The sequence below is a fragment of the Scomber scombrus genome, chromosome 11 (genome assembly GCF_963691925.1).
Source record: "Scomber scombrus chromosome 11, fScoSco1.1, whole genome shotgun sequence".
NCBI lineage: Eukaryota > Metazoa > Chordata > Actinopteri > Scombriformes > Scombridae > Scomber > Scomber scombrus.
In genome coordinates, this window is record NC_084980.1 from 16,893,992 (window position 1) to 17,038,170 (window position 144,179).

General features: G+C 39.8%; 7 protein-coding genes across 10 annotated transcripts; 5 read left to right on the forward strand and 2 right to left on the reverse strand.

Annotated features, from left to right (window-relative positions):
- Positions 1–4,212: 4,212 nt before the first annotated feature.
- LOC133990026 (phosphatase and actin regulator 1-like) lies at positions 4,213–28,659 on the forward strand. Its single transcript, XM_062428205.1, has 12 exons — positions 4,213–4,492; positions 7,287–7,451; positions 15,598–15,678; positions 17,663–17,866; positions 18,320–18,665; positions 19,965–20,164; positions 21,144–21,300; positions 23,853–23,908; positions 25,070–25,131; positions 26,881–27,025; positions 28,403–28,475; positions 28,644–28,659. The coding sequence occupies exons 1-12, from the start codon at positions 4,213–4,215 to the stop codon at positions 28,657–28,659; spliced, it is 1,785 nt and encodes a 594-aa protein (XP_062284189.1).
- Positions 28,660–33,003: 4,344 nt separating this feature from the next.
- Positions 33,004–84,909, forward strand: phlpp1 (PH domain and leucine rich repeat protein phosphatase 1). Its single transcript, XM_062429493.1, has 17 exons — positions 33,004–34,897; positions 68,158–68,354; positions 69,361–69,486; positions 70,391–70,539; positions 74,068–74,214; positions 76,122–76,349; positions 77,517–77,719; positions 77,991–78,051; positions 78,681–78,776; positions 79,337–79,492; positions 79,817–80,017; positions 80,326–80,488; positions 80,603–80,733; positions 81,033–81,146; positions 81,639–81,833; positions 81,956–82,184; positions 82,273–84,909. Exons 1-17 carry the CDS (start codon positions 33,295–33,297, stop codon positions 83,593–83,595), a joined length of 5,322 nt encoding a protein of 1,773 aa, XP_062285477.1. The 5' UTR covers positions 33,004–33,294; the 3' UTR covers positions 83,596–84,909.
- A 368-nt stretch (positions 84,910–85,277) lies between these two features.
- On the reverse strand, positions 85,278–90,468 carry mep1bb (meprin A subunit beta b). The gene is made up of 13 exons (XM_062428206.1): positions 90,411–90,468; positions 90,125–90,175; positions 89,991–90,034; positions 89,800–89,878; positions 89,341–89,458; positions 89,049–89,227; positions 88,228–88,446; positions 87,767–87,919; positions 87,380–87,595; positions 86,823–87,290; positions 86,519–86,698; positions 86,078–86,234; positions 85,278–85,524 (listed from the first exon to the last, which is right to left on the reverse strand). The coding sequence occupies exons 1-13, from the start codon at positions 90,466–90,468 to the stop codon at positions 85,299–85,301; spliced, it is 2,148 nt and encodes a 715-aa protein (XP_062284190.1). The 3' UTR covers positions 85,278–85,298.
- An 11,524-nt stretch (positions 90,469–101,992) lies between these two features.
- Positions 101,993–108,975, forward strand: opn7a (opsin 7, group member a). The gene is made up of 5 exons (XM_062429499.1): positions 101,993–102,080; positions 104,437–104,599; positions 104,921–105,048; positions 106,834–107,168; positions 108,337–108,975. Exons 1-5 carry the CDS (start codon positions 101,993–101,995, stop codon positions 108,973–108,975), a joined length of 1,353 nt encoding a protein of 450 aa, XP_062285483.1.
- Positions 108,976–112,321: 3,346 nt separating this feature from the next.
- On the reverse strand, positions 112,322–119,212 carry ripk1l (receptor (TNFRSF)-interacting serine-threonine kinase 1, like). 3 transcript variants are annotated; one of them, XM_062429497.1, is made up of 11 exons: positions 119,120–119,212; positions 118,621–118,783; positions 116,988–117,144; positions 116,684–116,821; positions 116,354–116,585; positions 116,020–116,169; positions 115,665–115,741; positions 115,438–115,513; positions 114,683–115,285; positions 114,407–114,556; positions 112,322–113,873 (listed from the first exon to the last, which is right to left on the reverse strand). In XM_062429497.1, the coding sequence occupies exons 2-11, from the start codon at positions 118,779–118,781 to the stop codon at positions 113,554–113,556; spliced, it is 2,064 nt and encodes a 687-aa protein (XP_062285481.1). In that variant the 5' UTR covers positions 118,782–118,783; positions 119,120–119,212; the 3' UTR covers positions 112,322–113,553. The 3 variants fall into 3 exon arrangements, with proteins under 3 accessions (XP_062285481.1, XP_062285480.1, XP_062285482.1); XM_062429496.1 differs by lacking the exon at positions 119,120–119,212 and having other exon boundaries at positions 118,621–119,058; XM_062429498.1 differs by lacking the exon at positions 119,120–119,212 and having other exon boundaries at positions 112,322–113,849; positions 118,621–119,057.
- A 2,246-nt stretch (positions 119,213–121,458) lies between these two features.
- On the forward strand, positions 121,459–126,012 carry dusp22b (dual specificity phosphatase 22b). Of its 2 annotated transcripts, none has more exons than XM_062428467.1 (7): positions 121,459–121,612; positions 122,583–122,616; positions 122,721–122,803; positions 123,553–123,602; positions 124,540–124,614; positions 125,286–125,487; positions 125,579–126,012. In XM_062428467.1, exons 1-7 carry the CDS (start codon positions 121,592–121,594, stop codon positions 125,711–125,713), a joined length of 600 nt encoding a protein of 199 aa, XP_062284451.1. In that variant the 5' UTR covers positions 121,459–121,591; the 3' UTR covers positions 125,714–126,012. The 2 variants fall into 2 exon arrangements, with proteins under 2 accessions (XP_062284451.1, XP_062284452.1); XM_062428468.1 differs by having other exon boundaries at positions 125,286–125,457.
- Positions 126,013–126,757: 745 nt separating this feature from the next.
- Positions 126,758–133,330, forward strand: irf4a (interferon regulatory factor 4a). Its single transcript, XM_062428466.1, has 9 exons — positions 126,758–126,801; positions 127,541–127,740; positions 127,972–128,158; positions 128,884–128,969; positions 129,108–129,282; positions 130,422–130,502; positions 130,841–131,242; positions 132,071–132,183; positions 132,928–133,330. Exons 1-9 carry the CDS (start codon positions 126,792–126,794, stop codon positions 133,075–133,077), a joined length of 1,404 nt encoding a protein of 467 aa, XP_062284450.1. The 5' UTR covers positions 126,758–126,791; the 3' UTR covers positions 133,078–133,330.
- Positions 133,331–144,179: the final 10,849 nt, after the last annotated feature.

Below are 144,179 nucleotides of genomic sequence, written 5' to 3' on the forward strand. Positions count from 1 at the left end.
CAGCAACAGCAGTGTGAGAAAACATTTCCATCAGGTGTGAGTCAGAGAGGATTAGCAAGTCTTTGTGGCTTTGGTTGGAGCTTATATGTCACTTCAAGTTTATTATGACAGGTTGTGACAAGTGTCAGGTATGTCATCAACCACCGGAAAGCATACTTAGTTTTTGGAGACCATCACTCACCTAAGCATTTTATGCCCACTTAGTCACATTTGCCTTTGAAACAGACTTAAACAACACAGAAACGTTCCAGCTATCTAATCAAAAGAATGAAGAATGAGGCAGGTGTGGCTTTATGAAATCTGTGTTCAGGACAGGCGTGAGAACTATTTGTAAAATGTATCTGACGGAGTCTGACCTTAAGTGATTTGATTCTTGTATTTAACATTGGTCTGTTATTATGTTTTATTTAACCAAACATTGGAATTTCCGAAAGGATCCAAAGGGATTAACAGCAACAATTTCAGCACAGAAGTTCTGCTGTCAGTTTGAGTAAAGTTTAATTGTATAGTTTAACTGTATAGCCCAATATCACGTCATGGCTCAGTGGGCTTTTAAGTCCACATCAGCAGCTAAACTTACCCAAGTTCTTAGAGAAAACAAGTACATTTGTAGAAGTAAAATCTGAGAAATCATAAAAAATGCATTTAAAAAAGATTCTCCCTCTATGAATAGTAGGGTGAGCTATAGTAGCCACCTGTGGGACATAATAAAAATAAAAAAAACATATTTTAAAAAAATTATTTCTGTGAGTTTTTCATTTTGTTTTTATTGGGTTTTTTTTGTCCCATTCTTAAACTTGAAAGGTTACTAAAAGAAAGGGTTAGGGTTATGGTTAGGGTTGTTAAACCCAGTATCAGTTAAGTCCACTATAATAAGTGCAATATCAAATAAAAATGTGCTTTAAAATATAATGGAATTTTAATATGATATGAACAGTGAGGCAAATAATGGATGTACATTTTAAGTGATACACCACAAAACAATCCTTGAATTATTCAATACGTATCCCCTGTTTTTTATTACCACACTGTTAGGCTGGTACAATTAATCTCAATACAGATAGAATAGCTGTAACAATACATCACACCAGTGCAAACATAAGGACAATAAGTGCAAAAGAAGAAACATACGGTAGCCTGCTCAGCTCCACATACCCTACAGTACAATTAGACCAACTTTTGTGTGTTCACAACTCCAGTGAAGATGTTCTGTTCTGCCTCCTATAACCTGTACCTTATACCAGAAATGAGACACTGAAACAGATGGTGAGCTGGGTGGAGAAGGTCATCCGAGATCTTCATACCTTGTGTGATAGTACATAATGTGGATATGGAGTTTAAAACCCATGATCTCTGATGCTCTGGTGATAATTCTATCCATTTTCTTTATTGTGTGCTTATATGTGTTGCCATACCACACAGTAATTGATAGTCACAGGATACTCTGTAAAATTGGACCAGTACAGCTTTCCTGACTTTTTTGAGTGCTTTTTGAGTTATCTCAGGAAGTAGAGTCTCTGTTTGGCTTTTTGCACTTTATGGTTAGTGATGAGGTCACATTTCAGGTTATTGCTGATGTGTGTGCCAAGAAACTTGAAGGAGTCAGTTATTGTAATTGGTTGGCTTTTGATGAGGAAAGGTGCTTTTAGCTTCACAAAGGACAGCAACTGTGGTTAGTTGCTGCAACAGCGTCAAGTCTTTTTCCTTAATTAAGCTATAGGCTTTCACCCCTTCTTGCACTATGAATTAATCCAAGTGATGTGCTGAGGAGGAGCTAAACCATGGCCTGCAGTAGTTACATAACTAAATCACCACATGTGACCATTCCTTGCAGATGACTTGTCTTACAGCATTAATTATCTGATTCTTTTAAGAATTATTTAACAAGAAATTAAGGCTTTACAAGATGAGGACACATACAAGTAGACATACTTTTTAGACCAGTGCAATCATTTAGCCTTGGCACAGAACACTGGGTATATTTTATGATAATTCAAGGTCTATAGGTAGAAACATATTCATTGATGGCAGTAAACAGTGAAGAGAAGGTTATCAATGTCTTTGTTTATTAAAGCGGCGCAGCAAGACAGCAACACCTTCCTTAAGTGTTTAAAGCCTCTTACTCTTTCTCTCACAGACACCATCACATACAGTGTCTCGCTTTACTGCAGCATTATCTACCTCATGAATGATAGAGGCTCTCTCTCCCTCATCCGTTAACCTCTGACTCTTTGTTGGGAGGTGATTTTTTTGTATATTAAAATAGCTCTTTTTTTGCCAATTTCCAAACTTTAACGCATATCAACACAAGAGAGTGAAACTTTGCAATAAAAAGAGGCAGCTGAGGGCGACTGCTGCATTGCACCGTGGTGGGAGTAAATCAAGTGCGTCTGTCCCTCATTTCAGCGAGGGCTTTGATGTCACTGCAATAATCTGCAGCTCATTGAGGGAACATCAAAGATACTCACCCAGCCCGCAACCATTCACAGCTCTGCAGAAAGGTGATCTTTCCTGTGATTAACGCCTCATTAACTGTCTATTAATGATATAAATTACCCAAAAATGCGCAAAGTAACTCCAGGGATCAACTGAATGGCTATTTGGAATTTGTGATGTAAAGAAAGAATATTTAATATATCTCTATTTCTTCAGTCTGTCAAACTGACTTGAAGTACTGAGCTTTTTGATCACTGATTAAGGTCCCTTCACTGTGTTTATTTTCTTTGATTTTAATTCTCTGAGCTCTTGTCTGTTATTATGCCCGCATTAGATGCTGTAATTTTTGTATTCATCTTTGTTGTCCCTCGCACTGAAAAAAATCCTTTAGCCTCTGTAAGCTGTTTAGTAATCAGTGAGTGGGTGAGTACCTGTTAAGGAGGGTTAGGGTTAATTTGCTACCCAGTGGTCAGTTGTGGATAACATTGAATTAAGTAATGTGCATGTGTGGGACTTACCAGAAAGTCATTGTTTCTGACCTGCAGTTTTTTATACTCATTCTAAATTTGTAACTCAAATTATGAGAGGAATTCTGTGATAAACATACACCATGAACCCTTACTATTACTTGTTAAAGGGACAGGACCAGGGGAAAAACACCTCAAGAAACTCCTTTTTAAAATAAATAAACTCTTACAGAACTCTGAACTGATTATTTTAAATTAAATATTTCACTGGAAGAAGTTTTAATCTGTCTGGTTTTAAGGCTTTGCATTGCAATGTAAATGTTCAGTAAATTTACTAACAGGAATTTTAGAGCTCATTATGACTACATTTTTACAGTCATCCGTCTCACTTTTCACTATCAGTTGTAGCAACATTCACAACTATTGAAATTATTGTTGGCAAATCAACCATTCACATAACCCTGTCACTTTTGTGTTATGATCAGTTTAATGAGTAACAGTTTCATCAGTATTCTTGTATAATTTTCCCCTTATGTCTGTTCTGTTGGGCTTTTTTGGACCATCTTCTTATTTACCTTCATGCTTCCTGTTCTTCTACACATGTAAGCTTTAATACCTTTTAAACAGAGACGGAGCTCTAGAACACATTATTTCAATATTTATATACATGTATTGCAATCATTTAACTCCTCTGAATAAATTTACAATATGTTGCTTAGTCCAAAAGGTGCTGTTGCATAAAACATTAGGCCTGTTTATTTCATTAATTAAAATGGTTGTAAGGGTATTTCTAGTCGCTGTTGCAGTCATTGGTGTCTTTTAAATACATAATGGGTCTATCGTGTAGGCTAAATTGTCGAAAATATTTTATGGAGTCCTATTATCAGCCGGCAACTTTTCCTCCAGCTAAACTGGTCTATTGGAGGAGCGCACCGCGCAGCCAATCACAGGCGCATGCTGCTCAGCTCCACTAATCGTGGATTAGCCACAATCGACTGCAGTCCACAGCTCTGGGAGGGAGAGGCAGGCACTGCCATTCACTACTCACCCTCTATTTTATTATTAGCTCACTTGGATATGGCAGCGGGGCTTTTTTCTCAGCAGCAGTGACTTTGTTTGCATTGCGCAACCAAGTAGACTGCACATATTTGCACCTCAGGTAAAGGTGCGGGAATAGGGCGAGAGAGGGGCAAATGATTAGGGGTCGATGGAAGCTGCTACTGTAGGGCAGATAGTACTCAGTTGATTGGTCCTTTAATTGAAAACCACACCGTCGTAACACCGCGCACTGCTCCATTTTCGCGTCCCCATGTTCAGGACGGCCAATTACCCGACGGTGGATCCTGCGCCCACCATCATGCACGGTACGTGGTTAACCACGGGGTGCCGAGAAAACACGCCCGTGGCTGTGGAGAAACCCAAGAAAAAGGCGTTCAGCTTGGTCAAAATAATGTCTCTGAGCAACAAGAAAGGGCACGGCAACCATCCGCACCACAACAACAACATACCCTTTACGATCCACTGTCACATCGGGAAAGAGATCAAGCACATTTGCAGCAACTGCAGCCGCGGGAACGACACACAGGACGGTGAGTATTGGCTCAAGCCTGGTGCGGTTTCGCCCATATACTAGCCCTGCAGTACTGCCATCCAGGATATACTCCTCTCATTATGTGGCGGTGGCCATGCCTCTGGGCTTCTGTGCGCGTTTGACAACCAGATCAGGCGCTCCATCATTGAATGTGCTTTGCTTCTCCTTGATGTGTGTTTGTGTGATAATAATCGTTATAATTTGGAGTGGGTCGATGTGTATCTGTTGTATTAAAATGAAAACGCAAAGCGACAGTGATTGACTGCTGCTGTTGTGGTAACTGGCTCTAACTGGATCAGAACTTCTTAATATGACTGAGCTCTGACTTGAGCTGCTACTTGTTGGTTCAAATCACAAATAATAATAATAATAATAATAATAATAATAATAATAATAATAATATAATACATTGAAACACGAATCATCATATGCGTGGAGCTAAAGTATTTCTCAAATGTACTCATCAATCCCATACAAATCATTTAAATGGCATGAAGCTGTGCACAAAGCCATTTCCAATTCAGTGTCATTACATCATCACTCAGCCATCTTGGTATGCAAACAAGTGTTTTTAATTAAAACCAGCCACTTCAGTTGCTTGTATTACAGTAATGGAGAATGCAGGTTACATGCAATAGAATGAAGATGGGATAGAAATGCTAGCGAGTGCCTGATGTAATGAAAATGGGTTGGATACTTGGAAGAGGATTTTCTCTTGTTCCTTTTACTTTGCAGATTGAGCCCTTCTCATTACTGCCAGGATTTTGTCATGATTGTGCTTAATTACAACATGATGCACTTCAATTGTAGACATTCTGTGTTTTTCGCCTGAAAATAGTTCTTAGAAAAAGATTGGGGCATTAAACATTGTATTTGTGGGCAGAGTTTAGAACACACAAAGGATTTATTTTGACAGAAAGAACCACAAATAACTTTTAGTGAATTATTTCCAAAAAGCATGCTTCTCTTGCAATTTTAATGTAGCCTCTATCAATAATGTGTAGAGTATATGTAGCCTGTAAAGAAGAGTTTGACTATGTAAAGTGAGTCTCTTCAGTGCAGTTACTGAAAGTGTGTCATCCTCACCATTCTGTCGACATCAATCTGGGATGTTATTTGGCTTAGATTTAGTTCTTTGACTTCCCGTCGTTATCTTGCGTTTGGACCTTTAATGAACTCATTTGAATCGCTACTGGATTCAATTAGCATTGACAGTGGAGCTATTTATAAAACGATGTGGTGGCAGGATTGCTAAGATCGTTGGCTCTCCAGCATTAGTGTGTTCAAGTAACGGTCTGTGGGACTGATTTCCACTGCATTACTGTCACATTATTTATCATGCTGTCCCAGAGCCCTGAGGAGGTTACTGCCCTGCGTAGTGATATGTCTATGTTGGCAAACACCATGAATGTGAATGTGACATAATTATTTAAAAACAAGCCACCAGTGAGTTCCCTGACAGCATATCAAGTGTGATGATGATATGATGACAACAAACGCTACACGCTGGGCTAGAGGTCACTTCATACATCTAGACTCTAGTCCGTTACTCAGACCCACAGCTTATAAAGCTACAACTATTTTTGGGATACTTAAACGATGATACCAATGTTTTTGTACTCTACATATATTTTTAAAACCACTGATGTCCATTCACTCTGCAGAGACTTGAACCTGTCTTTGTGAGGTGATAAGTTGAAAAGGTATGTTTCATTGATGTCAAAGTAAGGTTTTTGTTAGTCCTACAGTACTCGATATCTTGACGTCTTGCCATGCATGTGTAAATGACAATGCAAGTTTGACAAGAAATGAAAGCAGATGTGATGTATTACCCATCTCAAGCGAGAATTAAGTCCCCCAAGTTGATTTTCATACTGTAAGAAAATGCGTGGAAGCCAATGGCTGCCAAGAGGCTAAATTCGGAAATCTGACATGCTTCTAAAACTGTAAGTAGTTGTTAGGATTTTAGTTGAGAATGAAGTTGTTTTATGTGAATACTGTGACTGGCTAATTGCCATTTTGCAACAACACAAAACCAGTAGAGAATGTTTCTTGGTTTATACTGCTTTCGACAGACTTCTTAAGTGTCTGTTTTAACCAACCCAGTCAGTCAAGTACAGAGACTGAACAGTGGGGCCCAACATCTGTTCCTAATAACACATGATAGTTTATTTGCTGCTAACATTGTCCATACAATTTTAAGGTTTCTTGAGAGCCTGATTCCAGTTTGAATGGCTCTTTATGAACATCCTCTTAGAGCTGAGACCTTAAAATTAGTTTTCTGATCACATGGGCAGCTGTTGCTGTTTTTGTAAGCAGGGCTGCTTGTAGCCTTGGAATGCAACAACTTCCAAACATTACATGTATTACAGCATTTTATTCATGTAGTAGTCTGTGTTGGAACAAAATGCTTTTGATGTCCAACGGTACGTAACAGTCTAAAAGGGCTGGGCCTTGTGAATATTTGATGAAGAGTAGAAAGATTCTCCCCTTAATGAGGTGCTTATCAGTCTGTTTAGTGTTTTTTGGCAACACTCAGTGTGATGCAGCCTCAAACTGTTTAGACTCCCTGCGCAGTGCTATCTGATATGCAGGTTTGTTTACCCTCTTCCAACCTCATCCACTTACTGGGGAATTCAGGAGGCCACTTGGCATAGATTCTTGCTGCTCGGATTTTTGTAAGCAAAAGTGTCTGCTGCATTCACTGCTAGTTACCAAAATATCACCACCTCTGCATCCTCACCTAAACAAGACCTGTTGGTTTGTGTGTGTGTGTGTTTTTTCCCTTATAGCTGAGGAGGTAGAGAGGCTGGCCGCTATGCGTGCTGAGTCCTTGGTCTCCGGTACCCACACTCCACCCATCCGTCGTCGGAGCAAGTTTGCCACTCTGGGACGCCTCCTGAAGCCATGGAAATGGAGGAAGAAGAAGAGCGAGAAGTTCAAACAGACCTCCGCTGGTACATGACATTTTTTTTCTTATTTCTATGTTAATGCCAGTACAAAGAAAACACATGCATAAACAGTACTGGTTCCTGAAACACCTGTGTATATACCCTGTCTGGTTGTGGAAATTAAATTCAGTGTATGCCTTGGCCAAAAGAAATATTAAGTAAGTTACAATCTCCAGGGTGATTTGAAAATGCGGCAAATTGATGCAGCAAAAGTGCAGAGTTTCATGTTTTGGGGTCTCTTTAGAGTTCCTTTGATCTCGCAGCATTGTCAGGGGCGTGTGAAGGACATGCTCTCTTCAGATGTGGCTCTATTTATTTTCCTTGGCTGACACATCCTGAATTGTGCTGTCAGCCTGGTTGACAGGAGGAGGCACATTGTCAGACTGTATTTCACTAGTTGGGAGCAGAATTCTTCCCTTTTTGTAGAGGATGAGCAATTGCACCAGGGACCCGAATTTGGTCTTAACAGGACAGGATGTTCTGATTTAGCAATATTATTAAATTAGCATTTAGCTGGTGTGAATTTGCAGAGTGAATCAGTCTCTGTCTGATTTGATCATGTTGGCTGTGAATGCCTCACTGCTCTCTTGCTGCTCATGTTGTCAGTCTCTTATGTGATGACAGGGATTAATGTGGTGTCCTGTCATCTCCATCACTTGCCACAAGCACAAAAGATGTATACTTTCAGTTTATATTACTTTTCCATCCAGACTTTGCATGTTACCGTTTCCTGTTTGTTTCTTCATCTGCCCCAACATTTCCGATAGGAGTCTCTGTGGACTAAGAGCTATTTTTAGTATGACACAAGAAGTACAGAATAATCTATTTTTGAGCTCTAGATGCCTAACCTTCTGATGTTTCACTGTAGCTTAATAGACAGTGTGTGCTTGACGAAACAATCATGGAGATCTTGCCTTTACATTGGTATAATCATATGCTGCATGATAACAGCATCTCTATGTTGTGGTGAGGACAATAACCAGAACTGGGCAACAAAAGCCCCTTTTTCTGTTATGGTGTTAATGCACTGTGGAGCTGAGTCAAAATGCTCTCTTCATTCCTTTTGTTATCCACTTGTTTTGTATGCAAAATGGTGCTGCCTCCAAATAATTCTTTGGCTGGTATTGTTCTATCCAGTCCCTTTTGATAGCAGCATGGTGGTGGATTATGACCAACCAGCATACCTCAAAGGAGTGGCCTTTGAGAGGAGTGTCTGCATGGTTTCAAATTGTAGGTGGTGTACAATCACACAAGCAGTTCCAATGCTCAGGCCAGGTGCTTTAGGCACAGTGATGCGCGCGCACAAACACACACACACACACACACACACACACACAAACACACACACACACACACACACACACACACACACTGTCACATCGTATTTGGCAAGAAGCTTGACCCCATCTTTCAAAGCCCCAAAGAAGAGAAACGTGGTCTGCACTTTTTGCAGCAGGCAGTGGAAAAGTAGAAGTTACACAAGCATGAGAAAATGGAATACATTCAAATGATTGGAAGTAGCTCAGTGATTTTTGTAACTGAAGCAGCAATGCCAAAACATGGACCACAGAGTTTTAAGAGGTTTTAAGACAGTGCAGTTTTCTGCCTTTTTTATAGTAGACAGTAATTCATTGTCAGATAAAACAGATAAAACTATGTTGTTGTTTTTTTATATCGACTTTGGTGAGCCCTTGATTTACTCTGGTGTCACCAGCAGGTTGGGTCAGAGTGAAATATTTTGACAATGATTGGTTGGGTTTCTGTTAAGTCTATTACAGATATTCAAGATCCCTATAGGATACATTCTGCTGAATTTGTTTATAACTTGACTTCAGCCATCACCATCATTAAGGTTGAAATTTAAAGTTGCCCAATGGCTAAATGCCTGCAAAACTAATGACAGTCTCAACAACCTCAGTTTAATTTGTGTTTATGGCAAATGTAGCATGCTAACAGGCTAAAATAACATGGTGAATATTGAATTACTGTCTAAATATCAAGATGCTGGCATTGTCATTGAGAGCATGATCATAGCTAAGCATACTGATGTTAGCATTTAGCTCAAATCACCTCTGTGCCAAAGTACAACCTAACAGACATAGATGATTTGTTTTGCACATTAGTTGATTCATAATTTTCCATTTAATGTGTTTGCAAAGCAGAGGGTAATAGGTGCTGGTATACATGAAGTTCACCTGCTTGAATGTGCAGTGTGCACTCTGTTGTTTCCATGCAGTGACTAGAACAGCACTGTTGAACCGAGTGAAAATTTTGGCAGAGTAATTGTCATGTACTTTTACTAAGAATAGGTTATCTTACATCAGGGTTGATAAATGAAACAGATAATTTGGAGAAGGCTTTTGTAATTTTCTGCTCATAATGAGCCCCGTCCCAAGAAAGATAGCCTAACTATTGATCTGGGTTCTTAAAATGGAATATTGCACATACTTTTGTACCTCGTGTAATTAGTCAACACCGACTTGGAAGCCAATTTATGCTTTCCTTAAAGCCTGGAATTGGACGACATTTATATGACACACACACGAAAACTGATGCCACAATAATGGCATACTTGACTTAATTTATTGCACAATGCAATACTTTGCTTGGGCATTAGCTGTTAATTTTCCTATCATGTTGTTTAAACAAACAGAAAAACTATGCTCCGCAAAGGCTCTTCATATTAATTCCTTATTAAAAACAGATTTGATGGTTACATCTACAGCTGCTATTTATGCTGCACTGCTCTGATCTTGGACGGAAATGCCCCTACCTACTCCCTTCTTGTCTCCGCAGTTGCCTGTGATGCATTTTTCTGTTGATTATGTTTTCTCTGTCAGGAGGGAGCAGACCAGCCACTAGGCATGCAGATGTTGTCGTAGATAATTGGACACTGAGCACAGCAGAGGATTATGAATATGCTGTGATATTAAGCAGATGAACACTAGCTCTGGGAGACTGCACTCTTCACCTTAGGAAGAGAGGAAGGAGGGAGGGCCTGACAGTTGGATGTCTTATCATGCTATTTATCATGCTCAGTACATTCTCACACTGAGCTTGTAGGCTATTGGGATGATATCTCACTAGATTCATAGATAAAAAAAACTTGCACGATATTATCTCTTTATGTTTTAGTACAATTAGATTGAGGATTTACCTATGAACAGCAGCCATCTCAATGCGCATTGCTGTTTATTAGCATTATTAATACAGATCACATATTTTTCTGTCTACTGATAAGTACACTGTATGAATGCAAAAACAAACTGCAAATTATTGCAAACCTGCTGTATTCTCAGTACGCGTAAAGGAACGTTTAGCTATATCCAAGCTATACCCAAGCTTCTGATGTGTGAGCCTTAATGCTTGAGCTTCTCATTGATAAAAGACTCCATGAAAGTTTTAATACAGTTTTTGTGTGGCTCAGGCTTAGAGAATTGCCTTGGTAAAAGCCTCCACTTTGAGCTACTGAGCCTCAGGGTTGGTAGGATGTGTTCTGACTATCTGGGTCACTTTGCAGTGGAATATATTTTCTCTCTAAAAAAACAAAAAAAAAACTAAGCGTAGTGTTCTCAGATCAATACATGCTGTACTCAGATATGCCAGTTTCATTAAATATGCCCTCAGCTCAGTCTCCCTGATGAGTGTCTAAACCTCTCATCTTGGTGCAGACTGACTGGACACCACTTGGGCCTTAGTGGACTGAACACAGGCTGCCCAAAATAGCACTTGGTTTACATTAAAGGCATTTTCTGAGTAACACACTGTGGTGATATGAAACATTATACTGTGATCCAAGAGACATACCCTGTACTTTTGGTATTGATGGACTCTAAAGTAAGGCTCTTTAATGTCTCAGTCATTTTTTAGTGTATATTCCTCAGCTAGAAATTGTATTTGCGCCTTATTTCAAACTGATAAGTTGTTGTTCTTGTGGCATATTCAGCCAGACTCAGGATTAATGTTGAACAATATGGTGAGATTTTAAAAAAATCTGTGCAGAATATGTATTTGTGTACCCTCACAGGACCTTCCTGATGAAATGAACATGAAATTCTGCCTCTTGCACACTATTAATACATTCATTAAATAGGTTCAGTTTAAGTTCAACTTAATTAACAGGCTCAGGGTCCATTAGAAAAACACACAACAAAAAGGTAAAATACATTGCAGTTAAAAAAACAAACAAAAAACACCACTTCTTTATAAAAGACAGTTACACCAATGTTTCCACAAGGGTGACTGGTATTGTATATAATTTAAAACCAGGATGCTCCCAGCCTTGCCAGCTTTGTCCTTAAGGCAGGCATAAGAGTTATGGACAACATAGCGTCTGGCAAAAGTCCATGAGTCATAAAACCAGAAGAACAAAAGGCAAGAAGAGCTGCAACTTCTGGGCTTGCAAACTTAAGGTGCTCTGCAGTATTATCAGATGGCTGTGCTATTGCTTGATATAACTCATTGGTTGTAATTCCCAATGTATCACTGTTGGCAGCATTACACACCTTGTATGCCTGCTTAGTTTTCGCATTATGTGCAGCGACATGCTTATTCCAACCAGGCTTGATGTTGTGTGCCTTCTCAGAGTAAGTAAAGTATGAGCTACTGGCCTCATGCACATCTCCCACAATACCATCATACATAGCACAGAGGGCTTTATGGTGAGAAATTTCACTACAATTTATATCAAAAGACATAATTGTACCCTTGGGTGGATATACATCACTCAAGAGGACATCGGTTTTCCCAGAGTACTACAATACATCCTCATTTGTGAGTTTAGCCCAATCCAAGCCTTGCAGGCATTATTAACCTCATAAATCATCTCATGAAGACTATCAACATCAAGAATCATAACAAACGGTACATGATCAGACATGGATGTCTCATAAAAAATTGTAATTGATTGTAGAATAGTATGGGCATCAGTAGTGCAAATGCAATGATGATGTGTGCCAGGCATCAATTATGTAAAGAATAGCTATCTGCAGGTAAGAGCAATTGACTGCATAATATACGATTGTTATCATCACAGAACTGTAACATATGATAAGCAAACAGTGGGCATCTATCTAAAATATCAGCATTCATATCACCAACCACATGAACACTTGTGTAATGATTATCATTAACAAAGGGATGGATAAAAGCAAGTTTATTCAGGTATACATCCTCATTTTGTTGACACTCATAAGGTGTATAAACATTAAGGATAATGAATTATTTATTGATCTTTAACTGTACAGCAATACACCAGTCATCTTCAGACCTAACCTTTATAAGTGAATCCAACTTTTTGTGCCATAAAATAGCCGCACCTCCTGCTGTCCTCCTCCTCACTATTCCCATAGTAACATCAGTTGTGGATTCACCTGACCTGTGGACATTGTAATTAAACAATGTGCTTGAACCTGTAATTCCCACCTTATGTGGCTCATAATATCTCTGCACAACAGAACTTTCATGTGAGAGCTTAGGGTTATACAACATATCTCTTCAACGTCATTACATTCAATGCACTCTGTTGCCTGCAGTGACAATCCATTGACAGTTAACATCATGGCCAATTTTTTTTATATTACACTAATTAAACAAAAATTGTTTTTTTGATGACAAGCTAGTGTCCTTACTCAGGACTCAGCTAGCTTGCAGACTGACATTTTAATTTCACCAGTTTCCTCTTCTATTGTTTCATGAACAAAACAATATCTGTAAAATCTAAAGACATATCCTTGTTAAGGCTTTTGAGTTAATGGCATTGCATAACTGTACGCATCCCATGGAATAGCAGTTATGTCATAAAGCTTTGAGTAATTACTTTTCATTTTGGATGAAACAGCAGTCTAATCCCTGAACATATTACAGCACTGCCAGTCTAGCATCAACCTTTAGCTTTGGGTTTCCCCACTCAGGCAAGGACTTGGTACTGATGATTTATACAGAGATTTGTTGTTTTGATTAACATTTTGTCTGGCTGACAAATAACTTTATAAGCAAGATGTCACCTGCCTGTGGTGCTTTGGGGAAACAATCATGTGAACTGGTTGCAGTCATTTTCAGTCAGGGGAGTGTTGTTGACTATGGGTAATGTATTTGAGAAGTTTTAGTATCGCCTTGATATACTTGACCTAAGGGTATATTTTCCCCGTCTGGGGAGCTGCCAGCATTAGCATCCCAACTACATTTCTACAAATGGTGCAATTTCCTTTAATTTCATGGTGATATTTTGGTCACGTTATCAATGCCCACCCGCCCCCACCACCACCACCAAAAAAAAAAGAAAAAATTCACTGCTTAAGTAATTCTTGGCTTGGAGCTCATTTCAAACTGCCTTCTCTCGTAAAACCTTTTGAAGTATGGAGTGATAGTCAACATCTGGTATCCTGGAGGAACTCGTAATGGAGCATACTGTTTGATTATAACTTGCTCTGAAGCACAGAGTATCCAAATTTCTGCCCTGGAGGGCTGCCCGTCTGACATTTGTTTGACCCTCATTTGTGTTTTTTTAATTTTAGACTGTCAGCATTTGATTTTAAATCCTCCATGTTGTGTCAAGTTAAGTCAAATCAATTTTATTTGTATAGCCCATTATCACAATTCACAAATACCTCAGGCAGCTTTAAAGTCTGTAAAGCAATACAGCATGCTCTGTTCTTTGACCCTCAATTTGAATAAGGAATAACTAAGGATAGCACAATTATAATGGATCTATAATATTTATGTAGAATGTAGTGAAGAGGATGCCAAGCAGCTTCCAGGTGCCAACAGAACAGAACAGGACCTGAGTCATTTGACCTCCATCAGAATAGAGAACTGGCAGGAGGACAGACTGCACATGCAGACATAGGAGACTCACATACACAGGAGAGGTGATTAGAAATGATTTTATTCACAGAGAGGAGAGGGAGAATGTCCATGTGTGTGTGGGATCCATGTGTCCAAAATTTCAGAAAATAGCACAGACAGTCAGTATAGCAGAGTGGTTCTAGGACGGGTGCTGGTCCAGTAAGAGACGCTTGGGACGAGAGAGGACAGGAGGAGAAAATAAGGAGAGAGGGAAAGAGGGGCAAACAGTTCAGATGCTCATGTGCCTGTGACTAAGGGCAAGGATGAGAGGGTCAAGCTGTCAGTATTTTCATGAATCCACACTGAGGATGTATTAGCATTGAACACGCCTCTTTCTGAGCTGCGACAGCACTCTCGGGTCATATGTAAAGCACACATGGCACAATCTGTGATCTCCTTCTTAAGCGGGAGCTACAGAGGCCTGCAGGGAAATTCCTGTGCAGTGTGCTCAAGTGCTGATCCTAATTTCCCATTCCTAATTGGTTTCTATGCAGGGGTAGATTTTGAAGTAAGCATCGTGATTTTTAACTGCTTTTTTTCAGCCTGCTGATCGAAGACGTTATGTGCCTCAACTTCTGAAGCCTATAAATAGAAGCAAGCAGTAGCTAAGGGATATGCTATCTTGTGCATAATGCATTACTATGGGAAGTGTTGTTGGAATATCTCTTCCCTAAATACTGCTTCATCCTTTATCTTTTTTGTTCATCTATGCCCAGTTTTTTTTTAACTTTAGCTGTTTAAAAGAGAAACAGTTTGACAGATTGTTATCCAGAATTGTAATACTGCCCTTCTCTTAACTGAAGTTGCTTGGCATTCTGATTTTATCTTTTATCAGATAAAAGATCAAAGGATGTACCATTAGACAAACACACCTGCAGCAAGGCCAGTAATATACTGCAGATACAGTAGTGTTTTGGTACATTTGTCTGGTGATATTCTTTGTTTGTGTTATTGTCAACGAATCTCATAAAAAGCAAAAAAAACAACAACAATTCTATTGAGATTCTATTGACATCAATGTACTGCTATCTCTATGTACTGCTATCTCTAAAGTCCTTCACAAACATAATGGTATTGCCAATATCAGTGGTGAAACTAAATATCATCATTGATTACCAACTCTTTTGCACAGGGACCTCTATCACTCACCAGAATTTTTTGTTATTGTTACCTTTTCAGTTTTTAGTAAGTTAAAGGAAATCATGTACTTTTTGTGTGCAACAAAGAAACAGTCTTATGATGCTTGTATTGATAGTAACAAAGTGTGGAAAATGACTCTGACATTGTTCTTCTCTGCCCCCCTCAGCGTTGGAGAGGAAGATGTCAGTGCGACAGAGTAGAGATGAACTGATCAAGAGAGGGGTGCTGAAGGAGATCTTTGAAAAAGGTGAGTTACTTGATAATTATATATGATGAGTCCCTTTTGTACGATCTAATAGAGCTGGTCTCGGTTCTATCTTGGTTGTAAGTTGCAACTGCAAGAAGGAGTAGAGTGGTGGTGCATTAAATTGGAATGTCTTAAGGTATTCATCTCTTCATTAATCAGTACTCTCTGAAGTGCACTCTTCAAGATTTGCCATGGAGTATCGAGAGATATAATCTTTCAGTATAGAAAGTTAGTAGTATTTTATATAACTCTTTGATCTCAATTTGATGTGCCTTGGACATCCCGTATTAAAAGAAGGAGAGTATAGTTGAGGCTGACAGCAGGGTGCTTCATGCCTCAGGATATCCAAAACAGTTGAGAAGCTGAGAAAGTCCATAGATTATTGCCAAGATGTGAAGAAAGCAGATGAAAACAAACCTTGCCTTTTTTTTAAGACTCAAAGACACTGAGTTTATGTACTGTATGCATAGCCTTTCCTACTCATGCTTTAAATAGGATGGAAACCTTTTGCATACAATCACTTTGAAGGATGCTAAATTCTGAGTAGCTGTATCTCCCCTGTTTTTGCACATGTGCTCAATTCTCCTGCCCAGTGACAATACACTGTAGTTTCCGTAATCAAAACAAGATTTCGTGCAGCTTGACAGATTTGTTTTTTGTAACCTGATGCACCAGATGGTTTGTTATACAGAACCATTTGAGAAGTTGTCCTTGGAAACTGTTTGGAATAAGGGCAAACACTTCAAAAAATACTTGGTGGGTGATTGGGGGAACCATCTGTCCATCTCCTTGTATCACTGTATTACCATGAAAAGCACTTGGATTCGCTAGATCATGCGAGATTCCTCATAGGACGCTGGTCAGTCCACCAGTTTTTGGGACACAAATGCATAACTTGAAGCTTGACAAGAGGGATTCTCGGGTGATCTTGTGTTTTCATGAGCTTGCGAATTCAGCTGCGTCGCAAGTTAAGTTTGTATGCACACAAAGCAAACATTTGCCAAATACAGCCTCATGTCTCTGACAATTGTATTATGTTATCAGCACTGACATCACTCTAATATATAGATATATAATTAATTTGTGTTTCAGTTCATTTCAATTAATTCTGCTCTGGTATGCTCAAAATAGAAATGGATCAGTTGGGGCCAAAAAAAAAAAATTAAAAGAAAAGAAATCCCATAATCATTTGATAGGCTGCTGGATTTTAATCAGCTTTAACTCGTCTCTACCTTTTACTGGCACTCATTGTGCCTGGATTTAATGTGGCACACGCCAGTAAAAACCCACGAGTTTCAATGGCCACCATGTCTCGAGGTCTGCACTCAAAGATACAATCAAATCTTACCCCATGGAGATGCTTCAAAATTAGGGTTTTTGATGGCCTACGTATATGAGTAGTTTATTGCTATAAAAACTTTGTTCTTGTATATTTCAAATTAATAGCAGAAAACAAGTAGCAAAAATACCTTAAAAGAATGTCTGGAAGTTTAAAAGAAAGTATAGAACAAACCCTACTCCCCACATCTCCCCCACATCTAGCAGCTAAGCTACATCAGTGTTTAAAAGGCAGTTCGGCTAAGGTTAAGTGCGGGGATTTGAGCTGGCTCCCAATATGAATGTGTTGTTTGTTTGTCTGAATATGTGAGAGGCATGGTGAATAGCATTGTCATCCTTTAAAATGTGATCATGCAAAAACCATCAAACGGCTCAGCGCTGTAAAAGAATTAAAAGGCAAACCTTCTGTCAAACTGCTTGGCTGACACCCTTCCTTTGGCTGTTGTGCACTGATAAAAGGCTTTTGGGTGGTTAAACAGTCTTAAGTTTTGAAACAATGTGGGGGAGACAATTCAAAAAGCTAACACCCCAAGTTAGATTTTCTTTTTAACTTTTGTTTGAACTATTTTCTTGGGAAGTGCCTTACTTGTTTAGTCAAGCACTTTTTTGACGCTTGTCGGTTTGTATTTTTCCTCTCTCTGTTCAGCAACTGTTGAATTCAGATCCTCAATGGATGGCGGCATCTGCACTCAGGAGCCCTCTATGAAGTCATCTATGGTCTTGCCCACCAAGAAATCTGTCACCTATTTCGGTGATCTTCAGGATACCCCAGCCAAACTTCCGCTGTACCACAAGCAGCCTCCTGCTCTCCCTCCAAAGCCCTTCTCTAGGATCCCAAACCATAGCACAGGTCAGTTTGGTTACAACACTCTAATCACTTCAGGCTGTGTTTAAAAAAAAAAAAGATTATTACTGTACATCTTATTAGCATTTCACTCTGTTTGTCTATAAAAGTGAACTGCTCCTGCTGCAGATAGTGAGTACTTGTTTTGACAGATGAGACATGACTGCTTTCGCTTTAAACCCTACCTGCGTTGCCACACATGTACTCAGGATTATAGTAGTCTCATTAAATTCCCCTGTGGTTAGGTCAGCTGGGCTCTGTCTGTCATTGTCAATCTGTCAGTCAAAGGGAAGTGGCATTACCCCGGCCTAATTCCATTCTGCGCTGAAGTCTGAGCCTGTTCTGATCATCCATGAGCTCTGTTTATCTGTCTGTCCCAACAAAAACACTGCACAAAATATAATGCAAATTAACCCTGTAGTATATGTGTCCTTTTAAACTGACTTTCTTTCCCTTCAGATTCTTGCCAGCCAATGAAGTTGCCCTTCATGCCCGGGGTGAAGCACTCCCCTCCTCTGCCTCCCAAGAAAGTGATGATTTGTGTGCCTCCAGGGGGGCTGGACTCCACCACTTCCCCTTCTCTATCCCCCAACCCCCTCAGCACACTCTCCCAAAAGTGTGCCCCTCCCCAGGGCATGCTAAACCACCACAGCACCCTGCTGCCCTCCCAACTCGCCTGTCTATCCAGTCTTCACCAGAGTCACGGCCATCCGCTCCAGCTTCAGTACGGCAGCTTGCATGCACCCAGCCGCATCATCGAGGAGCTCAATAAAACTCTGGCACTCTCCATGCAGAGGTTTGAAAGGTTAGTAGACATCAGACATCAGGTCATTAAATCTGATTGTCCTCCAGTGAAGTTGGGGAGGGATTATAGATTGGCCTCTGTTTGACTATCCATCTGTACACCAATTATTTTATCTTTGTTGGATTTTTGGGATCTGTCAACATTTCATATTGGAATTATAAAAATGACATAGATGGATCTTGTGCTGTAAAGTTATAGGTTATTGCTGATTGGCACAAGGGTTTGCTGGTGCCATTGCTGAAACAGCAGTAATTGCAGCAAATACATTAAAATTACAATAGACCATCCTTTTTTTTTAGGTTTTATGATTGTGGCAACTTGTCTGTAACTTTCAAATATATCTCAGCATTATTGAGGTCGCGTCCTGCCATGTAGCACTGCTGTACAGGTCTAAATCAGTACACTGCCTCACAGGGCAGCATGGCCTAATTTTGAAGTAAATGTGTGTATGTGTGGGCACAGGCGCATTGGAGTAGGCCTCCTTCCAGCAGTTGGACTGACATAACATGACCAGCTGCTCTTTACAAGAGTGCGTTTCTTCGTGTTTTGAGAATAGGGACAGGATAGCGGATTTTGACATTATGTAACCTCTTACATTAGGATCTCTGTTTCACCAAAGCTACTTGGGCACGGATAAGGAAGTAATGGTCCTGACATTGCTCACAATTAGTCTAAAAGCCTGAGGTTGTTATACAACAGTGGCTCATCGTAAGAAGCTCCAACTAGATTGATTTAATCAGTCTATCAAACTATCAAATATGTCACTGGTTAGCATGTACATGTAAATGATGGCTCTTGAAAGTGAAGTTTACTTTTGTCACCTTGTTTTGAATAATACAAGTTGTATAATCAGTTATTCTTCTTTTCCACTGTGTAGTTCAGGGGATTGCATGGTATTGCGTGGGACTGCACAGAGTTGGGTTTTGTGTGTATTCAGGCTCTTTGTACTTTGGTTTCATTCATTCTTATACTTGGATTGGATTAAGTACCCACAAAGCTGTCATTACACAATGTGCCAGAAGCCCCCTTTAGTAATTTAAATTGTTTCTCCTCTCTGGGTATAGAAGGTTTGCAAGGGTAAACAAAAAAAACAACCAAACAATAGTTGCTCACTATGAAACATAATATAGAGCTGGACATGAGATATGATCCTGTAAACTGGATATTTGCCCTCACTGCCAGGGGTGGGACAGGCTCATCCTCTTGCAGGGCCAAATAGTATGGCGAAGCATGACCCAATAAGTTAATACTCAGATTTGGTTCAGAACCAACAACATCATCTCCCTTTCGCTTCCATAGTTCTCTATTGCACAGTGGTGGTCAGTGTATGCCACTGGACAGAAGAGAAGTGCCGTCTGTGATCATCGACTATGAGGACGACAAAGAGAACATGCCCGATGAGTCTGACTACGAAGATCTACCCAGCATGTATAAGGATGAGGACAGTGATGTGGATGATGACGAGGACGACGATGAAGATGATGACTCCATATTTACAAGTGAGTGGCAGCAGTCAAGGTGGAGAAATGGATAGGTAGAATTATTTTTAATTATTGTGATGAAGTATTGTGATCAGGATTATTAATTGTAATGACTTGTTTCATCTTTTAGAAACAACATTGCTTTTTTCTCTCATCCATTTGTTTTAAGTGACAGGTAAAGACAAGTTGTGAGGAGGGGTGATAAATGAAAATGAAAATTCTCTCTTGGCAGCAGATTTGTCTTTGTCTAGTTTATAATAGCTCTTGTTTACGGATTTGATGACACATTAGCTTGACTAATCCTGATAGACGACATTGCTTGATTCACCTGAAAGCTCCAGGAATTCGTATATAGTTTGACCTTCAAAGCAGAGACAAAATTAGTTCCACAGAAGTGTATCCAGAATCATGCTGTCACCCAAACACTTTCACTCCCCGTCTCTTGGCAAAACTGCTGAACTGTGTGCTGAGCTGCTCGTGTGTTTGACACTGTGCATCCTTGTTTCCACATGGGTGCATGTTGGGAGTTTTTAAAGGTTGTGATTGGTCATGTGTGATGGAATCGCTCAATAAACCATATCATGACTTTAAGGGACAGTGAAAGTAAGATTATTCCTTTAAAGGTGCAGAAAATTGACTGAATAATTTTCTCCCCCAAAATCTATATATACGTATACATTTTGTGTTGTGTGCAAAACGACTGAGGACACCCAAAACATGAAACAACACCCAGAAATCACCATAGTTTATGCCATAGTGTTGACCTATATCTGGTAGTAATGAAAACTGTGTGCAGTTGTTTAAACCCAGACGACCAAATCGTGAAATAAAAAGCTTATATAATGTACAATTTTGGTGCATAATTAATCTGAAGATGAATTGTACACATCAACACCAAGATTTTATTTGTAACCTTTTGGAGATCGTTTCAGTAAATGAGGATCTGTGCTTTATGCCTGGAGCGCCTCTCGTGTTTGACCGTGGTGTTTTGGTTCAGGTACCCTGGCTCAGAAGGTGCTGAGGAAAGACTCTCTGGCCATCAAGCTGAGTAACCGTCCATCCAAAAGAGAGCTGGAGGAGAAAAACATCCTGCCGATGCAGACAGATGAGGAGAGACTGGAGTCTAGGCAGCAGATAGGCACCAAACTCACCAGGTGAGATGCATACACACATGCATTTTTAAACTAGAAGACATTTACACACATGCACAATTTATATGCCAAATGCCTTCAGCAAATCTGGTTGATGTGGCTGTACCCAGCTGAACAACAGCTGCTTGGAAAAGGCAATGACTCTATGCATTTTGTCTTACTTTGGGCTGACAAAGGCCCAATATCCTGGCTAACAGAACTGTGACTCATTCTAAAGCCGATGAAAATGTGAGCCTTTTTTCTATTGAAACACTTTTACATTCTTTTTTTTCCCCTTCTTAACATTCGATAAGGATAAACGCTTTATCTCGTCAAATGAGGCTCTGAAAATGGAGCTGACCTAATTTCAGCAATGCATCACCCCTCCTCTCTTTTTTCCTTCTCTTGTCTTCTCTCTAGTGTGTGAGCTCTCTCTCCCTCTCTCTCTCTCTCTCTCCTCCTCCTGCCTAACTTCCTCCCTCCCTCGTTCAGTGAATCACCACGGTGATGCATGTGCCAAACTATCTCCACCCGACTCCTCCACACAGCAGCACCACGCAAGCCACTTCTTACCAGCAGTTTACACACATATACTCTACACTAGTGCAGTGTGTACGAATCACAGGAATTTGTATACATATGCCTAGATCATAGATGGGAATTCTAGTAATTGAACAGATCAAACAACGTTATGTTTTTCCCCAACAGATCACAGGCCTCATTTGGTTTCGCTCTGTTCTTTGAACATGACTTGCCTATCTGAGTGAAGGGGATGTAATGATGTGTTGAGAGGAGAAAAGACAGCCGACAGGATGGGTAGAAATGAAAGCCCCGATAGTATAATAAGATATGAGACGTGGGAAATATGGTTGCAAGGGAGGTAAGGGATATTATCTAGAGACTTTGGCACACAAGTCACTGCCCCACTGTGATTGGAACACAGCGCATGTTCCCAGAAGGCCTGCCTGCTTAGTTGTCATGTTCCCAAAAAGCTCTGTCACAGTGTCCTTTGCACAGTGTCATCCGATGCGCAATTCCCAATTTTATGGTTTTTGCCGACAGCATTGTGTCCTGATGTGGCTTGTGCCAGTACAATAAGAATTGTTTATGATAATGCTATTCTATGACAAGCTGACCTCAACTTGCTGTAATTCTGTTACCCTGATTCACTGTAGACCCTTGAGACCATTTTTATCTTAAGGGTGAAAACTGAAGGAAGTTTTTCCATTTTGAAAGCTGAGAGCAATGCTTCATCTTTTGCTTGTGGTTTTAGGTTTTTGCTGTCATTAATGTCTTTAAATGTATTATGTAGTATATGTCGTGTAAGAGACAGTTTATTGCTGATTTTACATGACTAGTTTAGTGCTGGAAAGGTAACGTACCACAGGTTTAATAACTGATAAAAACAGCTGTCTACTGTGGCTAGACACAAAGCTAATGAGAACAGTCCAAGTGAACCACAACAGTGAAGTTGGGAGCCGTGAATGAGCTGACATACTCTCATTATACTCATGTTTCTATGTTCTATAGAATAGGCAGACAGACACTTTTTTGATAGTGAGGATGACCATGTCTAAATTGAACCTGGTTAGGATAGAAATTGTTTCGTAAGGAGCATCCATATGGAGGTTTGTTGACTAGTCTGTGCATGTTTATTTACAGTGGTTGCGTTCTTGCCGGTGACATAATGCTCAGACAATCTTGGGGGGGCGGAGAGCTCTGGTCTGAAAGAACAGGAACCTTCAAGCGGGAGAAGAAATGTCACAAGATTAGATGAGACAAGCCAGTCTGAACACAGACCTATCCCTGCATACAGTAGTTTACAGGGTCGGGCAGTTCAGGATGGCTGTCGGATCTAACGAGACAGAGACAATCATTGATCCAGATCTACTGCTGAAGGGTCCTGACACAGGACTATAATAAGAGTCCCCAGATAAAAGCACTTAGAGTGACCTCTCAGAGATTGCCTTCAGATATCAGTCATTGCAGCCTCTTTTAAATTAAGAAAATTTGAGATTATAAGAGTAAAATGTGTGTTGCATTTAAAAAATGTCTTTCAAGAGTGGGAACCTCTCCCATGATATGCTGAGGTGTCATTTGAGTTATTCAACATCAGATGAGAATCAAGTCTTCTTGAATATCTGGCTTTTACTGGCTATCCTCCCTGCATTTTTTCTATGCATTATCATGCAGGTACTTCTATTAAAAAGGAGGGAATGGTGACCATGGCTGACTGAAGTACACCTGTCAAGCCACATGTTAGTGAGAGCATATTTAATTCTGTTTTGGACTAAAGGCCAGGGTTGTCAATTGTAAAAGTACTCAAAATCTCAATAAGACAACCTTGCTAGTGTTTACTCTACAGAGAAGTGACGAAGCAGGGAATGAACACTGTGTGAAATGTGGAGGAGAGGAACAAGAATCAGTCAAATTACCCAGGTGTTCTCTCTAACTGACAGTTAATGATGATTATTGTAAAGCTAGTTGATTTGCATTTTTCCCCATTATATTGATTCAGTATTGCCTTGCTGACCTTTGTAGTTCTGTGCTAACCATGGATGCATGTTTCTCACCAGGCGCTTGAGTCAGAGACCCACAGCGGAGGAGCTAGAACAGAGGAACATCCTCAAACGTGAGTGTATTTATATTGTAGATACAACACTAATCCTAACCCTAACCCTAACCCTAAGCTGCTACAGTGAATTCACAAATCTGACAAAAAATGACAAAAGTACCAAAAAATGTTCTTTCTAACTGTGTGACGCATCAATTAATGTATCATAGCAAAGCATGTGTCCATATGTGTAACAGCCTTTTGTGCATACAGGCTTCATATAATGCAGCCTGGTGTTTGAGAGGCCTTGTTATGTGAAAGCTAGTGGCATACATCTCTCTCTTTTATTCCTTCTTGGTCTGCCTTTTCATGCAAGGCAGCCTCCCAAAGGAGTCATGTCCAAAGAGACTGGTTTCATAGATCAAACACATACAGTATCAGAGAGATGCAGTTCTGCTGTCTGGGACTCTACGCCTTTGACATCAAAGACTGATTTACCAGCAGTTCCTCCTCTCCCAGAGGCTCCTGCATGATTGGCAGAGTGCAGGAGGAAAACACAAAGTCTAAGAATTCATGAGTGACATGTCAGGTCCTCCACATCACTCACACGCCTACAGTACCAAGGTTAAACATACAAGGCTTTATTTTCTAGAGAGGCAACGTCTGGAATCCAAAAATCTGAGTAGTACTAGAGATACAGTATGTCTTCAGCTCAAGCGCAAATGCAGTTTGACTGCCGAGGCATTTGTAAACAGGAGCAGTATCCCAGAATGCCTCTTGTTTTTTCTTTCAACTTGCTCCTCTGAGCTGGAGGTTTGTGTGTCAGTAATTGACTTGGAATATACATCACACAAACACAATTTTAGCAAGACATGTGAATGTATACTAACAGTATTCTATGTGATCAACATTTCTTCTGCTTGAATAGAAAGATATTTTTATCCTGACTTAAATAGGTTAATCACTTAATCATAAACATTGAGAAAAAAGCTGTTTGACAACTTGAAACGAACAAGGCAATCATTCTCCCCTGATACCCATCCCTAATAGTATTAAACAGCCAATCATGAAAACTATTTTAGACCCTTTTTTTTCTTTTAGAAACTTATCCAGTTTAGTGTGCATCCATTGCCAATTAATGAACACTATTATGCAAATTGTGTGTTTGTTTCCTTTTCTGTAATTCTGTAAACACTGTGTTTGTGCTTATAGTCACAGTATAACACTCTTAATCTGCAGCTCGCAATGAGCAAGAGGAAATGGAGGAGAAGAGGGAGATAAAACGAAGGCTAACAAGAAAGGTGAGTCCAAAATAGCTCCAAAGGTGCAAACCCACACTTGATCTTTTAAACACTTGGATGGGGCAAATAGCTGGCCCAGGATAAACAAATGCTGTGACAGTGATTCGTCAGCAGTGAGAAGTGGAATCTAGTCCCTTACAGGCCTAGCACTGTAGTGCTCAGATCTCCCCCAGGAGACACTGTTGTCCTTGTTGCCCTTGGCCCTTCATCATGTTGGCGGCCAAATCCTTCGACCCCATAGGGAGGTGTTGAGCATGTTCCCATCACTTTCAATTAAATAATAACACTTTCTGCACACCTGCAGACATACTGTTCAAAACAAATATCTCACAGCTGTTGGAAAGTACAACAACACAAAGTATGTGATGGTATACATACTTTATTATATACAGTATACAGTGGGGAAACTTATACAAAATGCTCATCACACTCCTATCATCACACATTTACAGAACATTGTACATGTTGTAGGAAAAAACTACCTGAACTTTAGCACCTATTTTGAGTGTATAACTTAATAAGTAAGTATTTTTGTATTTTAAAAAAATCAGATAATATATCAGCTGATTTTCACACAAGATAAACAAACATCAGACATGAATTTGACATTTCTGTATTGACATTTTTGTGGTTTATTGGCCACTGTATATGCTCATATCTGCGATAAGTTGATTTTGGTTAATATATCTGCTTTTATATATCAGTCCCTCTCAACACAAAAATATGTTTCTCTTTTTTTCTTCAGTTGGATGTTTGAGCTTCACTGTGCAAAATGATGTATGTGCAGAGTTTGACACTAGAAAGCTGTTTTCACATTAATTTGCTAAAATGGGGAAGTTCTCTGTACTGATCAAAAAGCAAGAGTTTAAGGCATGTACCTACATGAAAGCATGATTTGTGACATCACAAGTCATATGGAGCCAATCACCATCCAATATGCAACTGACACAAGTATGATGCTGAAACTTGAAGCCTCCGGGACACATACACTCGAAAAGGACCTTTCAGTGAAGTAGGAGATGTCTTGTATCCATCAGTTAAACTTCAAAATTAAAAGTATACAATTTTTAACTAGTTATATGAACTATTTATGAGTAAAAACAAATTTAAGACGCAAAATAATAGTCAAAGCTGAGAAATGTATACTAAAACATGTCTGGAAGGGATCTTTAAATCAAACATACCAATGTTTACAGTAACTACAACATGTTGTATTATTGTTTGGTTTGAGATGCTTTTTCTAAAATCTAATCTAAAATGGGTACAATACAATACAGGTTGTGTTTTTCATGTAGAATATTTAAGAATAGATTCAGTAGCCAACTTTAAGATTATAATGAATAAACAAATGTTGAGTGAATGTTGTTTTGCATATTCTTTGTTTTCATTCAGATCAAGAGAGGTATCGTAGAATGTAATCCATGCTTTCAACTCTGCACTGTACTTTACACTTCTCAGTGAATTAAGCTGGGCAAGAGAGCTGGTTAATTGATACAACCAACATTAAAGTCTATTTTTGTGATTTTGATGGAGGACTGCAGGAACTCAAATGTTAGTTTAATGCACTGATTCAATAGGCTCCCTGAATACCAGAGCAGAGTTATATTGAGCTCCTCTTTGATGCACCTACAAAATCTTTAAGGACTTGAACATATGCAAATAACAGAAAATAGCTCCTACCTGTGTCATTGGAAAGGAATACATACATTTCTAGTCTCAAACTCTTGTTTTTCTCTACTCTTCTTCCAGCTGAGCCAGAGGCCCACTGTAGAGGAGCTGAGACAGGCCAAAATTCTCATCCGATTCAGTGACTACGTGGAAGTTTCAGATGCCCAGGACTACGACAGGCGGGCGGATAAGCCCTGGACCCGGCTCACGGCAGCTGACAAGGCTAGTATCGCTTACACTAATCTTATAGTTAAATTGAAATAATCTCGAAATCCCTTCTTGCCTGTTTTCAAATTTCTTCAAGCACTATTGCGCTCCTCTTCCCTCTCTGCGCCTCATATGACGCAAACACTTACGCAGGAGAGGTAGGAGGACACGTTCCTTCTCTTTTGTTACAGCAAGTTCCACCTCAGCTGTGTTGTTCCCACATTGTGAGTAAACACCCTGGAGCAGTCCTGCTGCTCACTGCCCAGCGGTCCATGCTGCTGACTTTTAATGAGTTCTTGATTTTTAATTTTTTTTTGGAGCAGATATATGCTGCCGCCTTTTCTGTGATAATGCACTTTTCTCTGAATACCCTAGGTCGCACCTGAGTACCACTCATGTAAAAATCACGGGGATTCAGCATTTGGATTACGCAACAACTCTCTTACATAAGAGAGTAATCGGACAAGCAGTGCCTCAGGACCCCTCAGCCTCAGCGCTGCTCTGCTGGGATTTTTTTCCCCCTGCTTGAACCATCAATGTCTGGCACTGATTTCAATATTGTTTGTTCTCCTGTCACATAAGCATCCTCCCCAAGGCTGGAGACGTCCCCTTGAGTCATGCTGAATAGCAAAAGTAGTGACATCACCCGGCTCGGTTGCTGTCACACATGACATTTTGAGAAGGGGTGTAGAGTTGTTAAGAAACAGACTTGGCACACCAATTTATTTCCTGGGACCTTGACTCATCACCACTATCAGAATGTCTTTGCAGCCATCCTGCTCTTCGGCAAGGCACTTAACCCTCCACAGTGCCATTAGTGCTACTTAGAGACCATGATTCACCTGGCGTTGTCTCCAATGTGAATGTTTATAACTATATTAATGGGGAACAGCTTTGGTCTGTGCTCAAAATCTCAGCAGAAAGTTTTAATGTTTTAAACCACAGTGTCTCTGCAGTCATAGTCCTGCTGGCTCATGCTCAGTTGTCTTTTTCATACTGAAAAACTACAGGTTGCTTGAGTTTTTGAGGCAAAGGCAGTGACACCAAAAAACATACATACTTATATTATATATATTATTTGTTTGTGTTTTAATCTATGAACCGCCTGATATTACCTCTACATTATTAGTAAAAAGCACACGATGAATACCCAAGTAGAACACCAGCAACAGATAGTGTATTATTGTTCATTCTCTTAGATGTCTCAAGAAGGAAATAAAAGGTTCTTGTGATGTGAGAAGAGAATTCAGCAGAATCATTCATGGCCTCCAGATGAGCATAATTGATGTATGAAGCATGCTAAAAGGAGGTAGAGTCAGGGCTTAGAGGCTGCAGTTTGTGTACTGTACTGCTTCTCTCTCTCAATCTTCCTTCTTTTTTTGTCCTTTGCAGGCAGCTATACGTAAGGAACTCAACGATTTCAAGAGCAATGAGATGGAAGTGCACGAGTCAAGTCGCCATTTAACCAGGTAATGTGCACTTAAGCAGATCTGCAGGATTCACTCATTTTCATGCCTGGGTATCACTTCCTATACAGGTATTCATGTCCTGTAGATATTGGCTGTACAGCCCACATGAAGCTCTAGCTGATGTGATGAAATGTTAGAAACAATTTTTGTCATGTTTGTATCCTTTAGGTTTCACAGACCATAGTAGACCATCACTGTCTCGAGCGGTGCCAGAGCGGCGCTCTCCTCCACTGAGAACCATAAGTGCTGGACAGTAAAATGGTGCCCGTTTCTACAATAAGGCCATGTCTTCAGAAATGCCTTTTCAAGACCCTAACAACTGAGTCGGTACTACACCCAAGATGCAGACACCCACTACTCCATCCACTGTAGTAGAACATAAAGACTCCAGTTGATTCACTCTGCCCCTCAGTGGAATTTGCTCGACTGTCACATACACCTCTCTGCTGAGCTCTCAGGCAGGCGCTCAGTTCTGTGGCGATTGGACAGCGGGACAGTTTTTGTTGATAGATTGATACTTTGTACATCTACTGAGGGCAACTGTATCTTGGTCCATCAATAACACCGGTGGACTAGTCTCTCCTTCTTTATTATGCCGTCACCCCTCTAGCCCTGGACAACTCTGTAGAAGGATGCAGGGTTGGACCGTTCTGAGCTCACCACATCAGCAGGGGATCCATCTTCACAGCACCTGCTGGGACTTTGGAGACAGCTCAGAAAAAAGACACATGGGCGCGAGGGGTCAAACATCAGAATCATGTGCAATATTTTATTTCTCTGCTTTTCCAAGGCTATAGCACCCCCTGGAGTTTCCCCTGTGTCATTACTATGTAGTCCTGACTTACCCCTCTTCTCCTCATATGTGCAATTCTCACTGTACCGACAATGTTGTCATCTAATTGCTAACTGTGAATCTGAGAGCTTGCACTGCACTCTCTCCAAATGTACATTTTGTTTATACTGAGAAAGGAACAAGTAGTTTAAAGAAGAATCATGCTTGACCAAGTTCCATTCATGTCAGAAACTTATACATTTAATGTAGAAAATTGCACCTGGCAGATATACTCTGGTTCCAGTATGTGCAACGATTATGTGTTTTATATTATTTTATCAGTTTTTAATTGTTTTTGATAGAGGCACTTCGATCAAAACTTTACAAGTCCTAGCTCTTTGGATGGAGTAATTTTGGAGTTAAGACCAAGAGCTATGCTCACCACATTGTTATATTTTACATTTTTTTGTGTTTGCAGCTCTATGTTTAATGGTCTGTGCTCATAATGCGCATTGTATTATACACTTTACTTTTATACTCGTATCATTATAAGCTTTTGAACAAGCAATATCCTTTTGTTTGTAGAGAAATGATTCAACTGCAGGTGTCCCCTTCTTATTTTATTTTTACTGTGCTTCTACACAAGGCCTCACTTCAGGGTTTTAATTTTTCTTTTATACTTTGCATTAGGAGGGTTTTATTCAGGATGACTTTTTCTGCATTTTGTTTTGACTGAGCCACTAAAAATTAATCCGTCTCTCGTTTAAACGAGATTGGATTCAACCTCAAATCCCATGATCAAACACGATGATGCATTCACAATCCAGAAAAATGATGAGCACTGACTTTAATGGATGAATTGAGTCAAGATTTTTAAATTTATATTGCTGAAATCCTTCGCACTGTTTGAAGTTGGCTTTACAATGGTCACTGTTTTAAGGTCAGTGCCCAAATGTGTAAATGTGGATGTCTGATATGTGACCACTTTGTCTCTTTACTTTAATGGTCTTGTTACCTGATCACTGATACTACACCAGTATTCCAATGCTCACAAGCTTTATGTACACAGAATATTTTTGTTATTTTTTACTGAATTACTTTTAAAGTTGCAATATGAAATTCTTGTTTGTCAGATGAAGAAACGTAGTACAGATGAAAGGCTATAGCCACTAACTATATTACATCTGACAGCAAAGGAAAATGTGTTCTCCCATATTTTCAAGATCTGTGATGGTTAGATGACCCAATAAAACCTGGGAACTGAGAACATGGACAATTCTTTTGTACTTTATGGTTTATATGTGTAATAACAAGGGTCTTGTTTCTCTTCAGAATCAATGCACGGGTCATTCTCATGTCACCTTGTCCCTTTTTAAAAATCTAAAAACTTCATTGGGTCATCTAACCTCAGAGACATTGAAATTTTGGATACTTTTTTGTGTTAGAACCAGCTTCTGTATGATTCCAGCATCACGCCATTTTTGAACATTTCCATCCATAGGTTCCATACAATAGAGCATCATAGGAATAAATTTACACAAATACACTCATTGTTCTCATTATCAGCTCTCCAGAGAGACCACCTGAGCCATTGGGCTGAGCATGAGGTTTTCCATTTTGCTGGAATCAAAGAACATGAATTCAGCAATAATCTGTTTCCTTTTACATGTTGGTGGATCATCTGATGAATTTGAAAGTGTTCCTTTTTTCATTTTTGAAATACAGAATACCATGTAAAGGATACATCATGCCAATTAAATTCCATTTCTGAATGCGTTTGCATTGTATGCATTATCATTTTTGAGATTAAAAAAACTTGTCCCTATTCATTTCTTTATCTACTACTAGTTTTATTGATACTGACACATTTCTCTGACATTACAGTGCTATACTGTGACATTAGTCATATTATTATTTTGCCTGTTAGGTTTGTCATAGAGTACAATATTTGCACCATTTTAACATTCAGCTGCATTTAAATGTATTTACAAAAAAAAAAGTTCTATCAGGAATTGGCAATCAGGATTTCTTCACAAATTTGATCCCTTACTTATATTCTCCTGCAAGGCCTGTATTACTCCAGTAATACACTGTTCTTCATAACGTATTAAATATAGATGATTCAGTTCAGGTAAAACACATTTAGGCTTAGACTCAGAGAAATAATTCATGCAATGGTACTGTGGCACACATACTGTGAAATCTGACAACATAAAAATTCAGGATGTTCAAAAGTGTAGATGAAACGCTGGAGAAAACAAAAACAATGTGCAAAGTTAGAGGTTGCCTATTGAGCAGAATGTTGCCTGAACCTGTAAAGGGAGTTTTTAAAAAAACAAAAAAAACAAAACGTTTTGTGTGTTCCCAGTACACCAGGCAATTGGTTTACTCTCCACAAACTACTTTCTGTTATTGGGGAGCTGTGAAGTATACAACATAATGGACAAAGTACTTTACAGAGTAGAAGTGAAGACAAGATTATGCATGTTCAAAGATCTTCCACTAATCTAAATGTCACTTTCCCACTAGGATAAATTTATACTGAATTTGTAGGGAAAAGCTTAGGTTGGCATGGGTTGTAACTGGGACATTATTTATTTAATTTTACAGACATTTTTTGTTGTTGTCTAAATTCATTTTTTCAACAAGACTGCAGCAGTACCATACTCAGACTTTGAGAAAGTCTGGATGATTTCATATAACTGAAATTATAGGTATATTCTGACTGCTGCGATGAGAACAATGAAAGATGATCCATTTAGTTTCTAGTCTGTAAATCAATAAAATCCCCCTTTTTAAGTTATAAAAAAATGCATTCACATCCCAATGCTTGACTTTCAAGTTAACTTTTTAATGTTAAGGCATCAACAAAGGTCACAAAAATCAATGTGCAAATTATTTGGAATTCAGCCTTAAAAATGGGAACACTCGATGTGGACAATAACAATGGACTTGCGTGTCAGCCTACATGGCTTCACCAAAGAAAAAAAAGTGACCTAAATAGACTTCAATTGGCCTCTCTCTCTTCCGCAGGGTTACTGTGGCGTCAACAGGAAAAAAAAGCTGAGGTCAAGCCTTGCGGTTTGCTCCACTAGATGGCGAGAAATACAATAGAATAAAGAGCAAGTAGACTGGTCTGTATGGCCTTGTGAAATGGCGTCCTGATGAGATGGTGCTTAAGTTATTTGCCTCGTCACCACTAGTCTAAAACAATTAGACCTACGGAGAAGCTTAACTTTACCGCGCAAAAGTATTTGAAGGCTTGTTGATGGGGAGAATTAAACATTGCACGCAGGCTCGGAGCTCAGCTGAAAGTTTTCTCTCATATTCAACAGATGACAGCTGAGTTCAGGGTGTGCGTGCAGTACACTGTATTGGGGCATTGTGATAGTTGTGTGTTCACTGTTAATGCACAGGCAGCCAAGTAGATGCAAGACAACAGTGGGCTAGATAAGGGGGATGCGCTTCTGTGGTTGCACATCAAACATTTTTATACGAGCTATGTTTACGCCTCTCATCTGTTCGCCGCCTCACTTGACTAAAACCGGCGCAAGGGTTGTCGGGAAATGCAGTTTTTATGTGATTTCCTTCCGGTGGCGGCGACATCGAGACACACGCTATGAAAATACACTTCCCACAATCCCACGCGTTGTTTTCAGCGACCCCATCTTGTGTCCTCCTCATGAATATATATCAGCCAGTATTTGCGTAGGAGGTCGGCCGACGTTCATTTCATATTCTAGCGCTGTATTTTGGTCCAAATGGGACGCACGGTCACGTCTCCGCCCTGATATGTCTCTGCGCGCCCTGCCTCTTGACAGTGAATTTCATCGGTTAAAATGTTTTTCTGGAGCAGCGGAGGAGACTCCGATAGGGAAAGGAAGGCAAGAAGTGAATGACTACTAGTGGAATAAGTCAGCAACACCGCCCAATTGGCGGACATTCACCACTGTGGGCGCATATTCTGGCTTTTAAATGTAGACGCTGTAGGTATAACCAAGTGCGCACCGTTATTTATTTAGAGTGGGGGACTTTTCATTGGCAGAGATGGAAAGTGTGCAGGCTGTCGCTGAGGATGGAGGCTCGACCAAGTTAATGAAGAAGCCCAGCAGACCGTCTGTCGCCCGGGGGAGTCCAGTGGACGATGGCGGTGGACATTTGGCACCCTCCCGCGTAGATGCAAAGAACGGGAACGGTGTTTCTCATGCTGCTTCCACGGTTGGATCTAGTGCGTCAAACCGAACTGTGGCGTCTAATGGCCGGGGCTCATCCAGCAACTCCAGCTCCCTCCTGTTGAGACGGAGGCGCTTGAAGAGGAACCTCTCCGCCGCAGCTGCAGCCACCACCACCACCTCCTCCTCAGCTGTCACCGGCGCCAAGATGAACTCGGCCCTCTCCTCTGCGTCTTTACACACTCGGAGTCTGGATCGAAAGACTCTGCTGAAGCACCGGCAGAACATGCAGCTGCAGCCCGCAGATCGCGAGTGGGTTCGAGCCGATCTCCACCGGGGCTCCATACATGTCCACGACAGACTGACGCCCTCATATCCCAGGCCGGTCCTTTGCACTATGGACACCACAGCCGGCGAGGTGGCGCTCCGTCTGAGTAAACTCTGCAGTAAGTCCAGCTCTGTTATGCGCATTTTTAGTAAAGACAACCCCAAGACTGACCAAAATGGCAATTGCAATGTGAAGTATGAATATGATGATAATCCATGCAAGGTCAATGAAGACTCAAGTATAAAATGCAACCACCTGACTCCACTGGACTCCACAGAATTGAGGGGTCGCCCGAGTGACAGGTTAAGACTGCTGCTTATGGAGAATGCAGATGAGCAACAGGACGTTGATGGAAAACTTTTCACCCCAGAGTCAGAGTTACAAGACAACATTACGTGCTCACTGTCAGATTTAAATTCTAACTCTAACATGGATAACCCCAACGATGATGACTCAGAGCACAGGAACGGTGTGGACAGCTATGGATTAAATTCTGGCTCAGATGTGGAGAGTAGTGCATTTGATGACCTGAGCTCCGGGGCCCGGCTCAGCGAGCACCGGGACTCCCTCAGTGATGACATGATTCTGGGCACAGATGCATCCATCCTCAGTCCCTCGTTTGATAGTGCCACAGAGGGCCATGACATGTACGGCAGCTCCTCAGACGAACTGGAGCTCGACTGTCCTGCGTCGAGCACAAGCATGGACCACATCTCCCAACATCACACAAATGGTGTCACCGGCAACTATAAGCAGTGCAACATCGCACATTTAAACGACATTGCCAACAATATGGGGCAAGATAGCAGACTCAACCCCCACAGTCTGGGCAGCCTGCCACCCAGCAGCAGTGCAGGCTCATTGTCCAGAGCCTGTTCTACAGGTAATACACCTGACATCCAAGATCCCGACTGTGGCCAAGTTGCTGTAAAATCAGGGATGACAGCAGATTACAATGGAGATTCCTGTGAGTCCAGCCCCACACTGTATGTCCAGTTGCATGGTGAGGCTGTCAGGAGGCTTAGCCCAGATGAGAGGCCTCTGCAGATCCAGAATGACTTTCTCTTTAAACTTGGATTTAAGGACCCCTGGAGAGTTCAAGAAGAAGGGCTTAACACAGAAATTGGCTCCTTGTTGCGTTTCTATGCAGGTAAGATATTAATTTGTGGGTATGATCCATGATGCAGGTTTCTTCTCGTTTCAGGACTTGTTAAGGCCTTCCTTTTTGCACACCACACAGTTTGGACTTCACAGTTGTAGGGTTTGTAACAGGTTGTTAACCTGTGTCACAGAATGAGGCAGGTGTATTCATGCAGGAGTTCATTATAACATGCATCTAATAGAGTCATGCAACTAATTGTTTCCCTTTTTGAGACAGAATTAAAGGCTCACATGAGGGTAATAATACACATTTCTTAATCTGAACACAAATCTCGGTGTGCTGTTACTCGCATCAGTTAGAGACACATGTTTTAAATTCTTGTCTGATTGAAGAGAACAGTCCCACATGTTTTTATTTCACCACAGGCAAGGTGAGTGCAGCCATTGCAAACTGTTGCCGATTACTGCAGCAGCAATTCAGAGGGTTATTATTTAATATCTGTTAGGCAAAGCCTGTTTCACACTGATGGTTTGCCAGGTTCTGGTTTTACTCTGTGGCTGCATTAACAGGTTAGACTGAGGTCATGGTCCAAAGGGTATTGGTTTGCCAGATCTACCTTGCCTCTGGGGCTTCCTTTAAAATTTTAGGTCTATTCTTTTATTGTTTGTTTGTTTCTTCCGGCCTTGACTGTCTTTGTCGGACCGTAGCAGCACACTGTGCTCCCATGGACACGCATGACATTGCCACAAAGCCATCACCACAACTTATGGTGCTCCGACATGGGGCCCTTTCCGGCTTTTGCCCCATTATCATCCTAATGAAAAGGCTGAATGCCTTTGTGGTTGGATGGAGAGTAGGGGTGGGAGCAGTATGGCTGGGAGGACCATAAACCCTCTCTGTGGACTCAGTGAATTCTGGTCATTGAGATGCTGCTCAGTGCCCGTCCTATTGGCATCCAGTGCGGCTACTGTCACACTAACTAACTGCCTGCCAAGCTGGGTTAACGTGCTCCACCAAAGCCCAGGAAGCCCTTTTCTTCCCCAGGCCACTGCCTCCACCACTGCTGCTATGGCTGTTGCCGCTGAGGGAAGTGAAATTGAGGGAGGGAGGGTGAAAATGAGTGTCTGGTGAGGACAGTTGATGAGAAACTGTTAGTTGGGTGTAAAGTATGGAAAACGGAGGCACTAACACTCTGTAGCTTCCTGTCCCGAGAGGCTGTTGAACCAGAGGGTCACTCAATATGAAGCTGAAAATGTACCATGTGCTCCCTCTCACAGTCACATGTGCTTTATGACCTATTGTGCTTTTGAAAGACTGGCTTGCTTGAGGTACTAAGAGACTGATTTCATTTAGATAGCATCATATGGCAGGCTGAATGAGCATTACACTGGGGCTCATGTGGATGGATGTACATGTAGGGAAAAAGCAAATGAGTGCTGCAAGCCTGTGCAGTCAGCTGAGCTCAACCAGCAGCAGCAGCAGCAGCTGTTAAAGGCGGGCAAAAAAATGCCTTGATGCCCCTCTGAGGGCAACGCCTCCACATCCCCATGTGAGACAGCTTAACTGTGGTCACCTGAGCTCTCTCTACAGCCCCCAACAGCCAACAGCTCCAGTCAACACCCAGACTACAGTCTGCACAAAAGGCCTAATTCTCATTCAGTCACACGTAGAAAGACATTGAAGAGTGTTTTCATACACGCTTGTAGATGGAAAAGCTGTAAAGAGAAAGCAATGCTCTGTGACATGTCTGACCTGCTCTTTCGTTGCTTCCTTACGCGAAAGAAGTATGTGAGGAATGTACGCTGGCTCCTCTAGAATGTCAGGCACGTCTGCTGAGAAGGAAGTGGAGGGAGGGGGTTGAGGGGACAGGGGCTACGAGGGGATACCACTCTGACACATGTTGAGCTGTCTTTGAATGGTTGTCTTGCCCAGATAGTGAAGATAGAGCCAGCCTCAGCTGACTTGCTGGCTGAGTCTTAGGCGCAGCTGCCACAACTGTAGACCTCAGTCACACTAAGGGCCTTTTTGTCTGCATGCCCGTGCATGCTGAGTGGCCTTTGATACAGGAAGTCCAGTATCTAAATTCTGTATTATTGCTTGCTTGTTCAATAAGAGCACTGTGCACTTTTAACGCTAGATATAACTTAGAAGCTGAGTAGCCTGTTAACCACTCTGTATCTTTTAATAAGAATGACAGATGAGGTTCTCAGCACTTCACATGATTAAGGAAGCAGTAGAATGATGGTAAGAGGCAGTTAAGTCCAGTAGTTGCCATGGTGCATCTCTCCAGACACTTTGGACAGAGAGAGTCCAGTTTGACTTTGAAGGGGTCAGGTCATGCTTTGAGTGCACAGACTCTGCAGTGGCCAGATGAGAGAACTCACTTTGCCCTGGTAGATGCACAAACACACACGCACACACACATACACACACATGTACAGAAGGCTGCCTAGATCAAAGGGCCGCTGTCCTCTTTGGCAAGCTGACGAGTGATCCTTTCAGAGCTGCCCACACAGGAGCCTCTTGTAATGCCGAGCCAGCTTTATTAGAGTTTGAGTACAAGGAAAAAGAGTAATAAAAAAGAAACACACTACACAGACTCATATAATCAATATATGCACAGTCTGTTGCTTGCAGGCCCAAAATGCTGCAGTTCCCAATGAAAATACGCCTCCGAAAGAGGCTTGTGCTTAACAGGTTTTCCTGAGTCACAGCTATGATTTAAGTTCCCATCCAGGTAAAATTGTAGTGTACAGGTTAGTGTTGCTCAGGAACAGGGCTTCTGCTCTGATGACAGGAGATCCTCAGCCCAACAAGTAATGAAGTTGTCCCCTGCTTGGATGGCTCTGTTGCCGCACCCAGAGTTAGTAGTTTGTGTGTGTGCGTGCGTGTGTGTGTATGTGTATGTAGACTTGCGAGAAAAGGAAATGGCATACTGAACCTTAACACACACTGGCACAGGGTCTCCCTAGAGGCGGAGAACCCAGAGTTCTTAACCAAACCAAAGCAGCACACTAAATAATTTAGATTCATTAGCCTACTCAGCAGGCCCACATGCACTTCAGCATACCCATTGCTTTTTGTGAGCTCTCTACTCACCCTATAAAAGTTGAAATATTTGCTTTTTAAAAGCAAGTTCTTGTAAATCTAAATTGGTGTTAAGATTTGGCCTGCTTTATGAGCGGAATTAATGACCACTGGCATTACACCGGCCTAGAAATCATCAAGTTATTAATTCCTCTCAGTTCCACACAGGACCAGTTTATAGCCCGGGCATCTGTGAAATAAAGTCAAGGTCGCTGACAGTTTCAGCATGCTGCACCCAATTTTCTGATAATTCCCAATATGTGGCAGCAAGGTGAACTTTACAGAAAGAATTATTCTTGCAGAACTAATAAAAGCAGAGATAACTGATGAAATGTATCAGATAACCACCTTACTATTATCTGTACACTGTGTTACTGTGTAACACTAACTTTTTACAGCCAGTGTATTTATGATACAAGTGATGGTGTTGTGATCAGGATTAGTAATGTGAATTACTTTTCTGTTTCTTAAAATATCATTGTATAATGCATTTTTGTTATTGCATGGTTTTAATATAAGTTTTTATAAGATTCTCAAACCAAATTGTGATTTCACTCCTACTGCCTCATTCACTATCGAGGCGCTTATTTGCTACTTTATTACTTTGGGGTCTAGCAACAACTCTAAGGCCAACACTGCACAAATCTTGCCCTTTTTTGTCATCACCTGGTTCCACTCCAAAGTATTTTCAAATAACATATTATGGTCTTTTTAGGAACCAAAGCATTACATTCGCATTTAGACTTAGAGGGAAAAACCTTTTTCACATCTCACTTTCTTTGTTGAGAGTTTTATTATAATACATCAATGTGACATCATGGAAATGTAAAGCTGTGGTAAACTGATGTCTTCATTTGTGGCTATAAATCATTACCACCATCCTACTCAAATTAAAGGTTGTAATCAATATTAGAAGAAACCAAAAAAAGCACTGGTGTAACGGAAAACCCCCCCAAAAAACTCAACAGAGACGCAAGTCATGGAAGCAGCTTGACTCTCACTGGTATGATCGTCTGTATTCCATGTAGACCCGAGACACTAACATTTTAAAGAAAGACAGTGATAGTAGGAATCAGGACTGTATCTTTTCGCTCTTACCTCAGGCCTTCTCTGAGGACGCAGCGACTGACGTGATGACTTAAAGGACTCTGCATGGTTTAAAGGCTTAATGAAGCTCCCAGCTTTCTCCAGCAGGCTCTGTGGCAGCTATTAAGAAGAGAACCACTCAGCTTGTCTTGTCTGTGCCACGTCACTCTCTTTGTGCCGTCTGCACGGCAGATTGCTCTCACACTTACATCTCGATGAAAATATTTTCAAAGGCAGAGGAGGGGGGACCTTATTGCTTTGTTTTTATGAATGGTCACTGGTTATGATAACAATATGAGGATCTTTTCCAGTGGTTTAGTCGCATTTTGTTATTTAAATGATATTCAGGTTATGTTTTACAGCCCTTCAGGGTTTCATGAATTTCAATGGTTGGGTGTCAGTTTCATTTTAATGAATAAAAGAGGATTTTCAAAAAGTTTTTTCAGGATCTATGTGAATGCAAACACTACTGGGAGAACATAGCAGAAGTGAGGCACTACACTGCATCATCCTTTCTCACATACATGTCCTCGCTTGACAGCTAATGGTCTTTCTAAACGGCCCATTGCTGAGTCATTATGTAATTGTGTAATCAGATTTCACACGTTCCAGAGCTCAAATCCAATACACATGTGTCGGTGTGTTTTTTTTTGTTTGTTTGTTTTTTTTGCTTTAACTAGTGTATGTGCACTCTCAAGATAAAAACCAGCACAGGAGAAATCAAAGAATAGATTTATGTATTACATGTTTCTTCACGTGCGAGCCTCACGTGTAGAAGTGGTCTTAAATGAAATGTGGTCGGCGTGGAGATGGATGTGTGTATCTCTGAGGATTTACACGTGTGTGTGTGTGTGTATGTATGTGTGTGTGCGTCTACCGAGGCAGACATGGAGAGGATGGCGGTGTCAGCTTGTAGCAGTTAAAGCCAGGGGAACTGTTTTCTGTCTAATATAGATTGCCTTCTTGGCTGACATCCTTCCACCCTCCTCTTCTCTGCTCTCACACTGAATCTTCCTCCCTCTCTCAATTTCTCTCATGATCGATCCCCCTCCCTCTCCTCTCACTATCTCTCCTTGCATCTCCTCCTCCCTCACACCATCTGACAGTTTCCATTTATCTCCCCATATCTCTTTATCTCTCCTTAGCTTATTGCTTTTCATTCCAGGAATTACTGGTCACCCTCATAATTTTATTTAAAAAACATTAATACGACCAAAAAAAACACACAGCTTAGGTTATTTCTGCAGCCTCAGCACACTTAAAAGCACTCGTTCTTAATGTCTTAGTTTGTGAGTGAGGATGCTTTGGTGTTCAGTTGTGTTTAATACATGCCCCCATGTGGAAATAAGTGAAAAAGAGACAGAGTGGCATGTGATTGAAAATCTCATTGCTTTGTGATAAGCTTCTGAATCTAGGCTGAACAATGTCATGCTGATATGTCACTCCTGTCTGCCTGCCGGCCAATTCTGAAATAGGGGAATTGGCTAAGGAGGTTGGGAGGGGCAGCGGCTTTTCCTGCTCTATGGGAGCAGCGTGGGCTCTCAGCTGTCTGTCAAACTACCCCTGACGAATGCTCCTCCAGAAATCCCGAGGGGGACTGGAAGAGCTGGTGCTTGTGAGCAAAGGCAGAGAAAAGGTTACCCTTTCAGTGGGGTCATGGAGTAGGCTGACTGTCCCCAAGCTGAGCACCAGCCCCATGCCCTGACCACATGCATGAAGGGGGGATTAGAGGCAGGCCAGCAGGGGCTCACTCTCTGCAGCTTTGATCAGCAGCAGCATGGCCTAATACCAGACAACATCTGCAACTCTCAGCATTAAAGAGGCCCAAAAATTCCGATTAGGGAACACACGGCCTGCTTGCCTGCTAGTGTGCAGGACAGAACTGTGTCAGTTCCTGGATGGGAGGTTTTTAAATACCAACGCTCCAGTGGTGCTTACACTGATTTGTTTTACAAGGCCCGAGTCTCCAGAGACGTTATTTCACGTTGTGTTTCAAATTCCACTTTCTTAGCCTTTCATTTGCTTTCACGTACAGTGAGTGATTGCAAAAGGACGAGATTAGGAAAGTCGTGGATTAGGCTGTTTATTGGCGATTTTGTTTTCACGGAGACACTTCCTGCACTGCGGAAACAAAAGGCTAAATAGATGGGAGTGTTTTGCAAATAGTATTGTGTGAGTGGAATTCACAGCGTTGCTAAATTGTCCCCGAATCTTTGTTTGTGTCATCTGGACTCAGATAGACACAGTGTGTGTTTGGGTGGAGCTCAGCTTCTTTCTATGGACTCTGCTCTAATAGAAGGGCAGTGTTGTTGATATGAAATGACCCAGTTGAAAGTTCATCTCTCTCAAAAAATGCTGAAGAGCAGGACTAGCACTTCCTCATTGGTTAGTGTGTGCGTGTTTGTTTGTGCGTATCCTCCTCAGCACATTATTGTTATAAATGTATGTTATAATTCCAAACTTTTCAGCCATATCTTACACTAAGTCATTAGTTTATTAGGTACGCATGTGCAGTCTAATGCAATGCAGTACAGCAATAAATTATATTTATTATTATACTAATTTTCATAGTTAGTGGTTGTGCTGTATTTATTGGCAGTGCAGCCCACCTGAAATATTGGTCAGTCGATATTATTGGCCGGTATTGGCCTATCACGGATGTATTGGTATTTATGTAGTTGCACTGATATTTTTAGAATTTACTTTAAAGTTATATAGGCAACATTTTATCCATATTTCATCTTTTTTTCTTAATTCAAGTTTAATATATATGTGCATGCTTTTGTTTTTTTATATTCATAGTTTATAATTATTAAATTCCGAGTGAAGTTTACTGTTTCAGAACAATGGTGTAATTTTATACAATACTGTGTTTTGTTAAGCTGTAAAACATCATGCCTACATTACATATCTTTGTCACAAGTGTTTGATATGCACCTATGAGGTATCATTACAAAAAGTGTGTGTTTATATATTCTGTTTAAATATGATTATTGGCCAATACATTAATATGGAATTTTTTTGCTGCCTAATAACAGAATCAGTCTCAGCCCTAAAAATTCAGTATTGGTCGGGCCCTAATTGGCAGTGTTGGAAGACGTATTCAGACTATTTCAGTACATAAAATTAGCAATACCATATTACAAGTCATTGCATTTACAGATGTGGTGCCTTTCAGAAAGTCTTGTTATTACAAACTGTTTATCATTTTTTGGGTAATTACTAATGCACTATTGTGTAAGCAGCTTTCAATTTATTGTTGTAGCTGATCGAATTGCTGCTAATTATAACAACTGTATATGCTGTTAGTAGTATATCTTTTTAAAGTGGTAAAAAGTATTTAAAAATAAATATCATAAAATATATATAATATTTTCTCTAACATGTAATGTAGGAAAAAAAGGAAATATTCAAGTCAAGTACATTCTACCTAAATAAGACCTACTGTAAGTACAAGTATTTGAGTAAATGTACAGTATTAGTTACATTTTACTGGTGTTTATTGGGCTGTATTTTATAGGGAGGTTTTTGTAATATTCCCAAAAAACTCATTTCTCTCAAAGCCAAAAATAAGTATGAAAAATAGAAGATTATGTGCTTCATAAGCGTAGGATTTATTGCAGACTCTTATATTGGATTACATTAGATTGCACAGGTGTACCTAATAAACTGTTTAATTCCATAAGGGCTGAGGTCTGTGAAGCTGAAAGTCCTGGGGAGATATCATTTTGTGTGCAGTGTGTCACAATCATTAACATGGCAATTGGCTTGTCACTTGCTGTTAGCGGTTTCAGTTTGATGATCACCCAGATCCTGGAAAAAAAAGCTGTCACCTGCTGCACCAGGAAGTTAGCTCTCTCTCTCTCTCTCTCTCTCTCTCTCTCTCTCTCTCTCAACACCCCACGTTCCCTTCCCTCTTGTTTATCTTACACATGCTTATTTTTCGCTGGCCGGTCTTATTCTGTCTGTAGTTCCTGTTTTAAATACATGCATAGTCATTTTATTAACTCTCACTCAGCTAGCACCCTTTTCTACTTCTGGTTAAAGACTTCCCCCTCTTTAGTTCTTTTTTTGTCTCACTATCCTTCTCTCTCTCTCTCCCCCTCTCTCTCTCAGTGCCACTGTGTTCACATGGCCCCTGCATGTGACATGAGGCTGAGCCAAAACACCCCGGATGCCCGCTTCAGCCCTCCACTGTTCCAGACCTTGTTAAATTTTAAACAAAACAAAAGGAAAGGAGGGAGGGTGGTTGTGGTGGTGGTGGTGGGTTGGTGGATGGAGGGGTGTTAGAGAAGGAGAGAGAGAAAAGTGAGCACGTGGGGTCAGGGGAATGTGCAACAACATCACAATCTCATTCATTCACTCGTCCGCTCCCTGTGCATCATCAGTAGCCCTTTAATTCTTGCACTCTCTCTCTCCCCCCTTCGCTCTTCTTGTGTGAAAGCCTTCCTCTCTGGACTGACTGAACTGGACCGATTGTAACCTTAACCACAGATCTGGGATCTGATTACTTTGTGGCCTGTCCTTCTGTGGCTTTATTGAATAATGCCGTCTTCATGGACAACTTCTTTTCTCAGTTACCCAAAGGCAACTGCTGCTCACTAACATCAGATGCATTTTTTTATGTAATAGAAAAATAACTGGACTAGAAATAATTAAAAAAAAACACTGTTTACACTTATTATTGCTTGTACTTTTCCTTTGTATGAAACTCCTGCTTCTTGTCTCTTACTATCAAAGGAGAGCTACAACATGGCAGCCTTTAATTTAAAGTGAAATCAGAACAACTTGGATGCCTGCGACATCCCCCTGGATCATGGCCAGATTTAGTTAAACTATGAGAGTTCTTCATAGCTTCTGATAACAAATGGCATTAGAGGTTAAGTACAAACAAAAGCTATGATGCGCTTATCTGTGTGTCACTGATGTACCCTCAGGGAAACTTGGAACTGGAAGTGGTTTGACTGCCTTTCATCGTGGATCAGCAGCTATTAATTCCATCAAGCAATACAAATTATGTCATTGTCACCACTCCTGCTCATAATGCTCATGTAAAAACAGTTTCATATGTGTGGTGCATAATGATGAATGAGATGACAGAATCAGGTGCGCCTAATTTGTTGGCAAACTGCAACTAGCCAGCATGCATTGCTACAGAGTTGTGTTCTTTGTTATTTATAGAGTTAATGTTGCTTTTTAGTCTGGCTAGCTGTTTAAACTTGCTGTTTATTTTCAACAATTAAAGCATGTGTTCACAGTTTGTCTTTAAACAATAGGCAGGTATCCGTATGAACATTGAAACAGGTGCTGCTTGCTGTAATCATTCCCCCTGTACTGACCATTAGAAGATCCCATCCAAATGTGCTTACAATGTAAGTGATGACAAAATCCCCAGTCCTCAACTAAAAATTAGATTTATATGAAGATAATATAAGCCCTCCGCAGTATGAGTTCTTCCAAAGTAAATAAATTCCGTCTTTGTGTCTAAGTGTTTTGGCATTAAAATGAAAAGTAACTTTAAAAGATTTAGATTGATTTAATTTAGATTTGAAGCTTCATATTAGTTTCAGATAAACTTTTAAATATATGTTTGCACAGAAGGAGGGATGTGGATTTTTTTTCTCCCTTCACTTACATTGAGAGTGCATTATGAAAGGAACCTTTCTCTTTAATGGTTATAAAGTGTGTCAGGTTTGATGCATTTGTGGTGTCACATGTCACAAATATTTGTGGACAAGTTAGCAGAAAAACAAGTTCAGACTGAAGCCTCGAGCAGTTTTTGGTTGTTTTTGGCCGTTTTTGGTCCAGCCTGCAAAGTATTCACCCCACCAGTCACACACACACACACACACTCCTCATAATATTACAGTACAGTACACTGCTCTGGTATTCACCCAGTCTCATGCTCACACCACTGCTATTCTAGTGCTGCATCTATGAAAATGTTGCTGCCGCCTACTTATATCTGCTTCCCTCACTCAGGAAATCTGCCTACTCGTTGATTGGTAGCACATGCTTAGTACACACAGTACATAAAATCACATCTGTTCACTGTGAAGAAAAAAAAGTTGTCATGTCATCTTTTCAAAACACAGACTTTTTAATCTTTTGAAATACAAAAAACTCTACTTGCGTGTTAAGGCTGTGTGTTGCCATGGTTAAACGACATCAGGGATGCAGGTAGCTTCAGTGCACTTCAGTACAACAATATATATTGTGTAATGACAGCTAAAGCTGAAACATTAGTCAATCAATCGAGTAGTGGATCAACAGAAAATAAAATTGCAACAATTTTGATTTGCGATCAATCGTGTAAGTACATTTTCTGGGGAAAATACTAAAAGCCCACTTGTACTAGCTTCTCAAATGTGAATATTTGCTGTTTTTCTTTGTTGTGTATGATAGAAAAATGATTATCTGTAAGTTTTATACTGTTGCTTTGACAAAGCAAGACAGTTCAATATGTCAAATTAGGCTTTGTGAAATGTTAGGCATTTTTCACAATTCATTGACACTTTATAGATCAAAACAATCAGCGGTTGAATTGATAATGAAACTAATCAATAGTTGCAGCCCTACTGAAAGCAGATTAGCAGCACAGTTTGGTATGTCACAGGAAAGAAACAGTGATGAGGTTTTTCTCAGTTGTTGTTGAGCAGGCACGCGGCAGGACACAGACACATAAAATCATATTGTTCTCATCTTTGACCTTTAGACATGTGACGCTGCTGCTGCTCAGTTATTATGCCCTCAGTCTTTGAATTATGACTGAGTGACTGACCGGCTGACATGTGCACACGCACAACCCTCTTATTAACACATTATAGGAGGTGACAGAGGGTTTTGGTGACAGTGCAGTCTCTAAAAAAGTTGACTGTTTTACAAGAAGGGACTGAGAAGTTCTCTTGCGTGTCTTGTGCAACTCTGGCATTCCCAAAAGTTAGCGTTTTGACTTATTATCTCAATAATTTTAGCTTTTCTAACACCATCCCTTCAGGAAGGATGCCTGGATTACTCAGGGTTGTCAGTGCAGAGTCTTTAGAGCTGCATACTTAACAGTTCATGAATTAGGATGGAGACTATTTGCTAAATGTCAAAGAATCACATCTCTCACAGTGCTGTGACACAAACAATCCACCTGATTATCGTTTGCAGTTTTGCCCTTTTCTGACCTTTTAAAATTTTCTCCATCTAATGGTCGTCTGCTCCGGCTTTTAGGCTGAATGTAAAAATATCCGTTCCTCATTTCTATCAGCGACAGGCATCATTAATGCAGCGGTACAAATGAACAGGGAAACCCAGCGCGACAAACAGGCAGGAGTCACTGCAAGCGGATTAATCACTGACAAACACATAACCACAGGCACACACACATAAACTCTGGCATGTATATTCACTTGCATGCGCAGTCCACCGCTATCAGCTCTAACCTTTTGCGCGACATCAAACCTTCACCGGCTTACCAATTAGTGTTCTCATCTCGTCTCTTTAGCTTCGGTATCAGAGGGAGGTGTTGTCAGCCCGCTCCTTTATCGCTACTCTCCCTTCATCCTCACTCTCACATTTCACCCTCCCCTGATGCACTTCCCAGGGGGGTTGAATGCTAGGTGGGTAAGCCTAAACCTCTGTGCCTGGGAGGGGGGTTATTATACTGGTGCTTAAGATGACAATACCTTTACTCCCCGCTCTTTCTAGTTCTAACTCTATCTTTAAGCCCTCTAAGGCGCTGCACTTTATCAAGGCTGTGTGGAGTGCTGCAGAGACAGGCTGCTGCTGTGCACAGGCCATTAGCAACTGCTGAGTGACAGAATGCGGAGGCTGAAGTGACACAGTGACGGCGCTGATGAGCAACCGGTGTCCTGAGCGATGAGATAATATGTGTGTTTGAGAAATCTCTACATGATTTGGGTGAATCTTAAATGTATGTGCAGCTGCATAATCACCTTTTCCTGATCTCACCAGGCTGAGAGCGTATTTATTCCTCTCATCTTGATTGTTCTTGCTCTGGCAGAATGTGGCAAATATGCTCAAACTGAAGTAGGGCTGATTATTTTTATTGTCAATTAATCACACACTTTTGTTACGGATTTTTTTTCATTTTTTATTTTTCAGAGTTGATGGTGATATCTGGTGATATACACAAGGAAGAACAAAAAATCTTCACTTTGAGAAGCATAAACCAGCCAATGTTTTGTTTAATTATGACCTAAATGATTACTTAATTTAGAAAAATGTTTGGTTTATGCCAGTGTTATATGTCAATTAATTTTCTTTCCATCCACAATTTGAGTTGTGAGATCCATAAAAAATAATTATGTGTTGTACTTGTAGTCAGTGTTTTCCATCCTTGCTTCATATGTTATGAGCTCATTTGGTGTTGTATTGATGAAACTTTAGCGCACGCACACACACAAACACACAGTATAATGGAACTCACAGAGGGAACATGTTTCTCGGTTCATGCCTTTTTTAAAAGCTCCTGCAGGTGGAGAATCTATCACAATGTTGTCATACATTGTTTGGTAGCATCTGGGATTTGCTTTAATTGCATCTTCGGTCATGGCTGCTGATTATGTGTCCTCATGTGTTAGCGAGAGGTCTGTAAGACTGAGGGCGAGTGCTGCATCATTCATGAGTGTGTGCCACCCTGTGCCTGGACTGCAGTGACCCTTAGCTGTCAACAGTGTATCCTTGAGCATTATGGCACAGGCTGCGCTGAGGACACACTGCAGGAACTGTTGGCATGTGAAGGGCTGTGGGTGGGGTCTCGGGATGGGGATGGGTGTGCCAGCTTGAGGCTGGAGAGGAAGTTGTGAATGCAGAGTAGGGCTGAATAGCTGAATAGGACACTCCTAATAATGTAGTACATTATCTGTCCCTTTTTTTGGAAGTTCTGTTTTTACTTCTCTTTCTCTTTGGTGAGGTCAGAGAGAATTGTCAGCCACAGAGCAGCGACACTTAAGCAGGATGGATCCATACTGAAATATGTCAAAAGAGGACTGGTGCTTTGTAAAGGTGTGAGAGGTCAGGTCATGAATAAGATGGGAAAGAAATGGGGACTCTCTGCAGGGGCAGACACATAAAACCACTCAGACTTTAACAGTTTACAATGGAAGAAGGAAGCACTGCATGCTTCTGATCGCTCATATGGCAAGTGCTCTTTAGTGGAGCTGGTAAAAATACAAAAAATAAGATCCAGGAAGTCTTGCTTGATATTTGTGCTTAAGTGGTGCAGAAAACCATGGAAAAAAGGCACTCTGTCTTCAGGTGAAATAACATGAATTTATTCTTTGAGCATATGGGAAACTAAACAGATCAATACATACTGACTAAGTCTTCATCATGTGTCACCCTGATAACCCTGACGTAGACTCCAAGTTGATACATGTTCTGTTTGGTCTTTTTTACATGATTTTGTGCACCACTTAAGGACAAATATCAAGTAAGACTTCTTTGAGTTTTTATTTTTTTTATTTTCACTGAGACTGAACAGAAGAAAAGTGGGAGAGCAGAGGGTAATGGAGTATGGATGACAGCTGGAGATATTGGTGCCTGATGTTATATACTTCAAGAAATGGATAATAGAGGAAGTTAAGTAGGGGAAACTTTTGAATATCAGTTCAATGGAGACCTTCCTGGCACCGAAACAATACAATATGCACATACAGACACATATACGCACGTTTAAAACCTTTCAGTTCATTGTGTGTGTGTGTGTGTGTGTGTGTGTGTGTGTGCGTGCAAGCAAAACAGAGACACATTACATAACTGGGCACCCTGGCTCTCCTGCCAGTTTACTATCACACAACAGTAACTCGGTTCACACGTGTGCAGGCTTGTTTTATTTTGTGTGTGAAAGCGCAGCCTCACATTTGTCTCTCACGCACTCATGACCCTGCTGGTAGTTCATTATTTTACCAACATGGAAAAGCCTTCCTTCATTCTCTTCCACTCAGATGAACAAGTTTGTCATGCATTCAAACTGAATGTACATGAAGCTGCATTACATAAACACTCAGAGGGTTTTGATGAAGAATACATCTGACCTTTTGCTAGGAAGATATTAGATACTTGCAGGAAGTGAGAGAGGCATTGATGTTTTTTCTGAGTTGTTAACCTTAAAAAAAAAAAGTAGAAAAAAAGATTTTAAATATGCCCAATACTATGTGATGCAAGGTCGTATCAGAAAGCTTAACTGGTTTGCTTGTCCTTAGTGAATAAACCTAACAGCTTCCCTGAAGCATCTCTGCTGATAAAAAAAAATATTTTGCTTTGGTTTAAAAGAATATGCCATTACATGTGCATATGGCTTTCCTTTTTAATTAATAATTCTGGTATTTGACCATAATTTGTATTGGTTATGAGAATACTATACTCACCAAGTTAATTTCTGAGGTCTGGAAACACAGCAAAAGAGATATTAGAAAGTCTGGCAAGGCAACAACCACAAGCCGTCTGTTGATCATACAGGCCCATACTTTGAGCAGCTATTCTATCCAAAATACAACAAAAGCAGACAAGCAAAGCATGAAACTTATGTTCTATATAAATTACTGTTGCTATACTTTTATTGATCCTTATAAGTTTTTTCTGCAATTGACACATGCACTGACTTGTGTCTCACAGATTTCATCCAGTATATTCATACGTCCCACAACATTTAATCCAGCACAGGAATGCCAGACTCCACCACTGAAAATGCAAAGAGCAGGCAGGCCAGTTTTGTTGATATAGTAGACAATGGTGTCCCATAACTACAGTATCTCCAGTGATGAATATTAATGCAGAAAGATATACTGCATCTAAAGGTTTGAAAGTGGAACTAGCTGCCTGCCTTTAAAAAACAACCCTGTAATCCAATACAGAGAGGAAAACTGCTTCAACAATTCTTTTTCTCGTAAATAAAGTAAAGCAAGATTTATTTCTAAAAAGTAAGCCCAACTTCAGTCTTAGCTTTGATAACATGGCAATATGGATTTTAAAAGTTTTTCATCCACCCAAATATTTATACTACTGCACTCTCTTTTATGGTGTTATTGACAGAAAAAATGTCACCACTGCAACTGTCAGTATTTCTTGCATTTAGAAACAATATCCATTTTGAACAGTTTAGGACCAGCTTCAAATTATGACAGAATTTTTGAAGGAGGTTAAATGATAGCTGTAGATTTTGAGTGGCAGCATCAATTGAATCTGTAGGCAAGTAAAGGATGGTGTCATCTGCATATAGATGGAAGTTACAATCTTTTTCTCGTAAATAAAGTAAAGCAAGATTTATTTCTAAAAAGTAAGCCCAACTTCAGTATTAGCTTTGATAACATGGCAATATGGATTTTAAAAGTTTTTCATCCACCCAAATATTTTTACTACTGCACTCTCTTTTATGGTGTTATTGACCGAAAAAATGTCACCACTGCAACTGTCAGTATTTCTTGCATTTAGAAACAATATCCATTTTGAACAGTTTAGGACCAGCTTCAAATTATGACAGAGTTTTTGAAGGAGGTTAAATGATAGCTGTAGATTTTGAGTGGCAGCATCAATTGAATCTGTAGGCAAGTAAAGGACGGTGTCATCTGCATATATAGTCCGTGAGCCAGAGGGGTTGGTCGTTACCGAAAAAGTGGCAAAGGCTACCATACCTTTTCTGAAAGCCTGGAATCTCAGCTTTTCAATGATGTATGATGGCCATCTGACAAGAGTAGCTGTTTTGAGTTATCACACATAATGTAAACTAAGGTTGAGAAAAATAATGCGTATAAATCAAGCAGAACACTGACAGCTGAAAATCTATATTGGACATATTGGAATATTTTATTTTGTTATGTTTGGTATCATTTTAAAGGGGAGACTCTGGGCTTTCATTTAAATCCTTTTGTGAACATTTTGGATAAGTACAGCCAACCCTGGAGCTCTTCAAACTTTTAATCACACACATTTTCCTGCCATTTCCGCCTAAGTCATCTTTTGTCTTTTAATCCTGTGGCACCAGGGAGCATCAGAGAAACAAAATCCAAACACTGAAATACTGGCATGACCCTAAAGATTCAGAAAATGTATCATTTACCCATATTATCTGATTTGGAGGGGGTGATTTTCAGTGTTATATCAGACATGGCGTTTGAGAAAATAATGCCTATAAATTAAGCAGAACACTGACATAGCTGAAAATCTAAAAAACGGTATAACAAATAACAAATGAGACATGGATTCCTATGTTTTAAGGTGTGGTAAACCCAATTATGACATTGCCATTACTGTAAAAGGTCAAGGTCATGACTTTTAGGCATGGTCAATGACATTTTATGACATTTTCGTACAGATTGCATCATTCAAGGCCACGACACTAATCAAACTCCTCTTCGGAATCCTCATCAGAGGAATAGGATTGTTTCTCATCAGCAAAGTCATCCTTCTGGTTTTTGCACTGTCTTGCATGGCATAGGTCAGTGCAGGGCAAGTTTTTGGCAACACACTGACATGATGGAGTGACACAGTCCCTCTTGCATGAGCAGGACAGAAACTCAAGTACTGCTTGTGGACCAATGGAGACATTGAACCAGTCTATGGAGAGCTGCAAGTCACCATCTTGGTCCACTCTAGACCACCCATGCTCAACTGGGGAAGGAACTTCAGGGTTGTTCTCGAGGCATCTTCTCCAGATAGCACCTTGATAGTTAGCTCTGAGACAGTGCTTCCTGAGAGAATCTGAGCATGGAGGTAACTGCCAGGATTCTACACCTTTCTTTGCACAAAAAAGTGCATACCTCATTTCATTGATGTTGGTGATTCTGGACTTGGAGCTGTACATTTGACATGTGAACTCCTGTAAGACTGCATACAACTAAGGTGTCATTGTCGAGTCTGCCCCAACCTTCTGAACAGAAGTTTTCATTCTTCTGAAGAAGTTTTAGGGCTGACACTTTACCACGACCTGCAAATGCACTTACAGTGTCGCAGCCTGTGTATGCGTGTAAACCAGGCAAAGCCTGACACAACTGTGAACCCAGACCACGAGCGAGTTGTGAGATGTTTACGTAACTAGTGCGATTCTTTGTCCCTGACTTCAGGAACAGGTCACATGTGAGTGCATCACTGGTAGCCAGGCTTATCACCAAGACATCAGTGTCATCAGACACAAGGATGACAGATTTGTGACCAGTCCTTGAAGCATGGCAAGCATGGAGTAGCATACGGGTGTCAGCCTCTTCCTGAGTGGACGACAGGTCTGCTACCTTGTGCACTCCCTGTTGGGTCAGCTTGTAACACTGATCTTTGGTTGTAGTGTACAGAACCTTTTCACAGATTCTTGTTCTAGACTGTTCTTTGCCCCACTCTTTGAGCAAGAAGGTAGCAAGATTTGTTTTGTTGTTGTTGCTTTGTAGGAACTTCTTCCATTGCTGAACTCTGTGCCCTGCAGTGATCTGTCTGACCTCTGTGCCTGAGTCTGCACCTCTGGCCACTCTCTCCATGTGTTTGATAGAAGCCTCATTATATACATCAAAAACAATGTCAACACGGGTGCTGTGACTTGCTTCAGCTAGCACAGTGGACAAGACATAGTCTGCAATATCAGCAAATGTCTTGCCATCACCGTTCAGCTTCTGAACAAGTGCCATGCCATCTATTACGCAGCTTGAATTTAATGGCAATGATTCAGCAACACATGGGAACTTGAGCAGTTGCTTGGCAAGTGAGGATTTGCAAGTCTTCCTCACAAGCAAGAGCCCACGGAAGTGGTCCAAGGGGATGAGATAACACTTCCTTCAGGTTGAGCTGTCTACTCTGTGCAATCAGTACCATGTGGGCAAATATTCGATTATCAGCTTTGAGGATAACTTCTTTATTCCCAGTTTTGCATATCTTTGCTTTTCCCTGCATTGAGGAGAATGTTTTCAGTTTCTTCTTGGAGAGTGGTGCATGGAACTGCTTTGCAGGAAGATTACTCTCAACACGCTCAGCAGAGAAGGTTCTGTAGGCATTCTCGCCAATGGTGTGTGCTTTCAGAAGGTCTTCAGCAACATCTGCTGGTGCTGTACTTCCAGTAGACAGAGAAACAAGGGACTCACCACCTGCAAATGGATTTATCCAACTAGAATCCAACAGATCCACAGTGCTTGTAATGTGTTCTTCATCTTTGGCAATTCTGCTTTGCCCAAGGTCCTTGTGAGAACAGTCACTTTGTTGGGGTCCCAGGGAGCTTTTCAATATAGACAGGTAAGTGCTTTTGTACTCAGCAGTAAGGTAATATCTTGAGACAGCTGCTGGGTTCAAGCTGAACCCTTTTGTGCCTCCAGCTGTCTGAGTGTCCCGATTGACAGTTTCCTCTAGGGTCTGGTCAATCGGAACCCTGCAAATGTGTTTGTTGCACTCAGCTGGGCCGAAAAGCCACCTTCACAGAGAAACATGTACAGACCTGGTTTCTCATGTTCAATGCTGCTCATCTCTGAGTAGTAAGCAGTGAGTGACCTTGCATAATTCAGATTATCATAGGCAAAGGTCCAGGGGATGATTGATCGAATGCTAGCCATGTGCAATGCCCAGTTTCCTTCACGTGATGCCCTCACAAGGTTTAGTACAACCTCCACCATGTCAAAATATGACATCCAGAAGCGGGCCAGTGGACCTTGCTGAGACCTGAGATGCTGCATGAATTCACAGAAGTACTGATGGACCTTTCTGAAAACTGTACGGTCAAGTGATTCTTCTACAGTGGTTGATGATATACCCTCAGAAAAGACACTCAAGACTAGGGGCCGGATATCTAGAGATCGGAGATCGTGGGCATCAGGATGGTTCTCTGTGAGCCACTGGGGAAACTGATTCCAGACTAGCCTCAGGAGGGCTTCATACATGATTTTGTGGAATCTCAGAGATCTATTGTACTTATGGCCATCCAAAACACCACTGACAGATCCCTCAGCCACAGCTCCAGATTCAATGCATATGTCCCTTAGGCCTGCAGCCTGGAAGCGCTTCCCAATCACACCCAATAACATACAGATAGTGTGAAAGACTCCAAGTCTTGGCACAATGTTGGGAAACCTGTCTCTATGTGCCCACAGAATTTCTATAACTTTACAGTAGAGAGCCTGATCAAAGGCAACTGACATGTTGCTGATGTGTAAGGAAGTCATGATGTTTTTACTTTGAAGGAGAATCTCATGAACAGTTGCCATCTGGGTGGCCGGGGCATTGATGGTTGGCAGATAGCTGACAACACTGGGAATAACATTAACAGAGTTTGCTGCTAAGATGTTGTAACCTGTCCAGCTAGGGACACTTTGATTTGTGGCAGAGTGCAGTCTGCATACCAACCATAAGAAGTTCTTCTTCAAAGCATCAGCACAGATATCTGTCTTGACCTCAACATAGGATCTAGTTGGAGGACCACACCTAGTTCCCACAGCATACACTGGCAGAGCTGGCAAAGATACAGAGACAGTGCTGTTGGGCACATCACAAGCTGGTCTAGGCAGTTCAGGACCGAACATCCGAGGCTGCACTGCTATACCATTGACCCTATGGGATGTTCCAAAAAAAATAATCGAAAACATTTTCTGCCATCGTTGCATTCTGTTTTTATTCACTTTTTGTTTTTATTTATACATTACAAGCTCATTATTTATACATTTTATTTCTGACTGGCTATTATTATATGTTTAAACTGCTTAAACCGCAATGATAACTTTTAAGGTGACCTCATCCAATATATACATGTCAAGTTTGAACATTTCTCCAAATTAGCGCCTATTTTAGTAAATGAAGCCTCATTTGTATATTTAGCCATTACTTTTGAGAAAACCTGCTATACAAGCAATACTTGTCTTAATTTATGTGATAAACTGGGAAAGTTTTGTGGTTATGTATAAAAGTTTTCTTATTTACCAGAGTCGCCCGAGAACAAGGCATTCATTTTTTAATGTAAATTCCATGAAATTGGGGACCTGATATAAATTATATTTGGTGGATATGTATTAAGGACCTTTTGAACTATCTAAAAATGCTTAAAATGCTGAATAACAACTTTCTCTAAAAAATATTTACCTCAGACTTCAACAAATTAGCATAGGGGTAATAGTACACTACATGTTTCTGTCTTTGAAAACGCCATGTCTGATATAACACTGAAAATCACCCCCTCCAAATCAGATAATATGGGTAAATGATACATTTTCTGAATCTTTAGGGTCATGCCAGTATTTCAGTGTTTGGATTTTGTTTCTCTGATGCTCCCTGGTGCCACAGGATTAAAAGACAAAAGATGACTTAGGCGGAAATGGCAGGAAAATGTGTGTGATTAAAAGTTTGAAGAGCTCCAGGGTTGGCTGTACGTATCCAAAATGTTCACAAAAGGATTTAAATGAAAGCCCAGAGTCTCCCCTTTAAAATGATACCAAACATAACAAAATAAAATATTCCAATATGTCCAATATAGATTTTCAGCTGTCAGTGTTCTGCTTGATTTATACGCATTATTTTTCTCAACCTTAGTTTACATTATGTGTGATAACTCAAAACAGCTACTCTTGTCAGATGGCCATCATACATCATTGAAAAGCTGAGATTCCAGGCTTTCAGAAAAGGTATGGTAGCCTTTGCCACTTTTTCGGTAACGGTTTCCATATTTTGAGGCCCTGGCTCACGGACTAATAGATGGAAGTTACAATTGTACAATGAAGAGGTAATATTGTTCATATAAATAATCAATACAACTGGTCCAAGTAAGGAACCTTGTGGAACTTCTTTTTTAATGGGGAGAAAAGAGGACTAAATGTTACCTATCTTGATACACTGTGACCTATCAGAAAGAAAATTCTGAAACCACAGACAGCTAGCATTGTGAAAACCCAAAGAAGAAAGTTGTTGTAAAAGCTGAGAGTGGTCAACTGTTGTCAACTTTTGTTAAATCAATAAAAAAAGTAGCACAGTGTGCTTTTGTGTTATCAAACACTGGTACTATATTGTTAATAACTAAAGAAGTTTCAGAATTAGTGCTACATTTAGGCCTGAAGCCAGACTGAATTGGACTTAGTATGGAATGTGTGGACAAAAATGATTTCAGCTGCGCAACAAGTGACTTAAGTATTTTTGCAAGAAAGGATAGTTTTGGGATTGGATGATGGTTATGTAATATAGATTTGCTACCATCTTTATGGAGAGAAGGAACATAGGCAGTGTATAGGAATGTAGGAATGATGCCAGAGGTAATGCTAAGGTTGAAAATATGAGTTATATATTCAAAAATTAGCTGTGCTGAGGAATTTAAAGCAAACGGTTCCAGTTTATCAACACCCGTTGATTTTTGTGCATCAATATTACATAAGGCATCAGCTACCATCCTACTAGTGACAGGAGATAAGCTAAAGAAGTGGTTTACTTCAGCAGTAATATAATGAAGGGTGACCTATGTTCTTTCTCACAACAGTTGGGACACACTAAGATAGACTACAAATTGCAAGGCTGTCAGTTAGAGTTAATTATTCATTAACAACACAGGCAGGTAGAGGAGTGCTAGAATTGTTAGAGGCAGATTTTCCAGAATGAATTGTGATTATAAGGTGAATTAGTGAAGAGTGCAGATATTCATCAGTTTTGGCACTTATCCTCAACTGTCTACAAGCAAACCAATAACAAAGGTATTTGGTCCACCTAGCCACAGCCCACGCTTTGTTTCAGGAATACAATTAAGGTAGAAAGCTCTGCAGTGAACCAGGGAGTGGACCTACATCTTGTTCTTGTCTTTTTAAAAGATGTATGTATCTCAAACTGAGTTAAAACATTGGTAAAGTAATTTAAAACTAGCTTGGGATCAGGGTTTTTAAGGAGTGTCAATGATTGGACTGGACTAAAGATCATGTAGAAAGGCCTAGTCATTAAAAGTTCCTTTTGACCCCTATGTCTGAATCAGTTTTCCTCCATTTTACATTTTCTAATGCAAACAATCGAGCAACGGTCACTAACACCAAGGTCAGAAACACCACAGGCAGGATATTTCTCTGGCCTGTTTGTTAATATTAATCCAATTAAGCTTGACTTGGAGGAATCCTTCAGGTTGGGGTGAGAGGGATGTGAAATCAGCTGTGCAAAATTAAGATTGTAAAAAAATTCTTCAAGATTATTAAATGCTGAGGTAAACCAGTCTAAATTGAGATCACTGTGGATAATCATCTCATGATCAATGATTGTTGATCAACTATATAGAGAGGTCTAGATAATCTTGCTAAACTTTAAACTTGTTTACATTCTGTTTTATCATCTGACCACACACTATTTCTTGCCCTGTCAGACTTTGTTGTAGTGATGTTGCTGTTTTCCTACATCTTAGAAGTTACACTTTTAAGAGTATTTTATTATTATAATAGATATGAAACAAAATTAAGACCAAAGTTGTAATGGACTGTAATTGGAAACATTCATACATTATTTTATCAATTTTGTCATCTGAAGAGTGTGTAGTGTCTGTTTTGTGGAAGTTATAAAGCAAGGACTGAGATTAGCTCACCTAGCCTTACAGTGTTTTCCTCTCATGAGTCTTTCTGCCTTGGGTGACAGGATATGCCTGTGGCCAACTCCTTGTCTGTCTGTTTATCCATGTATTTATCGATCCATACAATGTTTTTTCTGTCTTAACCATCGCAGCTTGACTTGACTGTTTCTCCTACTCCTCAATCCTATGGATAGCTCTTTATTTCCACTCCCCACCCCCCTCTCTCTAGCTATAGTTCTCTGTACAGCAGCATAGCTCCTAGTATTCATGCTTGTACAGCACAAGCATGTTGCACATGGACCTTTGTTATTTCTTTTATTTTTTTACTTATTTATTTTACACACATACACTCTCAACCGCAAACATACTAAATAATTAATGTAGGAGCTCTGCGCACTTTCACAGCCTTACAATAGCACTCAGATTTACATCCATGCATTCAATTAATTTATAGTACGCACTCACATATTGTATTGTATTGCATGAGCAAACATGCAGACACCTTTGTCCACTCTGGTGACAACATTTGCATTTGCTCACACACAAACAAAGGCTGAAAACAATCCCTGGAGCTCTTACGTGTGTGTTTGCGCTATGAGCTCACTGATCAGTGGGCTCCTGTTTTCCAATGTAAGGTTTCGTAACACACACACATTACATAACAGCGGCAGGAGTCGAGCCGGGAAGAAGGGGGAGAGGAGAAGGGGAGCACACATCCATGTACGTCAGCATCCAGCCCTTCCACCAACAACAGGGAATCACTGGGTAGAATCTTCTTTTTCACACACCAATGCAGACAGAACACCTGCGATTCGGAGCATCCACAACACAGCTCTCTGTCCACTGCATCTGGGTCTATTTTTAGTGGTTATTGATTGAATTACATGATGAAGCATGTTCACAGTACAGTGGGTGGTGTGAAGGACAGTGTTGCTCATATAAATGCTGCTATTACTTCCTCTTTAGGGTACCAGAGTTGCTGTTCCTCATTGCAGCTGTCAGGCATCTGAGACGTAGTTTGCATCTGTTTCTGCTGCTGCTTAAACATAGATCAGAATCACGTTCACATGACCTCATATGTGAAGTGAGAAGTGGATAGAGTGTCTATGGCACTACGCAATAAGTCATGTTAGACATCATTTACAGAAGAGCAACTTAGTGTGCAAGTGGGTCAAACTGCAGCAAAGAGAAGATAATTCAGCATTACAGAGCTCACTACAAATCCTCCTTCAGGTCATCCCCCTGCCATTATGCATTCCCACACTGCCCCTACAGGCAGTGAATGGTAATGCATTGACCTGATAACTGATTGTACAATGCCTTTAATAGCAGAGGGCTGTTTAGTTCCCCTTCTCCCCAGGGGCAAAGGGTAATAATGGTTTGATGGGGAAGATATTGCAGGCTGTGACCTCATTTGGATTCAGGATGTGTTTCACTGGACTGGAAGAAAAGTTGTTGTATAGTGTCAATGCTTTTGTGTGTGTGTGTGTTTGTGCGTGTGTGCGTGTGCGTGTCTGTCTGTGTGATGTGTCCTTCCTGGCAACATGCTTAAGAGAGATGAGCTATCAGAATTTGAGGGCATCCATCAAACTATTAATTATCCTGCACAACCTCCCTCCGGAGATGGAGGTGCATCTCAGGGTCACCTGGGCCACAACATCACATTTTCTCTTGCCCTTTGTCTCTGTGTGGCCCTGCTCCTTAATGCTACATCACCACCTGAGAGCAATGACAACAAAAAAATAATTCATACACACCTACTGCCTGTCCCCTCATCCTGTATTATAATATTTGTAGCTGTTATTTTAGTATATTTCAAAACATTTTAATTTAACGTACTGTAAAACTCTCCTTTTGGAAAATCGCACACATTCAGAAGCATGGCATCTAAAGTGCAAAACGATTTAAGCATGTTTAATTGTTTTATTAATTAAAGACATAATGAAAGCAAAGCAAGCTGTGACATGAATGATTAAATAAATACTCAGCTAGTTAATCATCTGCTTGTGTCACTGTCTAAACACCACAGAGTCTGTTTATGCTTGAGTCTTATAGAGTCACCATAATTGGGTCAAGGTTATTTTGTTTGATCAAAACACAGTTGTGAATTAAGATGCAGAAACACGACAGAATATAACACACAAAATTGTTTTATTTTTATTTTTATCTTCTTATGTCTTATGTCTTCTTACTTGCATACAGTGACTTGTCTTAATTGATGGTTGAGATTATAGCAAAAGTTATGTCCCAATTTCTGCTCTTTATGTGTATCAGTAAAGTAGAGCTGCAACAATTAGTTGATTGATTGATTAATTGATCGTCAGAAAATTAATCTGCAACTATTTTGATAATCAAATAATCGTTTTAGTCATTTTTTAAGCAAAAATGGCAAATAAAAAAAATGCTGTCTTGTGATGAGTCAGATGATGCATGAAAATGTAAAAGGTAAATAAATATATTTGGGTTATGGACCACCAAGAGATCTGAAGACATCAACTTTGACTCTGGAGATAGTAGTTTTTCACTATTTTTACATTTTACAGACAAAATCATGAATCGATTAATTGGGAAAGTTATTGTCAGATAATCTATAATGAAAATAATTGTTAGCTTCAGCCCTACAATAGCACCTTTGGACAAAACTAGAACAATAACTACCACTTTAACAAGACTCTACACTAAATGCTAACATGCTGATGTTTAGCAGGTATTATATTTACCATGTTCACTGTGTTCATTTAACTGGTTAGCATCCTAGCAGTTGCTGTTGGGTTTATGTCATTTGTTATGCTGGTATTTGGTCATAAACAAAAGTTTTTGACAAATAAATATTTGGATTGCCATCCCTAGAGCCATGCTGCTAGCGTGGCTAAAAACTACCTGACACCAAAGGAAACTACTGAAGTACTCTCCAGCTTGTCTTTGTTTGATATTTTGACTGCTGCCGAACACATGAACACATGAACACATGTGCATCTTCCGTATCACACGATAAGAGATAATGCATGACCATCTCACTTATTTCCCATGCAAACATGTACCTCATCTTCTTATCACTTTTACACAAAGGACAGCTTGACACATTTCACACATCAACACCTCCTCAGTCTGAGAGGGGGAGGCAGCCCCCTCCAGCCTCTCTCTATGGACATGTTTGTGTCAGAACATGTGGGAACTTTTAAAGGGGACGTTTGTAGGATTAAGAAGCTACTAATTAAAGATAATTCATTTCACAAACCGTGAAACTGTGGTATTTAAACAGCCTTGAGACCTCCCTGAAAATCTCTACTGCACGCTGTGTTTTTCACAGCTCAACATGTGCATTGTCCTGTGAGGTGTAGAGAAGTGTAATGTGAGGAAAAATGTGGAGCAGTTAGGTGAGTGCAGCAGGCAGCCTGTCACCCACGATGGCCTTAGCCACCTTCCAGCAAGGCTCGACAACCACTGTTGGAGCTGACAGTTGGCTTAACACGGCCTGTCACTTTGGATCTGAGTAATCACCTCAAGTCATCTACAGAGAATGAGAGAGAGAGAGAGAGAGAGAGAGAGAGAGAGAGAGAGAGAGAGAGAGAGAGAGAGATAGAGAGAGAGAGAGAGAGATGAATCAGAGATGGAGAAACAAACAAGCAAAGAGGCATGGCCGATCAGATGTGGGAGGCACATCCCTCCCTTGCGTGGAAATTCACACCCTTAGGTACATGCATTTTGACATTGTGTGTGTTTGTGTGTGTTTGTGCATGTGTTTGTCTTTTCCAACAGAAGGACAGTGCAGCTATTTGTGTCGCAGAGTAACAGCTGGCCTCACTCTGTCTTACATCTATTTCTATGTCGCTTCTCCACCGACTACCCAACTTCAGTTTGCTATTTATGACTTAATATCTCCAACATGGTACAGATTATCTGATGATTAGTCTGATAGTTCATTAGTGTCTTCTTTCAACTCTTTTTAGAGGCTGCTGTTGTTGTTAGTCCTTTAATGAGATGCTTCAGTTGAATAAATACACTTCAAAAGAAGAAGAGAAAAGCTGATGTTAGAGATATAGGAACCCAATATAGGCTTAGAAACATTTACAAGTCCTAGAGTCTTGCCATCCGGCACATCACATCTGTCACCGCCTATAGAATAAGCAAGTGTGCATCTACGCATGCTCATGCTCTGATGTGACTTATGTGGGTCATTGATGCCCTACGGTATGGCATGCCCAGTCCTGTAGTGGAGGTGTGCTGATGTCAGGTTGCATTTAGCAGGGCAGGATGATTAACCAGGGATATGTCCTTGTTATTACTGAGAAGCTCCAGGAAAGAAAAAAAAAGGTTGAATCGGTTAAATGAGGAGATGGATGGAGAGAGGTCGGCCTTGGGTACTGATCACTAACAATGATGGAAATAAGGGCAGCGGGGCATCTGAGAGGCAGTGTTGCAGACTGATAGGAGAAATATCTGCTATAATTCTGATTCTGATAATCACACATTTAGCAACCAGCAGTTGTTTCTTTCATGCCCATGTGATTGTCTTGGTAAAAATACACATAATACGCTGTATAAATGCAGTTCATTCTGTATCAGTATTCAAAGATGTCTTTTTGAAGCTGCAGACGGTAGCAGCTGTTTCACATCTACATGCTCATTCTGAAAATGTTAATGCACATTTCACAGACTTAAAGTCTGGAATTGAACAGAAAAATAGCTTTTAGTCTATCATTTTATCATTTTGTTTCCTACCTTGTTCATGCCAATTATCTTAATGTCTTAATATAGATCAGTGGAAAGAAGGTCATGCTTGCTCTAAGGAAAGTATACAGTTTGTTTAAAGGCGCAATCTGTAGTTTATTGACCATATCATCATACATGAAATTCTGAAAGACCACATATGATTGACTAACTTGTGGAGATGGCTGGTATTACAAAATAGCAGAGTTAAAGTAACTTGTATTGACAGCAGTCTTCAAATCACATTACCTGACAGAAAAATGACAGTGGCCTCCATTAGTTAATCGTCATCAGCAGATGCTTCCCAGAGGTGGAATCCACATTTCTTGAAGCCAAAAATACTGTTATAGCAGCCTTTAGTATTATGTTGCCATCTGGCCTCAGTTAGACAGGCCTATGCATGACCAAAATACTGAAATCTGGACACTTCTCACATACTGTGTTTGAAACGTCATATGCTTTAATTGTTTTCATGTTGTATTATTTGTTATAATTTGTTATAATAAATAATATGCAACCAGGAATGCCTGGAAATCAGTATTGATACTAAGTGGAGTATCTTTTACATTAATAACTTAGATTTTTTCAGTCAGTTTGAGAATGACGGCCAGTTCCTATTTTTGTGGTGCGGCTCCCCTTTTGTTTACCATTGGGACACATACTTTGGCTTTGGTCTCTGCGAGAGTAGCTTTCACCTTTGAAAGTGAGATCAAAAAACTGAGGCACTTTCTCACTGGTCCTGTGTGTGTGTATGTGAGTGTGTGTGTGTGTGTGTGTGTGTGTGTGTGTGTGTGTGTGTGTGTGTGTGTGTGGCTGTGTGTGTGTGTGTGTGTGGCTGTGTGTGTGTGTGTGTGTGTGTGTGTGTGTGTGTGTGTGTGTGTGTGTGTGTGTGTGTGTGTGTATTTCCAGTAGTATTGGAGCCTAGTGCGGAGGGGAAAACTCTCTTCCTGAACCTGAGGGAAAAGGAAGGAAGCCATCTCCAATAACCAACACACACACATACACACACACACACACACACACACACACACACAAACAAACACACAAACACAGTAGTGCTCCTGCATACAGTAGGTCTAGGAATAGACTGTGACTTCAGCACATGAACACACCCACGCTGCAAGGCCTTTCTATTATTTTTACATGCGCATCTTATGCATCGCACATAGAATACGGAATGACCACCATGACTTACATCATTGCTGCTTAAAATATTTTGAGTGAAAGAGGCCTAAGGTTCACACATTTGGAATATACCAGCTCAGACGGTTGTACAGACACTTCCTTCCCCCTCTTTGGGGTAACCAATCCTGAGATCCTGCTTTTCCCTGGCTCACCCCTGTAAACAGGATGCTCAAGTGGCAGTCCCACCCATCTCCCCACTTCTTCCACTGTGTATTCCCATGGCCAGACTGAAAGGTTTGCTTCCATCCAGTCATCCCGCATCCATGTGAGATGGTTGTAAATGGCAACATCCATACAGGAGCAGCTTTCAAACTTCTCTTATCACAAAAGCAGCCCACTCAAGTTGTCTGCATTGTTCTCCCTTTAAAAAAAATCTCTTGCTGTTTGTGGTCCATCAGCATTCAGGTGGGGACAATGGATGCACATATGGAGATGCTTAATCACTGTCACTGAGTGTGTGTGTGTGTGTGTGTGTGTGTGTGTGTGTGTGTGTGTGTGTGTGTGTGTGTGTGTGTGTGTGTGTGTGTGTGTGTGTGTGTGTGTGTGTGTGTGTGTGGATGTCAGCAAGGGGAAGAGTAGGAGGAGTAGGGTGCGTGTGTTTGTGCATATGCTTGTGTGGGAGAGAGCATGTTCCAACAAAAGACCTAAAAATAGTAGAAATATGCCCATGTGACATATTGAGGCTAAAAGCTTGTGAATAATTTGTCTAATGCAACACATACCCCCTTTCTAAGCTCAATCATGAAAATATGCTCCTGCTGGTTACCTCTGCCAGACTGTGAAGTTGGAAGGAAGTAACCAGTCTGTTCAGCCGCCACACTGGGTTTGTTTGTCTGCTAGCAAGATGTCACATGGGTGCAGTTGAAATTTGGTGGACTGATAGCTAGATGCTGATTTAGAATAGATGTAGGTATATCAATTAGGCTGCCTCAGATTTTTCCCTCCATTTTTTAAATTTCAGTTTAATGCTGATTTTAGCAGCAACCAAAAAAACAAGCCTTATTTTTCAAAAGAAACTTTAATAATATCAGTGTATTGATATTAGTTAATTTCTCATTTAAGTTATTTAGGTACATGCTGGTGAGTGCATAACCACTTCAGTGCAACTACAAACCACTTGTTTGGAAGTGAAAATGAAAGCGGACACCTGTTATGTTGTGTTTGTTGCATTGTAAATCTATTTGTGTGCACAACTAAGTGCGTTGTGCCAAGGTCAAACCAGGAAGTGGTTCAGCAAAGTATATAACACATTTTTACATAGAGATGATGTGGTTCAACTGTTAATGTACGCTCTCATGTGCACGTTGTTGTAAAACCTTGTGTAGGGAAATAGCCATGACACCCTATGTCAGTAATAACGTGGGTGCATGAAATGTTATTATAATCAATAGGTACAATGATCAAAATTATGAAAAAATGCAATGGCTCCCCCCACGCTCAATGTGTCTACTATACAATATATGGCATTTTGCTCCCAGCCAGCACTGTGTACACATACCCACAATACCACAAATGATATAAACCTTCATTTAATGGCATTTCCTGTGGAGTGGAAGGTAATGATGACCCTTAAAAGAGAGATAAAACCTGCAGTTTCATTGGCTCCCTGCACACTCCACTTGTTCCAGGAGTGCAATTAAGTAGGTGGCAGATCAGCAGTGGTGAGGAGAGGGGACAGGACAGAGAAAGGACAGTTTTGAGGTTTTGGATGCAGTGTAAGTAAACAACGTTCCCCAAGTTCTAATTTTTAATCCTGATAAAAGTGCCAGAAATGTTGATAATTCAACAGATTCACTCAATGCACAAAAAGCAATTTAATTTGTACATTGCGACTGGGAGATGTTACAATTTTTATTCAGTACCTTCTGAATACCACTGAATTTCTTTGTGAGGCACATGAGATATTTCTCTGTGCCAATTTATAGGGTTGAGATAGCAAAGATGTGTAATCACAAGATGTCTGATCATTTTTATAAGGCTGTAAAAAGTACAAATTTAGCTATTAGATATTAGGAACGCCATTCAATATAATGCACCACAGTATACCATCACCACCACCCACTACGACCTCAATAATGAACATACAGTAGAATTATTACCTTTTTGACAATGTCAATGAAAACTGAAAAATAAATATGTTTCATAAATGTAGTATCTATAGCAGGGCTGTTGTATTAGATTGCGTTAGATTGCACAGGTGTACGTAATGAAGTAGCTGGTGAGTGTATATGTGGTTTTGCAGCTTTCTGCACAGCGTCAACTGCATTTGCTATTATAAGACCATATTTAAGTTGGCATTGCATCCAGGGAGGTTTGTAAATAGTCCTTCTCCTTAAGGAGTAGGATGTGCATCTTTTTTACCACAACCACCCACGTGTGTTTATAAAAAGACACACATTGATGTTTCTTAAGCATTATTGTTATTTCACACAATACCAAATTTGACTTCTGGAATTTTCCATTCCATTTGGAGTACATGTTAACAGTATATTGCAATATTATTTTACACATGCTTTTGAGAAAGTCTGACGTGTGACTTTATAATCAGCTGCTGAATCAGTATTGCATTCCCACACTGTTTCTCACAAAATAAAATTATAAAAATGTTTAAAAGATAAACAGCTGTGGAGGCTGCGGCTTTGCACGTTGCACAGCTCAGTATTGGCAGCGGCCTGTGCCATCTAGTTAGTCTTGTGATTATCTCTGTTGTTTAAGCATACCAAGACAGTTCACCCTTGTAGTCAAACATGACTTCTGGTCAACATTTAAAAAGAGTGTGATATGCTACGCACTCAGCATCTAGTCAAAGCAAATATCCATTTGCAAACCAGGCTATTGATTCTGTTGTGAACACAAGATTAGCTTTTAACACAGATGAAAGGTCAGGGCTCAGTTGTGGTGCTGATTAAAGTGAATTGTGATTGCCAAAGTTTGTATGAAACTCTGCCTCTTGAACACGGTGAGTTCAGCTGTGTATACGTTAGTGAAAATCATTACGTATGCATTGTCATGACCTCAGGGGGATGACCTCACTTCAGCTCAAATAAGCAACTCCTGGTCAGAATGATATTAAACTCTGCTGAGTGTGTTGGGTGAGGGCGCAGCACTCTATTGCGTTAGTTTTACAGTCGACATGTGAAAGACCTGAATAATTTAAAGCTATAAGAGCGTGTGCCTGTTCGCACTCGCTTACCCTACTGACTCTTTCTCTTTTTAACTCACCTCCAACCTGTCCTCCTCTGCTTCACTGTGTGTGTTTGGAGTATGTGTGAAAGAGCCAGTCCAAAAGGGACACAGCTAGATTATGGCAGGTCACAGGATGTGAGACATTTTCTAAGTCCATCTGTCAACTTTGTAAATCAAGCCATGGATCTCTTGGCTGAATGGGGAAAACAGTGAGGTTAAACATGCTGTGAGCACAAAACATAAAACTATAGATAGAATGGAGAAACTCAAAGCCAGGCACACGGTCAGATAGAAGAGACATGACGGGAGGGGGGTAGCGGCACATGCCAGCCTGGGGAGGTTTTTTGCGGAGGTGGACGTAGACAGAAAGCAGGTGGATGTTTAGACAGAACGATAAGACAGCCTGGCTGACAGAACGCCTGATAAGCACCCTGACTGTCAGGTTTGGCAGGCTCACAGTGAAGCAAGAGAACAGGGCATGGAGGAGAGACAGACAGATGGGTAAAACTGAATAAAGACAACTCAGAAATTGTAAGAGCATAATTTAGAGGGGGGGCACCTGGTATTGAATTTGAGACTCTATTAATGGAGAGCTGCACAAATGCAAATCCAGACTATTCAAATCTATGCGCACAGTACTGTAGGACATTCAAGGCTGACAGTTGTGCTGAATGTATTTAGATCTGATGCAAACCCAGCATTGTGATGGGATTGTGTTGAAAGCTCACCACGCCAACCATTGTGCCTATATTTCTCAATATATGGTATTTGGGTGCCACACAGTCTGATATTTTTTTAGCCACGCAGCCATGTCTCTTTCAATGGAATTGCTTGTAGACCTGTCTAATAGTGTGGTCCAGGTTGAAATATCTGAACAGCTATAGGATGGATTGCATCGTCCCCATGGGATGAATCCTAAAGACTTTGGTGATCCATTGACTGTTCCTCTAGCGCCACCAGCAGGTTAAGGCTTTCACTTATTGTGAAATATCTCAACATTGACAGAATTGATTGGCACAAACTTCTCTACAAACAGTTCATGGACAGTGAATCCAAATGACTTTTGTGAGTCCCTGACTGATCCAAGTACCAACAGAAGGTTGACATTTGTGTTTTAAAATGTAATACCTCCACAGCTGTTGTATCGAGTCAAAATTGTGTCCAATAGATTGGTGTATGACTAAATACCTAAAAAAATAATGACATTCCTGTCAGTCTCGGTTGTACGTTGTGTACGAACAGCGAACGTTAAACTAAGATGGTGAACATAAATATTTTACCTGCTAAACATCAGCATGTTAGCATTGTCATTGTGTGCTTGGAGGTACATAAGTGCCTCACAGAACTGCAAGAGTGGCTGTAGTCATGTTTGGTGTTAGCATTATATGTTTAGTAAGTGTCATTGTGTACCTGTCTTTAAAATAACTATCTTGACATTCTTATTAGATTGAATTGATTCACTGGTGATATGATCATTGGTTTCCTTAAGCAGTATATAATTATTTGCCAGACTTGTGTCACATATCAGCGCTAACGACACAATATCTCTTATTTTTTGTTCCAGGGAAGCCTCAAAGCATCGAGAGCTCAGAGCGGGTCCAACTGTCAGGTACATACAACGTTCGGAAAGGGAAGCTCCAGCTGCCAGTCAACCGCTGGACCAGACGGCAGGTCATCCTGTGCGGCACATGCCTCATTGTCTCCTCTGTCAAGGAGAGCCAGACGGGGAAGATGCACATCCTGCCGCTCATTGGAGGAAAAGTATGTCTAAGACTTGCCACAACAGTGAATCACGTACTCTTTCTGTTTGTTTCTCATCCTGGCCTTTTATGATGATGTTATCTAATTTATGCTTTGGATCATAAACCCATAATGTCATACCACCAGAGAACGACCCGATAAAGTCGCTCTTATTATCCTCTGCAAATAGGTTGTCCTTGACAACATTTTGCCTTCAACAATTCTTTGTCCTTTCGGGTGACATCCAGTAATGGTTGCTGCTTTGTTCATTTCAGCTCAAGGTCAAACAAAAATGGTGCAAGCCAGGTTTTTACAAATCCAAATTATTCTGGCATGCTATAATGAGTAATGTAATGTACTTGTATTTCTCCCAGCACTTTTTAAAAACTGCCTCCCTAAAATTGACCTTTACACATTTATTGCTTTATGGATCTGTGTATCTGCAAGGCCACTAAATAAGCTCTAAGCACTCTCTTCTGAAAAGCCCTTTAAGTCCGTCTGCCTCACACAATGGACACTCTAAATCCCACCACACCCAGTTTTAAACATTTCACACACAACACATGACCTCTAGTCAACCATTCATGCACACTGTGCCCCTGCATGTGCCTGTGTGCGGTGAGTTTGTGTGTGTGCGTGCCAGTATTCTATTAAAACACCGTAACTAGTCAGCCATTCATTCACAGTCCATGTGCTTGAGTGTGTGTGACTCTGCGTGTCTAAAGAGCAGTTTTACATGCATTTCTTCCCGTCCGTATCACGCACATGCGTTCATTATGTAATCAAGTGTCCCTTATATATTTTATATATAGTGTGCTTCTGGTTGACTGAGTTTGTCTACCCTGCAGCCATTAAGCGTCTTATATCTTTTCAAATAAGAACAAATATATTAAGACATCCATGTGTCAACTCTTCTCTCTCTGTTTCCTTTTATTTTGTGGCACTATTATAGTTCATATTCAGATTTGGGTCAGAGATGTCACTATTTCATATCTAATGTCTCTCTATTGTGTGTGTTGTTCTGCAGGTGGAGGAGGTGAAGAAGCACAATCACTGCTTGGCCTTCAGCTCAGCAGGGCCTCAGAGTCAAACCTACTACGTCAGCTTTGACAGCTTCACAGAACACCTGCGCTGGCACAGACACGCTGCCAAGGTACTGCATGTGCAGGAGAGTTAGAGAAAGAAAAGGAGAACACAAGCATATGCTCCCCAGCGCTACTTACGGGTCAGCTGCGTTATATGTCAGAACATGCGTGACTGCGAGTTGACTTCGGAAAATATGGCATTATATCCACCACGATCCCACTGCCTGTGTGAGCAGAGTGGATTGAAAACTGTACATATTTTAATGCTGTCCACGGTTTAGTGTATAACCCAAGTGTCTTTGGGTGCACTCATACACATAAACACCACTCGTGGCTCTAACACTCTCCTTTCTCTTATTTGAACTCAAGTAGGCCATAGCCAGAAAACCTCTTTTCTAAATATTAACAGGGACATGCATGTCACCAGCACCCAGAGGGCCACTCAGAATAGAAGCCTGGATAGAAGCAGCACGTGCCCCAGTGACGACTGCTAAGCCTCTAGCTAACTCTGCTCCGCAAGGCTCGATCACACTGACTGTTGATTCACTCCCTCAAGATGAGGTGGAGGACGTTTATGCTGTCATTTCATTTTAGACAACCACTTATACGTTTCTGTGTACTTGTCTAAGAAACAGTCCCTGATCTTAACTGATCCAGGCACTGTGGTTAACTTGATCACACAATAATGTACTGTGATGTTATATTAGTGGCGTGATCAAACCTGTTGGACTTTCCCTTGCTTTTCCTGACTTTGTAATCCTAAGCAGATTGCCCACTGAATGACATTTGACTCCTTAGCAGCAGGCTAGACACACAGACACACACACACACACACACACACACACACACACACACACACACACACACACACACAGTAAACCACTAAAGTCTTGTGTAGTAGAGATAATCCTGTTTAACTCCATGCTTGTCTTTTTTTCCACTCTTCCCACTTCCCTCCCCACCTCCATCTAGATGGTGTCCCAGAGGATCAACTCAGTAGATCTATCCTGCTGCAGTTTGGAGCAACTTCCTCCCAACCTCTACTACAGCCACGACCTCACCCATCTCAACCTCAAACACAACTTTCTGCCCACAGACCAGCGGCTGCAGCAGCTGCAAAGGTACAACGCCATTGTATATCTACAGTAAACGCACCTGAAGCTAAACCACAAGGAGTGGAGAGGAAGGAAGGAGTGAATGATAATAAAAGGAGAGGAAAAGACTGGAGGAGGTGTGACAGGTTGAGGAAACAGTTCAGGGTTGGAAAGATGAGTCAAAGCTTAGCATAATTTGGCCACAACATGAGATGGGCTGTGCTGTTGTAAAAAGAGAAGGGTGAAGAGAGACAGCAACACACAACAAGGCTTCGCTGGACACAGCAGGTCATGGCTGACTGGTTTGGACAGATTTAGTGTTCGCCTGCAGTTTGCGAGCCATTGACCTGAGCAGTCTAGGACTCGGCCATTGGCACACAGGGACCAAAGAGGCTAGCCAGGGTTGCACTGTACCAGGCCAGGCCAAACGAGCCCAGAGCCCAGAAGGGTAGATATGTCTGCAGGGAAGCTTTTAATGTGCCTGGCCTCCCTTACTCTCTCTCTCTGTGGGCACCATCTGCTGCATGCTTATCATGGTCCCAGATTAAAGCCCATAGCCAAGATGTGTGTGTGTGTGTGTGTGTGTGTGTGTGTGTGTGTGTGTGTGTGTGTGTGTGTGTGTGTGTGTGTGTGTGTGTGTGTGTGTGTGTGTGTGTGTGTGTGTGTGTGTGTGTATTGCATTCATGTTTACACTGGTACATGTGTACGCCTGCCACAGAAAATGTTCATCATTTAACTGAGTGAATTGTGTGAATCTGATGCCTGATTATGTGTGTTGGAAGTGTTTGCAGAATGGAGTGTGTGTATGAGAGGGAGTGAGAGAGTTGCTTGCCTCTATGCAACACAAAAAGTGGCTGCAGGCTAGAGATTTGGCGTCAGTGCATACAGAGTCTTGATACAGTATGGGATTCTTTTTTTTTCTTTTTTTTTTGAGAAGGCTGCACTGACATTAATTTGTGTGTGTGTGTGTGTGTGTGTGTGTGTGTGTGTGTGTGTGTGTGTGTGTGTGTGTGTGTGTGTGTGTGTGTGTGTGTGTGTGTGTGTGTGTGTGTGTGTGTGTGTGTGTGTGGCTGTGTATCTATAAATCTATAATTTTGCATGCCTGTGTGTCTTCCTGAGAGAAAATTGTAAATGAGTAGGGGTCAGAATTGTATGAGTCATCTTTTTTTATTTTATTTTTTTTAATCCACAGGGATAGTGAGTAGTTCTCAGGACATGATGATGGGAGGGAAATTACTAGGTTTTAAATCTGAGTGAGTGAAGCACAGCTCCCCTGCTGGTCAAGCGAGCAAACACCCATTTAGCTTTGCCAAACCTAAGTAGGCTCATCCGCATTTGACCCAGCATGACAGAAAAAGAGGTCAGTAATGAGAAAGAGATGAATAGTTAGCTGAAAATAGAGGGGTTTTGACAGAAAAATGCAGCAGAGTTACTTGAGTACTCGCTTTGCCCCTGAGAGACTGATGTCAAAAGAGCTTGAGTCAGGAACAATAATACTCTGTGTGCAATGAATGTGGGTGTATGTGTTTTGGAGTGGACAGTTTTGTGAGAGTCTGTTTTTGTTTCAGTACAAACAATGGCTTTCTTTGACATCTGACATCAGTCGTAGCGCTTTGTATTTTTGCGCTTTTTTCCCCCAAGAGGAGCACAATGTGTGAACCTGCCACATGCCTTTCCCCTTTCTCTATCTTTTCTCTCTGGCCGAATAATAACTGCTGGGTAATTTGCCAATCAGATATGCATAGTCAGTTGTCTGGGATACTAGCTCTTTCCTCTGGCATGGGACTACCTTCCCAGCATGCATCTCTCCCTGAGACAGAGAGGTCACCACTTTACTGAGGGGAATGGCTGACGTTTCATGAATATCATTGAACCTTTGGCCTGTTTATTTACATATGTATGATAGTTTAGCAAGTTATGAAGGACATAAAAGTCATGGAAATGAAGGTGCAGGGAAAGGGAGAAAGAGGAAAGTTGGACGGAGTTGCAGCAGAAAGACGATGAGATGAAAGGCACTATTTAAGGCCAAGTGAAAAAACTGAAGCTGCTTTAATTTAAACATGTTTTACCTTGTAAAGTTATGGTATTTGATGATAATGGCAAAGAATTACTTATTTACACATCTAGCAGCAACATTATCATTGATCTGGGGTTGTGTTTCTGACCACTTAATGAATGTAAATGGAATATTCACTTTCCTCTGTTTTTGTATTCTGGTCTTCCTAAGGAACATATCTGGCACCTAGCTTGCTAGAGCAACAAGCTAGCTGCAAACTTCACCAACTCTGCATGTAGCATACAGGCAGTTCATCAAAACTTCTTACTGAAAGAAAAATCGCCTAAACACGTTAATGAGAATGTGTTTTAGAAAAAGAAAACAATGAACTAAAAGAAGCTAAATAACTTTGCAAAGCTAAAGGGAACTGAATACTGGAGTGATAATTATATGTAGGGTTGTGACTACTACAAAAATGTGTAGTCAATTGTTTAATTGATTATATAAGAAAAATATTAGTGCAGCTTTAAATACTAAAGGAAGGGTTTAAGATTCAAGCAAGGGGAAAGCATGATAGGACAGACACACAGAGTAAGACACAGACAAGAAGAGAGTCTGACAAGAAGACAAGGGGCGAGTCTGAGGAGGGCTATGAGCGTTACTCAGCAGATTGCAGAGGTTGATTTAATGGTGAAATGACATTTTCCCACACACACCCCACGCACAGCCTGTAGGAGTCACCCTCAGCTGGAATTACTTGGCCACCCTAATCAATAGCCCTCACGTCTCAGTTGCCTTTCTCTCCATCACCATGATACTCTGTGAGCATGTGTGTGTAACCTGTGTGTTTACACAGGGAAGAAAATCAAGTAGTGCCAGTTTTAGCAGTTGCTGTAGCCCACGGTGCTAATGTAGCTGCCCATCTCTGGCTTGCCATAGCTGCTCTCTCCCTATGTACATGATAGGTGATAACAGGTTGCATGCATGTGTCTGTATGTGTGTATATGGATAAATAAAGACAGAGCGAGTCCTTTCCCCTGCTTTGCCTTGTTCCCTCAGCTCCCTCCCCCCTAAGGGGCTAACCCCTCTGAAGGTCACCGTTCTGCTATGGTACACTGCGCCAAATGCCACTGGTCACTGGTGTTTGAATGAACAACACAGACGCTGCAATTGTTTGCTCTACAATCAAATGTGAAGGTTTAGGCCCACTATTGAGGAAAGCCTTGTTTATAGGTGTGCTTAACCCAACTGTGTGTGTATTTGAACTTAAACAAGTTTTGTCTAAACTTTGCTACATTGCTCATGAATTTATTTATGAGTATCCTCTACGCTCTTGCAGTATTCATGTGGACAAGATACAACCACATCTCCAATCACTCACTTCTTCTCTTCTCTTCTCTTCTCTTGTCTTCTCTTCTCTTCTCTTGTCTTCTCTTCTCTTCTCTTCTCTTCTCTTCTCTTCTCTTCTCTTCTCTTCTCTTCTCTTCTCTTCTCTTCTCTTCTCTTCTCTCTTCTCTGATATCTTATTTTTCATTAATACTTTCATCTGCTATTTCCAGGTTTTCTCGTCTGCGGAGCCTCAACTTGTCCAACAACCACCTTGGTCAGTTCCCTCTGGCCATCTGCGACATCCCCACCCTTACTGAAGTCAACCTCAGCTGTAACTACCTGGCCTCTGTCCCCAGCTCTGTGGGAGCCATGACCAAGTAGGTAACAGGAGGTGTTATTGTGGATACAGAACTGATGAAAACTGTTATTATCTTTTTAACAATTTTAGAGAACCGGTGGTATTTATGTTGCAACATGTTAATCTTTAGTAAACCTAAGGTTTAATGTGTGTGCATTGAAGGTTCAGGCATTTAAGAACTCTGTTCAAAAACACACAGTTGTTTTTTCTTTTGTTAAATATTCTACTATGGATTTTGCTTTGGTTGTGCACTTTACCTCTTTCTTCTATTTGCTGCTCGTATGTTGGTAATTATCCAACACTTTTGTAACAGTGCTGACCTGGGGTCAATGCTTTCATCAATGCCGTCTCAGTGCTGGGAAACCAGGGAACCTTTTCACAAACTAACTACATTTGTTTGCTGGTTTGAGTTTGGTCAAAAGTTTATATAGCCGAATGTGTTGGTTTCCTAGCAACAAACATATGGCCTAACAACCACCATGGCATACTGTGCTAGTTTCACAAACAACAACCTTCACAGATTAATGTGATGCTTGCTTTATATTTTGCCTCAGTCATGGTATGTGGCTTCTCTTCTGTTCACTCCAATCCATTCTTATAACTGAGCTACTTAAAATGTTAAAATGTTTTTTTGTTTTATATGTTGTCATTTTATTTAGTTTCTTAAGCTTGCAATTGAGCTGTTGTATGCAGAGAATTCATTTTTACCGTCTTTTGTATTTTTGGCACACACCTGAGCTTTTCTTTTCTTTATATTGCATTTTTCTTGAACACTGTATACCATTGTCTCCATGATACACCACTAATTTACGTCGTTGAAATGAATTATTACATTTGGTTATTGAGGCTGAGAAATGATATTAGGTATTACATAGTGACGACATGACTACAGATTTCTTACTTCTAGGCCAACTTTTTCAAGAGGATGGAACAAATTTGATTTTGCTGGCCGAAAACCAGTTTGCATTTCATGGGAAGATTTGAAACATTTTAGGATTTGCTCCTGCTCCAGCCTTCTTGCTTTTGGAAAACCCCTATTACTCCTGTACCAGTGGAAGGCTAAATATTTTTAAAGTATAATTAAATAAGGGTCTTGAACTGGATACATCATGGGTTTTTCTGTCCAATATGCTCCACTATGGTAATACAGGAAACATACTTAGCTTAAGTGATACAGTAGTTTCACAATTGTTCAAGACAGACTCAGTTGCCAGTTGTCAGGTGCTCATATGAACATTAAAACAGGTATTGCTTTCTGTTATCATTCCTCCTTTTCATAATGGCAAGAAGGAATTTTGTACTAGAAACCTTGAATATGATTTGATTAACTCAGACAGCTAAAGCTTTATATTAACTTCATTTTTTAAACGTTTGAATACATTTTTAAACTGAACTGTGGATTTTTCTCCCAGTTGCTTATATTGCAAGCCCATTGGGAAGGAGTTTCTTTAATAGCCAGTATGAACAGGAGGAATGATTACAGCAGGCTAAAACTATTTCAATGTTCATACAGTATGGGCCCTGAGTGATGGTTAAAGACAGACTTGAACAATTATGAACTTATCCTTTCAGGGAGTAATTTAGTACTTGGATTTGGACAGCTTGAATTGGACATGTGCTTTAAACTCAATTCTAAACTAAACATACAGGTGTGGGGGTTGAAATGGAGCTAGATGAGAAGTTAATCTGCAGGAATGATCTGGTATGCCTGTAAATTCCTCAAGTGGCCAGCAGGGCATCTCTGCTGTTACTGCCATCTGCTGGATATTAATTGAAAGGTTTTGCATGCAGAAAAACTCCCAGTGAACACTTCATCATTCAAGTCCACCTGTTCAAATAAAGAATATTGTTTACTAAAGTGATACCCTGCCCATCTCCTCTTTAACAAAAAGGGTCAGTTGTCTAATTTCAATGTTGCTCTATCAGTTTGCAGACATTTCTGTTGGATGGCAACAGCCTGGATGAGCTGCCCAATGAGCTGGGTTCGCTCCAGCGGCTGAGCTACTTAGGCCTTTCCTTCAACCTGTTCAGCCACGTGCCTCAGGTGCTGGAGCGGTTGGCTTCCATGGAGAAGCTGTGCATGGCTGGAAACAACCTAGACACCCTCGTCTTGCAGAATTTCAGACTACTCCGTGTCAAACACATTGATCTAAGGTAGGACAAATACAGACCGAAAAGATTAGAAGAGATAGAATAAATGAATCATGATATCTGGTTTAATGACTAAACTTGACAACACCAAACATCAAGTCCTGAGTTCTGCATGTCCCAATCAATGCACTGAAAGACACATGTTAGCCCACTAATGATAGAAACAAAAGCAGTGAGAGGAAGCCAAAGCACGTGCAGACAACCAGACAGCACAGAATCAGGAAATCATTTGCCTGTAGTGGCTCTTTCAGGTGTCCTCCTGTTGTTTGGAAAAGCACAGACCTGGTGTGACTTGCACTATTTCGGAGTTAATACTTCACTCCTTCTGACTTTGCTCGGACAGGGTCAGTAAGATCATTTTTCCAACATTCTCACTTGTTTGGGCAAAGATCACTCAGTGTGTCTATGATGAGGATGTGTTGTTAGTCCCTTTAACAGTCTTCTAGTTTCCTCGAAAAAAAAACATCTGATACAATAATTAATCTCAGTCATGTTTAGGATGGGAAAGTGAGAGTACACCAGTCCTAGAAAATTGGTCAATTAGCTGACTAGTTACTTAACAATAGTTATCTAATGGATTCATTGTTAAGTCACAAGTCAAGCAAAAATACAAAGCGTTCACTGCACCCAGCTTCTTAAATGGTTTTCTCTGCTTCATCTGAAATGGTAGTCTGACCAAACAAGTGTCACCTTGGGCTGTGGGAAACTGTGTTTCATAGATAAGAATAATTTACAGATTACTGTGATCAATTATAAAAATACTCACTAGCTGCAACCCATCTCCTTTGGGCAATTTTCATTTTTATGAGTAAACTGACAAGAGATATAATAAGACAAATTCAGGTATTTGTTTATAGAACAGAACAATATGTCTTATGAGTCTTTGTTGTTGATGGTTCAAAGTCATTGAAGAATAGTTGAATAGAAGATAGCAGTGGTTTATCAGTGATTGAAGGCACAACAAATTCACTACTCAGTTTATAAGTAAAAACACTTCATCAGTGTTGCACATTGAAAAAACTAAGCTGAGAGCAGAACTCATTAGGCTGCACAATATATCTGCCATCACCCAAGGCGTGTTCCCTGCCTTACAAGAAAGGCCATAGCCTCTGAGTTTCTGTCTGAACCAACTGGAGTGAACCATTGCCTCTTCTCTGCCCTCTCTGTCAGGTTGAATAAGATCTCCAGCATGGTGCCAGATGAGCCTGACCTGCTAAGGCACGTGACCCAGCTGGACGTGAGGGATAACAGGCTGACGGAACTGGACGCCTCAGTCTTCCCCAGGCTGGAGGTGCTTCACTGTGAGAGGAACCGCATCGCCAGCCTCAAAGCCAAGGGATGCTTGCTCAAAGGCATCTACGCCTCCAGCAACGGTGGGTTTGGCATGGACGACGTCATGTTCCCCGGGAGGGCAATCATGTGTGGTTAAGAAAACGAGACAAATCTCCTCGTATCTCGCATCACTCCTCATTTCTTATCAGTGCTGTAGTCTCATTGTCTCTCTCCATCATCAATCCCTAACTTGTCATCACCCCCCACGTCCCTCCTTCCCAAACGCTCCCCTCCATTTTCCATCCGCCTGCTTTTGTAATAGAGCGTGTCTGTCCTTGCCGTAGGTTAATGTGTTTGGATTTCTCCCCACAGAGCTACGACAACTGGATGTCAGTCCTGTACCCTCCAATCTTAGTTACATGGACATCTCGAGGTGAGAAAAATCCCAAAAGTACACACACAAAAAAGGAATGCAGCACTAATTCGAACCTGAGAAAAACAATTTTGATACATGTAGCACATTTACAAAACATCCTTTGTTACCTACAAAAGCAGAATGAGTGTTTAATGTGTAACTGAGAAAAATATATTTAAAGGTCTTGTAATTTCATAGCTGAATACACCATAAAAGGATTTTTGAATGTGAAATGTGAACTTAGGGTTGTAATTCTTTAACTGTGTCAGTGCTGACTTTTGACATGACCTTTGATTGTTAAGTGAAGGATAAGATACTGTACTCCATTTCCTGATGGTCAATAAAAGAGGATTGGAAGAGCACTGTACAATCATTTAAAAGTGCTGATGTGATTAGTTTTGAATACTTTTTCCAATTGTGCCTTGGAAGACTGTTGGACCTTTTTATCAGATCTACTATTGATATTTGTAATTTTTTTTCCTTTTTACTCTTTTACTCACATATTACAAAATGTGAAAAAAATGTCAAGAACTTGAGTTTCTTCCTTGTCTTTTCTGGGGCATCACAGCAGGGAATTCAGATACAAGCAGCCTCTCAGTGTGTTATATTCTATGTAACATGTCTCACTTTCCCCTGTCGTCCTGTAGGAACCATATGGAGTGTATGCCAGAATGGCTGTGTGAAGCAAAGAAACTGGAAGTTCTGGACGTCAGCCACAACCTCATCACTGAGCTCCCGGCACGGTGAGTCTCTCTGTGTCCATAGCCTGTAAATGGAGTATGGCGCTGTATTATTCTTCCCGCCCTTAGCTGGCCAGTCATCTATCCCCCATAGAGTCTCATAAATCACACATACAGCCTGTAACCTCCACAACCATTCTCTTCCTCTTGATATAGCCTTTTGGAAGGTCAGCTCAGATGCAGCTCACTTCCTCCTCTTCTCTCTGTTTCACATTGGCTCTGTCAACCTTCGTCCCTCCGCTTTTTCTCTTTTTATTTTTTCTCCTCCCCTCTCTCTTTCTCTGGTCCCCACATTGTCTGTAGATTTATTTTTTACCCAATAACTGTCAGGATGATGAATTTCAGCTGCAGGGTCCACTACAGGCGCTGCTATTTTCTGTTTTCACATCCTCATCTCCTGCACTATCATCATTTTAATATCTATCTATCTATCTCACTCTCTCTCTATCTGTCCATCTCTCGATCTGTCCATCTCTCTGTCATACACCACTGTAGGTTCAGCGAGCCTATATGTTTATCTTTGATGTTCTGACTCAACCGTCTCTGTGCTCTTGGTGCCGCAGGTTGTTATGCAGCAACAGTCTGAGGAAGCTGAGTGCAGGACATAACCAGTTGCAGAAACTGCCTGAGAGAGTGGAGCGCCCTCTGCTGGAGGTTTTAGACGTACAGCACAATCAACTCGTGGAGCTGCCCTGCAACCTGTTCCTCAAATCTGACAGGTAGAATCAATCATCACCTGGAAGTGATTTTTAATTTTTTTTTGTTTTTCAGTATATTGCACTGAACATATTACAAGAAGATAAAGCGTAGGGAAAATGCAGCTATATGAAGATGAAGGACAGAAATTATCAATAGGGTTTTAATGAAGGACAAGATATCCAAGGGCAAAGATGACAGCTACAGTATAAAACAACCAAAATAGGCAAGGATGGAAGAAGGAAAAGCTTTAATAGGAGTCATAGGAGTATGAATTTGTGTACAGATTGTAATTTCATTTCATTTTTAAGCAGGGAAAACAAAAATGAATGTGTCTTCTTTTTCAGTTTACGATGCATAAATGCATCAGCCAATAAGCTGGAGCACCTGCCTCCTTCCACCATATCGGAGGAGAGCCACAGCATCCTGCAGGAACTCTACCTGACCAATAACCGGCTGACAGACAAGTGTGTACCCATGTTAACAGGCCACACACACCTTCGAGTTCTGCACATGGCGTACAACCATCTCCAGACCTTCCCAGCCAGGTAAAGACTCTATTCACTCACCCACATTTCACACTAGAGTTGAATTGAATGATTATTTCCAGTATTATGAATTAAATAAAGTCGGAAAATAGTTTTCAAGAGCTTCTCAGTTTTGTTTGCTCCAATCAACAGTCCAAAACCCAAAGAGAATTTACAATAATATTTAATAAGGAAATAAATCAATAAAATCCTCATATTTGAGATGCTGGAACTGGACAACATTTTCAATTTTCCATGATGAATGACTTAAATATGACCTTATGGTTTCAGCACCACTTTACACACTTACTTTCCTCCTCATCCTTCAGTAAAATGGCCAAGTTGGAAGAGCTGGAGGAGGTGGACCTGAGTGGGAACATGCTGAAGACTGTACCCACAACCATCATGAATTGCAGACGGATGCACACGCTCATCGGCCACTCCAACGCCATCGAGGTCTTTCCCGAGGTCATGCAGCTGATGGAAATGAAAGTAAGACAGTACTAATAGCATGCGTGTGTATGTATATATCTACAGTATGTGCCCTTAAGCCTGCTTTCTATATGCATTTGTTTTGGGTATTCGCATCTTTTGCTCTGTCGTCAGTGCGTGGATCTGAGCTGTAATGAGCTGAATGAGATCACATTACCAGAGAATCTGCCTCCCAAGCTTCAGGAACTGGACCTGACTGGAAACCCACGCCTCAACCTGGACCACAAGACCCTCGAGCAACTCAAGTATGTCATAATTTTCAATAAAAATGTTTAGGTTTTTTTTTCAGTATATCAATTTTCATACTTTCATTTTCTTTCTTCTGATTTTTTTCATTCGTAATATTTTCCTCTCCCTTTTACATTTAAATTCTTTTTTGTTTTGGTATGATATTGTTTGGTTGTTTTAATTGTTATTTTAATGTTCTTATTTCCCTGTAATAATAAGTTGTAACTACACTTAATTTTTTCACGTTGGCTCAGGTGTTTGTATGCTTCTACAAGATACAGTGAATTTATTGTATTTATGTTTTGTTGTTTTTCAGTAATATTCGCTGCTTTCGTATTGATCCGCCTCCAACCTTTTCATCGAATGAGGCATCTGGTGGGCCTGCTGTGTGGAGTCATGGTTACACGGAGGCCTCGGGCGTCAAGAACAAGTGAGTTCAGTGCAGTCAGTGATTTGAAAAAAAAACAACCACCATCACACTCGTCCAGTGAAGCTTCACTAATGTAAGCCTCTTGAGAATTCAAAATGTTCAAGCCAGATGACTCAAATGAAAGAAATATTAAGGTGGTGTTTATTTATAACATGAATCATGTATACTCACATGCCAATACATCTCTGTATGGGCTTAATTTCCAATTCAACACTTGTGCGTGCTGAAGAAATGATTCACATTGTTCCACATACTGTTTCCACAATTCCATATACACAAGTGTTGTTGAACAGACAAGTCTGCTCGGATGACAGAGGCTTTGCTGTACAGTCAAATGAATCATAGAAGGCATTTTTTCCATGGTTATTACTGTGCAGAGTATTATTATCAATATGTGAACAGAGGAGTTATTATGTCTTTGAAGCCTTCATTGTTTCCTCACTGAGCACATGCCTCATTGACGTTATGGTCTCCTTTTGTTTTTATTTTCAGGCTGTGTGTTGCGGCCCTTTCAGTGAATAGTTTCTGTGGGAGTCGTGAGGCTCTGTACGGTGTGTTTGATGGGGACCGGAATGTGGAAGTGCCCTACCTTTTGCAATGCACGATGAATGATGTGCTGGCTGAAGAACTACACAAGACCAAGAGAGAAGAAGACTACATGACCAACACCTTCCTCGTCATGCAAAGGTACAAGCTTGACATTGGCTTTATTATAAACTTTAATCTGCACAATGAATTGATTAACACTAAAGTTATTAAATAGTTACACCGCCTCCTCTTCTCATATCTCCCTACTTCTACCATTTCAGGAAACTGGGAACTGCAGGTCAGAAACTGGGTGGCTCAGCAGCTCTGTGTCACATCCGCCATGACCCCACCGACCCCGGTGGCTGCTTCACCTTGACAGCTGCTAACGTGGGCAAGTGCCAGGCAATCCTGTGCCGTGATGGAAAGCCATTGTCCCTGTCCTTGCTTCACAATGTAGGGCTTGAAGAGGAGTACCGCAGGATCAGGCAGCATAGGGCTATCATTACTGAGGTAGATGGAAATCAACACAGAACGAAAATGTAATTTTTGACATGCATTGCATGGGCATGGTATTGATGTTTTATATTCTTTCCCACAGGAGAACAAGGTCAACGGTGTCACAGATTCTACAAGAATCATGGGCTACTCTTTCCTTTACCCTTCTGTCATCCCTTGCCCCTACGTGCACACAGTAACTCTCACGCCGCAGGATGAGTTCTTCATCCTGGGCAGCCGGGGCTTGTGGGACACTGTGTCTCCCACCGAGGCTGTTGAGGCTGTCCGAAATGTCCCAGACGGCCTGGCTGCAGCTAAGAAGTTATGCACACTGGCACAAGGCTACGGCTGCACAGACAGCATCAGTGCTGTTGTGGTCCAGCTCAGTGTGAGTGAAGACTGCTGCTCTTGCTGCTGCTCTGAGCCTCCTCAGCCACCCCCTAGCCCTGGCTTGGGCCCTTATCCCCCATCATCTTCTGCCATCAAGGAGCGGCCCTCAGATGGCTCCCTCCCTGTTCCCCCTTCCTCCTGTAGTGAAATCAGCAGTGAGATCAGCACCAGCGAGATGAGCAGTGAGGTGGGATCCACAGCCTCATCCGATGAGCCACCACAGAGCTCCTTGGTGCTGCTGCATGAGCAGCCCCACCACCCTCACCTCCACCTGCACCATCAGGCCCATCCGCTGTCCCTACAGCACCAGCAGGCCCATACAACAACCCAACCATGCCAGTATTTGTTCCCTAGTTCAGAGCTGCCATCTGCCCGCAGCTGCTGTGCCCTCCACCCAGCCTGTTTAGCAGGCTCCTTCCAAAGGCAGCTGTCTAGTGCCACCTTCTCTAGCGCCCTGTCCGACAACGGGCTGGACAGCGAGGATGAGGAGCCCATTGCTGGTGTCTTCTCTAATGGTAGCCGTGTGGAAGTAGAGGCAGATGTCCACTGCCTCAAATCAGAGTCCTCCTCTACCTCCTCACCCCAAACATCTTTACCATCATCGTCTGGCCAGGAACCCACCCTCCTTTCTCTTCCCCCACCCCCTCCGCCACCATGCACCCCAGAGCCTCTGGAAGAAGGGGTCGACATGAGCCTTGGGGAGGCTGAGAATATGCTGGATAGAGATGAGTCGTGGCAAGGAGTTGGACTGGGAGGTGGGGATGGGGGAAAGACAGTTGGTGGGAAAAGGAGGGCTAACGGGTCAGTGGCACGCCAGGAAAAGAGCCACAACCTTATTGAGGTAGCTGCTGATGCCCCCTCTAAAAAGTCTGGGGGTTATTTCACAGCTCCAGCCCAGCCTGACCCAGATGACCAGTTCATCATCCCCCCTGAACTGGAGGAGGAGGTGAAGGAAATCATGAAGCAACATCAGCAGAAACAGCAGAAGCCGCCTGGGACTGATCAGCCCACTGACTACTACGACACCCCTCTCTGAGCAGTAAAACCACCAACTACAGTCTCATCTTTTTTCTGGCTGCAGCATGCAGAGAAACCAACCATCGACCTATTTTTCCCATATATGGACACATACAAATGAGTTCCTTGGAGAGGCTGTGAAATGCACATGAAAAAGTTTCATGCTACTTTTTCTAAACAGCCTTCCAGCTCGACACAGCCTCATCTTTGCAGAACCATGCACTGTAACCTGCTCCACCTGTTTTTTACAGAAGCGACCCATAGAAAAAACAAGCAAACAAGCCCTTTAATGATACTCAACCCTCTTGAATATTTTGTGGACTCCTCCTGTCCCTGGTTGTGCCCTTCACACAGACTGTGGAACGTTGTTTTTACATTAGACAACCAGCTCAGTATGTAATCAACACTAGTCTCTTTGCGATAGCATTAGCTCGCCACAACACTTGTTAATATGGATAACAATTCCATGGTTTGTTTGTTCGTTTGTTTTGTAAGAACTCACCATATCTTTTAATGTGAAAGCAGTGAAGTTGCTGAAAGAACTTTTTAAAGCAGAGATACATAATCTTTTTACTATCAGTGAACTATGTCAAATGGTACACCAGTAATACCACATGTAACTGTTGTAGATAGTGCACTTAAAATACTGTATTTCTTCAGTAAATCATGGCTCTTGGCCTGTAAAATGGCATAGAAATTTTTTGTAGAAATTTTAAATACTAACTCCTAGGAGTTGCATACTCTTTATGGTGACTCAGTCACTTTTACTAATCTTCTCTGAGAGAAATGGTGATTTTTTTTCTCCAATGAATGTAAATAAGAGAAAAGTTGTATACTGATGCTTTTAAAAGGAACTGCGTAACTTGTATGTCGGTGAAGGTTTTAGTAGTGGAGCGGATGTGCGGTTCACACAGAGTTTGCTGTTATGGAGCACTTTATCCCTTTCACAATGTAGACCCACAAATACAACACACACACAGACACATACAGACACACACACACACACTCACTCATGCAAATGTAAATGTGCAATTGCAGTTCAGAAACCCCAACATTCCATGCAATATAACTACACAAAATTGCTATGGTTTTTTCCACTTTGTTTGATTGTGATGTCCTGTAGTCATCACTGTATCTAATGAACACTAGACAGATTTTTGCATGCATACTGCATGCATACACACCCATGCACACAGACACACACAAATAAACATACATGGACACTCACAGGAAATAATAGTCCCACATCCCTCCTACAGTAACTGTTATCACCGGCATGACTGTGTCAAGTTCAGTAATACAAACAAATATATCCACATGGAAAAGAGACACCACAAATGTTCCTGTCTTTGGTATAATAAATTTTAAATTTGTGAATATAAGTCATACCGTCTGGGACCTGTTTTTGATTATTAACCGCAAATTTAACATTTATGTTTGTGCAGTTTGTATTTTATGTTAAAACATTCACCAAACACTTAATTGCAAAATAATTTATTTAACACAATAATATTCTTACATTGCTCTGGTGTTGTTACATTGAATGACCAAAAGAGGGCAATCTATCATAAAGTCATGTCATTACCTTTGAACATTGGGGTTAAAAGCCTTAATTCTGTAATTCTATTTTTTAGCATACACATACAGCTGATAAATTCTGATTCATTTTACTTAAAGTCAGATTTTCTATTTTTGCTGTTTTTAAATTTGTCATTGTAAAGTTCAGAATCTCGCATTGCCACCTGCATGCACGTTTGCCATGACAAGATTGTCATTACTTTGTTTCTTATACTTCTTCTTCAAACAGACGACACTGACCACTGTAATCACCAGCATGACTCCCAGTACAGACAGAGAAGAGGCGAGTGCAAGGTTGGTTTTGTCCATGGTGGAGCCTCTGTACTGACAGCTGTCCCCATAGTACCACCAGTCGTTACCCACCACACACCTGGGGAGCAGAGAAAGAGAAGATGAAAAGGGAAAATCTAACTTGAAGGTATTCCCAGTGTTCATATACAGTGTGCATAGATAGCGATAGAAAATTGGTAGAAGGTAAATATGAGAGTAACTTAACCAAATGGGACAAGATGATTCACTGCTGAACTGATAGCTTTTGTGAGTTTTCATTTAGATGAAGTGCAGTTCTCAAACACTCAACATCAAATATTTGCAAAAGCATACTTTTTTTCAAACATTTAATCCCAGAGGGTTCTTAAAGGAATAGTTCTAATTTTGGGGAATTATTAAGCTTTTTATCTTTATCTGTTTTCTTTTTAAAAATGATCAAATTGATACCCCTCTCAAGAGTGATATCGATCATCTCATCTAGCTTTCGGCAAAATCGAAGAAGTGTAATTCCCAAAATTTCAAACTATCACACAGGGACACTTGTGAAGATTTGGATTGCTCAGTTTTCATTACGAGAAGTCAGACAGGATTACTTAGGGTTTGCAAAATAATAGATTCACAGTTTAGTGGCTGTGCTCAAAAAAAGCCCTCACCTGCAAGAAGCCTTCTCTTCATCCACCAGGCACACTCCACCATTCAAACATTGTATGGTAGTGCAGGGAGTTGTTGTTGTATTGTCAGGTTGCTGGGTTGTGGTAGGTTGCTGGGTTGGGGGGGGCAGAGGCTGGCTCACAGTCAGATGGGAAACATCTAAAGAGGGACAGGAGAGGCCAGTTAATTTTGGAGGAGCATTGATGAACATGAAATAAAAATGGACTCTAGTGGGTACATAAATCACATCCTACAAATGCTGTGCATGGGTGGGAGAGTTGAGTATGCATCATACTAACGAATCAAGTGATAGATATAATGTATGACAGGATGGATGTCATAATGTAATATACTGTACATTTATAGTATAAGTAATGCCTTATGTACTATCTCTGGACACACTGACAGTGTTTATTCTGAAATCTATTGAGTGTATATCTTACCCTCCATGGTAAGGAGAAAGATGGCGTCTCCTCCCTTGATAAAATCCCTGCTCTTGGCTCTGAGGTGGGTGAGATACACTGGTGTGCCGGAGCCTGGCCCTTGGAAATACTTGGACCCATCTGTATCTGTGACTTCAACACCCACCTTGCGAGGGTCGTCCCAGAAAAACTCTGTAGAGTCTGTTTAAAAGGGGGTATAAATACAATATTGGAGCAAATACAATATGTAGATATTTGAAATGTTTTTTTAACATAAATATCAATTAATTTAATAAAAAAATTTGTACACTGAAAATAGCCGCACCTGATGTCTTCATGTTGGGGTCTGTGGTGACACTGCGCTGGTTGGACATGCGCTTTTGGATGTGTGGGTGCTGGTCCATGAGCATCATGGTAATCTGTTTCCAGGGGCATGGCCATTTCTGCCCGGTGTCCCCTTGACGGGCCACCAGATTAGCATAGGCGGACAACTCACCAGGGTAACCTGCCTTACCATTGGGATACAACTTCATCTGGAAGGAGTAGTTCTCCTTAGAGGTGAAGGGGGGGCTGTAGATAGCTGTGTCTGGTGGGGTGGTGTCCATAACATGACTGAAGTTCTTCACTCGCCATATAAACTCTGGACAGGTGGTCTCGGAGAGGTTAATGTCATCCAGGGACAGCCCCCCTTCAGAGGGTCCAGAGCCCTCCTTGGTTCCTTGGAAGACAACGCGGAATTTTGTTTTGACGTCTAGACTCACATGGTGAAGTTGCCACAGTTCCTGAGGGGAGCCTGTTACAGAACATAAAGTAAAAACATGGAATTTATTGAAGAGCAAGAACATGTCAGATTGAGCAGTAATATCATTCAGTAATAATCACCATCTATTATCTTTATAAGACGCTGTTTTCCATTGGGGTTAGCTTGGTCATACTCTCGGACAAAGATCTTCAGTGTGTCGCTGGGGCCGGCGCTGTTGTAGTAGAAGAACTGCAAACACTGATAACCTCTTTTGGGGTAAAGGAGCCTGCTCTCAAGCAGAGCTGTATCTCCAATGTTGGCTGTGCCCGTGGTGAAGTGCATGAAATAACCCGAGCCTAAAGATGCAAATGCACTTGATTAATAATGTCAGCACTCTCAATTTCTTCAATGCACTTTACACATTGTGTGATAATACATGCCAATCTATCACATATCAGTGATTATCACAGAGATATGTACAGTAAGTGTGGCATGTGTTATGTTTATTCCTGAAGATTAATACTCACCGGTGCATTTGCCCATGTTGGAGTAGTCAGTGTTGGGCCCTCCAATAGCTTTGGAAAGCCGAAGCCAGTCCGCCTTACGCCCTTCACCCTGGATCATACCACAGATGTTCTCACGTTCAAAGTCACATGAGTCCAGGAATGTGGAGCTCTTTGCTAGAAGACATTTCATAAACAAACACACACACACACACACACACACACACACACACACAATAGACTTTGAACTGCTATAAACGTATAGATTACGTTATGTTTACTGATTTTAAATGTTTTGCTTATCCACCCATTTCCATGAGCAAGTGGCAGGTGTCAAATCTCTTCAAAAGCTCCCATATACATTATCGATGACAATTAGGTGAAATAAAACTATAAACAAGCCAACAGTTGGGAACATTGTTGGTTGAAGCTGACACAACACTTCTATTACAGGCAATTAAGGTAATTGGTTTGTTGGTTCTTACTGCAGTTATAGAGGCGGCTGAGCTTGAGCAGGTCATTGTCACTGAACTCCATACGCTGGCCAATAACATCACTGAATGCAGGGATCTTGGTGACGATGGTGGGCTCTGTGCCATTGCGAAATGCATTTTTACTGTAGTGCATCATGGAGCCATAGTCATAGGGTACACCCAAAGAGCTGGAGGTGGTGTCATTGTAGGTGTTAAAGTTGTGCTCTCTACCTGTAGATCAGACATTCATTCATATATTATTTCATTCCATACTCCAGATATGGATTTAGACTTCAGACTAATTAAAAATATTGCACCTGGTTGCTTATCAATAGCTGACAGGTATAAAAAGACTTAGCAAAGAATTGCTGACATGTCAAAGTACTTTGTACTTTAATCCCTTTATAATGATTGATTAATGGTTTGATACACATTGTGATATAACTAAATGTGTTGATAGGATTAATAGAAAAACAAAACATGCACATGCTTATCACATAAGCAATAAACCAATTGCTGCATGGAGTGCCTTCCTTCAAGTCCTCCATAACAAACTGCCTGAACACTGCATAGAATTAAGTGATTGTTCTGTTTCAGTACAATTTACATTTTTGTGAAAAGTGTGTATAATGTCTATAATATACAATATACAAAATCTACTTGACATTCCATCTCAGTATAAGAACATTATAATCAGTGTGATAAACACATGCAAATAGAAGTCATGAATCAGGCATGTCATTAAAACACAAATGTTATGTGTGAATATGAATGAGCAGTGTTTTAACTTAATTATAATTTAGTTGTCAGAGGAGCAGCGAGAGGTTCAGTACCCTCTGAGATGCGGTCCCACATGATTCTGACATAGTCATCGCGGTCTGCTCTGGACTGCTCATGCCAGAAACCCAGAGCATGAAGAAACTCGTGTTCAATGGTAGCGATGCGGTCGCAGTTTGTCCCTATTGACAATCTCTGCTTCCCAACCCGCCGGTTACCCACAGAGGAGAAACAGCTTTTGGAAAAATAACAAAGCTTTTATGAACATCACCTAGAATTCACAATGTCTTTTTGATCTGCTTTGTAATCATTTGAATAATAAAGGAATGAGGGTTATCTTTGCCTTACCCGCCCCCTTTAAAGATGGAAATGTAGTTTTTTTCTCCATTCCAAGGCTGGAAGTCAATGCAGGTCTTGAGCCGATACTGCTCAAAGGCTTTCAGAATCACACCTTTTGCATTGATCTCTGCAGAGATCATGAATAAATCAGTTATGTTAAAGATGAATAATGTGTCCTCCAAATTCCCTTTTATGATCAAGTCCATTTCACGTCAGATATATTTATATAGCACCAAATCACAATAGAAGTCATCTCAGGAAACTTTTCTTACAGAGTAGGTCTAGACTCTATTCTTTAATTTACAGAGACCCACTATTCCCCTATGAGCAAGCACTTGGTGACAGCAGCAAAGAAAAACTCCCTTTTAACAGGAAGAAACCTCAAGCAGAACTTTAGTTGAATTTAAATAGTTTTTGGGAGATTACATATACTTCCCCTCCCCCAAATGTTCAAACAGACACTCTTACCTAAGTCATCTTCCATGTAGTATGGGATTGTCTTTGGCCACCTGTACTGGTCTCCTATTAAGGAGTTTCGAGTTTGCCTCTGAAGCGTCCAATAAAAGCAGTCAGAAAGACAGGAACAATGTAATGAGTCAGGGTGAAGCTTTCTTCACAAAATTCAATCATGACAATTAAAAGCAATTCATTAAACATACTTCATCAAGCACAATGTCCCCCTCTACAAGATTCAGCCCTGCCTCTGTGGAGAACAAGCGCAAAGAAAAAAGCTTGACAAAAATAATCTAAAGATTTACAAGAAAGGTAAAGATGTTTTCTTCTTTTTTCATACCTTCATTGATGTCAAAAATATCAAGGTCTCTTCCACGATCCACATCATAGTCTGCAAAAGTAAATATGAAAAGAAATGTGTAAAAAAAAAACTCAACAAGAAGTGAAAAGAAGTTAAATATGCTCTGTTTAAAAACACCTACCTGATAATTTTGCTGTGGGCTAAACAAAAGAGAATTAAAATGCAAATGTTATTGATTTGCAACAGTATTAAATCATTTGTCTATTTATCATGCCACAGTATCTTAATAAAACAAACCACTTTCTCACCAAAGACAGTGCAGTACCACAGAGGAGATATACAATGTGAAGAGCAAATACACCTATAGGTTTTCTTCCTGCCATGTCCTGAAATGTCCCTCTGTAAGGGACACTGCAAGTGATAGCAACTGAGCTCTGACAGACACTTGGAGAGAAGAAAAGTGCATGATAGCAATAACATAAAATACACGTGAATAACAAGTGAATAATTGACAGGCTGTAAAGTGTCCAAGTTACACAGCAACTTTAATCTACTCTGCTATCTGTTAGCAAATCTGTACACATTTGCAGATTAGCTGCAGATAAGGAGTGAAGCAGCAAGGCAGAGGGCTGCAATAGAGTCATGTAGCTTACTTTACTGCAAAAACATCAAAAGAGAAGATGGTAATGCATTGCATTGCATCTATGAGGTCAATTTTCAACAAGGCACTTTAGCATTTTCAAACCTCAATATTATTAACCCTTACCTTTCACAAGACACAAACTCAATAAGCCGGATCCAGAATGCAAGGCACACATTTTCAAACAATACTAAAATTTGAATAATGTTCAGGCTTTCAATATCTACAACAAAACCATGACTCACTGACAAAAACATTAGGTTAATGTTCTGATATAGGTCCCTCTCCTAGATTCATTAGAAAGTAACAGTGATGCTTTGAGTGCAAACTACCAATTTTATTTATAAAAAATTAATCAATGTCTTTTTTTGGTGTAATATTAACTCTTGAGACGCTACATTACAGTGTTTAGTTCATCCTTGTCAGAGATAACCATTACCTTGGACTTCCTTGTGTCAGTGCTCAGTGGACATTTTGGAAATGGCTGCTGTGTGAAGCCTACTTGGTCTACCATTCTCCCCGAAATTTATGAATTTGTAAAATTCCTATACTGTGTTCTGCCTTCCAGAAGCTCCAGCTTATTGGTCTAACATTGTGATGACTTGTTTTGAAAAGACTGAAAATAACATACTACTGTATGGCCTTGTATTGAAGCTGCTTTGTGCTACATCGATTGCACAAAGCTGCACGACAGAATGAGATGCTTTTATCAAAATACAAAAGGATTTCATCAAACAGTCACGCTTATCATCGACCTGACTTCAGAATTCAACAATTGAAAAAAGAAACATATTGACACTTGCTTACATGTATGCCATGACATCTTCCTCTGTACTACTTTCTGCCCTGAGCCACCTGTAGAGTCACAACTTGAAAGTCATGCAGTTCAATGACTTCAGTTCAGCATTTAACACAGTTAAAAAGTATTTTTACATTGTGGTATTGATACTTTTACTTGAGTAAATGATTTGAGTACTTCTTCTAATACTGTAGGTCACAGAATCTGATGGGCTTACAAAACAGTGTAACACTGGCGTGCCAAAGGGTTGTGTACTGAGGCCTCCTATACAAGGAAGGAGGTTCAGCATCTGGCTGTACACCTAGACCTAAGAGAACATTGTGGACTTCAGGCAGGCTGAGAGCCATGCATACACCCCCATCGACATCAATTGTGCTGTAGTGGAGAGTGGAGAGCTCTCTGCTATCCATCACTGTACATATTGAAAGATATAGCATCACTTATGTTGTAGCGCTTATTTTCCTGCACCCATCTGTAAATAATACTGCATTTTATATTTTACTTGTACTCTGCACATTAACAATGAAGTTGAATCTAATCTAACACTGAAGTAGATCCACTCAAGGCCATTCTTTGTTTTTCAGCACCACTAAGAAAGTTCTTCTTCCTGCTACCTTTTCATCTAGAAACCTTCTGTACCTACCAATCATAGGCAAAGATGTAGTTTAGTTTAGAATGATTAAGCATAAGAATTAGACTAAAAGTTACAAGATAATATTCCATCCATCCATTATATCTATACCTGCTTATCTTTGCAGGGTTATCTAAATCCTAGACAAATGTGTTTGTTCTCTGAGGATTGTATCATTGTATATACTTTTTTCTTTTTTTTTCTTTTTTTAAATCTCAATAACTGGCTGGTGATCCATCATGTGTGTCGTATAAAAAAGCTTGTTTTTTAATAATTACTGAGGAGTTTCTCTCACTGTAAAGCTTTTGTCTATGAAGCTGCAATTCGTTGTGCCCCTTGATTACAATGGAACTAGGACGCAGCAGGAGGAACAATCACGAACAGCTGTCAAAGTCTGGGTGTTTTGGCTGTGTCATATTTTAGCTGTTGGTGATTACTTATTGATATTTCTTGGGCTCTGCTTTGTATTACTTAAAGATTTTTTCATGGAATAAATGAAACTAATGGAGATGAACTGATGCAGTTCAGGATCTGGTCATATTTTTCTTGTGACCTACCACATGCAGCCATGAGATAGAAAGTATTATACACCTGCAAGATATTTTACCGTACGAAAAATTATAAAAAGAAAAATGGATACAGAGTACTGGGATGGAACCATGCAGAACATGTAACCCTTTGGAAAGCTTTATTCGCAGTGCAATACTTTATTTATTATATTACGTTGATAAGATACTTTGTGTGTACTCACTCGTGTGTTATGTATGTAGTGCATTTTTGTGGTTATCTCTCTTCTTCCCTAGAACACACTAAAAATACACAATTTCTTGTGTCCATGTCATACTCTTATACAACATCTAAGTACCCCTGTATTTTTACAGGTTAGGCAAGCCATTTCACTTTGATCTGTTACTTTATCTCATTTCCACTGGAAACCCCCAGCATGTTTGTATCTGGTATAACAAATAGAAAACTGTGGCCCGTAAAAGCAAACAATATATCTACAAGCCTCACAAGTTACTACTACTGTAGGTGCTGAATCCTCTTTAGTATAAAGAGGTGAACATTTTTTTGAACAATACATTTTAATTTAGTAATTGTTCTAGACATGAAATCTGTAAAATGTTAATTAGATATATAAAGGGAGGGTTAATTACAGAGTGTTTAATGCTAAACTCAGATTTAAGGTGTGCACAGGGAAACGTTCCTCTTCAGCTGATTTTTGAGCAGAATGGGACTTTGAATATCTAATCTCTTATTCTACATTACTTATATACCTCAATTATGTAAAAACTACATTTGATAATATGCCTAAAGCAAAAACTCCACATGACCAGACATTGATTGCAAAAGATATCAGCAAAAATATGATATCAGCATTAAAATAATTTACATAAGCTGTAGTTGAGGGGTTAAGACGCTGACCATGAACCAGTTGTTTATACCTGGCATACTTTGTATGTGTTTATGTGTGTGTATGTCGGTTGATGGGTTACTTGTGTAGTCATGTGTGAGTGTGTGCAGGTGGGGGGTCATTCCTTGCATATGAATTCACTCTCATTTCTGCTGCAATTGCTGTGGAAATCAACACGTTTTATGTGCCAATCCTCTGTCACACTTAATTAAACTTGCACATGAGCACAGGTACATGCAGGGCTTAGAAAAACACTGATGATTGAGGCCTACGTTTCTATAAAACTGCAGTAGAGACATGGATGTAAGAATGTTCCCATGAGGGAAGGCTGAAAAAAGGAAAAGCTGTAAAGTATTGCTTATTATTTAACAAGCATATTAATGACTATACACACAATACCACTTAAAGTTCTTATGTTACCTCCCTCCACTCTATAAAAACTTGCTCACGCTTTTGGTAAAAGTTTGAAATTAGAAAAATGTGATCTGTGTGAGAATATTCCCAGTATTTACAGACAGTGGATTCATGTTTGGTAATACCAGCTGTTCTCTTGCAAATTGTTCCTGCTGTGAGTGGTTTCATCACAGCAAGGCTTCAACTTTTCTATCACGGCATTAATAATACGCTCTCTTTTTCCATTGATCTCACGATCAGAAGATTTATGTATCTATACATTTCTGTTTCTGCATTCATATTTTCTAATTTACATATAGATTAAAACTATGTGCTTCGTATGCAGAATCAGTGAGGAGCAATTTAAGCGCTCAGGTTATTGTTCAGGGTAACTACTCAGTAATTAATATACCTGCACAAACAAAGAAGTGCATATGACCAGCGCAAAATACTTCATAAATTGTGCCAGTATACATGTGATAGTGGCTCTGGAGATGGATTATTGTTCATTCATTTGTAGCCCATGTTTAATTTTACAGTTTTTGTCTTGAAATTGAACATGGTTCAACTATACTATTTGGGAAATAAATTAGGATTAAATATATAAACATATATAAATTCAGTCAACCAACAATCAAGCAGCTAAAAGAAATAATGAAAAACAACTACAAGTCATAAAAACATCAAATAATAATACTTTTTTTTTAAATTCCAAGGGCAACATACAGTAAGAGTCTTGTTGAGAGCTATAGGCAATTAATTCCATTTAAAAGGAGTGTAACACTTGAATCTATTCATGCTAATATATGTGTGCATGAACACAGGGTATCTAACGTCAAGTGATGAATGGTATACTACCTACTGGGTCCTAATTTGAAAAGTAGCACAATATATATTAATATTATGTGCAACATTGCTATAACTATGATATTTCTGGTTTCACACAAATTACTTTTTTCCTTTAAGGGCTAAGAGAGGATTTTATTTTGCCAGAGGACAGGCTGCATTCAAACCTGAATGTTTTACTCTACAATATGTTCTGACATGACTGTATGCAAGAAAAAGATGTGCATGAAAAGTCAAAACACCTGAGGAATTGCAGATATGAATGCAAAGCATGTCTAGTGATTTGAATGATGTCTTCTGGGAAGACTTAACATGGACTCTATCACTAATACAAGGCATTATACACAGCAGGAACAGCTTTATTAATATAGACTCAATCCTAAACATAGCCAAGAGCAGCAAATCAGGATTGCTCAAAGGCATCCTGTGTTATGAGCAAATAAGTTATCGGCCATGCCCACTTTCTGATATTGGTCAACCCCCAGAGCATGCACAACAATTTTAGAGAAACTCTGTCCACTGGGTTTTCAGATACACTTTTGTGACATTTGTGGTCAGGCTCAAAATTCTTTGATACACCTATTCCAGGTGACAGACTTAAGTTATATACAAAGATCTATGACGATTGATTAATGAGTTATCCTGCAATGTTGTATACACACTTTGGTGTTGATATTGTCAAAATCCAAAAAGTGCTGTTCAATTTACTCTGTTTTGGTCTATGCAAATAGGCAAAAATAATTCATGGTGGACTTATATAGTCCAAGAGGCTTTTCTGTGGAGCACCCTGAGCTGGAATTGCATGTGAAATTTCAAGTCAATCAGCCTATTGTGTGAGTGGCATGGCCTTTCCAGAATTCCAGTCATTTTTGGGCCATAATTACAGCACCACCAACTGGTCAACTGGTCTCATATTTCTTGTGAAGCACATGCACATCATTTTCAGATATTGTGATATAAGTTTCATGATTTTCACTCATTAATAATAATAATAATAATAATAATAATAATAATAATAATAATAATAATAATAATAATAATAATAATAATAATAATAATAATAATAATAATAATAAAAATAGAAAAAGCAAAAGAATTCCCTTTGTTCTACCATCAGAAATGCATACATATGAAATGACACACATATCTAAATAACTGTAATTCTGTGGTGAGTTGTTCTACATTGCTAATAAAATGTCCCTTGCAACTGTAACATATAATAAATGAACCCACACAAGAGGCCGCTGTATGTACATAACCACTATTAATAACCAATAAAAAGATTTAAGTTTTAGTAAAAAGCATAATTAATATTTTGCCCACCCTCTGTCGTCATGAGCTGCAGCTTTTCCTCGTGAGGCAAAGTTTACATTAAATGCTCATTCCCACCAGACCACTTTGATGTTCATGTTGTATTTTATCTTATCGTGGACATTCATTTCTTTTTACCCTCTGTGGCCATCACAATTATTTCTTTGACAACACCATTACACCTCGAATGCGGCTTTCATCTCGAGCTTTGGCTTAATCTGTTTTAGCCTCTATCTGTGTGTTGCTGTGTGTGTGTGTGTGTGTGTGTGTGTGTGTGTGTGTGTGTGTGTGTGTGTGTGTGTGTGTGTGTGTGTGTGTGTGTGTGTGTGTGTGTGTGTGTGTGTGTGTGTGTGTGTGTGTGTGTGTGTGTGTAAGAATTCACACATGTAAAAAAGAGGGAGAGCAAGTGGCATGCAAGGCAATATTTTCACTGTGTGTGTAATTCTTTTGAAGATAATTCAACCCCACTTTCAAGGTGTGACAAACTGGCTGGTTTCACTTCCTCCATTTCTGAGACAAATTCAAAATTAATTTTCAAGTGCTGCCATATGTGCCTTTGACTCACTGTCATTGATTTCCTTTACGGTTGTGTGGAGTTTTAATTAAAAGTAGCACATCACTGCTGACACAATGGACAACTTATTATGTTGAAAGCGATGTTTACGAGGCTGATATTTGCAGTCCTGAACATGTATCCAGTAGAGAACCACACTACTGAAACAATAAAGATTCAAATTTAACCACTTCAGCACCATGGGCCCTTTGGCCAAGTCCATTATTACAAACACATGTGTGTGGAGTAAGGTAACTCAAAGTCAGAGCAAAAACTGTAAGGCGTCCAAAGGTTAAAAAAAACAGTATTTTTTTTGTGGAAATGATCAGAAAATTACAAGAAAAAAAGCCATAAAAATTGAAAAATTAAATGTAAAATGTACAGTGTTTGCATACAGATATTTGGAAATTCACACATTTTTGTTGTATATGAGATTTAGGTGCTGACTTCGGCTTTAATTTAATAGTTTCCATACCCGGTTTCAATGTAGCCATATTATCATGCTCCAGCTATTTAAGTTGAGAAACTAAGAATGGAAATGTTTTAAATGTTACACTTGATGTGAACAATGTGGGTGTGAACACCACCCTTAAAGCTGACAGTCGGCACTTAAACCTCAGTCACTGTTACATTTAATTCCACTGTATCAAAGTTCAGAGCCAAAACTAGAAAAATTGTGTGCTGGAAGAAGCAGATATAGTGTACAGAATATATATTGTAGTGTTGTCAAACTGAGTGGAAAAAACTACATTCCCAACTGGTCCAATCTTCAAGTGCATAATGCTGAATGCTATCTCAGCAGATTTTGAAAATGCTCTAGACACATGGAGGGGATTTCCACCTTGTGACCTGAGAGATCTGGTGGGATGGTATACTAACAGCATATTTGATATGTTTTGTGGAGCCAGACCCTGAAGTGCTTTGTAAACCAAGAAAATAATGTTAGCCAGGTAGAGAGTGAAGGTTTATGGAGGACTGGAATTACAGTATGTGGTCTGATGTTTTTGTTTGGGTTAGAGCTTGTGTGGCTGTGTTCTGGATAAGTAGTAAGCTATGGATTGTTTTGTTTGGAAGGCCCATAAACAGAGAATTGCAATAGTCCCGCCTGATCATTACAAAAGCATGCACAAGTTTCTCTGTGTCGGAGCGGGAAAGAGAGCAACTCATTTTGGAAATGTTTCTAAGTTGGAAAAAGCCCACAGACCAAGATCTCCCTGTTCAGCTGAAGGAAGAGTTCAGCCACCTAGTAGTTAATTTCTTCTGACTTAACTAAGGGAGCAAGTCATGAGAAGATAGTGATAATTAATAATTATGATAGCGAATGTTATGTTTGCTGATAATGTAGCCAAGAGGAGGCATATAAAGGTTGAAAAGAAGAGGACCCAGGATGGAGCCCTGGAGGACCCCACACACTAGTTTGTATTTGTTGCAGTTGAAGTCTCCAAGTGTGACAATGAATGTTTATGCAAGTAGGATTTAAACCATGCCAGACAGACCCAGCCTCTCAGCCTTTCCAGCAGGATGATCCATGGCCTGTTTCAAGCTTCTTTTGTTTTTCTGGAGGGTGTTTTTGAAAATGTCCCGGTCAATGTGCAGTGTTGACGTTCTCCACCTCCTCTCAGCTTTTTGGCAGTCTTTTTTGAGCTGCTTTATGATCTCAGCATTTCTCTGCAGGGCTCAACACTTGTTAGAGATTTTTTTAGATCTTAGTGTTGCAGTATCAATACTGCACCACTAAGATCTAGGGAATTAAGGCGAACGGCTAGGCCATCACAACTTCTGCTCTCAGATGAAGGCAACAAGGAGGACTTTGGGTTAAGGGAGTGTGTTTGAAAAGATTTGCAGTGATGTTTCCCAGAAGTATCATTTCTTCACATGCCTACTGATGATAGCCCGATCAGCAGCTACGAGTACACTGAAGAAAACACAGTAATAGTCCAACAGTGCAACATCATCACCTTACTCTGACATCAGAAATGACAAGGTCAAGTATGTGTACATGAGTTGGTGCCATAACATATTGGGTAAAGTCAAACGATTGCAATTATTAAAACAGACTGCGGTAGATGCTGTGGAATTATTAGTGTGAATGTTGATATTACCAGAAATAATTTGGTCTAGTCAATACAGATATTTGACAGCAGAGCTGCAAAATCACTCCAGATTTCAGAGTTGTATTTAGGTGGTCGATACATTATCAGAAGCAGGACTGACATGTCATACTGTAGACTGGCAAGATATTCAAAACTGTGGTAGTATCCAAGTGACACCTGCAGACAGTTTAAAGACAAAGAAGCTTATTATTTTTATAGGTATCATTATGTATGTTAATCAATACTGCACCTGCAGCACTCACACTCCAGGATCAATCAATTATATAACACAAACGCCTTTTTAAGAGTAAAGAAATAAAATAAATAAAAAAATAAACAAAACTTGTAGGTACGAAGCCATGAAGTCTTAAACATGGTGTTTGAGCCACTACATATTCAAACACTCAACACAAATATTAAAACCTACACATGAGCGTATGAGAGCGTGTGAAGTCATTTGTAACTGACGTCATTAATTGATCAGAGCTCGAGCACAGTGGAGAAGCCTCCTGCTTCTTCTTACACTCACATACAGGAGTGTGATGCGCTCTCTGGTGCCTTGAAGCCGCTGCCCCTCTGACCGCTCCTGTGAGGGGAGCGCACATTTGTCAGACTTCTTTTAGTGCGACCAATTGACAGTGCTGGACAGGTTGACAAGTAATTTGGGAAACTTACTCTTACCTTAATTGGATCAAGCATAACATCAGGGGACGCGGGTTCCCGAAGTTATTCAGTATTTATTGGCCGAGGTAAGGACATTTTATTTTTCATTTGTTAAAATGTATAAGACCACGTTGTTCTGTATGTAATTTACTGTAAGTTATATTGAATCAGGGGTGACAATGGAGTGAAATATGTGGCACAAAATCTGCATACACAGCAGTACAGGCAGCTAATTGGGACAGAAACTACCATACAGTACATGGCTATAAGTTTAAAGAGGCTGTAAAAGCAAATGCTGACTGATAAGCTATTTGTACAATATGATGTTATTGGATGCTGATCACGCGACGAGGATTTGCCCAGATACGCACAGCTGGATCATGTAGACCTAGTGGTCACTGCTTTGTTTTTGTTTTGTGTTTTCCTTTAAATGTCTGACAACTCGTGCATGATAAGACATTAAAAGAGGAGAGTTTTGGATACTTGTTAAAAGCACAATGCATGGCACAAAACGTACGACTGGAATCTGCTCCTAAAATGATTGACAGCTCATTGGATTAACACTGAATCTAATTATTAATGTTTCGTCATACTGTAAAGGGTTTGCTTACATCAATAATGTTTGTACAGTTATGCTTGCTTAATGTATTCGACCGCGAATTATTTGAGCAAAATCACGATCCTTTTAAATTCACTTTCTAGTGATAACTTAAGAATCTGACAGTGGAATGTATTAGCTACACATCGCACCACACCTCTTATGCTTCATCTTTTATGCTGAGGTGAAGCATGAGAGGTGTTTTTGATATCGGATGGTGTCGGTTTTTTGTGGAAGCAGGCTATGAGACGCACGTCTGTCTGATCTGACCCGTGTCCTACTGCCCCTCACAGAACAAAGCTGTATGATGTAGAACAGACGCAAAGTAGTCGCCTGTCTTTAGCTTTCTACGCGTGTTCGTGTTATTGTTATTATGTTTTATTCCAAAACAATGATGTGTAGCCTACCATATGCCTTCGTTTCCTTGGAAGTATAAAGCGTGCGTAACAGTGCGTGAGTTTTCCTGTTTTACGCACATAGTGAGTCGTGTTTTTTTCTTTCAAAGGATTACCTAAAATTACAACTGAGCGGCCAGTTTGAGGACTCTTAAGATTATGCTCTGGAACGTGCGACGTGGATCAAATATTTAGTATAAGTCTTCACACTTACAAACCTACAGTGCTGCATGCATTTTGAAATAAACTAGGGCCCCATAGCCACCACAGCTATATCAACTTTTATTGTTATTTTTCGCCTACGAAATAAGAAAAAAAATAATTGTGAAATGCTCATACTTTGTGCTATTTCTGTAAAATCTGAGATAGATTTTACAGAAATAGACTGTTTGGCTGTAGCCACACTTACAGTACTGATTATTCTACAGATAGTTGAAGTCAGAAGTGCTTTTTGTTGTAGGTGGACACAAATATTCCAATTTCCCCCGAACCCCTGCTGCTCTGTTCCAGTATCACTCTTTTTCTCACATTGTCACATGCAACCATGAATGGTTTCCTTTCTGACAAGACCTGCATACAGGATGTGTAGCTCTGCAGCCAATAGCTGAACAGGATTAGGACAGATAATGTAGAGGCTTCAGAAGAGGGGTGAGCATACATTGTGCTCGGTTCCACTGAATCCTTTTACTTTATCCCATCTATTTTAAAATGAGGAAACAAAAGACTTGAAGTGTCTGTCAAAGTTGTACATACATACATACATACATACATACACACACACACACACACACACACACACACACACACACACACACACACACACACACACACACGCACGCACACGCACGCACACACACACACACACACACACACACACACACACACACACACACACACACACACACACACACACACATTGAACTACATCACAATGTGTAGACATATGTTAGGGAAGTTTAAGTTGTGTTTAACAGAATGATGCATTTAATGAATGCATTATGTATCATGAATGTGGGAATACTGGACTTTTTCATAGTGCAAGTTAGATTTGGCTCCAGTAATTATTTCAGTGACCGTCTATCCACAGGAATAGCACATTAGGATGCATTTGAGGTGCATTTCTCTGTCACCTATTATTAAACCACTGTTTATTGACCCCTCATGTCATCTAGTGATCCATGGCTCTCAGTCACTACCTGTCTTTAGCTGCTGAAGCAGAATGAAAACATGTGAAAACCAAATCTTGATTATGTCAACACATGTCTAAAGGCAGGTTAATGTAATAAGTCGATGTCTTTTGTACATCACATTTTAGTTTGGGGATATGGAAAAGGTTAATGCAATCAAACAAAGTACATTCAATTACATGACTACCCTCTTACAGCCAGCAACCTTTACAGTACAGTGGCACTCATTGTTGTCTGCCACAATTTGGTTTTTTTTTTATTAACCCAAATCTGAAATGTTCAAATCCTACATGTTTGGTTTTAAATACACAGATTAAAAGCTAATATATTATCACTCACACAAATGCCTAACATTGCTCATTAAACACTTGGATCTGTTTTCAGATGGGGCTGTTAGATGAAGACATTGTGTTCCATTCAAACATTCCTGTGCCATTGGATATAACAGTGGCTGTGGTCTACTCTGTTTTTGGTGAGTAAAGTCTACTGCAATTCAGACCATTTTATCCCATTTGTATCTATTAACAGACCAATAAAGAGTTAATAACACTGTCAATGAGTTTTCTACAAGTTCTGCTCGAGCTGAAATGAGTAGCAGCATGAAGCAATACAGCACACTGTGCAGCCTTGCACGCCTGTTTACTTTTGTCTCTCTGATTGTGTTACTAAATTATATACATTCCACTTCCACCTAAACAAAATACCTATAGCATCTGTCTATATTTACCATATATATGCATAATCTATATATTTGTATGTGTAAGTCCATTTTTGCACCGAGACAGGCACAGATTAATGTACATTTGTGATACAGACCCAGTGAGACAGCCGGTGCTGCAGCTGCTCATGTATTATCTGTGCCTCTGACATGACAACATAAGGGCTTTCTGATAATGAATTCCATGGCAGGGCCATGCACTGAAAAATGCCCAAGTTAACTTTCATCTCAGTCTTTGATCTTGGCAACATTACTAGAGAATTCTTACATTAGGCTAAATGCAGTCATATTGAACACCTAGTGAAACTGAAACTAAAAAGGCACACTTGTATTATGAGATTATTTATTTTTAAATTTGTAATTTTATATTTAAAGTAGATTATTTTTAGATTTTCCCATTGTTTTTGGCGGGAGTACACTTTTACTAAGGATGTGGCTTTAAGTGGGTGTTCAACATGATGCAGTTGTATGTCAATATCAGTGTGCTGCTGTTGTTCTGTACATGTCTGTAAAAGGGGAAATAACATGCTTTTTGTGATTTTCTGTCAATTACATACTATTATAATGTTGGATGTTTATGTCTTTGTCAAAACTTGAGGTGAGCATATGTAAAAATGCTCCCTGAAACTCAAAAGCCCAGATTTCAGCCTGCACTGAATATTATATTTGAAAAGTTACTGCTACATCCCTATCAAACTGATAACAGATCAAATGATGGTTGGTTCAGTAGTCTTTATTGTGAAGAATGTTCCATTTATTTATTTATTGTGAGAAGTTGCCATTTCAAGTAAAGAAGAACAAAAAGAAGTTACATTTTATTACTACCGTTTATATAGCCTCTGGAACCTATCAGATGCTGGTCAGAACAGAGTGGACTAATTGGGAGGGGGGGGGCAAAGAGACAGGAGCTAAAACATCCTGTTTCAGACAAAGGCTGAACTAAGGGGTTACATAAAGAGGCAGTATAGGTTTCTAAACTGTAAATCATGCAAATATATAATCGTAAAATGTCAAAATAAAAATATGGACCTGGAAATGTGCAAATTACGGCCCCTTCAAACTTTAGAAAGTTTAACTAAACTGTTTCTGTGTTACCTCTGAACAAACTAGTAGGGTCACTTGGGATGACACTGTTAGTTCAAACTGAGCATTTCTGGTTGAATACATACTAAATAATTCAAAAAGTATTTAGTGTATTTTTTTATTATTATGCAATTGTCAAACATTTCACCATCCACTTTTCCGCCCCTGCGGGACACTAACACCATCTAGGACATTTAAAGACTTCTATTACTATGAAAAGATACATAACTATGTACATGTGGTATATGTATTAATAGATTAGCCTCTCATCATTTCAGACATTTCAAAATGAATGCAAATGCACAACCCAGTATGCAACTGACACCTTTAAAGATAAGGTAAACCTTCAAAGCAATTTGGCAGTTTAAAGTAATAAATAATTGAAAACTTTGTCCAAATTCACTACAGGGGTTTCAAAAGCTGTTAGAAAACACCTATTCTTGAAAGAGATCCTTACCTTTACTTGAATAAGATTTTTTTTCATAAGCTCCTGATGTGTAGGCCTTGTATGAATCACTCTGATTCCAGCGCTATGATGTATGACGAATTCCTCATATTAAGTGAGAAAGTGTGGAGCATAGAAACAGGTGTTAACATGAACCTGTGGATGAATTGATTTTACATCCATGCCTTCAGGAGCGGAATGTCGAATGCATTCATGCTACCAGATTGACTAAGCTGCTATTTTTTCTGCAGAATGTTGATTCAGTATGTCAACTCGGCCCTTAGATATATCATTAGACTGAAACTATTGTCTATTTACAGCCAAATCTACTACATAAAACTAAAAACCAAGACAAATTGTAAACCAAACTGCAGTACTCCTGCTGCTTTGTAGCTTGTTTGAAGTCTACCAGAAAAACAGATATATAACAGATATTTACACTTATAGGAATACCTGGGCAGCCTGATTATGTAGATATTGTGGCTGAGAAAAATGAACCATTTTCTGACACTTGCCCCTCAGTTTTTTTGTGGCTCACAATGAGGACACACTCACAGCCAGGTTGTTCTGTTTTTCCTGCAGGAGTATGCTCACTGTTTGGCAATAGCATGTTGCTGTATGTCTCCTACAAGAAAAAGCATCTCCTCAAGCCTGCAGAGTACTTCATCATCAACCTAGCTGTTAGTGACTTGGGCCTGACGCTGTCCCTCTACCCTATGGCGATAACTTCAAGCTTCTACCACAGGTATGAATGCAGAGAAATGCAGACAAAGTGATTGTTGCCACCACCAGAGAATGGAATACTTTGATGTGAAGCACATGAGCTATAGAGAATATTGTTTATAGGTATTGCTTTTATATCAGACTCCCTTCATATTTCATGGTTCATTTGACTATATGATTGGTTAGCGGTACGACTGCCTGTGAGTTCAGAAATATGGAGTGTCATGCTCATGCTCTTCTTCTCTTTTCCCTTTCTCACCTTCTCCCTCATTGATCTTCCTTTTCCTCTGTCTTACATTGCACTCTATTTCTCTTTCTCTCACCCCTTTGGCCTCCTACGCAGGTGGCTATATGGGAAAACAGTGTGCTCCATATACGCTTTTTGTGGCATGTTGTTTGGCATCTGCAGTCTGACCACTCTAACCCTGCTAAGCATGGTGTGCTTTGTGAAAGTATGTTATCCACTCTATGGTAAGTCCTCAAAAGTAGCTATTTTTGCCCAATGACATGACACAGGATTAGCCAACACATCCCTAAGTGGCTGATTGTTGATTTATCTGTGGGAGGAAACGTAATGATAATCCCCCCTGTGAAGCACTGCACATTAGCCTTTCTTTGATGACTGACAAGTCCAAAAGCTACACTCAATAAGCATTACTTGTGATGTTGGTTAATGCAGTGCAACAGGGCCTTCTATTTGACCGTAGGAAATAGTGTTTTCCCAGGCAGCATCACTATCTTCTCATGACTTGCTCCCTTAGTTAAGTCAGAAGAAATTAACTACTAGTTGGCTGAACTCTTCCTTCAGCTGAACAGGTTAAAGGTGCCTTTAAACACAATTACTTAAAAAAACTAATGGAAAGAAAAAACTTAAGTTACTTAATCAATCAAAAGTCTGACTTTGAAATGTGAACAAAACATGTTCTCTTTGACTGCATTATTAGCATATGTCTCACAGTGGTATATTACCCCTTGCATATTTACAGAGGCACTGATTTCATTGTAATTGGCTAATAGCCAGGATATATGCATATATTATTGTGCTGTTACTCGCCATTCAATCACTTCTGTTATCCTCAGAAGCCTTATCACTCACATAATGCTGCTGGCTAACTATGTGAGGCTTTACCTGGCAGAGAGAATCATAAGGCATCACAATTATCAGCCTACACGTATACTTGTCCTCGGTTCCGTTAGCATCCTAACAGTTTATAAATACAACTGCTAAGCTGTCTCTCACCATGAAAAAAAGAGATCCTGGTACTAGTCTTAGTATCTACAGGAACAAAACTCTGAGCAAAAACACACCAGGCATGCTCCACATGCCTGTGGTTAGAACATGATTAGACTGTATTTGAAAACCCTGGAGACTTCCATTTCCACTTTACAACAAAGAGCCTTCTTTGTGGGCTGATGCATCAGGTCAGTATCTTGAAAAATGACCAGATTCTCACCAACTTCGTCCCTGAGGAAAAATGGCCCAAAGCTGGAAATGCGGTTAAAGGAAGAATCCATATTCCTGCAAGACACCTATTCAAAGACCATCTTTCCTGGAGTATTAAGGTATATACATGTATGGCATGCTTGCTGCCCATGAAGCCACTGGTAACAACCCACCTCCATCTGGAATTGTATGCAATTTGACCACAAACACACTTCTATGTGACACCAATCATTATAGGTCAACTAAGAAAGCGTATAACCTTCGGTAGTGTGAACTGTTAACACTTGTAGTAAACACTGAAGACTGAATGGGGTCTCCAACAAACCAATACTGAAACCCTTTCTTTCATGACTTGAGTGACATCATGCACTGGTAAGGTTGGATAATGTGGCCATGAAGGCCATCAACAAGGGGAGTGCTTCCTTCAGTTATTCAAGCTCGTACACCAATACATCTCTTCTGTGTGACTAAGACCAGTGTATTTGTTATCCAGTGGTGGTGTCCCTGAGGGAGAAGGGAGAACTCAGGAGAATCATTCAACCCTTCATTCTGCCTTGGCGGATGGTAGCAGCCAGCCACTCATTGCATAATGGAGTAAGTGCTTCTGAGAATATGTGTTGGGGAACATGCTCACAGTGAGACACTTGTGACAGTGAGAACTAAGGTTATTTGAGTAACCTAAAGACTTCCATCATTTAATTTATTGTATTATTAAAATTGGTCAGCAAATCAAAAATATAATAATTTTGCACAGAATCTTTCAGTAAGGAACTGCATCGATAATGACATATTAGCTTCATCCATTTTTACAGGAAACAGGTTTAACTCTATTCATGGCCGTCTGCTCATTGCCTGTGCATGGATCTATGCCCTCTTGTTTGCCTGCTCCCCACTGGCCCACTGGGGGGAATACGGGCCGGAGCCTTATGGCACCGCCTGTTGCATTGACTGGCGCCTGTCCAATCAGCACACCACAGCGCGTTCCTACACTGTGGCACTATTCATCTTCTGCTACATCCTTCCATGCTGTGTTATCGTAGCATCCTATACAGGAATTCTGGTCACAGTGCATGCATCCCGCAAGACTATGGAGCAGCATGCATCAAGACAGACACAAATGAGCAGCATCCAGACAATAATTGTCAAGGTGAGAGGAAATGCATTAAAACAGCACGTTACTTCCATCATGCTATGATGAATTTAATTCAATATTCCAGGAATATAAGATTAATAGTTTTTGCTAAGATATTCAAAAAAGAGAGATATTAGATACAATTGGGCTCATACTTAGGGTCACGAAACACTGACTTTGAAATAACAAGCTCCAAGAACAATATTTTAAGTACAACTGGAAACAACAGTTAAGAAGGACGTTTGTGAGCTTTGCTTTAGTGCTTTAGCAATTTCATTGAGTCTCTTTTCACCTCTACATACTTATTGCCCTCATCATTACTGTGTCTCCATATAATCATACCACGAGTGTATTAACAATCCACTTGCACTCTTTATATACAGGATGTACACACAGAGACAAAATTAATGCTACACCTGAGACTTCATTAAATAATATGGATATACAGATAATGCATGTGGTGGTGATGGTGGTGTGGGATTCAGGGGTAAAATTTCAAATTGCCACCTTAGAGTGAAGAATCCCCCTGGAGAGTTTTTCCACTCTCCAATTTGTTAAAGAAATTGGCAGTGACCTCAATAGATCCTCCAGTGATGCAGCTTCTCATTAGCAGGAATTGGCTAGGGTTGTACTGTAATGGATGAGAAGCTACCGCTGCCTCTGCTGATAAATTGTCATCATCTTATATCCATCTTCATAAGAATACCTCAGGAAAAAAAAGTCTCACCAAAACGCCTTTTTGCCCATGTGGCATCTGAATGATATTGGTCTACAAAGATGTTAAGATAGATGCACACATTCACACCATTACATCAGTTTGAATTCTGTCACATAAAGGATAATTATGACGATATTCAGTATTTTTTGTCACCAAATCCTATTAGAAGACCATATTAATTAATTGATCCTATTAGAAAGTATTGTATGTGTAGCCAAAACCTAATATAGCTTGTTTTGTGCCATAGAGCTCCACTGTATTCATGATCTGTTTTTAAAGACTTTTTAAAAATAGAAACAAATGGGGCCACAGACAGGCCAATTATTGGTAGTGTTTATCTTTTCATGAGAAATATAAAATTACAGCAGACTCCAAAGCACCAAAAACTTGTAATTTATTGAAAAGTGTGAATTTTTAAGACTCTATCAATTACAAATTCCTCTTCTGTGCTCTTTTGCCTTCAAGCTAAGTGTGGCTGTCTGCATTGGTTTCTTTGCGGCATGGAGTCCATACGCTGTCGTGTCCATGTGGGCTGCCTTTGGACGCATTGAGAACATCCCTCCTCTGGCATTCGCCATGCCGGCCATGTTTGCCAAGTCCTCCACCATCTACAACCCAATTATCTACCTAATGCTAAGGCCGAACTTCCGCAGGGTAATGCGCAGTGACCTGGGTACGCTATGCCACGCCTGTCTGAAGGGCTGCATCTGTTCCCAGGGCCCGGTAAAGTGCTGCTTTAAGCCAAAGATCAGGGTGAGACTTTGCGCAATCCACAGACAGACAAACCAATTCCCTTCATCCAACTCCTCTGCTCAACCTCCTATGGTGGCATTAAAGGATCATAGCTGTGAGAAGTGCAAGGATGCCTTTGAATGTTATAGACACTACCCTCAAATGTGTGGCGTCTCTAACCCTGTCACCAATGTAGGTTCGTCCAAGGATCAAGATGTTCAAGTTACCAAAACAAATAAGCAAAAGCTTCAAAGTGTGTGTCATAAGAAGCCTATGCTGGCCACCATGTGTGCAAAAGGGACCTCAGAAATAGACAACCTCCATATTAATTTAGAGATGGTTCCAGGGCAGGCGAAAGTGGCTTGGCCTTGATATTTTTTTTCTCAATTTATAATGTTTACAGAATATTTTTCAGGTTATGTTCTTATAAGATGTGAAATTATTTAATTTATACTTTCAGGAAATCTTTTTCAGGAATGTAACATATGCTCCTTAAATGTTTTGGCAACAGCCATAACATAGTTTACTGTTTAAAAAAAAAAGAAGCCCACTGTGCATTGCTTTGCCTGGAATTACTTTTAGGTTTCCACACTTAGAGATTAAATGCAGACAGCTTTAATTTGAAGGATATTTTCATTTTGATACATTTTTGAATGAATAATCACACATTCCTATGTTGCCACAACCAATTAATTTCCTACCTGAAGCACTCTGTAGCAGACTTTTAAGCCCTGACTTAGATTCAGATACCTTCTAAAAGTTTTAAAACCCCTTGCTGCATTTTGAAATTCTGCAGCCTAATAAATAATGTGTTTATACGTGCATCAGCAATGGTTCCAGTTGTCTCATGTTAGCTGATCTCTAGACATTTCCCATTTTGACAGTGACAACTACAGAACCGCGATTCGTTTATGTCTATTATGTTATATTTCAACTATTAATCCAAAATGGCTAACATAACCCTCGAATTAAAGCTGACATTCTGCACTGTCAATACTGTTCAAATACATGTTGACCTTACTAAGTGCTTGATCTTCCTCTATCTTTAGAAAGAGATATGAAGGTCTGCACACTGTAGCTTGCTTAGATATAGTTTAATGAGACATCCACTACATCTACTACACTTTTGGATATTATTTTTTATAGTAATTTGCTGCTAGCATTATCTTAGTAAGACCAGACTTCAACCTCGGGGATTCGTACTGGCTGGGAATAAAGCATAACAGTCACTGATGACTTGTTACTACATTGAAGTGATTTTCATGGTCAGACCTAAATGGTGATTATTTATGTTGATTTTTCCAGTAACATACCAGTGTATCTACATGAGAACAGATTCTTATTTCTAAAGCTGTTTCACTTCCTTTACTATGCCAGGCCAAGTATTGTTTACACTTAACTGCAGGTATATAGTTTATGGTGCTTAATCAAGTATACACATTGTGTAGAACACAACAGTGCTGTGTAATACCATTGTTATGGTGCTGCACAATAGTGTCTATACTTACCTGTATTATAAGAACTTAAATCAATTCTTTATTATGTGTACAGTGAAAATATAATATTTCTTTACTTGATTGCCTGACAATACTAAACTATACACATTAGTTTGTCAAAAGGAAAAGATGGAAAAGAAACAAATGAAGCAAAACATAACAGCCTATATGATGCAGCTGTGAATAATGTCATGTTGTCTGTAATTAACTGTTTGTAATTGTGCATAAACCAATGTGTAAACTAAACATGACAGGCATGCAGCAGTTGATCCCACGGGTCTACCACAGCTTTCTGTAATTAAAATATTGTTGTTTTACCGATTTTTTAATTACTTGTTTTTTGTTGTAGGACTAATGTCACAAGGTGTACAGCTTTTGATTAACCAAAGTACTTAATTTGATTGTATCTATTGATCAACAGGGTGCCATTTCATCAGCATCCTTAAATCTGATAGAAAATGGATGTAATTATAGTTAATAGAAAGTCTGTCCATCTGTCCACATGGACATTATCATTTTCTTGTGTTTAGTGAAGGGATTATTAAAAACATCAGATAAAAAAGCAAAAGCAGTAGCTGTTTGATATGCAAAAACATGTAAGGCAAAAATGTACTTTTCTCAAGATACTATCATAACATCTATAAATACATTAAAGGGTCCATTAAAATGTGATTTCAAACCGTCTTTTAAAAATAAAATAATATATCTGTACACTGTGAGTACTCAGACTATAGTCTTAGTTATTACATGCAGAGCTTTCTACAATGTAGTGGAGTTGAATTTAATAGAGACAAAAACTAAGTTGAAACTATACATTACATCTGATCAGAGGCAATTTTAGACCCTTTTTAGGGGTGCTCAAGCACCACTAAATTTGATCTCAGCACCCCTACAAATAAATAAATAAATAACTATTGTATTTTTTTCCCAAAAATTATTTTATACAACTTTAATTATTTTGCGAGCCTGTCTGTTAGAGACAGGGTTCATTAACTATCTCAGGTTCCTCTCTGTAGAAATCTGTGATTGTTTATTCTGAACCATTATTATTATACACTATAGTAGACCACTCTACTATGGATTAATATTTCTTGTTGTAATTTAGGTTATCCACTGAAATGAGTAATTTAGCAGGGGGTTTGAACACTTGCAGGGCATTGTATGTCACATTCTCATTAGGAGCGGAGTCCCCCAAAAGGTCTGATCCTAGAAGCGCCGCTGCATATGACCCTGTTACAATCATTTATAAAAACTTAATTTGCCATTAAATCCTACATGCTGCACCTATACGTCAGGTTCAGATTTGGTGTTTTTACTGAGTGATGAATTGGTGGATCTATCAATCTATGTATCATGTATCACAGTGTTTTTCCAAGGATTTTATTTTTGTTTTGTTTTGTTTTATGCTGTGTTCACCAAGCGGTTTTACTCAGTTACCTTTAAGCACCCTCAAAGCACTTGCCTAGTAACCATTTTTGTAAATTTGATTTGGTTATTTTTCCAGTGTGAAAGCACTAAATACAGTAAGTATTACAGTGCTTATGGAAATGGGATACGTTTAGAAGGGACAGCCCTGTAACTGTTTTCCTGTTTTTAAACATACAGTATGTTACGCTTGAACGGTATCACGGTATATCGTGGTATTTAGAAATACCGACAGTATGATTTTCAATACCGTCAAAATACAGACTCCGAATAAGTAGTACTTGAATGCAGCATATAATTCCCCTTCCGACCACAAAGTGGGTTACAATGGCAAAGTGGCGCTGTCCGTGTTTCTGCTTATTGAGTCCGCAGGGAGTGAACACTGAAGAAGAAGTGTTTCAAATGTTCTAACTTCACTGGAAACTTTAGCAAAAATGTTATTCGTGTTGTATCGTGTGTGTGGTGAATGAAACTCCCCAGACTTTTCTTTGTTTGAGCTGATATCCATTGTGTGACCTGCAGTAACTTTGTCCCTGACCTTTATTCAGATGTTTTTCCGCCGTGGTACAAGGTGAACAAGTAAGACAGTGTTAATTATGTTGCCTTGTATCTCCACCTAAACGTATTTTCTGTGTAGATGGAGGTTTGTGGGTCAGTTCGGGTGGTAGATTAAGACAGGTCAGGCGGTGCGGAATGACTTTCATAAGGGGTTAAAAATTAAAAATCCTGATCCGCGCATCACTACTAAACAATACAGTTATCATACATGCTACAGTGACTCCTATCGACAGCAGCTCAGCTTTTAAGTTTTGTTTTATTACCCGATAAAATGTCAGGAAGGTATGTTATGAAAACATACATACCGCCCAAGCCTACAGTATATTGATATCCAGTCAATAGTTGCAGGCGATAAGAAAAATGATCTGAAGGAAACAATCTAGAAACAATAACCGATTGTGTGGTGTAATCTATCAAATACATGTAATACACATTCGCTTTGACATTTTTACAAACATATGCACACACAATTTATTAAAAAATGTCAAAACGGCATTTCAGATGATCCGGGTTTGGTAAGGCTTGTGAAGTGAGAACATATTTAGTATTTTGTTGTTGTTTTTTTTGGTTGCAATTTTACATGTCAATCTGATGAATGACAGAAACTCTACCCTAACACAAGATGCTTGATACAGTATAGCGTAACATCTCCTGAATTTGAAGATAATTACATATCATTACAGCAAATCTACACTCTCGAGGCTATATAAAAGTTCAGGCACTCTTTTGTTTTAGAGTAATTTGGGGAAATTACATTAATTGGAATACATAAACGCATCGATTAATACGAATTAGGAGTTTGATTTACTCATGAACACATGTACTGACCCCTAATAAACACAGGGATGACAACAATAATACACATTATTTGTGGAATACTGCATTATGGCTTTTATTCTTTTGTACAATCTGCTTTTTTTTTTCACCTGTAACTACTGAGCTTCTTTGAGGTTCACCGACTACCTGTTCTGTGATTGGAGTTTGTGTTTGGCTGGAATAAATGTTTACCATTTGACAGCCCCTGAATAAGTTAATTCTTTTGCTAAGTAACAGTAACTGTGTACAAACTTGATGGCTTTTCCATAATGCCATCACATAGTACAATTTCTGAAGGTTTGACAGTACAGAAATTGATGTAGCACGTTTGACAGTATTTGTCTTAAAATGTGAAGTAAGCATTGAAAGAAATTGTCTCTATGAAAAAAGCAAGTTATGTATGACATCTTTCAGTGCCTTAGGCAGCACAAACGGAATTCCATTAACATTGAATGTATTGGGGGGCAGTGTAGAGATGGTATTTCAAAACCTCGGCACATAAAGTCAACACTGGGCTAGGGAACAAAAAATGCGATTTGGTTTGTGAGTGATTTGTTTAAACCAACCACTTTAAATTCATGATAGCTCCAGAGGCATAATAGTCAGAAAGTCATTTGGAGGGAATGTGGCAAATCTGCCAAGTGAGCCAAGTTGATCAGATCTTGGAGAAGGAACTGCAGTTGTCCAATATTTTCTGGATGACATCTACCTTTACTTTGCCTTCCAGGGCTCGACACAGCTTCCCAATTGTACAGCCAATACTTCCCTCCTTCATTTTCCAGCGCTCCAGCATCTGGTGCACCATCTCTGGCAGGCCGTCACGGTAGTAGTCGTGCTCAATGGTCTCTATTTCCACACTGGTCAGACCCAGGCCCCGCGCACATCGCTTCCATTTGTTCCCGATGTTGTCCCTCAGCAGATCCAGGTGCTCCTCAGTCACAGCATGATCCTCTGAATGAAACCGTGAAGGTAAATCTAGTCAGTGAGCAATAAATGGGCAACGATTTTTTCAACTCTAATGTGAGATTGGTTGAAGTTTAACACTAATTGTTGAACTAGAAATTATTTTAGGCAAGGAAACTGTTGCTCTCACCTGGCCCCTAAAATTGTGTATTGCATGATATTGTATATCTACTCTATGCATTACTGCTTATGAGTGATTAGTAGCGCTGAAATGATTAGTGGATTAATCAATTAGTCCATAGACAGAAAATGAAATCAAACTTTTTTTTGGATATTCAAATAATTACTTTAGTGATTTTTCAAAGCAAAACAACTAATGTTCTCTGTTTTCATCTTCTCAAAATTGAGTATTGTATGCTTCTCTCCACAATATGTTATAGCAAACTGAATATCTTTGGGTTTTGAACTTTTGTAGTCAGACAGAGCAAGAAAAATTAAGATTTCCCCTTGGGATCTGGGGCATTACGATTAGCATTATACACATTCTATAGCAAAAACAATTTATTAATTGATATAATTCGATATTTAAATGTGTTATGGTTTACCATATTTCTGAATGGCTTCTTTGATGGAAGAGTTAGCTGAGCTGTTAGCACCTGTTGATAATAGACTACAGGAAGACTCGTAACCTAGGATACTCAGCGTGTTGTTGTTGCCAATCTGGATCCCCCTGGCATTCTGAATGAAAAGAGATCCTGAAACAAATAAATAAATAAACACAGTCATTCCAGTACATGCCAGTCAAAGGTGACAAAAGCAGCTGTTAACAAGTCATAGTTTTCTAAAGAAACTCTTTATCGAACAGACATGTTTGTATGTACCTGGATCTTGTAGCGAGGCACTCTTGGAAGAGGCCAAGAGACGTCCGGGAGTGATGTCAGGGGCAGCTGTATCAGACACTGGGTAAACTGGCCAGGACTGTTGGCGGTCATAGTGAGAATATGGATGTTGCTGGTTAAAGTGTTGTAGAGAAGGGGTGCTGGCAGACATAGGCAAGTGGGATGGCGTAGGTGTGCAGGACGTCATGGAATCATGGAGACCAGCAATAGCGTGATGCCAGGGCTCTTCCTGGCTGGTTGGCTGCACTGCCTCAGCTTTTGTCCATGAATGGACAGAGGAGACATTGTAGGGTCTGTCTTGATCTGGTTGCCTAACATTATTATCTGAACTACTAAGGTGGTTTGGCAGGAAATTATTGTTCTGATGCTCCTCACAGTTATAGCTGCCGTACTTGTGGTACTTCAACTCCCGATCCAGTTTCTCCTCAACAGCTGAAGGGCTGCTGACCACCTTTGCATCTGTCTGAATGTGATGCTCCATTGACTCCATGGCTAGCTCACATTGGATACCATTCAGGTCCTCAATACTGGCTTCAACTGGGACAGATATATTTCTGTCTGAACTCATCAAAGGAGCTGGGCTGTCTTCAAGAGGAGAAGAGAGGTTGATGCAATAAAGCTACTCAGTCCTTTTCAACAATTCATCAAGTTTTCAGAGGATTTATAACATTTAATGTAATAACATGCAGCAAAAGTAAGTGTATTTCCAGGCCGTCAAGATTACCAACAATGCTCACCTGCTGAATAACATCCACAGGTCAGTGATAAAGATTTCATCTTCTCAACAAATTCTTCTGGGCCTTCATACATTTCCTTCATAAAAAGACATGATGAATCATGATATCATGTACTTAGAATCATTATTCATCTTACCTTCATTTCACTATAAAATCTATCACGTAGTGTCTTCACTGTGCATACAAGACAAAATTATAACATTAGTTCTTAAAGCAAATGTATTTACCCTCAGATGAAGTAAGTCTGTCTCTACATCTGGTTCAAGCTTTTCCGTGTAGAAACGAAGAAATGAGTCATAGCCCTCTGCCACAAAAAAGGGAAGAAGAGGATAAGAAGACAGCTTGCATCATAGACTGAAGGGGTCATGTGAGAAGAAAAACAATAATATTTGTATGTGATTTTACTCCATATTGACAACTAGTTGAATCAAAAGCAATTCACTGTTGTACAAATCTTTTTTGGAATTAAAGAACTACATTTTTGTCAAGTACACTCAGAAAATGTTCAGAACCTTGAGATTATGGCAGAGATGTTGATGATAAAATCCGTACATTTTTTACTGTACATTTTCAAAAAAATACCTTTAAATGTTGGCCTTTTCTGTGGACTGCCATCCCAGCATCTCTTCATTAGGTCAATTATCTCTGCAGGAGTGTTGTCTGGAATAAGGTTTTCTGCTGGTCTTTCTCCATTGCGGACACACTGGCTGATATGGTCTTCACTCCTGGCATCTGAACATAAAAATATACATACTTTGGATGCCTGCAGATGCATGGGTTTTACCCAACTCTAAGCCATTTAGTTTATAAAAATAGCAATATGACAGTAATACAGATGGTCCTATGTTGATTCACTGTCAATCTGATAAATGAATATAATCTGGCTTGTTTAACAGGTTTTTGCATCCCAACTCACTCGGATATGGCTCTTCACATGTGAGGATGACCCAAACCACAATAGCAAAGCTGTAGACGTCAGATTTCTCAGTGGAGGGTGTATGTATACTCTCCAGGTGTTCAGGAGCCATGTAACTCAGAGTCCCTGCACCTCTCACACTGGCTGTTCGGCCCATACGGCTCTTCCTGCGAGACTCCTCCTTTGTGAGTTTGCTCCATGTGTGGCAGGTGGCGAGGCCGAGGTCTGCAATCTACAAAGCACAGGGAAAACGTGCTTCGATTATCATGACTGTATATTCATATTGAACCAGAATCATCACGGTTTCATGGGTAACAGTGTGCAATATACCTTGATGTGAAAATCTTTGTCCACTAAAATGTTTCCTGGCTTGAGGTCCTTGTGTATGACGCGTTTGTCTGTAAGGTACACCATCCCTTCCAAAATTTCAAAGATTATCCTGCCTTTGATGGACACTGGCACAGATACCTAAGAATACAGATAACAAATTATTAATACTTCAATTCATATTAAAAAAAAGTACTCTTAGATGAGTAGGTTAAAGCTGCAAACTATGTAAAGTATGAAATCTAGTAGACAGACACTCATTAATCTTTTCCTCTGTAGTGTGAGTACATATAATAAACCTGCTAACCTGCTCTAACATGACCAACAGGTTGCCCCTGGGTATGAGTTCCAAGACTAGAGAGCAGTCTCTATCCTCCATGATCACACCCAGCAACTTGACCACCCGCTCATGGTTCAGGCTTGCCATAATGTTCCCCTCCTCCAGCAGTGACCTTTTACTCTCCCTGGAAAGTATAGATAATAAAGAGAAAGCCACATATAGTATAGTATAAGTGATAAAAGGAGCATCATGTTCAGTCTTACAATGGGCTCAGAGTCAGGTAATAGGGATGCACAGAGTAAAATAAACTGAATTAGTTTGAGCCAATAACTGTATATAAATATGGACAATGCATCTCCACTTCCTACCGCTAAGCAAAAGATCTTATTTAAAAAATGAGCACTTTCACAAACATCAGCATGTTAAAAATGACTTAAAATAACAGAAAATTTAAAAAATGTAATTGACGTGAACTTTGATATTTCAGTTTGGTTCATCTTGGGGAGCTATCATGTCGTCCATCTTTATATCATGGATGTATAGAGAACTGGATACAGGAACAGAGCCGGACTTTGAAGCAAATTTGACAAATTGGCCAAAAATACTTTTCCCCCCCATAGATTTATGTTGGGAAAGAAATGTCTGTAACAACCCCTGCGAAATGATTCCTTCCACTATCAGAATTTGATCCATTCAGTCTGATTACATTTCAAAAGTCTAAAAAAGCTACATGATTTAATTATTATTATACATTCAAGTTAGCTGGAGGGCTAAACCAGAAGTTAGCTGTGCGTTTGCGGAGGTCTCTAATAAGCATGCTCCATGGCCAACAATAGAGTTTTCAGGTAATTTTTTAACAGTGGTAGTGGAAGTGTCTTCTTGACTTCATGTGCCACTGAGCAACTCTCATGGATATGATTGGGGCATCACATCCAACACTTTAACCAGTTCTCGTTATACATCCATGCTTTATATACAGTCAATGTTTTGAGCAGATCGGGTGTCTGTCATCCACATTAACTACAGCTTCTTTTGAGAATGTCACTATAAAATATAGTCTTTGCACCCTTAGTTACAGTTATTCAGACAGGGTTTCCAGTCAACTCAGTTGTGCCACAAAAAGCTCTGCCCTAATGCTACTGTGCATTAAGTATTACTCAGATGACTTCCATGCAGTGGAGCAGAGATTTGAAATAACTATCTGCAGGTTCCTATAGCTATAAAATCTGTATCAGGACAGAAAAGACAGGATTGGTACATCCTTACTGAACACATGGGATATGTAAATGTGAAATATCATGGCCACGTCAAGGCAGCAATAAATTAAAAAAAGAATGCACTTTTTGAGGGAAATGCTGTAAATGTAAATACAAAGTTTACAAAAAAGTTGATGGTTCTGAAAAACGGATGTTGGACCTACATCCGCATTTCTTATGAACGGTTTCTTGTTTCCCCTATTAATCGTTTTACATTCTTCCCTGTATGTAATAACACATTGCAAATATGCCAGTTGTATCATAATTAAAAGAGTAAAAACATCACCGAGCCGATCTGAGAATCTGGCTTAAATGTCCTGCCGAGCACATGATTCAAGTTACAGTTTCGGCGAAGGGGAATACCCAACACAGTCTTTGCAATAATAGAGACACAGACAACTTACTCGTTACGAAGAGGGCCTGTATACATAGTCTTTAACACCACCTGGCCCAGGGTCGCATGGTAGCAGAGATAAACTTCCCCAAATCCTCCGTAGTCCAGGGCCTCTTTTTTGATCAGATCAGTGGATCTCATATGAAGTGAAGAGTCTGGCGCGGTGGCCATCTCTGTACAGAAGTCACATTAACACAGCTGGACGTGACATCGAGCTCAGAAACGCTCATAACATAGGGGATAAAACCTGTTAGCTGACAGATACCCAATGCAAACAAGCTGAGGAGATAAATGAAATGAGCCAAGTGGCGACTCAGTCATCCAGAAAGATGAAAACAAATGTTAGGCAACGTCAGTCAGGTCTAGCTAAGTTTCAGAAACAATACAAACTTAGCGTTAGCTAGCTGTCGTAACTTTAGCCAAACTATTCACCCCCCCCAAAAAAAACCCCCCCCGCAAAACAACAACATTATAAATTTCATAACAGTGATACTGGAGTAAAACCTTACCAAACGTGCTGTAAAGTCCAAGTAGGGCACTTTAAATGTAGTTCCGGGAATTTCTCGACATCTGACTGTAAAAAAGTGTAACCGGGACAGGCGAGACTGAAAAACTACAATTAGCCCAACAAGTCGATACCAGAGCAGGATGGTTTGTTGCAGGCTTCCGTCGTGGAAAATGCTTGAACATTGAATAAGGGAATATTTAATGGAGGATGCCATTTTTAAAGCCAATTCTTTACTAACTTTATCTCAAATGGGGCTTTAAAATGCATAATTCCACTGGTCCGCTGCACTATTGTAATTCTTGTCATGTTACACTGTCGCCACCTACTGGCGACATCAATTATTACAGACTTAATAACCATGAATGACAACTGTAGCACACCTGTAACCTGTGTATCCATTTAAGATTTTATGGTGATATTGTCTTCATTGTCTTGACCTCCAGAAATTTTCATCTATACACCAGCCAGGACCAGAACTGTCAAAGAAAACAGAAGAATGAGGAAGAAAACTATAATTATTATAAGGTTTTGGAAGCACACTAACTAATTATTTCCCATCATTACTAATTAAAGTAGCACAGCTAAAATGGCATCCTTGTCAATTTTTATTTAAAGAAAAAAAGGGTACAGATCCATTGATAAAACACGCGTTTATCTGAAACTCAAGTGGGAAACCACCTGAATTGTAGCCTCTGACAGCGTGGGCGATGTACGACATGTAAACCTACATTTTGGGCAGCCTATCTGTGAATACTCACACTATAAATTCCTCCTTTTGCACACTAAAGCCACAACAAAGCAGTATCATATTTACCTGTCTTGTTGTCTTGGTTTTCTGGTCTGCACATGTTCGTTTTCTTTTTCTATAATTGATGCTTATTGCTGGTAATCTTCAGGTTATTCTCCTCAGCCCTAGTCACTTCACAGTTCACTGAGAAGTGTTATAGACAGAACAAACAAACACACTGATGAATAATATTAGCTATTTCCATTAAAACTACTTTTCATCCACAATTAAAATAGTTTGAAAAATATTTTGATTACCTGCCACTGAATACCCAGTGAAATTAAGCGTGCATTAACACTCCATTTAAGCAACAGTTGTTTAGACATATTCTGTATGATATATGAATACATTTATTCCAGGTATTCAACTTAAAAGCAATCGTCAATATAGACAAGTTCAGCATTAAACCTTTCAGTTGTATTTTAAATATGAAACTGAAACAACAGGCAAAAAGAACAGGGGTGCTCTCCAGGTCACTCCAAGCTTTTCGAATTGCAGTGGCAATACAAAAGGCCACCTCACTATGTAAAACACTGTGTGTAGCCGAATATTTGCTGCAGACACCTCTTCCTATTCAAGTCATTCTGATGGTCAAACGCTGCTCCATACAGAACAACAACAGATCTCCAGGAAGTTAAACCAACCACAGCATGTGGTGGAGTGTTGTGTGCTGTCAATATGGGCAGTGGGTTTCAGTACTTCCTGTTGATGACATTTAGGATGTGACACTAATCAGTACAGAACTGGCAGGTGCCATCATTTTGGTGAGGCATGGTTAAAGACTGTTGGGGGCCTAAAGCAACCCCGTGACCTATAAAATACATTCATGTACAACTAAATTGCAACAGTAAATATAATAATGCATTTGGGAAATTGCAAAACTGTCGATAATGAACAGGAGTGAAGTGTTGAGAGGCCATGTAGTTGTTTTTAGGAAGTATTAGTTCCTCTCTTCCTGTAACAGTGTGCTAGACTTGGAATTACATATCTGCCACAAAAACCATTAGACTCTTCCTCTTCTGACAGAGGATGCAAGAGATTTAATTATAACAGTATTCATAACAGTTATCAGCCCTTCAGAATTAAGGCAATGACCATCTCTGAAACCCATCTCCCTTATCACTTAGCATACTGTACACATTACAATATATTGAGAATTATATCAAAATCCTGCCAAAAACTCAAGCATGACAATTAAATTTATCCTAAAATGAACACACAATTCTGCCATATCTGCAAGAAGTGAAAACTTAACCAGCTTACTTGAGGAGCAAGTATTCACACAGGTGCTTGGCTAAAATTGTTCGGATATGTCGACCCTTGTATTTTTAAAATGTATTTTAGGGTTAGGTATTAGCTTTCGTAGAGCCAGTGGACAACTATGGAAATTCTCATCATATCCAACTACAAATCCAGGATGGGTTTAGTCCACACCTGTGCACACGCTGCACACTAAATCCATAAAAGCAGCTTTCCTTACATCAGCAAACTACAAATCCCAGCATTCAACACGGGGAGCTTTGGCAGTACTGCTCGACTATCTCGGACGCGGAGCTCCTGCTTGTTATGCGCCCCTACAGCGGGTTTGTGAAGCCGTCAAACCGCTGACTAGGTTCTCATTTTACCATTAAGGAAACACGGAGCAGCATTACAGTCCATTAGTCTTTTCTGAAGCCGTCTGTCAACATGGGTAATGGCATCAATAAGGTATGATTTTCATCTGTTGAATACGCTTTACTCAGGGGGGCACACACGGTTGGTCGCCGGAGTCTCTTGACAGATTTACGATTTTTTAAAATCACAGTTAAAAGTTGCATCTCGATGCATAGTTATACAACATATATTTTGACGTGTCTTGTTCCAAAGAATTAACTATAACCCCCTTAATTTAAGTGGTCTAAATATATATTTTACCTTTACCTGTTTGTTTGATCAATTGGTTATTCAGCTAGTCCCATGCAGGCACATAATTGAACAACTGGATAAAGCTACAGTTGTATGCAAAAGTTTGGACACCCTTTGACAAATATCATATTTTGTTGATTTTTTTAAAAATTGAAAAATATGTAAACACAGCCTCTCTAGGACAGTGTTTCTCAAAGTGGGGTCCAGGGACCCCAAAGAGTCCTTGAGGAGGTTCCAGGTGTCCCTCATTAGAAAGGGGAATCATTTATATTCAGAACGTATGACCATTTTGGTCATTGGTTTCAGACACTTACTGTAATAAAATACTGCAATAAAACATAACAGAAAAAAATCTTATCAGATGGGCATCTGTGGCGTAATTTGTGTCTGTAAGGGGTCCTTGATGTGAAAACGTTTGAAAACCACTGCTCTAGGATATGGAACATAAATTCATTTCCTAATGACTAAACCTATAAGTCTTGGGGTGCCCAAACTTTTGCACATGCCACAATGATGTTTTTTATGCTTGTTTGTGTAATTGTTTTTTTTGTTTTGTTTAATACATGACATAAAAAGTTACTATGCATTAATGTTTGCTAAAAATATTCTGTTTTATATTCCGTATCCTAGAGAGACATTTGCACACAACTGTAGTTGTATCTAATAATCACCTCATATGGTGACATTTTGAGTCAGCTGTTTACTCAACTATATCAATAATACGTTCATCATGTCAGCTTTAAATATGTACATATTTTCTTTGTGCTTTTAGGTCCTACCTGACTTGTACTTGGGAAATTTCAAAGGTGAATCTAAGTGTATTTTGGTCATGTTGATTTTGTTGTTTATTAGACTGTATAACAGCACATACTCATTGTTAATGTTTGTGGTGTTTGTTTTTGTATGTCAGATGCAAGAGACAGAGAACAGTTAGCGAGGAACAACATCACACACATCCTGTCCATCCATGACAGTGCAGCTCCTATCCTCCAGGTGAGAGCAACATCTTTGTGCCCTCCTGCATCTATCACAGTGCACATCTTCAGTTTCTCATACATTTTTTTATCAGTGTAATTGAGCACATCAGGCTAAACAGATCTGATTGGCCGAGACCCTCAAGGCGTATTAGTACAGTGCACGATGTGACCTGTATTCAGAAACTGTGAAATATACCGGTATGTCAGGTTGATCAGGAAGAGATGCCTTATCGCCCGCCAGTAGTGCTCTTTCCTGAGCAAACAGTTGTCTGTGCAGAATGAGTAAACAATAAGCAATAGAGTTTCTTACTCATGTGATTCTTAGAGGTTCATGAAAAATGCCAATCAGCAACAGTTGGTCTGGCCAATGTGCTAAGCTGTGTGCATGTGTGGGTTTGAGAGTAGGCGGTTGCTCTTGTTTCAGCCACTGTGGACTGCGTTGTTTTGCTTCATTATTTTTTTGAAGGTTATTGATTTTGATGTGAAGTTGCTCTAATAGCTGCATGTAAAAATGTAACTTCTGTTTTCAGTTTTGATGTAATTTTCAAAGTGGACATGGACATGAGACCCATATCTGTTTAAAATTGTAGCTTTTTTCTTTCACATACAGTAGCGTGACCAATGTTCACCACCAGCAGTTCACACATACTGAAACCTGATGATTGTTCATGTGCTGTGGTATTTATAACCTGCTGTTATTGATTTGTGTTAAATACATTCAAACAAGTGACTGCTGACAGGTTACTAGTATACTTTGTCCCTCAGGAGATGACCTATCTCTGCATTTCAGCAGCTGACCTGCCCACACAAAACCTGTAAGTACCAAAATGTGCAGCACAGCAACACAGCGAAGAACAATGCGGGGGGGGGGGGGGGGGGAGGGGAGGGAGAGAGAAAGAAAGAAAGAGTGTACCACATCCATTTGAGGCTGAACTGTGTGGGCGTCTGAGGTTCATTTTCTTCAAGCTAACGTGTAAATGATATGCTTTCACAAGCTCAACATTTAAATGTGAACTTATTCGTTGATTAGATCACAGTAACACAGCTGGATTCAGCCCTTAATGGTGCATGGTTGTTTTTTTGATGTGAATGCATAAACTGTACAAACACGTCCAAGTTGTTTTATATATGATTTGAAAGACCGGGGAAGAAAAATCAAGAGTGGTGCGTTTTATTAAACCAGGGGATGCCCTGGTTTGGACACATATACACACATCCAGATGCACACACATCCAAATCTTTTGTGTATCATGTTTCATTGTCTTTTGTCAGGAAGGAAGTCTCACAGCTCAGTTCTGCAGCTTTAGCATGATGGTTGGTGCTGTGCCTCTATTTATATGTACCCCCTTTTCACACACTCACACATATAGTCATGAACAAATGCAGACACACAAACACACATAAGCACATTAATGCTCTTGTTGCCCCACTTGCCCCACTTGCCTCACACCTCTAAAGTTCATAGTGGTGTTGGAAATGTGAAATATGACACCAACTATCTCAAACCTAAGATGAGCACACCCTCATCCTGATCCGTCCAGGATAAGATATGAGAGGGTTTGAAAAGTCAGGTGCAAAAAACGTAGACACACCACATACAAAAAAAACATACACACACACTGTAGACAACCAGTCCCGTGCTCTTCTTTAGATGCTACACGTAGTCACAGCTTTTGCTGCAGTTCTTGAATTCTCATAATGGCTTAATGTGGTCATGACCTATTATAACATGTATTTTCTTATACTCCACAGGACACAGCACTTTAAACAGAGTATAATGTTCATGCATGAGTCCCGCCTGAAAGGAGAAGGCTGTCTTGTTCACTGGTGAGAGAAATACTACTCATACAGGCTATTGTAACCATAGATTCTGCTTAAGCATGTGAACTCGAACATCTGTCTTATAATTGAAGCACAGTAATGCTGAAATATAAATGTACAGTACATCTAGAACTGGAAAACAACTGAGATCACGTACACAAGTGAACCCATGTGTAACTGCAGCACAGAGGAGATTAAATGATAAGCAAAAGCCTATTCTTGAACTTCCCAAAACAGAGTACAGTACCAAGACCACATTGTGTATGTGTTGTGGGGCAGCTGACCATATGTTCACAGGGGAAAGTTATATTTGGTTAGGGTCTTCTCAGAAAAATAGGGGAACAAGTGGGTATTTATAAGATTTGCATACCAACAGATTTATCCACTCAATATGTCTCAGTCAAAGAATTAAAATGCATTAAAATATGTAGTTTATAGAGTCTGTATTTAATCAATGTCTCTACCTCACTCCCCTTGTTTTACCTCCTCATTCCTGCCTGCAGTCTGGCTGGTGTCACTGCTGTAATAGTTATAACTGCTAAATTGTGAAAAATCATAATCATAACCAGGATGCTCACATGCGAGTAAACTGAAAATGATGCTAATCATGAAGTCTAACAGTTAAATTTCATGCATCACACTCGTCACACTCCTTGGCCTTCCCTTTTTTTGTGCAGTTTGGCAGGTGTGTCCCGTAGTGTCACCCTAGTGGTAGCATACATCATGACCGTGACAGGACTGGGTTGGCAGGAGGCACTGGCTGCGGTGAGGGTGGCTCGACCCTCTGCTGGCCCTAACTTGGGCTTCCAGCGGCAGCTTCAGGAGTTCGAGGCTACTCAAGCTGATCAGGTCAGCCTTGAAAAAACCCTGCATTACAGAGTAGGCTCAGATAGTACATTATCAGTGTTGCACACGTTGTAAAATTCTTTACATTGTTATCAAATAACAAACCCGTTTTCTTCTCCTTTAGTTCAGAGAGTGGCTACGGAAGGAATATAAGGACAACCCCCTCGATGATGAAGCTGATATACGTGACTTGCTTGCCAGAGCTTCCAAAGTCAATGGTGTGGAAAAACAGGCATCTACCCCACCTGGAGGTATCTGAGATCTTTCGTAGATCAACCTGGAGGCTTATACCCTATGGTCACGCTATAGTATTCCGGACCTGTCCAGAAATGTAATGTGCTTTGGAGTGGACTACTCTCATGGCTACTTGATCAAGTAAAAATCATGGACACGTACAATGGAGAGAGATCCAATTCAAACATACAGCACACATTATTTATCATTAATTAAATCATGCATCTGCTGCTGTTTTTTGTTTTCTAATTTAAACAGTTTCGAACTGTGTGTTTTGTACAGTGTTGCTACAATTTCAAATTGTGAAATAAAAGGAGTCAAGTGTGTTGTGAGATTGTTAGTCGGTGGGCTGTCATATTGAAGGTGATAAGACACGTTCTGTGCTGTTTATATCTCTGTTTCCTGATTCTCTTCCTGTTTGTCTAATGTGTGAGAGGTCATGCATGGTGGCATCAAAAACACCAAGATCACGTTCTTTTGTCACTCCTTCTTTCTTATTGTGTTTATAGACTATAAAGTAATTAGAATAATAATACTACTAAAATATAATACTTATTATATGCAGAGGTAGGCTTCTCATAAAACTATAGATACGCCCTGCGCTTGCGTGCGCATATCCACTGGATGGCAGTAATACTAACATATTCGCCTTAAATATAAAGTATTTTTAAATTCAACCTGTCATCCTTTGACACCGGGGTCCTTATGGCACGTTTAACCATCCAATTTTAATGTTTTCTTAAGAACAAAATTAGGCCATTATAGACATTTTCAGTCAGAAGTTGACAAGTCATTGGAAATTATGATGGACCTATAGATGTGTAGAAAAATGGGGGTACGTGGGGGTGTATTTTTTATCGGTGATGTGCACAGGTAGTTGTTCCATTCCGTGCCGGTGTCTACTCAGGGTGTCACTAGAGGGATTCCCCACTACAGCATCGAGTGGGCGCCGAGTTTCACAGAAATGAGCGCCTGATAGCTGCGTATCTCCTCTTGAACTTCTCAGACGGAGAGGCTCCTCCCTGTCACAAATCAAGACGTGATAACATTTAAGAATAGGACACCGAGAGCTTCAAAACAGATTTGTAACGAGGGGGACTCACATGATCAAAGGTAAGAGGACAGCTTATTTTAAATTAAACCATTTTCAACATGATAATTGATGAAAACTTTGAATGCATCAATTAACCCCAGCAATTAAAGCAGGAGATGATCGTCGTCTCAGTACCACGTTTAGGAGTCACATAGTAAAAACTCACGATAATATTATGACAACAAAGTCAGATGAAGTCAAATGAATTATTTTGTCCGTCAGGTCATGACTTATAACTAAACTAGTAGCCTAAGATTTAAAATCTCATTAAAGTTGAATTAATGCTGACTTTTAAGGCATCTCATGTGATCTATAATTAGTGTGTATACCGTTGTTCTTATAGTTTAATTGTAGCTACATTAATTGTTATGGTTATTAATCATATTTCTTATAGAAATTAAATCGGCACTAAATGTGTCAGAATCATGTAAATTCAATTAGGGAAGAAGTGTATTAAAAGTGATTGCCAATATTGCAGTGCGGAGCCGAATTAACACCATGAACAGCACACTTACAATGTCACCTCTTTCATTACTAAAAGAGACAATATCACAGGATAGCAATGTTATAATAAGTAAATATGAATAATAAGTGTTGTAATTTAAGTAACTTAATATAATATAAACGTATTAAAATATATTTTCTCAACTTCAACTTTTCTTAACTGTGTTTTCTCAAGTTAAATGTGTAAATCTTACATAAAAACATTAATTGTCTGTGCTTTATTCTATCATATATGTTATATTATTTTACTCACAGAGATGAACTTGGAGGAGGACAGCGGCCTGTCAGTCAGTTGTGGCAATGGCAAACTGAGACAGTGGCTTATAGATCAGATTGACAGCAGGGGATATGCTGGCCTGGTTTGGGAAAATGATGAAAAAAGCATCTTTAGGATTCCGTGGAAACATGCAGGAAAGCAAGACTATAACAGAGAAGAGGATGCTGCACTCTTCAAGGTCAGACCATCCCACTTCTGTGCTGGCACTGTGCACCTTAAGCATCTGACAACTGCATTTTGAACAGATTTAATTTTGCTTGCTTGTTTAATTTTTTTTTTTTACTTTTAACTTATGAAAGGTTATTTCAAAAGTGCATGCATTAAAACATCCTTCAAGGCCCAAACTCTTTGATAATTTGGGACATTGGAATTTAAAAAGGAGGTGTAAACCTATCTATGATCGTTTCAGGCATGGGCAATGTTCAAGGGGAAATATAAGGAAGGCGTCGACAAGCCAGATCCCCCCACATGGAAAACAAGATTACGTTGTGCTCTCAATAAAAGCAATGACTTTGATGAGTTGGTTGAAAGAAGTCAGCTGGACATCTCCGAGCCCTACAAAGTCTACAGAATCATTCCAGAGGGAGCCAAAAGAGGTACATTACATCTACATTATGTGCAGTAGGGCTTTGTTAAAATTACATTCAGCCTCCCATGCATGTGATACAGTGATAGATGTAAGGTAATGTGTTATGAGTAAAATGGTTTATAGTTGGACTAAAGTCATGTACAGAGTGCACACAGTCACACACTTCACGAATAAACTTACACTGTTCATATACTATTGGCAATTTTACACATACACATGCACCACTGCAGTTGATTCCGATGAGGCAGGAAGCACAAAGGAAGCCAAAGCATGTACCAAAAAGGCCGTAGTGCTTTTTTTAGAGGGCTTTGGTTAACAAGTGCAGAGTGCACACAACACAACCAGTCGACCTCCAGCCTTGCATAACTAAGTCTGCCATCATACAGTTTTTGTCACACCAGAGCAGTTCTTGCTATCTGGACTAACACTTCACTCTCAAAATGAACAGGATTTAGAGTGGTGCTTTCATCAGTCGTCCGTTGCACTTTGCAAATCACTCGAATGAAAATAGCATGACCTCACAAGTGTGCAAAACATGTTCACAGTTTCAACCTGCAAAACTGGCTTAGGTTAGTTTAGGTCACAGAATATTGTGCGTCACATATTTTTATTTTATTGTTCATTTAATTATTGTCAAAGATGTGTTGGATGTGAGAGTTTTTATAGATTTTTTTGTGCAGGCCATTAATGTAGACAAATGATGTGAAAAATTAAGTGCTGGTATATTTACAGGAATGAAGATGAGCACTATGGAGGAGACACCATCACATGTAAATGCCTTTGGCTATATTCCTCCATATTCATCTCTGCACACCCAGGTCAGCTGATTCATTTTGTGACTGCTGCATCTTTGCTCTAATGCATCCAAACATCTCTAATATTATTGAGAAAAACATTTATTCCAAATCTCTTAATGATACTTCATGTAAGTGACCTTCACTTTGCTCCATTCTCAGGTACCCAGCTATATGGTTTCTCAGGAGAGGAGGGACTGGAGGGATTACAAACAACCAGAACAACAACCCTTTCCTCCTCCACATCACCATGGACCGCATGCAGACCTGCAGTATGGCCAGTGCCACTACCCTTCACCCATCAGCCGGGCCTGGCCTGCGTCACACACAGAAAATGGTAAGATATTCATACAATTAAAATATATACAATATGCACACTGATACACCTAAGAATGACTACAGTGCTCAGCAGATGTACATTATGGTGCAATCCATATGTCTCAGTTTTCCTGTCTCACAAATATTATCCAAATAATGGCTTATTTTCCAACCACACTACAGTAGCTGTGGCATCCTGTCAGTTATTTTATCACATGAGAAGTCAAGTCTGAGATGAAATATGGTGCAAAATGTACAAAAGAGTTTGTTGTCAGACAATATATTATTGTCAGATTATTATATCTCTAGTGTATCTATTGTATCTCTATTGTAATTGTATGTTTTATCAGGCCATCAGAAAGTAGTGTCAGTCATTTCTGACTTGAAGACTTTTAGATAGTCAGGTAGTTTAAAATGTCATCCGTTATCACAATCCTTCACATGTTTTTCACAGTGGAATCAAAGTTTGATCTTGAAGGTGGAAAAAAACCCACAAATACAAGTTCAAAGACTTACATCTATTTTGTCAGTTAACTTTTTTATGCATAAACTAGCCACTTTCCAGATTATAAGGCACATGATATAAAACAAACAACAAGGAAAAAAGAAGTTAATTCTCAAATTAGATATAAGATATTAATATTATAATATCAGGTTGTGTGATTACAAATTCAAGCCTGTGGTTTCTGAAAAATGTTGGCAATGTCAGGTGAGGTAATTGGGAAGCACCAATTAAGAAGAGTCAAAGTGTTCAAAGTGTTAGTTGTTACAACAGTATCAAGGTTTTAATTATTATAGAAAGCATTTGTTAAGGAAGCAGTTAATTACATTTACGGTGTGATGTAAAGTCTTTATTCATAGTACCCCTCATAAAGTAATTTGGACCATGTGTCAATTACAAATGAAATAGATGAGATGGAATAAAGCATAGTCAATTGAGTGAGATTGTTATTGTATACGGCAGTAAAATGTGTGAAGCATTTCACTTCTGTGCCTTTCTAACAATTTCATGTTATGACATTTTCCAGACTTTCTTTTTTCCAGATTAGACTTTAATAATAAAAAAAAAAGAAATGGTGTAATGCCCTTTCACATTTTAGTACTTTCAAATTCAACACTCTAATTATGACCCGTATCTACTGAAATTATTCTACATAGGTTTTCAGCTCTCTTTTCACACCTACTTGTCAGAGACCCAACCCCCTGTGTATACAATGGACCACAACAATGCCATAACAGGTAAAGAGTCATCTTGGCCACACAGATACAGACAGATGTATACTAACATTTGCTCCTATGCTTGTTTTTAAATCTTTACTATTTTGAATATATATTTGCATTTACAGATAAGAAACTACACAAACACTTGGTACACATACTTACTTCCCTATTCTGATCCTCAGAGCAGTGGGCCGTGATAGTTAATGGTGACATTTTAAAGCTATCACATGATGATAAAAAACAGGGTTAAAATGATACTTGTAATGATAAGAGAGAAGTGAGCAATACTTTAAATGCCAAGATTAATAAAGTTTCCTACAAAATATATATGCTAAATGCTTTTCCTCTTTTTTCAGATTTCAGCCTGCACGTGTCTCTATTCTACAGAGAGTCTTTGGTAAAGGAGGTTACCACCACTAGCCCAGAAGGTTGTCGGATCACCTCTTCATCCTCCTCCACCTCTCCATCATCCTCATCCTCTTCTTCCCCAAGCTTAGAGGACAAGTTTCACAGTGGGGCAGAAATCATTCTCTTTCCATTCCCGTATCCTGAGTCTCAGAGACAGGGCGCTGACATGCTTCCTAACATACTGGAAAGGGGAGTGCTCCTGTGGATGGCACCCGATGGGTTGTACGCTAAGCGCCTTTGCCAGGGACGGATATACTGGGAAGGACCTCTGGCTCCATATATGGATAAACCCAATAAACTGGAGAAGGAGCAGCCATGTAAGCTGTTTGACACCCAGCAATTCCTTATTGGTAAGCACCAATATGTTTGCACTCTTATAGAATTGGACATTATGACAGGAACACCTGTGCAATATGACACAATCCTGTACAACACCCTTGAATTAAAAATGATCCTTGTGAAGTTTATAATTTGACATTTTCATTGAGATAGTGTCACAGAGAGTGCTGGAAGAAGTATTCAGATCTTAGTAAGTAGCAATATCACATAGTTAATGTACATAACAAATAGAAATGTTGCATTTTAAATTCTACTGAAGCTATCTGATAAATGTAGTGATAAAGCACAATATTTGTTTCATTTAAAGTGAATAAGTCTCAATCTGCATGTGTTACAGAACGGTTTTTTACTGCTCATTCAACTCTATAATTGATTAAAATAACATGGTTACATTAGTAATTGTGCTGCTTCAGCGGTTTACAGTATGACGATGCTTGTGGTCATGTTGCTAATGGCAGTGCTGATGATGTTGATAAAGATGAAGGAGAGGCTGCAGGTGCATCGCACTATGGGCAAGTCCCTCTCAGTGAAGAAGTAGTACTAAGAGGCTAGTCACATTCTCAGCGCGGGGCCAGAGTCAGTGCAGTCCCCACCCACCTCCTGTGGTCAACCACAAAGTATGACAAAATTGTGTTTTCTCCACCATTTCATTCTGAAATTTCCATCATCCTCATCACTTGTTTCCAGAAAAGTCGGATGATTAGAGTTTTTCATTTTTACTACCTGTATATTTATATGTGACAATCTGGATTGTGGCGTAAGTAGCATGTCATTGATTTGTTGTGATTAATGTGCCTCATATATTCAGCTCCTTTATTTTCTTGCTTTCCTTCACTCAGAACTTCAAGATTTTGCCCATAATGGACGACATGTTCCGAGACACCAGGTGGTCCTATGTTTTGGAGACGAATACCCCGACCCGCAGCGTCCAAGGAAGATGATCACAGCACAGGTAATCATACATTACACAACTATACCTAAGGTAGTCATTTTAAACAGTTTTTCAAAATCATATAGATGATTACTATACATTCTCTGGTAAAAATATGGTCACAGTTATCTATCACCTAAAAATGCATAATATCATTTTAAAATTTAGAGACCAAATCCAGCAACTGCATATTTGGTCAAAATTTCAGAAGGGGAATTAGTCTTTTTGACATCTGTTTTACCCTATAAAAACAAATTTCAAAACTCAAACGTGGATGTTGATTTTCTGTGAAAATAACTTTAAGCCAAGCTAGACCACGTAACTACAGCTAAAGCAAGAACTCTGTATCAAGTGAAAGCTAGCTTTTGAAATTGCCATGGCTAGTAAGTGAAATTTAACCACTTGTTTTAGTGGCTGTAATCTGAAAAAGATCATTTTCATGAATTTACATCTTTGTTATCCAGTTGTTTCACATTTGTAAATGAGTCAATAGCGAATCCAGTCATGATGGAGAAACACCTGACTAAACTTTACTACTGCTAAGGCTAGCAACCTTGGCAGATCTACTGCCACAAATTTAAATATCTACATTTAAATGTGTATGTAAGTGGTTGGGCAGATAGATAGATACACAGTTTACCAGCCAGCCTTAAATCTTAAAAACCTTCCCTGCTTCTATAGGTACTGGTCTCCCCCTTTGTAGGGCATATAATGTAAATCAGCAGTCACATGCATATTTCATACATGTAGATAACTTCATTTTAGGTGGAGCCAATGTTTGCCAGAAAATTGGTGTACTATTACCAGCAGAACAATGGCCACTACCTGCGGGCCTATGATCACATCCAGGAACAGAACCCCTCTCCAACAATCGACTATCCTTCCCAGAGACCTCTACAGCATATTCAGGAGTGACCAGAATGCACATACACTTGCATGAAGGTGTGAATGTGAATGTAAACCTCTGGCCGTTTAACACACCCTTTTACTGTTGTGACTGCAGTGCTGTGTACTGTAAATGGTAGAATCTGCCACGATATTCAGGGTTAGAGATGGGGAAGACCCTGTCGTTTTCACTTGCACACCTATGCGTCGTAGTCTTTGTGTCTGTAACTGTGGAGTGTTGTCTTTTTTTCTTCTCTACAAGTATTATTGTGACAGTGCGAAGGATGCGGTTTGAGGGTGGGGGGATGAGGGGAGCGGAGGGCGAGTGAGACAGGAAGTACTAGCACAGGTGCACAGGAAGAATGGCCCCTAAGACAAACACTGATCTGTCAAAGGGCTATAACAGAGTATGAATGAATACATATTGCGCTTCCCCAGGTAACAGTTGACAATTTGATTGTTCCACTAACAGACTGAAGTGGCACTGATGACAATTATGCACTCTTTCTCTTACTCTATAGTACTATCTGATATGCAAGTGAAAATATAAGCTTAGTAAACAGTCAGGCATATCAGTGCTTATTCTATTGTAGACTTCAATTCTGAGTTTCACTGACAAAAGGAGAAATAGAAAAGAAAGCTACACCTGGAATTTGAGAGAAATCTATGTTATCACTGGTCTGATGGATTCCTTTAAATTACATCAACTGTCAAAACTACAGCGTGTAGGTGGTCATCAAGATTTATGAACTAACTTGTGGTTTTTCCACCCACATGTCCACCTTATATACACCTTATATACATATTTTTTAGCATACTTTGTCTTAAATGACAGTTATTGACGAGTTTAAAGTGTTGCTAATAATTTAAAGCCATGAAAGGTTTGTTTACATATGGATCTAAAGGTTATCAGCACGTGAAGCTAAACCTCGGTTTTAATTCACACATACAGAAAATCCAAAGCACAGACTTGCCTGTAGCACAGTGAAACTGAGCACCTTGCAGTCAAAGTGCGTGTCACCAGAAGGACTGGCCTTTATTGACAGCTTCTGCTGGAAGAAGACTGGAAAGATGACACTCATCCCGTAACTTGCAGGGAAACCATACTGTACCTGTTCCTCTTGATCTGAAACTAGTGGCCTCACAAATGGGAAGAAAAACTAACCTTTGTGGTCAGTTTTCAGGTTCAGCCAGGGAGGAGCTCTCTGGTTCCCATGCCTGAGGGCCTGTGTAACATCCACCAAAAACTATTCTGAGAGCCTGACAAAATATCAGTATCCTATTTAGAATTTTCACACATTGACACAAAATGCAAAAGTGGGTAAAGTGGTACTTTAGCTGTTTAAGTTCTAAAGGCTGATGCTGCAGAAGGAGCAATACAGATTTTATGTTTCTGTGGTCCAAAGTTTCGATCTCTACATTTACTTCCTTCACACTTAAACCACATCACTTTCACAAAGTCTGACCAAAATCACAGGCAGGAATGTTGCTTTTTTCTTCTTTTTTTATGAACCATAAATCTTTTTTCCCTCTTATATATTTAGTCAGTCCCTCTGATTATCTGATCGAAATTTTATTTCACGTTATTTTAAAATCAGACATTTGGATTAAAAATCAAATACTAATAGTGAAAATGTTACCTTTCTCAATGTACAGTGTGCTGTTGTATAACAACTCTGTAGGCTATGTGTGTTCGTGTAGGTGTGTACATGTGTGTATCTCAAAGTTGCGATATGACTGTTATCAGGAATTGACATTTGTGGACTCAGGATAAAACATGTGACTCCCCCACCTACAATGACAGTGACTCAAACTCAGACACACATCACACATTACAATTACAGTAAAACTATCAGTGAAATCTACAGAGGAAACCCCAAAAGAGTACATACTGAAAAAGCATTCTTGTCTTGCCTTAAATAAAATTACTTTGAAATATCAATAAAATCAATCTGCTATTCAAGTCTGTTCCATTTTTTGTAGCTCTTTGCAAACAACGAGAGGTAAAAAAAGATAGTCATATTTAGTAAGGAAAGACTGAAAAAAGAGAAGAAAAAGAAAAACACATTCACACATTTTCATGGTGTTTCCCCCTCTGCAGGAAGCCACATCATTTGTAGTCTGGCTTCAGTTTTTTCCGCCCAAATGAGCCGTTACTCCAAGTGACATTGTCTTAGCCCTTCAGTCGAAGCTTTGGAGCGGATTGTTTAGTCAATTAATGCCCTACACATCAACACCACTCAAGGTTTTACAGAGAAATGAAACTATCACCAGCATATCAACTGCAACACATTTTCCAAAAGAAAGAGACAAATATGATACAGTATCAATCTTCATTACTTCAACTTTTTTGCAACTCAGCTTTTATACCTCTCCACACCAAGCTCCAAGTGATCAAACAAGTGGTAGTGACAGTATACATACAGTTCAGTGTCATGGGTGGTCACAGTGGCATAAGAGTAGTTGACAAATTGCAGGCACTGGATACATCATATTAAGCACATTGTAATTGCTATATGGTGTCAAAAAGGAAGATTAGACTGACGAAACAAAAACAAGTGCTCCCTCTGCTGGAATGAAAGTTGTAAAACTGTCTGTTATCAGTCACAGCACGACTGGGAAGTGGTCAAAGTCATCTACTAATGGAGGAGTGAAGAAATATCAAGAATGCCATGCCATAACTGAAGCTAGAGATCATCCTTGAAGAGACACAGGAGTTACGATGTACCCTTGTGTACTATCATCTGTTTTCAATTAACCAAATTTCCATACTTACTGTAAACAACCAAACCATCTCCATGACGATGAATCAACTAATTCTGCTGTGGAGGGCCACATTACGTGGCTGAAAGCCCTGGAAAAAGCAAATGTAGTTGACCCTTGTTTTTGTTAAATTGTCTAAAATAGCCTTTTGCCATACACTAAATCTAACACAAAAGTACATAAATTGTATTCTGCAATCACAACCCAACTTGCAAATTCTGACAAATGCTTGGCTTGATTCCCCTATTTTTTAAAAACCTTTTCACCAAGAACATACCTGTGGTAATTCCACACCAGGCTCCGGATCAGTGACCCCAGTATGTTTAGGGTTAGGAATCACTGAGACCCCTGCCTTGATGACAGTCCTGCTTAACCTTCGCAAACTCTCGTTGATCCTGCTTGTTGACCCATGGTTAGGCAGGTGTTGACCTCGTTTTCCTTTTTATGTATTTTCACTTCTAAAACTGACACCAGTCATCACTCACAGGCCCATTGCTAATGCTCAGGACGCAGTAGCTGATGTGAGCAAACACAGATAAATTGTTGAAGGATGATAACAAAGGACATTAAAACTATACTGTGTATGTTTGAGAGTGTATGTATGTGTATAATTACTCTCAATTATATCATCATTATAATTTATTACTATAATGATATTAATTCTCTGGATATGACCTACAGGAGGCATGAGAATTGCTCCCCATTACCAGTAAATAAAATCTTTATCGGCACAATTAATCATCTTGAATTGTTTTCAGACGTCTATGTTTATCTGAGTGTCTTCAGATAACAATGTACTTGACATAATACATTACGATGGCAGGAAAGCAATAACAGTCGTCGGATAAGGAGCAGCAAAGTAATGGAAAACAATCAGATGTCTTTGGACACAAGTGTAAACAGATAAGGGTTGATAAGCAGAACAATATGGTGGTCTACCTGGCACTGGTGCAAGGGCTGGGCTGACTGTTTAGTTTGGCTGGCAACTTGCAGAAGTTTTGGAGATAAAGGATGTTACGCTAAAATGCTATTTGATAAAGTAGGAAATGCTGCATTGTCACCATAATCTAGATTTCCTCAAGAGACACAGAACAGAGTTGGGTTTTTAAAACAAAAAGAGAGCAGAGACTGCAGTTGACGAAAAGAAAAAGTGATATTGGTGCAGTAAAATAGATGACCACCAGGGAGTGATGTATCATTGGTATTCTTACAAAGCTGGAGAGAGGAAAGATAGGAACCATTATGTTCACACATTTTGATGTTGCATTCACAAACCCTTTGATCGCTCCTAATGGCCCGCAGAACTAACACCCCTGCCTCTAAGACAAACATACACACACAAGGAGGAGTGCACACACACAGAGTTATGTAATATATCTGATTGGATTCGTTGACATTAAATGGCTAATCAAGGTTTCTTGATTTCTTGAAAACTCTTTCCCATCAAAACTAGGAGTTTGGGATTCCATTTATTTCATTTTGCATACTCTTTCTAAACAGAGATACTTTGTTTTGTATGTCAAGTGACAACCAGAACCAGTGCTGACAGAGAGACGGAGGTTGTCAGAGTGACAGCTCGTAGGCCATGTTGTGTGAGAGTGACTCGGGCTGTTCTCAGACTCTGTGTGGTCTGGGTGTGTGGTCTCCAGCTGACGGGCAGGGAGGAGGATGGGGGAGCCCTACGAATATATATGCGTGTTTGCGTGTGTGTGTGTGTGCTCATGAGTTTACTTTATCCAGAGTCAGGTCCAGGCTCTCTGTAGCCATGGCTTGACTATAAAGTCCTGCCTTCCGCCACTCAGCAGCCTCAAAAAGATAAACACAGGCCGCCACCGTGCTGACATGGCTCATCTAAGGATCATTTTTATCCATGTATAGTTATGGGACCTATGAGACCTTCAGATTAGAGGGTCTTAAACTAGTTTCTAATTTTGAAACTATAGCCTTGTATAGAATGATTGTTCCACTGCTTTCACCAAATAGTCCCAGACTAGAAATTGACAGAACTTCTAAGCTTACCTGTGTACTAATGGACATTTTGCGTTGAGCATAATTTGCAGGTTGACAGCCAGATTCTTCCTTTCATGTATGCTTTTCCTTCACAAGTAAGACATGCATAAACATTTCCTGTGTAATCAAATATTTCTGATTCGTATGGGAAGCCGCTCAGTTTGGCTTTGAGTTTTTTTTTTTTCCTTTCATTTCATCTAAAATAATCACCTCATGTTGGATGAATCTGGATTTTATATTCTTGTTTTTCATCTTTTTTTTTCTCCTTTGTTTTGTGAATATTTTGACAAGTGCGTTATGTGTATGTTGTTTACAATTCAAATCAAATCAAATCCAATTTGCCATTTGAGGTTTTTTGTGTGTGTGTCTTGATATAGTCTGCAGACTGAACCAATTAAAATCATATAGATGGTATTTTATGCTTAGATTGTACATTCCACGGTAATCTGCATTTGTGGTGTGTTTTATTGTCTGTTTTTTTTTTTTACTTATTGAATTTAATTTGTCATTTAAAGCTTATTTGAGACTCTTGAAAAGTGCTCCCTTAATGAAATGCATTATTATGATTAATAACAATAATAACAACAACAACAATTAATAATGATAATAACATTGTTATTATTATTATTATTATTATTATTATTATTATTATTAGTAGTAGTAGTAGTAGTAGTAGTAGTAGTAGTAGTACTATTATCATTATTATCATTATCATTATTATTAACATAGACAGTTGAAAGGGTTTACTTCAAGATCATTAACTGCAGATTCACAATGAAGGAAATTAGACCTCAAACAACCTCCATCACTCTTCCCTCACACACACACACACACACACACACACACACACACACACACACACACACACACACACACACACACACACACACACACACACACACACACACACACACACACACACACACACACACACAACAACTGGGCTACTCTACACTCCTCTCCCTCTCCCACAGCTATCTCAAGGGAAGGCTATGTAATGCAGCACTGCTGAGAACGCGCCATGAAAATATAAATACAACCTCGCCGCATTTCAACCATGTAAATAAACAGGGCCACCCAAATTTTCAATTAGAGCTGGTGTGGAAGGCAGGAAATGGGGTAGACAAGAGGAGAACATACCCCCTTCTCTATCCTCCACTTCTGAAACCAGTCCAGGTCAGGGACATGGGACAGTGGCATAGGAGGAACAATGGGGAACATGACATTTAGTACACTTTAAACTTCACATCCCCCTCCAGCACCACCTTGCTCCTCCTCTCATTACCTCTCAAGGATGGAACTCACGCATGCTTCCACAAAATTCCGATATGGGCATGGAACGAAGATGCTGGATTTCATTTGGCTACTTTCTACCTTTGAAATAACTACAATCCTGCTAATACATACGATTTTTGGTTCACATGTCTGCAAATATTTGCAAACATTTCATTTACTTCATTTTGAGAAACCAAGCCTTACACCAGCTTGCCTTATCAGTCCCATCTAGGGTTATCAGACCATTCCTATCTGGCTGAAATGAGGCATTCTCACTGTATTCCATGTCTTCTTAGAACAACTAGGCACCATTATTGCACAGCTAAGCCCTGGGACCACCCAGGAGCTACCAGGAGCTGGGGTCCAGTTGTGTGAGGCAGAGGCAGGGTTTTTGTTGTGATTAGAAAGACAAGCCGTCTCTAAGGAGAGATGGTGCTTTGATAGTGTAGCCTGATAGTTACTGGATCAAAGTCTAGATAGACTCGACCAGCATTCACTACGTTGAGCTCATTTGCCTGTTGGTCACTGCTTCAGCTGTGGTCATTTGGTAAACATCATGGGGCCTATTAGTTAGCATAAACACACAACTTAGTGTAATTACCCCAGAGAGTCAAGGAGCTGTGTCATGAAAGTCACTTTCACCCCAGATATGTCTGTAAAGGACACCACCACATTTTTTAATGACTATAATTTACCCAGCGTGGGCAAAGCTCATTTAGATAAAGTCTGAGGGAATAGTCTGATGTAATGAATTTTCATATAGTTTTTTCCTAGGATGGCACCAGCAGATATCTCAAAACTGTGTCTTCGGAGCAAATCCTTCTCCGTCTATCATCTATTGTTCAATGTTTATGTTTGATTGGTCTCTGACTGCAGTGTCTCTTCCCTCACAGAGCCCAAACAGCCACACAGGAAACAGCCAGTATAAACACAGGGCTCAGGAGATCCTCTCTTGCCTTGACTCTGAGCTGTGGTACCACAGTGTAAACACACAGAGACAGTGGCTACTCATTTTGAGAAAGTTTGAAAACCCATGGGCCATCATTCAAGTAGGATTTTACCTGACTCGTGAGAGTAACAGAATCAGAAATTTTCACTGGACACGGAGTAATTCCCTTCAGCTCAAATGGGATGTATTTCACTGACAGATAAAGTCATGGCTTTGACAGCTTTGTCTGATATTATGTTAGATGAATCAGAGCACATATTTTGCAGCTGCACTGTGCTTTTAGCTAAATGCCAATGCCAGATGAAGATTTTAAAAAACAAAGTATTAAACAAATTACAATTTTAACTATCTGGGGTTCTGTCTACTGACATATATTTGCATTATTTACTGTTCAAAAGGTTTTTTATTTAACTCAAACTGACCCTTAGTTCAGCCTCTGTCTGAAACTGGCCATTATGGCTCCTGTTTCTTTAAAGCCACACTCCTGAAGAGCCCCCTCTGTTCTGATTGACCAGTTCTTGGAAGCTGTTCCTGGGGGAAAATCCAAGGTTTTTTCGAGTTTTTGACAATTACAATGCTACAATACCCATGAGCCTCATCAACCGTTACTATGGAGATGAATACAATCCACTTTGCATTACATTACAACCCATCGACAGCAAAAAGGAGCAAAAACAGAAGTAAAATGCACCAAGTCCATCCACAACACAATGCCCATCCCTAGCTTTCTTCTATCAAAAACTGACAAACATCATCATGACATGATATAGATGAGTTATCAAGGACACTATAGTGTTTTTGTATTAACTCACTGACAAAGAAATAAAGAAATAAAGAAATAAAAACAAGGATTGTGATTAAATGTTAAATGGAGCAGGCTCTATGCTCCCGAGTTCTAACTGACAGAAAAAAAAGTGGTGCAGGCACGAAACATACATTCAATGGATTACACTCAAGCTGAGTGTCATGAAAAAAAAATTGTGTCTATGCACACTAATCTATAGATTAAATATTATGACTATTTCACGAACTGCCATGATCTCAGGTCATCTAGACTAGATAAATAACAGAAAATCAGAAAAGACATAATATATCCCCTTTAAGGGCTCACCATGGGAACATACCCATATCCAGCAATATCTTTATGACAATCCATGCAATAATTGAGATATTTCAGGGTGGACCAAGGTGGTGGACCAACCCACTCACGGATAGATAAACATTGCCTTCTGCTATTGTGTCAAAATGGAAGAGGATGTTCATATTAGTTAGTTGGACATAGAGATGATGAATCAGAAACTTAAGTATATCTTTGCCTGAGAAAAGCACAAGTTGAAGTGTGCATGAATCATGGGAGAGTCAAAGCTTGGAGTTGTACAGTCTATCAGGCCTCTCACTCCCTATGCTGTGTTCAGAATTCAGCATTCATTTTAAGTGGACTGCTCCAATTACATTATTTGAAGTGTAAGAAAAATGAAAAGGACACACTGCACACTTTACACTAATATTGACCTTCCATGAAATAAGCCTTGGAGCTTTCTGTCCTACTTCAACATTGAGACCTCAGCAAGCCCTCTGCAGAATGTATTTCTAACAGCAATGTGATGGTTTTAACAACCTGCTTTAGAACAACAAGCTTCTGACTGGTACAGTAGGGAAACACCCTGGTGCTGGATTAAATGGCCTGCTGAACATCAGTTGGAACAACATAGAGGTGTATTTAGCGAGAGAATATTCATTTGCTGTGTAAAAATAAAGATAGCAACTGGTAGCTGTTCTGTCCATTGTGTACTAGGCTACAGTTTTAATGTTGTTTAAGTCAATGCAGACTTAGTTGTTACTGTGGTTTATACCAGGGTGCATTGCTATATGCAACACAGTACTCAAAAGCAGAATATTTGGGATATTGACAATAGTAAGAGGTAATCTTGTTTTGTGATGATAGTAGGCAATATCGAATACATCCAACCTAATTAAAAATGTATTATTATAAGTATTTATTATGTGCAGTTGCTCAGATTTTCCCTTAAATGTTAAACCAATTTTACACATTGTATAACAAGTTTTATTATTCATCATCCTTAGGCCTGTTTTTTGTAAAAGCTAAATAGTTTTTATGTAATCTCTAAGGTTTGTTGTATTATATTGGCAGATTTCAACACTGGTTCCTTTTGTATTTGTTTCTTCAGGCTTGATTTTGTGTTAAAATGCCATCAATTTTTTTGTTGTTGTTTTCTTTATTTCTGGCACAAAAGTTGCCTTCCAATTAATGAAAATGTACACAAGTACCTGTGTCTAAGTTTTAAAACAGATAAAATTAAACTATGATTAATTATTCACTGAATTTAAATCATATTGCATTGCTTTGCAGCCTGAACTGGCTTGACGGCCCAAATAAGTAACAGTTTGAGGTCATAGCAGCAACCTCTTATATTTCTTTGTGAGACAAAATCCATAAAAGATGTTATTTCCTTCTCCTCCACAACCAATAAACTAAATTAATTGTCTGGATCCTAGTCAACCTGATTGTTGAAATCTTGTAACTTAAAAAACTGTTTATATACAGATTTATTTATTTTTTCACACTAACTCACAACACTCTGCTCCGGTCTGTTTATGATTATAGATCATGCTAAACCAAAAAATGTACAATATTTGTATTAACAACATTATTTACTTTATTTGCAAGTGGGGCATTAGTGGTTATCATATGAATCATGTGGCAGAATAAACATATGGCAAACATTTGTAACACTTTACTGACTAATTTAGTAAAGTGTCAGAAAAAAGTTTAGAAAAACATTGCAAATGTGTTGTGATGCATTTTAAAGACAGTAAACCTGCTCTGTCCAGCTGACAAACACTAGGATGTCAGGTCTCTTGTGCCCAGCAGGGGGCATGTTTGAACACACTCCTGTGACCATTTTTAAATGGAATTTGGGATACTGCTCTGTAATACTTTAATATTTCTCTGAAAAAGTGCAGGAGTTTTTTCTGTGCTGAACTGTGCTGGCATTCAGAGAACTACATGGACATAATACCATCAAGGAAAGAGGTACTATGATTGTTTTATTTCTACGAAGAGTTGAATTTGGAATAACAGATGTTTGATAGCTTTACAAAGTAAATAACATTGTTTTCACAGTAAAGCGTGTTTAACCAGTCAGTACAAACTAAAAGAATTAAAAGATGACATGTATAATGTTTTCATTCAAACAACTGATTTGAATGAACTGCCTTCTGTGTTGACCTTACCCACCCATTGGTGAGAGTGGTGTGTGTGTTTGTGTGTGTGCATGCTATGGTATTTCAGTTTGGACATTATCAGACCTTTGATCCTCCCACTGTGTGCATGCCTTGTACTGGCACAAACAAAGCTTATCTGTTCACTTCTAGCGCCACATAACCACACCTTCCTTTGCCTCTTAGAGCTCATTTACATAGACTGCGCATTCAAACTTGACCTTGTAATCTCATTTGCATATTTTTGTAATTTTCCAAATACTTGCTTCCCACCCACACTAAGGCATTATTCAAATGCTCTTCACCAGATTTTCTATTGGATTTATCCTAATCCTAATTAGAGCCATATGAAAAATGAGATCAAAAATTGCCACACACAAGACTTTTTCTTTCAGTGGTTAACAAACTGAAACTTTAAATGCTGGAAATATAATGTGACAGTAATTGTCATCAACACCTCCTCATTTGCAAGATACTTCTCAATAGGAGTCTGTTCTGTATAATGAGGTGATGAGATAGAGCCTGTTTTCTTCTGAAACATATTCCCAGTTTAATAAGATGACTCAACGTTTTCTTGGGATGCCAGATATTCACCTTTACTGCCTTCCGTCTTGCCTGTGTTCATTTTCTGTGCTGTCAGTTGTATGCGGTATCATACACATGAATCTTTGTCAAATACTAATGTTATTGGTAGAAATGAATTAGAATAGACTTTATTGTCATTGTACAGGGTACAATGAAATTATGGGTGCTCAGCCTACACAGAGCAAAAGAAGACAATAAAAACATACATGACATAAAACACCCCCTGGTATAAAAACATAGACTCAATTGTGCAATTTAGCAATAAATATAAGTCCATGATTGCCATTCAGCACAGTTGAGGTAGGTA

Excerpts from the sequence above, each read along its gene's own strand:
- irf4a (XM_062428466.1), top strand. Across the intron at positions 127,741-127,971 it reads AGGATGCTGCACTCTTCAAG|GCATGGGCAATGTTCAAGGG; the intron begins GTCAGACCATCC and ends TGATCGTTTCAG. Across the intron at positions 128,970-129,107 it reads ATTCATCTCTGCACACCCAG|GTACCCAGCTATATGGTTTC; the intron begins GTCAGCTGATTC and ends CTCCATTCTCAG.
- mep1bb (XM_062428206.1), bottom strand. The coding sequence starts at position 90,468 with ATGGCAGGAAGAAAACCTATAGGTGTATTTGCTCTTCACATTGTATAT. Across the intron at positions 87,596-87,766 it reads CAACATGGGCAAATGCACCG|GCTCGGGTTATTTCATGCAC; the intron begins GTGAGTATTAAT and ends TTGCATCTTTAG. Across the intron at positions 85,525-86,077 it reads GAAGAGAAGGCTTCTTGCAG|GTGTGTGGTGGGTAACGACT; the intron begins GTGAGGGCTTTT and ends TCTGCTCCCCAG.
- dusp22b (XM_062428467.1), top strand. The coding sequence starts at position 121,592 with ATGGGTAATGGCATCAATAAG. Across the intron at positions 122,617-122,720 it reads GTACTTGGGAAATTTCAAAG|ATGCAAGAGACAGAGAACAG; the intron begins GTGAATCTAAGT and ends TTTGTATGTCAG. Across the intron at positions 122,804-123,552 it reads GTGCAGCTCCTATCCTCCAG|GAGATGACCTATCTCTGCAT; the intron begins GTGAGAGCAACA and ends TTTGTCCCTCAG.
- LOC133990026 (XM_062428205.1), top strand. The coding sequence starts at position 4,213 with ATGTTCAGGACGGCCAATTACCCGACGGTGGATCCTGCGCCCACCATC. Across the intron at positions 17,867-18,319 it reads GATCCCAAACCATAGCACAG|ATTCTTGCCAGCCAATGAAG; the intron begins GTCAGTTTGGTT and ends CTTTCCCTTCAG. Across the intron at positions 27,026-28,402 it reads CACGGCAGCTGACAAGGCTA|CTATACGTAAGGAACTCAAC; the intron begins GTATCGCTTACA and ends CTTTGCAGGCAG.
- opn7a (XM_062429499.1), top strand. The coding sequence starts at position 101,993 with ATGGGGCTGTTAGATGAAGACATTGTGTTCCATTCAAACATTCCTGTG. Across the intron at positions 104,600-104,920 it reads ACTTCAAGCTTCTACCACAG|GTGGCTATATGGGAAAACAG; the intron begins GTATGAATGCAG and ends CCTCCTACGCAG. Across the intron at positions 105,049-106,833 it reads AGTATGTTATCCACTCTATG|GAAACAGGTTTAACTCTATT; the intron begins GTAAGTCCTCAA and ends CCATTTTTACAG.
- phlpp1 (XM_062429493.1), top strand. The coding sequence starts at position 33,295 with ATGGAAAGTGTGCAGGCTGTCGCTGAGGATGGAGGCTCGACCAAGTTA. Across the intron at positions 74,215-76,121 it reads TCTGTGGGAGCCATGACCAA|TTTGCAGACATTTCTGTTGG; the intron begins GTAGGTAACAGG and ends TTGCTCTATCAG. Across the intron at positions 80,489-80,602 it reads TGCAGCTGATGGAAATGAAA|TGCGTGGATCTGAGCTGTAA; the intron begins GTAAGACAGTAC and ends CTCTGTCGTCAG.
- ripk1l (XM_062429497.1), bottom strand. The coding sequence starts at position 118,781 with ATGGCCACCGCGCCAGACTCTTCACTTCATATGAGATCCACTGATCTG. Across the intron at positions 116,170-116,353 it reads ATGTGAAGAGCCATATCCGA|ATGCCAGGAGTGAAGACCAT; the intron begins GTGAGTTGGGAT and ends TTTTATGTTCAG. Across the intron at positions 114,557-114,682 it reads TGCCTCGCTACAAGATCCAG|GATCTCTTTTCATTCAGAAT; the intron begins GTACATACAAAC and ends TATTTGTTTCAG.